This window comes from Eubalaena glacialis, chromosome 18, assembly GCF_028564815.1.
Source record: "Eubalaena glacialis isolate mEubGla1 chromosome 18, mEubGla1.1.hap2.+ XY, whole genome shotgun sequence".
NCBI classification, from domain to species: domain Eukaryota; kingdom Metazoa; phylum Chordata; class Mammalia; order Artiodactyla; family Balaenidae; genus Eubalaena; species Eubalaena glacialis.
Genome location: NC_083733.1, coordinates 30,142,142 through 30,286,320, shown reverse-complemented (window position 1 = coordinate 30,286,320; position 144,179 = coordinate 30,142,142). Strand labels below are relative to the sequence as shown.

Below are 144,179 nucleotides of genomic sequence, written 5' to 3'. Positions count from 1 at the left end.
GTCACAACACAAATGCTAACTAAAATTCGTAGAAGACATGTATTTTATAGAATCGGGGAGGTAAAGAGGACTTTAAAAACAATTTCCCTCAGAGCATGCTCAGTAGAACACTAATTCCATGGGATGGAATTTTAGTGAAAAATGGTTTAGAGATCAAATAATGCTACTTAAAAAGGTTCCTTTATTGCAGGACTTATCAGAGCCTTGAATAAGCTAACATTCATTGTTCATTAACATGTTTGACCACAGAATCCTCTTTCCCAAGGAGCATCTTAGGATAGCAGTATTTGGAAGATCCTACTTTCGGAAGCACCGCTCTAGGCCAAACTCCTCATTTTAAAGATGGAGAATAATACTCCGGTTTGTCTAGTTACAGGCAAGGCTGGTGCTACAGCAGTTTTTCAGACTTTAATGTGCATAAGAATCACCTGGGCCTCTTGTTAACCTGCACGTTCTGATTCCACAGGTCTAAGGTAGGGCCTGAGATTCTGCATTTTTCACAAGCTCTCAGGTGATGTTCACGCTGCTGGTCCGTGGACCACACTTTCAATAGAGAAGCAAGTCTCCTAAGTTTATGCTTGTCCCACTGCCTTGTAGCCTCTTTGCGAGTGGAACTAACTAATTCTCCTATCAAAGCAGCACCCTTGCCTTATTCTGGTTTCATTTGCTGAGTTGATATCTCCGCTTCTTCAAAGCTACTCCCTGTAGTGATAGGACGCATCGAGATTAAGGAAGTATTTCCTGGACCCTACAATAAATTTTCTTTTTGCTCTATTATAAATTAGAAACAGATAAAGCTTGTCACTAAGTGGTTTATTTGGAGGTCCTATACTATACAGAAATTTAGATCAAAAGTTATTTGAAATCATTGTTTAACTGAGTCAAATCAACAAAGGACACTTTCCATGACCATTTCCAGGTATTTTTTAATTGTTCTTGGAAAAACATGGTATGCATCTAACCAAAAGGTGCCCAGTAATTGTGCAACTAACTGGCTATTGTCATAATATGAATAGACAGTGACCAGCAGAGGCTCACTCAGCATGCAGATTTTATACTACAAGGAAAACGTACCCACCCTGATACTTCAAAAGCTTTTGTACCTGCATGTGTACAATCCTCACATTATCATACTGTTGATGTTGCCAGGAAAAATCAGCTTATTGAGATGGTATCTATATAACAGCCATATGCCTTGTCAATTTAGGGCAGGGGAGGGATGGGTAAGGAGGAATGATCCAAAAGGAAGAAAAATGACTTGCTTATTGACGAAATTTTTACTTGGCAACAAATAGTTGTGACATAGTTCAAAGGACAGATGATGTCTGTATCTTCATGACACTGAAGCCAACCACAGGTAAACAGACCATGCTGGGTGGTAAGCGGTTAGAATACTATTCTTGTTTACAGGCCAGCCTCTCCCCACAAAAAGCTGATCTCAGACATTTCACCCAACCTGGCCAGTCACCCCAGAGATCTCAGCCAGAAGGGACTGAACTTCCCAGGATCCAGATGACTGAAGGGAGAAGGGAAGGCAGATTCTACTGCCTGGAGACTCAGCCCCTGGACACGAGAAGCAGATTCTAAGTCCAGACTGAAGGCTGGGGAGCCTTCACCTAACTTTTAGTTCCCATGCAGAGCGGGACCTCAAAGTCCCCACATTCAAGCTCTATCTTTGCTGCCCACTAGCTAATGCATCATTTTTGGTCTCCTCCCTGTGAAGTGGGAAATAGCAGTCACTGTCTCACAGAGTTAGGAAGGTTAACTGAGAAAATTGCATATATTACTTTGCATGTATTACAGGGCAGATGTTGACAAAGCTGAGCTATAGTTTTTTGGTTTAGGTTTTTTTTTCTTTAATTACAGTAAGGAACTTGAGATCTACCTTCTTAAATTTTTTTTTTAGATTTATTTTATTTATTTATTTATTTTTGGCTGCGTTGGGTCTTCGTTGCTGCGCACGGGTTTTCTCTAGTTGCGGCGAGTGGGGGCTACTCTTCGTTGCGGTGTGTGGGCTTCTCATCGCGGTGGCTTCTCTTGTTGCGGAGCACGGGCTCTAGGCGCACGGGCTTCAGTAGTTGTGGCCCACGGGCTTAGTTGCTCCACGACATGTGGGATCTTCCCAGACCAGGGCTCGAGCCCGTGTCCCCTGCATTGGCAGGCGGATTCTTAACCACTGCACCACCAGGGAAGCCCCCTTCTTAAGGTTTTAATACAGAATTGTTCACTGAGTTATGTTTTAACAGTCAAACTTACATCCCATTTTGTTGGTTTCATACATTCTGATCATACATTTGTGCACACATTACATGGGTTCCTACTAAGCACCAGCCTTGTGAAACACTGGGAAGTCAAGGTGAAGAAGACACTAGCCCTGCCCTCAAGGATCTCTTGTGGGTTCTTAGGGAGGTTGACACTGAAATCAACAATTGTGATACAGCAGGATGACTTGCATTGGGAGGAAACGGGGTGGTGGGAGTGGGGGAGCATCTCACCAACCCCTGCAGGGGAGCAGTGGGGAGGAGTCACGGAAGAGTGAGGAAAGATGTCCCAGAGGAGGAAGCTCTCTGATCCTTCCTCTGTCTCCTTGGCTGGCTCTTCTTCCAATGCCTGAAGCTACGCACAGATCCCAACCCGATCCCTTCTCTTCTCAACCTCGCACTCCCAAATGATAGCATCTCTTGTTCCACGTCTATGCTGCTGACCATCAGGTCTGCATTTCCCACCTTGACTTTTCTCCCAAAGCTCAGATTTGATGACCTATGTGCCAGCTGGGTTCTCCAGAAAGGAGTAATGTCTATGAAAGATAAAAGTGAATGTGTTATTTAGTCATTGCTGTGTAACAAATTACCCCATAGTTACTGTGGGTCAAGAATATGGCACAAGTTAACTAGGTACTTCTGACTCAAGGTCTCTCACAAGGCTGCCATCAGTGTCAGCTGAAACTCTGGTCTTATCTAAAGGCTCAAATGGAGAAGGACTTGCTTCCAAGATCACTTACATGGTTGTTGACAGAATTCAGTTCCTTGAACGCTATTGATCTGAGGCCCTCAGGTGACTATTGGCTGGAGTCTACCCTAAATTTCTTGCCTTTCCATTGGGCAGCTCACAATATGGCAGCCTGCTTCATCGGAGTGAGCAAATGGGGGAGAGAGCAAGAGAGTCCTAGGGAGACCAAAGTCACAGATATGACTTCCCATCGTTTTTTGGCTGATTTCCATTTATTAAAAATGAGTCATTAGGTCTAGCCAATAGCCAAGGAGAGGAGATTACACAAGGGCGTGAATGCTGGGAGACTGGGAATCATTGGGAACCATCTTAGAAGGGAGACTGGTACAAAGGAGGAAGTAAGATTGGACCACAATGCAGAGCTGATACCAGTGAAATGAAAAGTGGGGAGGAAGCAGGATTAGGAAGAAAGAGCCTCAGAACATAATGTTCATCCGATAAAGTCTTAACCAATTCAACAGGAAGCTCCAGAACAACGGTTGCCGTTGGTGGAGCTCTGCATTGGGCAAAAATGGCCAAGACCTAGGGACTGCCTAGGAAGAGCATGGTCTTGGCTGAAAGCTGAGGTGGATTCTGAAGGCCAACAAATAGAGGCTGTGAAGTAACTGCCTTCCTTGTAGCTGAATGGCAAGTTCTTTCTGGAAGGGAGATGTGAGTGGCACACCTTCGAGGCCCCCATCTCCACAGCATGTAGATCAATGTTTTGTACAATCTAGGCACTCATCAAATGCTTCCACCAAATTATCAAGTGCATAAATTATTAATGATGCTTATTTAAAATATCAATTATTTATTATTTATGCGAGAGGAATATTCATAATCACATTGAGACAGCAGCCAATTGATGAACCAGTTATGCAGTCAGCTAACAGGGCTGTCTAATCCTTTGCTGCATCTTCAAAAGTTGAGTTCTTTCCTGCTTCCTCCAAATGACCTTGGCTTTGTGCATACAGCCTTAGAAAAGAGGCCTATGTGGACCAAGGTAGTTCTAGATCAATGGGTCTCTCTGACTCTTGGTTTTACAAGCTTTCCACTGAGAACAGAAATGCCCCAAAGTGCTGATGGTTGGATTGTGATCATTCATCCCACCTGTGGGAAGGACTTCACACACCTTTAAACCCCAGGAGAACACATATTATTAAATCTGTCCTCCTCCATCAGGTCTTCTCCACTAAAGGTTTGCTAAATAAAGGTACCATTTAGCCAAACCAATCTTCACATGCCATATCCTGGGGCACCCTCTCTAGTGAAGTGTAACTATGTTGTAATATTTCGTGAATATCTGTTTAATGTTAGTTGCTCTTCTAGACTATAAGCTCCAGGAGGGTAAGCACAATGCTTTGGATCTCCAACATTTAGTACTGGTCTGGCAAAAATGTAGGGACTCGGGCTTCCCTGGTGGCGCAGTGGTTGGGAATCTGCCTGCCAATGCAGGGGACACGGGTTTGAGCCCTGGTTTGGGAAGATCCCACATGCCGTGGAGCAACTAGGCCCATGAGCCACAATTGCTGAGCCTGCGCGTCTGGAGCCTGTGCTCTGCAACGGGAGAGGCCGCAATAGTGACAGGCCCGCGCACCGCGATGAAGAGTGGCCCCCGCTTGCCGCAACTAGAGAAAGCCCTCGCACAGAAACGAAGACCCAACACAGCCAAAAATAAAAAAAATAAAAAATAAAAAAATGTAGGGACTCAATGAATGAATGAATAGTGAGATGCATGCCTCTTTGATCTGTTTTGGGAATCTAGATTTTCATGCATCAAACTTGGTCTGGGAAGGAGGTGCCCATGTATTCCCATGCTCCTTGTGAGGCCAGACAGAAAAACAGCTCATCTAACTCCCGGGCTCTGGAACAATGTGCCCAGTTTGGTCAAGTTAATGGTCAGGTTACATTTTGTTGCAGTTTTGCATGTTGAAAAGCTTTCGAAAATATATTAATCTAGCTATCCTGTCAACCGATATTCATTAAGCACCTACTGCAAACCAATCTAAGAGATTTATGGCTGTTGACTGACCGTCTCTTTTTTACCTACTTATCCATTTATTCTCCTTCTCACTTTTATGTACTTTATCCATCCATAGATCCATTCATTTATTTATGCACACTTTACCTTATTCCAATATGTATTGGAGGTGGTTTATAGAGATTCATATAATATACCACTATAATATAAATTATGAGTAGGTGAAAAGGAAAAAGAAAAAGCATAAACTCATTATGTGTGGACTGAATCACTAATCATTCAAACTCTTACTGGCAAAAAAAGTGATGGACTGGACTCTACTGATCACAGCAGGTGCTCAGGTGGAAGATACTGGGGCAGATCTACCATAAAAAATTCTCTGTGGAGAGTTTTCTTCATTTGACCATTGGAATAAATCTTTCTCATGCTTGTGTGTGTTTTAAAGGGCTTTGAAGATTTCAGGTAGCTCATTCATTCATTCTTTTTTGTTGTTTTTGTTGTTCTTGTGTTTACTGAGTACTTACTAAGTGCTGGGCACCGTGCTAAGTATCATGGTCTAAGAAAAAGGGTGCTGAGTGCATGTGTTTTTACTGTTAGGCTCCAGGTCTGAGAGTTATAAGTCCTGAGTTCTCTCATGGCCCTGGGGTTGCTTTATTATGTGGCTTGGCTGAGTCTATCCCAGTCTCTGGACCTTGATGTCTTCATGTGAAAATGATGGACTAAGTGAATATTCTTAACTAGATCTAAAATTAAGTAATATAGGACAGGCTGGATTGAAGCAAATCAATTCAGCAATTCTTTTGGTCCCATCCCACTCCTCAGCATAGCTTGAGAAAACTGACTCCTGATGGATGACTCCTGGAAGCTGTATCTTTAGCATTTTATCCTCAGCTGGCATACACATCACATGGAAGTGTTCCAAAACCCCAAAGTGATGTTACCTAATGAACCCTTTTGAAATATTGTGACCTAAAGAATAGGTGCTTCTATCATGGAAGTGAACCCTCAGAATACACAAGGATTTAAATGCCAACATCCTATATTAAAAAAAATAAAATAACCAGCGCTAACTGAGCTTTGCAGACCGGGCACTCTTCTAAACATATGATAATTCATCATCTCATTTAATTCTGGCAAAGCCCTATGAGACAAGTTTTCATTATTGCCCCCATTTTACTGAGAAGGAAACTATGGAGCAAGAATGTTAAGGATGATAATTTATGTCGCAGACCGGAGATGTGAGCCCAGGAAGTTGGATTCCAGATCCAGGCTCTTCCCTCTCACTTGACCACACCTCCTTCCAAAGACTCATACCTGTAGCCCTTAGGTGCGCTGTTAGCTTGTGGCTTAATTTTTTAAAATGCCTTATTACCTATAATCTGTTTCTGACGCTTCTAGCTAAGAAAATAATCTCAATGTAAACAAATATGAGAGATTCTTTTCAGAACGGATTTCCAACTCCAATAACGTAATTTTGATTCTCAACAATAAAGTGCATAAAGATACTTTTACTCTAAACCTAGAGCTGGCAAACTTTTTCTGTGAAAGGCAAATGGTAAATCTTTTAGACCCTAGAGGCCATAAGCTCCTTAAATCTGCTATTAGAGTGAGAAAGCGGCCAATATTTAAACACGTGATCATGGCCATATTCCAATAAAACTTTATTTATGGATACTAAGTTTTGAATTTAACATAATTTTTATGTGTCATGAAGTACTGTTTTTCTGATTTTTTTACAACCATTGAAAAATGTGAAAACCATTCTTACCTTGGAGGATGAACAAAAACAGGCAGGGAGCTGGATCCAGTCCATTGGCTACTGTTTGCCAATCCCCGCTCTAAACTGCTCACTGATATCTGAGTCAACCTTTGGGAACAAACAAGGCTTTTCTTAAAAGAAAAATAAAACCACTATACGCTCGGTTTTCTAATTTGTTTGCAATATGAATCTATGTTTTCTTGGTCAAAGTTTGTCCTATTTTCCTAGAGATTTAAAATTCTACATCAATAAATATTTAACCATCAAGAAAGTTAAATTTCCCTTCTACTTCGGCTGTCAATAAGTGGAGGTCAGGGACCGTTGTCTATACTTGTTACGAAATTCAAGCCCAAGACAAAGTAAAATATATTCCCAAATATCTACAAATGCACGCATGAAATATAGGTGTATTTTAAAGAATAACCTAACAGAAAGTACTTTAAATTTCACAGCCGCTGCTAATACAGGCAGCTAATCCTATTTACATTCATATTAGCCTTGGTATCTTTTTCCCTAAGATTTACCTATTTGTATGCTTGCATGAGTTAAACTGCCTTTTGCATGATATCAGTACTTTTGTAATTTAAATCTATAAAAGGCAATTTCTTTTAAATATACTTCCTAACAGTGGGTGAAAGAGGCACCAAAGTTATTTGAGGGCTGTACACCTCGGTGAACATGTGCGCTGAACTCCAGGCAATATGCAGAATGTGGGAATTAATCTTATACTGTAGGAACGGAATAGAAAATAAAATCAAAGCTGAGAAAGAAACAGCCTTTGAAAAGGACCACTTTGCTGTTATCGAAGGAAATGGTGTGTTTTAGAATTGGTATTTAGACAGGTAAAACTTTCTCCCTTTCTGCAAGAGTGGTGAAGACTGTTTGCTTTCTTCATTGTGATATTTTTACATCCCAAATAACTTTAGCCACCTGGTAGGCAAGTTTTACGATTTAATGTTGGTGTTCGCTGATAAACAGAACATGGTTGACAATTTGGTGGCCAGGGTCAATTTTAAGGTGTCCATTGTGACTCCCCATGGAACATGGGAAGCAGTATAAGCGGGTACGTATTGAGGGGCTAGGGGTGAGACTCCAAAGATACAGAACAAACTGTATCCAGCTGGAGCTACATTGTTTTCTTCATATAATTCCTATGAAATGTTCACCCTCACCATCTCCAGTTGACATAAATGAGATGCAAGTAGGTTAATGTATAATCTTGCCCCAAAGAAATAGTTTCTTCCAATATGTAGGGCACACACATCAACATGCTTCTTTTCTAAGCAGGGCTGGGATTTTTTTAGCAAAATTCACTGGGGGTGGGAGGGCGGGAGGTGAAATCTGAGGGGAGGGACTTCCAGATGCATGCCCTCACTTCTGGTTACATTGAGCATGTCCTCCCAGGAGAACTGGCCCTCGGGTTCACTTCCTCTGACGCTGGTCAGGGCACGTCTCCCAGAGCTCACCAGGTCATGGGCTTGAAGGAACCGATACCAAATTTCAGTCTCATGTAGAAAGTCTTCCCACAGTGAAGCCAGGAAAAGGCAGAGTTCCAAACTGTGCATCCAAGGCAGTGGGGCTGGTCAGACTTGGGGCCTGAGACCTGCACAGAATTAGCCCCCAGCTTCAGATGCACCTCAGGAAGGGAATGTCCCTCCATTTAATCCTAAACTTCGTGCTATTTGCCCTTCTCCAACTGTAATGTCTACAGAACACCATGTATCTGGATGGAAATTGGGCATTTTGTTCACTACCCAGATAATTACACAAAGCTTCAGCCACTGGTTCATGACTCCTGAAGAACCCTCATGCACACAAGTACACACACACACACACACACACACTCAACCAAAATCCACCACCCTGAAAGGAGCCATTATAAATGTTTCATGTGAAACTTTCAAAACCCATCAGACTCACCAGAGTTTTCAAATTAACTCCCTTATTGCCCAAGGGATCGCTCTGAAAGAGATTTCTCCAGCCTCAAATCTCCTCAAGAAAATTCTGAATTTGAAACAGAATGCAAATAATGCGTTTTGACTCCCTAATCAACAAATGGGATCAACTTGAATTGATTAAGAACCTTTGAAATTAGCTGTCTTTAATTCTCTCCATGGCCTGCTGCTGGTACTCTGAAGATAGGAGGGCAGTGTGTGTGTGTGTGTGTGTGTGTGTGTGTGTGTGTGTGTGTGTGTTTGGGCTGAAGTTGGAAAGTTTGGTCTCATTTTTTTTCAGAGCTCATATAATGGTCTATTCTTAAAAAAACACTTTTTTAAAATTTTAATGGTGACACAACTCTAAGAAAGAAAGCATTCACCTGGTGCAATTATATGGCTTTTCATGCCGTACATTTCCAAGAGTTGGCTGCATGAAACCTGCACAACTTTACTGAAACAAACAAAAATCATAAAATCTGAAATGAATGTATAAATAATATGCAACTGTCTAGACAGTATAGGTCACTTGCAAAGAGAGCAGGTCGGGAAAAAATTGTCCATCAGTCAGACAACCATAACTGATTCTGATGCTAAATAATGGTGGAGATATTCAGCATTCTCTCTATGCGAAAGGCTTCACTGAGCATTCTGCTCTTCCCAAGCCAGTGGTCTTCTGCTTATCTAGTGCTTTATGCAGCCTTTGGAAAATGCACTTGCTATTTAAACATTAAAATTAATGCCCAAAGAATAGCAGTTGAGCAAGGCGGGGGGGGGGGGGGGGGGGGGGAGGGGTTGCCACTGACCTGTGTGATTGGCCTTTGGTAAAGCAAAAATAGCCCTTCTAGATCAACAATATGAGATTTCCATACCCACAGAATCTTAAACAGATGTAGTTATGGAAACTTTAAGCTAGCAAAAGACCCAAATACACACACTCAAATTTCATGGAACTTTTTTACTCTCCAGTAATAACGTGTAAGAATAGATTCAGGTACTTAAATCGTGTACTTTTTTTTTTTTTTTAATTAATTAACTTATTTATTTATTTTTGGCTGTGTTGGGTCTTCGTTTCTGTGCGAGGGCTTTCTCTAGTGGCGGCGAGCGGAGGCCACTCTTCATCGTGGTGAGCGGGCCTCTCACTGTCGCGGGCTCTCCCGTTGCAGAGCACAGGCTCCAGACGCGCAGGCTCAGTAGTTGTGGCTCACGGGCCTAGTTGCTCCGCGGCATGTGGGATCTTCCCAGACCAGGGCTCGAACCCGTGTCCCCTGCATTGGCAGGCAGATTCTCAACCACTGCGCCACCAGCGAAGCCCTCCTGTACTTTTTAAAAAATTGTAATAATCTGTGTACATAGCAAAAAACAAAAAGGCTTGAAACGCAACCAAATGCGTTAAATAATGATTGCGGGTTTTTAGCACCCTAGAATGTGATAATCTCAGCAGTCACAGAGCAGGGCGATGGCTGCTACCATCACTGCCCCCCCAAACTATGAACACAGGTGAGGCTCATCAGCTTGTGCCTAGGGGTGGGCGTTACCAACGAGCTGGCTCTGCAGCCCGATGGGCCCACATGCCCTTTGCGAGAGGAACCCAAAGTGAGGCTACCATGAATTAGGCCGAATGCCTGCAGGAGGAAAGATCCCTGCTCACCTTGCCAGGGAGGAAGTGGGTGGGCAGACAGGTGTTGGCCCTGCTCTGAGCTGAGCCACCATACTGGCCAAATGGGTCAAACCCTTAGGGAAGACGATGATAATAAAATAAGAAGAAGAGTAACAGCCGCCATTTATGGAGCGCTTACTAAATGTCAGACTCTGAGCAATCGTAAAGTCCTGAGTCTCGAGGACTGTCTCATTCAACCCTCACCACAATCCTAGCGAGCTGCTCTGATTTATTATCCTTATTTTACGTCGGAGAAACTCGAGGCTCAGAAAGAGCAAATAACTTGCCTGAAGCCAAACAGGAATAAGTGGCTGAGTGCAAGTTTGATTCCAGGTTCCTTTAAAGCCAAGCTCACCTCTTCCCCCACGCGACCTTTTGCCTCTCCGGCTGCCCCCCCTCGGGGCCGACTTTGCCAGGAGATGCTGCGGGCACCGCGCCCCTGGGGCCCATAGCACGAGAACGTCTGCTTCTTGCAAGAAGCAAGATGCATACTTTCACTGTGTTGGCATAAAGGCAAATGAAATCCAGACCTGTATCTATTTCTCTTCTACGCAAGCAGTCATAAAATCTCATTTTCTTTTCTTTTATTTTAATTAAAAAGGGGCCACGAACGGCAATGTTGGCGCTTGAGCAGAAGAGACTCCCCCGGCCTTCCGCTTCGCATACCTGGCCAAGCTGAAGAGAAGGGCGGTGGCCGCTCCGGAGGGATTCTGGTCCCGAAGCCGCGGAGGGGAGGGCGACGCTGCGTCTGCAAAGCCCGGCGAGTGGGCGCGGTTGGGCGCCGGGGCCCTCACTCCGCTCCGGGACTCCTCCGAGGCCTGCGGGGACGCGGCGGCCTGCTGCGCCCCGGCCTGGAGCGATCTCTCTCTCGAAGCGTCAGGGACCCTCCTGCCGCTGGCGTTCGCCACGCGCAACGCGACTCGGAAGCGTCCGTGCAGCAGCTGCTCTGGCTGCCGGGTCGCGGCCACCGGCGCCCCGTGAGCCCGGGCCTCTGCTCGCTGGTGTACGAGACGCCCTTCGACGCCCAGGCCAGCCCCCACCAGGCCCGCTGCCGCTACCTGCAGCCCCGCTGGGCCGACTTCCTGGACCGGATCCCAGATGTGGGCTTCGTGGGCCGCTGGTGGCTGCCGGGGTCCCGGATGCGCGGCTGCGACCTCAAGGCCCACGAGTTCCTGCACCTGCCGGCACATCTGCGCGCCGTCGGGCCCCACCAGCTGTACCCGGAGGCCAACGAGCGGCTCTTCGACGAGGAGAAGCCCAAGCGTGTGGTGCTCACCGCCGATCACGTGGACCAGGCGCTGTGGGAGGCGCAGGTCTTGCAGCAGGAGAAGAAAGACCAGGTCGCCCTGAGCCAGGCTGACCCGCTGGTGCCATTGGAGGTCGCGAGATGAAACCCAGTCCGGCCTGGGTCCGGACCGGGCTCCGAACCCCGGCAGACGGCTGGCCTGGGATTGTGCAGTTGGTGTGTGCGAGCCTCAGATGCAGAGTGATGGAAATAAATTATGTGCAGCGTTCTCTCCCTGGGATTTCACAAAATTGGGGACCTCTGTCTCACCTGTTCCTTGTGAGCTGAAGCTAATTCATAGAGCCTCCTTGGTCTGGGAGTTGGGGACAGCAGAGCGACATGCCATGTCATGTTTATCACTGCCAGAGTTAGTAAGGAGCCTTCGACAGAAATAAGCCTTTTTCACTGGGCTTCAACTGTTATCACAGTTGTTAGGTGACTCCCAAACTCTCCTAAGAAACTTCAACTTTTCATTTTAGATTTTGAACTGAAATGTTTAGCCCCTATTTCCATGAATAACATGTTTTGTTTTATTTTTAAATAATTTTAAATAATTGTGGTCTCAGAGGAAACTGGAAAAATAATAGAGACATCCTGGGTACCCTTCACCCAGCTTCCCCCAAATGGTAACTAACATCTTGTATGAGCAGTACCAAACCAGGAGATTGACATTGGGATGACTCTTTGGATGTTTCAGGGAAACTTTTCTTTGCAAAAACAACCTGCTTTTACCATATGTGTATTGATAGTGATGTTAAAGTGACTTGGAGGGATAATGCATTTTCTGATCTGGAAATCAATATGGAATCATAGCTTCTGGTTACGTTATACTTCAGTGACCCTGAAAACACAGAATCCTATGGAAAGGAATATGCTGGTGTACATAGCTGGGTGATAATCATAATTTTAAAATGGTAGATGAATGAGACTACATCTGTCACCGACGTGGCCTGTGGCTGGTTAATAAACCAAGAGATGAAACAACAACAACAAAAGGGGACCATGAAGACAAAAGTGCTTAGAACCCATGAAAGTCACAAAGCCGCCCAACACCCACTAGATCCTAGAGCTCTTTTGCAGCCCATCTTCACACTTTACCTAGAGGGGAACTGGGGTAGGGAGAAGTCCTAGGTCATCCAGCCAGTGAATATTAAACCTGGACCCTGGATCATCCCATATCAGTTCTGAGCCATTTCTATATCAGAAATGAGTCAGAAACCAAGATGCTTCTTTTCGGTCCTTCTCCTGTTTTTCCACTGGGAGTAGGTAAGTATGTCCATCTAAGATGGCATTTGATCGGCTTTTGTGTTTTGCTATTCAACATCTCACAGTTAATGTCTTTTGTGCCTTTTTAAATAATGTACAAGTGAGAAATGCAATGACTCTGGGTGGTTCTTTCCTCGAGGAAAGGTTCTTTTCTTTTATATTAAATACAACCCTGTACGTGAAAGGGTCCTGAGAAGGTTAAAAAGTGCTTATAGAGCTGAAAGAGATTACTATGGAGAAAGCATTTATCAGGCTGGATGTTTAGAACTGAAAAGTGAAAACAATCTCCTTTAAAAACTGCCAGCGGGGGCTTCCCTGGTGGCGCAGTGGTTAAGAATCCGCCTGCTAATGCAGGGGGCACGGGTTTGATCCCTGGTCTGGGAAGATCCCACATGCCACGGAGCAACTAAGCCCGTGCACCACAACTACTGAGCCTGCGCTCTAGAGCCCGCGAGCCACAACTACTGAGCCCGCACGCCTAGAGCCCGTGCTCCGCAACAAAAGAAGCCACCACAATGAGAAGCCTGTGCACCGCAAAGAAGAGTAGCCCCCACTCAATGCAACTAGAGAAAGCCTGTGTGCAGCAACGAAGACCCAACACAGCCAAAAATAAAAACAAATAAATACAGTAAACAACACCAAAAAAACTGCCAGCGGACATTCTGGAACACCAGTCTCAGTCATCTACCTTTTGGTTTTAAATTTGTCAGACTCCCTTGCTCAGCCCTTCTCACTAGGAGCAGTGGCGGCTGGCCCTGGTCACCTGAGGCCTCCCTCTGCCATCTCTCTCTTCCAACAGGTCTCTACCAGGTCGCTCCTGAGACCAGGGCCATTTCATCCTCCCATCCCTTCCTTCTGGACTGCCAGTGTTATTTATTTTTAATGCCTTTGATTCATTTCCCTCTTGTTTTGACCAGGCAAACAGCACACATCTGCTGCCACCAGGAGGTGTCAATAGTTCGTACTGCTCAATTTGTATGCCCCAAATCCACTGTAGGGAAGATTTTTGCCATGCCTGTGTCTCAAGTTTCAATTTCAAAGTATTATGCTGCGTTCTTGGCATTAAAAATTCATAGGTTGAATTAAAGATTTATTTTTAAGGGGGGTACCTTATTATAAGGCAAATCACGTTCTTTTCATTTTAGACATATTGGCTATTACGATTTCATCTTTTTTGCTAAAAGCTCAATTACATCAATATCGCTCGAGACCCTCCAAACACTGAGCTGAAAGCCGGGCTTCTCAGCAGCCAAGTGCCTATTGCCCTGGAAGGATTAACTTTTCTAACAATGAATCCCATCCGCCTGATGCAGTTATCTCCCTAATAAAAAGCTGATCGAGTTACACCTCTGCTTAAAATCTCTGCCAGCTTCCTGTTGCTTACAGAATGACGTTTAAACTCCTTCTTCTGTCTTACAAAGCCTTCCACAGATTGGGCCCAGCCTGCCATTCACTGTTCCTGCCGCACAGCCCGCTCTTCTTCACACGGAAGGAGGTCAGGACATGCCAAAATGTCCTGGTCCCCCTCACCCTTCAACCTTCAACCAAGACCTCGGTTCAATGTGCCTCTGTAATTCAGTTTACCTGGCCATATTGTAAAATATCTATTACGTCCATCCCTCCCCCCAGACTGATTTCCCAAAGATAGGAATTGAGCATTATTCCTATCTGTAACCCCAGGTTCAGCACAGGGCCTAGCACACTCCATAAAGATTAGTAGGTGAATGAATAAATGAATGAGTTGAATGAATGAATTCAACGGCCCAAGAACTCACACGCAACAGAACATGACAACAAAATCAACAACATCAATATTTCCAGTCTTACATTTAGTAAGTATAGAAAAAACGAGTATATACAGGGAATAAATTCCCTACCTTTACTAAGTCTTCTAAGACAGGCTGTGACTACAGTAAGTGCTCAGGAGATAATCCAAATGGTCCAAGGCTTTGGTGGAGATCAGAGCTTCTGAGTTGTGTGTGCTGGATAGAGGGCAGGTGTTTGGGAGAGGGAGAAAAATGTCTCGAAATGGGTGACAGCCACCTGGGCTGGTGTGAGACGACGCCAAGAGACCCTTCTTAGCAAGAAAGGGCCGCAGACTTTCAGTTGTTAAGGATGAAGAAAGTGACAAGGACAGGGACCTCTGGGGAAGGGGTAGGCATGATGGAAAGGGGGATTTCTAGAAAAAGTCAACCATGGCTCTCCTGACTTAAAAGCAATGGGAGTGGCTCCTTTGAAGGATGAAGATGCTTTTACTCAGGGACTCAATTCTGAAGAAAGTTTTCAAAGTGCTGTTTTGAACTGTGAGATGAAAGGACAAGGATAAAATACCTGGAAAGTGGACAGCTATTCCCTAAGCTGCTGTTACCTTTCTCCCCTTCACTTGCTCTCCAAGGAGAAGGAGCCACCTGCCTGGTTGGCCTGAGCTTGGCTTGGCTGGCCCTGGCTCTGTCTCAGGTCTGTCTGCCTGGAGGGGGCATCTCCTCTTGCTCCTGCATCCACAGGATGAGTTACCTTGGGCCTGGCATCTCCTTTCTGGAGGCAGGTAGGAAGCCCGTTTCTACTGGTCTGAACTCATGAGATTTCTCAGATGGGAGACAGTGACCCTATCTGCCGTTGACCAAGGAAGTGTCTGCTTTACAAAGGGGCCGTCCTAATACCTTGTCTTGGAGGAGGGAGTGAGAAGCAAGATGTGGAAACCCAATTACTGGGCCACAGATTCCAGCCACATGTTCTAATTGAGCGAGGCCAGCAACAAAGACGACATTTTGATCTTCATCTATCTGATGCGTGTAGATATTTCCTGATTAATTCTGAAATTTGAGGGGAAAGGATTTCAGTTCGCCACTTCTGAAAACCCAGCACATTGCTTATGTTCTTTTAGCTCCGAATTAAGTGATGGGCCCCTGGACCGCTCACTGCTGGAACCCAGGGAAAGAGCGCTTTCTTCAGCTGACACTTCTGATGTAAGGCGTCTGCCTCATTTGATCTCATTTGGGGGTCTCCATTTACAGTTCCAGGGGAGACCCCTGAGTTTCACAATAGCTGGAGGTGTGAGCCAGACCAAGGGCTGACAACAACCACCCCACCAGAATGAAACACACAACCTTTGCGTGAGCTATAACACACAACCTCTGTGTGAGCTATAAGCTGAACCGAATCCAACTTCCCATCATACTCAACCTGAAATACCTCGGAGACATTGTAGGTTTGGTTCCAGGCCACAGCGATAAATCAAATATCGCAATAAAGTGAGTCACACGAATGTTTTGGTTTCCCAGTGCCTGTAAAAGTTATGTTTACACTACACTGCAGTCTATTAAGTGCTCGATAGTGTTCTATACAAAAACAATGTAGATTCCTTAATTAAAAAACACTATCGATAAAAAAAAAACCGCTAACCATCCTCTGAGCCTTTAGAGAGGTGTAATCTTTTTGCAATAGTAACATTACACATCACTGATCACTGATCACCATAACAAATATGATAATAATGAAAAAGTGAAATATTGTGAGAATTACCAAAATGTGACACAGAGACCCAAAGTGAGCAAATGCTATTGGAAAAAATGGCACCAATAGACTTGCTTGATAGGGGTTGCCACGAACCATCAATTTGTAAAAAACAAAATATCTGCAAAGGTCAATAAAGCGAAGTGCAATAAAACAAGTTATGTCTGCAGAGAGATCCTAAAGGACCATTCAAACAGAACTGAACTAGATACTTTCTTAAAAAAATAAAAGACCTCACCTACTGCATCAAAAGAAAATAAAAGCTTCAAAATATTTTCTGAATCCAACTATTTCATTCTGTTCAAGTATCAAATACCTATCAGGTAATACCTTTTTCCCAGCATAGAAAAATATTCAGCAAATTCAACCATGTTTATTGCTTTCCTCTCATCCTTTTAATTTCTCTAAATTAAGTTACCTTCCCTTTTGGTTACCACCTTTCAATTCTGTTTCAGCTTTAATAGTATATATGCATGAATGACCAATAAAAGTAGACAAAAGATTTTATCTGTGTTGGTATAATATTTCATGTTTTCTCAAAGAAGAAATGTTGAAATTCATGGCTGAAGCACATGTGATGATGGAATTTCCTCTTCTTAAGACGCTTTAAAGAATTTTTGAAGGATGATCTTTTAATAGATTGCAAGTAGATAAAACCTGTCCCATTGCTCTCCAGGTAGTTGGCCTCTGGGGCTTCTAGTTCTGACCTGTACACTGCCCAGTAGAGTACTATTTATATAAGAGGGTTGGAGAGTTGTATGCCTGTTCGGTTATTTGTTCATTAGCTGATTCATTCATTCATTCATTCAACAAATATTCAGTGAACCCCTCTGTGATAGGCCCATAGTGGGTCGAGGAAATTAATAGTGAATAAATCATAGCCCTCCTTTGAATTCACGGATTAGTAGAGAAAACAGAAACCTCAGTGGATAAATCATCATAGAATAAGGGCTACAGAGAGGTAACAAGGAACTCTGAGAACTCTTTATGTTTCTGATTAATGGTAGTGATCATTTCTTTTATCCATAGTTGAAACATCTATTTCCAGAGAATTCTAGTTCAAGGAAGTAAGCTTCTCAACTCTATTCAACTGCATTCTGTCATGCAGGAGGTACTTCTTAACCTCCCAAGGACTTCTGAACAGTGTCAGCTACATAACTGTCGGTAGGCTGGGCTATGGTTAGAAATGACATGAATCATAGGCGTAGCCAACTGACTCTGCACTTACTTTGGGCCAGGCACTTTTCAAAGCACTTTAATTCATTGCACCCTTAAAACCACCCTGAAGGGAGGTCCTATTGTAATCCCTGTTCAAAAATGATGAATCTGAGACACAGAGAAGGTGAATAACGCCTCCGAGCACACATAAAGGGTTGAGCATATACTTTTATTTACTCAGTGAAATCTAAACTTGAGAGGCTCTCTTGAATTAACTCCCTGCCATTGGTTCCTTCTCTTTCATGAAAATAATGTGCAAAATTTAAAAGCAAACAAACAAAAAATCAAAATAATCATGCTTCTTGAGTTTCAGCGTTCTAAGTTAACAGAAATGTTCTGTTTTCTCAAAAATTGAACTTTTTATCTTCCATGAATACTCCCATTTAGGTCTAAAATATACAGCCTATATTTTTTTTAAAAAAGCAGCAACTTGAAATCTAATAGATAAAAATTTATATTTATAAAAAACATATAAATTATATAAAAGTAATAATCTAATCTTTCGTGCAATGAGACAAACTAAATTTGAAACAAAATCAGTAAAGTTCAGGCCCCTAAATTCATTTAAGAAATATGCACATAAAATAACTGCAAAATCATAGGTTATTCAAGAAAAACCAAAAGAACAAGGCCTTCCCTTGCTTGTCAAAGATACAAGAAGAAAGATTTATTGAACGCTAGTGAAATAAAGATTGAGCATTCATTCTGCCTGAGGGACTGTATCTTAGTTTTCATGCCTAAAATTCTCACAACCGAGACAATCCTTTGATTAAAACATTGTCTGCAGAGAGCCCCTGTACTCTATGGGTTACCTAAGAGGAGAGGAAGCTCCTTATAACATATTAGCATCTTGTGATAAATTATAATGGCTTAATTTGTGAAAGTAGCCAACTACAACCTTGGAAAGCATTCAGCAGAGATATAAAAGAATAGGACTAAGGAAAAGTGAAATTTAATTAATGATGAATCATTATGGCTTTTCATGGATTTTTGAACATATTATTTCTTATTGATTTGTGAGAGCTCTTTATATATGTTAGTGAAAATCTGCTGTTTTTTCCCCTTAGCATTCCTTCTCCCTTATTCTGATAACAGAATCACTCTGTATTATGAAAAATTCATCCCAAGTAGTTTGTGTAGCACTGACCTACCCCTTTCCCTGACACAAGGGTAGCACATGATCCATGCCTGGGCAGAATCATCAGTGGGTAACACACTAGAATCTCAGAACAAAAGAGAAACAGGAGCAAAAGAGAAAGAAACCTTCCTTCAGCCACAGGGGTTATTTGGTGACTGACCTGTGACCCAAACTGGGTCAAAATCCTTCCAAAAGCTTCTGTGCTGGAGCGATCAGAGAAGCAGCACTCTTTCCTGGAGGACTGTTAGGCTGGTAGGATAGGAGGGACTGGACTACAGGCAACCAACATGGCTTCCGCATGATGGAAGCTTCAGGCCTCTCCATCCCTGGGCTCTCCAGTTACAGAAGCTAGCAAATCCCCGTGCATGTTTCAGCAAGTATGAGCAGGACTCTTCAGTTGAAAGCAACCATAAAAAAGCACATATTGAAGGTATTAACGTTTGGTCTGTCACATAAGCAGTAAGTGTTTTCCCCAATTGTTTGTTTTTTAATTTTGTTTAAGGAGGTTTCTGTCATGTGGAAGTTTTTCGTTTTTAAGGAGTCAATCCTTTCCCTCTTTAGTGTCTAGCTTTGATGATATACTTCAAACATCCTCCTGAAACTCCTTCTCTAACCAAAATTAACAAATGTAATAGTTATCTATTGTTTTCCTTGTACTTTTCTGGTTGTGTCTTTACATTTAACCTTTAATCCATCGTGAATTTGTTGCATGGTAAGGTGTGTAATAGGTAGTCATTTTTATTTGCACATAAACAGTCAGTTGTCCTAATGTTATTTGGTAAACAATCCAGTCTTTTTCTAGTTATTTCAATGCTGCCTTTACTTTGTACCAATCCATACTCATGCTTTGGTTTTTGTCTTGGCTCTCTATTACCTTCCATCAAGGTACCCCTCTTCCTGTACTAGTTCTGCACCAACGTTAATTCATGGATTCTTGGGGAACTCCCTGGTGGTTCAGTGGTAAGTGCTCTGCGCTTCCACTGCAGGGGACACAGGTTTGATCCCTGGTCAGGGAACTAAGATCCTGCATGCCACACAGCGCGGCCAAAAAAACAGGATTCTTAAACCTGGTAGAAGAAAGTTCACTCTTCTTCTGGCTATTCTTACACATTTAATTCCATATTAGTTTTGAATCTTTTTTTTTTAAATATCATAAAAACCTTTCTGGGGTTTGCTTGGGACTATATATGTGTATGAATTGAGAAAAGCAATATCTTTATTATTTTGAGTCCATCCATGCAAAGATGAGAGGCACTCTTGAATTACTAAAGTGATTTTTATGTCCATCAGTAGAGTTTAATAACTTTGCTTATATTGGTCTTGGGCATTTCGTATTTTTGTTAATTTTTAAAATGGTATTGTTTTAACCATTATATTTTTAAAATAGTGTTTAATACTATATAGGAAAGCTATTGGCTTTACAATTAAGATGGTAAACCCTCTTGGTTCCAACAATTCTCATTATTTCTTGGGTTTTTCAGGTGGACAATTTCAATAACTGTAAATAACAATATTTGGGGCCACCTCCTTTCTAATACAGAAAGCTTATTTTTTTATTTTCACTAATTATTTTGGTGAGCACTTGCAGAATCTTGTTAAAACATTTCACCCATAACAGGACATGGTGGTCTTGTTTCCAACTGTAATGATAGATTCTAGAGGGTTTCAATACTAAGATATTGACTTACTGGATTGAGATTTATATATATGATAAAATTGTCATACCTAGGTTAAAGAAGTATTCTATTCCAATTTTACTCTGTCTTTTTTCTTTTTTGCCTTTAAGTTGTTTTTCATTGAGGCAAAAATCTACATGTAAATGCACAGATCTTACTTTTTATAGTTTGATAAGTTTTGAAAAATTTGCATACAGCCATTTCTATTAGCCATTTCTAACTCACACTTCTAAAGAAATATAGAACATTTCCATCCTCCCAGAAAGTTCCTTCCTATTTTCCTTTAGATCCCCATCCACACCCTGATTTCAAGGCAACCATTGCTCAAATTTCTGTCACTACAGTTTTTTTCATTGAGATATAATTCATATACTATAAAATTAATCCTTTTAAAGTGTACAGTTCAATAATGTATTCACAAAGTTGTACTATCATTACCACTATCTAATTTTAGAATATTTTCATCACCCCCCAAAGACTACATACCTATCAACAGTCAATCCCCACTGCCCCTTCCTGCCAGCCCCTGGCAACTACTAAACTACTTTCCGTCTGTATGGATTTGCCAGTTCTAGTGCTTTCATATAAATGGAGTCATACAACATGCGGCGTTTTGTGTCTGGCTTTCAGTTACCATAATGTTTTTAAGGTTTGCCTGCATTGTTGCATGTATCAGTACTTTCTTTCTTTTTATTGCTAAGCAATATTTTATTGTATGGATATACCACATTTAGTTTACCCATTCATCAATTGGTGGATATTTGGGGTGTTCCCACTTTTTTTCTATTATGAATAATTCTGCTGTGAGCACTCGTGTACAAGTTTTTTTTGTAAACCTCTGTTTTCAATTCTCCTGAGTATGTATCTTGGAATATAAGTTAGTTTTGCCTGTTGTAAAACTTGATATAAATGGAATCGTAGTTCTCGTGTCTGACTTCTTTTTGCCCAGCATAATGTTTTTGAGATTCATTCATGTAGATTGTTTCTTTTTTTTGCTGTGTAGTATTTTATTCTATGAATATACCACAGTTTGTTGATCCAGTCTCCCAAGGATGGACTCTTGATCTGTTTTCAGTTTGGGGCTATTATGAATAAAGCTGTTATGAACACTCTTATACATATCTTTTTATGAACTTATGTTTCAGTTTCTTTAAGTATGTAGCTAGGCGTTGAATTACTAGATCATAGAGTAAATGTATGTTTAGCCTTATAAAAAATGTCAGTGTCTTCCAAGTGGTTATACCATTTTAAATTCCTACCAGAGATAGATTCAAATTCTGATCACTCCACATTCTCATTAACATTTGGTATGGTCAGCATTTTAAAATTTCATTTATTTTGTGGGTGTGAAGTAGTATACCATTATGGTTTTAATTAATATTTTTCTGATGACTAATGAATTTTTTGTGTGCTTTTTAATTACTTGTATCTGTTCTATTGTAATTGCCTGTTCAAGTCTTTTGTAAATTTAAGAAATTGTGTTGTCCTTTTAGTAATGAGTTATAAAAGATTCAAGTCCTTGATACTAGATACAAGTTCTTTGCCACATATATTTTTTGTGAACATTTTCTCCCAGTCTGTAGCTTGTCTATTCCTGTACTTAATGATACAATTTGATAAGCAGAAATTTTTAATTTTGATGAAATCTGGTTTTTATAAATATTATGGTTATTTCTACCAGTGTTCTTTCTAGGAAGTCTTTATTTACCTCACGGTCATAAAAATTTTCTCCTATGTTTTCTTCTAGGAACTTTATAGTTTTGGCTCTTACAATTAGGTCTATTACCCATCCCAAATGAACTTTTTTATACAGACTGAAGTAAGGGTCAAGGTTCATTTTTTTTCCTTCTGGATATTCAGTTCCTCCAGCATCACTTGTTGAAGGTTTTTCTTTATTGAATTCTTTCAGTGCCATTGTCAAAAATCAATTTATTGTGTTAATACGGGTTTATTTCTGGAATCTCTATTGTGTCTCATTGACCAGACTATTCTTACACTATATTCTTACACTATTCTTACACTAATAACATACTATATTGGTTTTTCTAAATTAAATATAGTTGATGTACAATGTTTTGTTAGATTCAGGTATACTACGTAATGATTTGACATTTGCCTACATTATGAAATGATCATGATCAGTCCCATAGAAAGTTACCACAATATTATTGACCATATTTCTAATACTGTATACTACATCCCTGTGACTTGTTTATTATATAAATGGAATTTTACACCTCTTAATCCCCTATTTCATTCACCCCTCCTACCCTCCTTCCCTTATGGCAACCACCCATTTGTTTTCTGTATCTATGAGTCTGTTTTCATTTTGTTTTGTTTCTTGATTTTGTTTTTTAGAATGCCACATGTAAGTGAGATCATGCGGTATTTGTCTCTCTCTGTCTGACTTACTTCACTTAGCATAATACCCTCTAGATCCATCCATGTTGTTGCAAATGACAAGATTTCATTTTTTATGAACGATAAACATATATACCACATCTTCTTTATTCATTCATTTACTGACGGACAATTAAGTTGCTTTTATATCTCAGCTATTGTAAATAATGCTGCAATGAACACTGGAGTGCTTATATCTTTTTGAATTAGTGTTTTTGTTTTCTTCGGGTAAACACCCAGAAGTGAAATTGCTGGATCATATGGCAGTTCTATTTTTAACTTTTTGAGGCACCTCCATACTGTTTTCCAAAGCGGCTGCACCAATGAACAGTCCAAACAACAGTGTACAAGGATTCCCTTTTTCCCACATTCTCTCCAACACGTGTTATTTGTTGTCTTTTTGATAATAGTCATTCTGAAAGGTTTGAGGTGGTATCTCGTGGTTTTGATTTGCCTTTCCCTGATGATTAGTGATGCTGAGCACCATTTCATGTACCTGTTGGCCATCTGTATGCCTTCTTTGGAAAAAATGTCTATTCAGGTGCTCTCCTATTTTTTAATCCAGTTGGGTTTTTTTATGTTCAGTTGTATGAATGCTTTGTATATTTTGGATATTAACCCCTTATTAGATATATTGTTTGCAAATAGCTACTCTCATTTGGTAGGCTGCCTTTTTGTTTTGTTGATAGTTTCCTTCACTGTGCAATGCTTTTTAGTTTGATATAGCCCCATTTGCTTATTTTTGCTTTTGCTTCCCTTGCCTGAGAAGACATAGGCAAAAAATATATATGTATTGCTAAGATTGATTCTAAGAGTGTACTGTCTATGTTTTCTTCTAGAAGTTTTATGGTTTCAGGTCTTATATTAAAGTCTTTAAGCATTTTGAGTTTTTTTTTGTTTTTGTTTTTTTCTTTTTTTAGTATATGGTGTGGTAAAGTAGACCAGTTTGATTTTTTTTGCATGCAGCTGGCCAGGTTTCCCAATTGAAGAGGCTGTCTTTTCCCCATTGTATATTCTTGCTTCCTTTGTTGTAAATTAATTGGCCATATAAGTGTGGGTTCATTTCTGGGTTCTCTATTCTGTTTCATTGATCTATATTTCTGATTTTGTGCCAGTACCATACTGTTTTGATTACTGTACCTTTGTAGTATAAGAAATAAGGAAGTGTGATGCCTCCAGCTTTGTTCTTTGTTCTTCTTTCTCAAGATTGTTTTGGCTATTCAGGGTCTTTTCTGTTTCCATACAAATTTTAGAATTATTTGTTCTAGTTCTGTGAAAAATGCCATTGGTATTTTGATAGGGATTGCATTGAATCTGTACATTGCCTTGGGTAGTATGGTCATTTTAACAACATTAATTCTTTCAGACCATAAGCACATAATATCTTTCCAATTGCTTATATTGTCTTCAATTTCTTTCATCAATGTCATAACTTCCGAGTTACCTCCTTGGTTAGATTTATTCCTAAGTACTTTATTCTCTTTGATGCAACTGTGAATGAGATTGTTTTCTTAATTTCTCTTTCTGATAGTTTGTTCTTAGTATATGGAAATGCAACAGATTTCTGTATATTAATTTTGTATCCTGAACATTTACTGAGTTTATTTATTAGTTCTAATAGTTTTTTGGTGGTGTCTTTAGCATTTTCCATATAGGTGACCTTTGAACAATATGAGTTTGAGCTGCACAAATCCCCTTATATGTAGGTTTTTTCAATAAATGTACAAAAATATACATGCAAGAGTTGTATTGAAGTGGATAGCCTATTCTTACACAGGCATAGGTGAGTGACATTTCATATAGAATTAATAATGTGCTAGTTTTCTTACTGTTTTATATCTTCGTTTTCAAAGGATTACCTTACTGTACAGTGTGCTTCTCTCTCTCTCATAATTGGAGAAACTGCATATCAGCCTCTCATCACAGGTAAGTGGTTTTTTAAATAATGTAACAATGTTTCCAATACTGTATTATGAATATGATTGTGATATTGTATGCCATAAAGAAATTTTATAACAATCCATTCATTAGCCTATGGGCTAGGCTACCATGAAGCAATTGTATCAGTTACACTAAGCTAACATAAAGCAATCATGTTGCTGCTTCTTTGTTATCAATGCATGAATCGTTATACTTGTAAAGAAATATGAATTTCTTTTTCACATTATCTTTTCATTTTTGCTGTCTGGTGTTAGTAATATGTATAATATCTCCTGTGCTTTGTATCATATAAGCCAATATTGATGTAGGTGCTGACAGATAGACAATTCATCTTGTAAATGGATGACATAAACTTAACAGTATTGAAAAATATAGTACAATACTGTAAATGTATTTTCTCTTCATTAATTTTCCTAATAACATTTTCTTTTCTCTAGCTTACTTAATTGTAAGAATACAGTATATAGTACATATAACATACAAAATATGTGTTAATTGACTGTTTGTGTTATTGGTAAGGCTTCCAGTCATCAGTAGGCTATTGATAGTTAAGTTTTTGGAGAGTCAAAAGTCATACACAGATTTTCAACCATGCAGGGGGTCGGCTCCCCTAGCCCTTGTGTTGTTCAAGGGTCAACTATGTATAGTATCATGTCATCTGCCAACGGTGGTAATTTTACATCCTTCTTTCCAGTTTGGATTCCTTTTATTTCTTGTCTGATTGCTGTGGCAATCCACATTTGCTCTGATACCTCACTTTTGCAGCGTATGAAGTTCTGACTTTTCACCAAGGCAAAAACTATCTGTACTATTTTTCTTTTTGACCCTACTCTTCCCTAACCCCTGGATTCATGTGTTCCTAAGTCTATCCAGGCCTCAGCACAACAAACTTCTTAGGTCTACTTGGAATTTTAGTTAAACACCTATTTTATCCTGTATTTCTTGAGATTATCTACAGAGAAAAAAAAAGGAAAGTGATATTTAGTAGGTAGAGTGACAGAAAAATTATTAAAACAGATGATTTGATTTTTAATTTCAAGTTTAACATACACACATATAATCATTGGTCAAAAAACTGAAACAGGTGATGTAATAATGACAGGGTATAGAAGAAGGTACAATGATGATTTTTTTAATGTAAGTATGGTAAAGTTAACGCTACAGACTCTGGTGAAAGCCCTCCTACAGTCTTACCAACTCAGTGTAAAGTCTTCTGAAATCAGCTTTCTTAACTTTATTTTGTCTCATTTCCCTTATTTTTTCTTCCCTTCTCAGAAATATTAAATTTATGGTCAGTTTGCCCAAGATGGCCTCTTAGCTTTGTGATAAACATTGTCAACTCATGTGACACTTAATTGCATTGTTACAAATTTTGTAATCTCTACGTACTCTCTGATCCTACCTGTAATGGGGTTCTTTGTAGAACTAAGTTTTAAATTTTCAAAATTGGAAACCCATCATTGAGAGTCACAAATGTTGCTGAATTCTAGGGTAGGATTTGGAATTGGTGTTGGAAAAGAACTTTTCTTTTTTTCAGGGAGGTCCAATTTAAAGGTGTTTTAGTCAACAGCGTATATAGGACATATACCTACCCATTGTTCTTGTCTAAAGTCCTGAATCCACAGAGTAACCAAAATTCAGACACTTCACCCCAAGGGGCTGAGTGCTCTTCTTGGTAACCTCTGTGCTGTGTTTGAACAGAACTGTGCTGCTTAGGGGTTATAAACCTCTTTTCTCATGAAATCTGGATTTAGACTGATACTTGCCTGAAAATCACTCTCCCCACCTCCCCTGAGCCAGAGATGTGTCTGTGTTCTAAACTAAACATTGCTCACAAGAGATTCCAAATTATGGGGATGACCCAACCTCCCATTCATCTATCAGGCCAAGAGATTGTGACAAGAAACTGCATGGGTTTGATACAGAACAACCCATATTAGACTCTTGGGGTCCCATACATGATGTCATTTAAGACCAAATGACTTTGAGTCTGGGAACAGTCTTGTGGACTTCTGGGTTTGTCTTGTCCAGGCCATGAGGATTTAATGACATGGTAATGAAGGAGCACAGGTCTTTCCCAGCAAGATAAGAGGTCTTCCTGTTAGTGATGAGGCTGAGCAGGGAAGGAGGCTGGTCTTAAACTAGAGGAAAGAGGTCTTCTTCTCTCTGAGGCCAAGAAAAGTTGGGTCTGGGATCTAAGGAAAGAGCATTCTTGGAAGTGACAAGGATGGGAAGAACCAGCTTAGCCAAGTGGAGATAGACCAATAACCAAGATGAAGCCCTAAGTGAGGTAAGTCAGGGCTGTGAGTTCAAGATGAGACATCTGCAGGGTGAACAACTTGTCCAGGTTTGCCCAGGACTGACACAGTTTTCAAACTAAAGTTTCCCGAGAACTCCTTTAGTTCTGGGCAAATTAGGATGCTTGGTCGACCTAGGTATTAGTCGAGTGTTCCCCTTCATGTTATACTACTGATGCCCCCAAGACTTCAGTAAAAACTGGTTGGAAGTCCCAGCTCTGTCTTAGCTGTGTTCTGCGGAATAAAGAGAGGGGCACGCACCGATGTGTGAAGAGAGAGCTGTGACCACCTGCCCCAAAAGTGACGCCCCAAAGGCGGTGAGACGCAGTCTGCTGAGATGTTGAGTATTAATCAGGACTGGTTAGAGGAACACATAAGTGGTCCTCACAGGTCCCAAGAGAAAGATGGGAAGGCGATAGTGATAGGACGAAGGCCGGACTTCCTGTGGGTGCATAAACTATTATTTGAGCATTGAAAAGAAGTATTGACCTTGAAGCTGGTAAACTTGGGGACATCTGGGTTACATATATTTCTAGACATCTTCCTATATTGTATGGAAAAATACATGCCGACCTCAGAACTGATTTTCCATTCATTTCTTTGGTACCAAATATATGTGACATTTTTCGTTCCTAATGCCAGGTGTTCCAATGTAGAATTACCTATACATTAAGCTCTTCTTCAGTGGAAAGAATTAGACAATAGTCTTAAGACCTGCCTCTACCACTTGCTAGTTTTAGGACCTTAGGAAAACTTCTTAAGTCTCTGAAATGTCACTTTCTCCATGTCTTCCAGTCTTTCAGATTTACTCAGGAGAATTAAACGTGATAATTTCTATCAAGCAGGGCCACCACATTATGGAATCTGTGGGCCCTTGCCACATTGCCTTTGGGGGCCCCTTCTTCCATAAAGAAAGGATTAAAAGACAAATATAATCCAGGTGCGATTCATTGTTATATTCATTATTATTATAATAAATTTTAATTTTATTATATGAATTGATAATGTATTATTATTATATCATTGTTTTCTTCTGACTTTAAAAGAAACCAAAACATTCCTGTGGGCCCTAGGCACCGTGCCCTACTGTGGCTTGTGAGTCAGCCCTGATGTCAAGTGCCTGGTATGGGATAAGCACGTAGTAGGTGCTCCACAATTTTTATTCCCTTTCTCTTCCATTGCACGTCAAAAGAAAAAAAATGTCGAAAACTTCACGTGGCGAATTAAAATTCAAGAAATAAAGTCAAAAGAAAATGTTCCCCAAGCCAGTGGATATCTGTAACAGCAGGTTTCACTTATAGTGAATATCACTTTACTGCTTTTAACAAACTTCAAAGAAAATGTTGTAAGGCCATTCATTCTACATGTCTGTTTCACATCAGTCACAATTATATCCCAGCTTCACTTCTCTCCCCTTGTTATACCTCGTAAATTGTATAACTAGAATGTATGTGTAGTGTATGGATTACATTAGGAATTGTCAGAAGTAGCCTGATAGTAAGCATTTGCAATCACCCCCCTTCTGGCATCTCTGAACCCCTCTGAAGGTATGTGAATACGCTGCACCCCCAGTAACGGGGGACGAAAACACAGATCAGGGAAGGGACCCTACGCTCTTAATAGCTCCTCCAGAGAACTGAAATTGTCACTGTGATGTTTAAACAATAGTGCTACGGTTCTGCGACAAACATGTTGCTTACCTGTTGAATGGTCATACAAAAATAAAAACAAAAATCGAATTTCCACTGAGAGTGAAACCTTGTTTGTGGTAGGTAGGGACAATGTAGGTTTCCAGAGCAGGGTAGTTGAGCCCCAGAGATGTCGTTTTGGCAGTGAGGAGTGAGATGCTGTTATCCTATAAGAAACGCTGTCTGCCAAATGCCTCTCCATGCAGGAAACTTCTCTGGGCTTCTAGTTTGGTTGTCCTCTGCTCTTTTCATTTATGACGAAGACCCCCGGGTGTCAGCCGCCATCCTTCGCATAAGGAAACAACTACAGAGATGAAATGGCAAACTGGGGCCTCTCTGGCAACCATTTGGACAGCAGCAGAGAAATTCACCTTCTCCCCAACTTCCCCACCCCCAACCACGGGTCCTTTCTCTTCACATTGTAAAGTACCAAGGAAGTGACTCATCCGTGGCCAGCAACATTTTCTGTTTGAAAGTTGCAGTAAAAAAAAAAGTTCTATGGTCAAAGAATACAGATTCCTTGTTCTAAATGAAAGAGCTTTAATAGATTTATATTTATCATTCCTGTTACATTTATAAGATCATTGAAATTCAAGACTGTCTCATTTATCTCACACTGTTAGAGAGAGAGCTGCTTCCCACATGTGGCTTTTCCTGATAACCCAAGCTTTCTAGCCTTTGAAGCACCAGCACTTGTTAAAGTTGAATTTTTTTTTTTTTAATAGAAAAATGTCCAAAATGTTACACATGTCTCCCAGCCTTTTAAAACAGACTTTCCTGAAACATAATTTAGCCTTTGTTGAGGGTCATCCTACGGTGTTATGCTAATGCATGAGAGGCATGATGGTGAAAGGACTCTGAAATCAGACAGGCTGGGTTCACGTGAAACTGATGCTGCCATAGTGACCAAGAAACCTCGGGTAGTTACAAATCTCTGAGTGTTGCCACAGAGATGGGATAAAACCTGCCGCTTCTGAGAGAGGCTGAGAGCGTTAAGTGACCTGCTACATGTTCAAAGTGTTCAGCATGATGCTTGGGAGATAGTAAGCACTAAAAAAAAAAAGTGTAGTAAAAACTAAATGTACAATAAAATAAAGAAAATGAATAAGCAAAATAAAAATGTAATGAACCTGTAATAAACTGAAAAAGTGTTGCTGCGATACAGAGATGGCTTCAAAGGCTTTTTAGTAAGCATCATTAATTCCACCTATCCAAAATGGCCTCAGATCATAATGCTTTTTGAGTTCCTTATCTTCTTATCACAGTTTTCCCTTCTCGTTGGGGTGAGTGCCTACCTCTGGTGACATCGCCTCTAATCGTTTGCTCTAAACATCCTGTGAGATGGGAAACCACATAAACAAGTTGGAAAGAAGTGTTTTAAATAAGAGCAAATGAGTTCTAAAGTATGGCTTTAGGTAGGTTTTTTTTGGGGGGGGACGGGGGGAAACTACAACTTCTAATGCATTATATTAGTCAGGATGGGCTAGGTTTTGCTGCAGGAACAAAACACTCCAAAATCTCAGGGGGTTTAACACATCAAAAGCTTGTTTCTCATTCATTTTATGTGTCCACTTGGGTTGCAGCAGAGCTCTCCTCAACATGGTCATTCAGGGACCCAGGCTGGCAGAGGCTCCATCTCAACATGTGCTTCCCCATATAGGGGAAGGTGAAGTGATGAATTGTTCAGTAGGTCTTACAAATTCTGTAGGAAACGAAATATGTCTTTATGTTTACATTTTATTGGCAAACATAAATAGCATGGCCACACAACTTCTGGAGGGCAGATAAATGCAATTCTATCGTGGGCTGGCAGCGGGATGGGAGAGAACTGAGTTATCTCATGCATGGCTTTAGGTTTACATATTTTAGGTAATAATAATCCCAGGTCACGTTTACTGAGTGCTTTTACTACGTTCCACGTGCTGAGCTAGGTGATTTCCATGCAAGAACTATTTTCCCTTTCTACCCATGAAGTCATTAAGACTCAAACTAGTTAGTTTGCCTATTCATAGTCATAAAGATAGTAATCACATGATTAAACTGATCTGTCTGACACCAAAGCACATGTTTTTAACCAACTTTTTCTGAATCTCGAATACATTCCAGATCACTGAGATTAATAACTTTGAAATAAGTGACTTATATTATTGTTTAGTCAGTGCAATTTATCCACCAAAGAATGATCAAAACTTGCTTGTTCATTTTCTTTTCTTATTGCCTTTCCATCAGAGGGACTGCTTTCAATTTACCAAATACATTCTTTACAATGTGTTTAGCTGTGGAACACACCATGAGGGATTTCAGGGCAGGGTATCATAAACACCACAGTTCTTGACCTCTGAGACTCTATAATCTTTTACGTTAAATACTGAATAAAAGAAAGCAATCAAAAGGAAATAGAAGACATAAACATAAGATACTAACATACAAATAAGAGAGAGCTAAACAGAATGTAATTATGTATTATGTGCTACAGACAGTCCTATTTGCTGTTGTCAATATTGGGTGATAAGAAGAAGGGTGTTTAAGGACTGGCAGGATTTGGACAACAGAGATAGGAATCCTAAAATAAGCCAAGGATTATGAAAAAATGGGGAGACTGGCCTGATGGAAATAGAAAATATGTGTTGAGAGGTAGAGAGGGAGCTAAGCTGGCTGAAAAATAGAGGCAGGTTACGAGGGACCTTGAATATCAGGGAAAATCCTGAACATATCCCAGAGGCAAAGGGGACAAAAAGGCTTGTTTCTAAATGTTTTAAAAATGTAGACCATTTCAGATAAAGTTGACATTTCCTTTACCCCCTGCCCCAGCCCCTCCTGGTGGCCATCGCCTCTTCTCTCTCCCAAGAGGAAGTTACTATCATGATTTGGTGGATAGTATTCCAGTTCACATTTTTATATTTTTCTTCTACTTGTATGCAAATTATGCATTCCATTTCTATTCTGTTATGGCTACCCTTATATTCATATTCACACCTAAACTGAAGTCTAGAATTAATCAATATCACTTACTTTCTTCTAAATAACATATGCTTTAACTCTGATCTGCTCTCCCATGTTCCATGGTTTTATACTTACAGATTTATTTTCCCCTTATTTTTAAACATATAGGCATTTTAATTTGTATTATCAAGTGTTTGTTTATATTTACCAACATATTTATCCATTTTAAAAATACTTCTTGCATCCCACTTCTTCTTTTCAAGGTAATATTCTTTCTTGCCAAAGTAAATCTTCATGTATAATATGCCAAAGTACTACTGGCCAAAATAGTCATTTGTGTCTGAAATTGACTTTATTTTACTTTCATTCTGGAAAGACAGTTTTTCTCTCAGCAATTTAAATGCATTATTCCTGTGCATTTGTAACTACATTTATAACACAACAGCCGTGTTCTGCCAGCTATTTTTGCTTTGAGAAGTATGCTCTCAGTCTAAATGTCATTCATTTGTAGGTAAATTTGTGTTTCACTCTGGTAGTTTTTAAGGTTGATACTTTGCAGTTGAACAAGTGTTTAAAAGTAGGTTTGTTTTTAATTATACTGCATGAGGCCTGGTGTGCTTCTTTAAAGACTCATGTCTTAGATAATGGAAATTATTGACTACTATCTATTTGCTTCTAACTCCCTTTTTTTTTCCATTTGGAACTCTTAATAGACATAGGTAGGACCTTCTCATTTGATCAACTTTCATATTTTTCATCTCTTTATCATGTGTGTTATATTCTGGGTGATTTCCTGCAATGTGTCTTCCAATTCACTTAACCTCTCATCAGCCATCTCTACCTTACAGTCCAACTGGTCTATTAAGTTTTTATTTCAATTACTATATTTTTCATTTTTAGAATTTTTTCCCCAAATCTGCCCTTTTTCAAATAGTTTAATTCTTGGTTTGTGACTACTATTCCTTTCTCCATGTCTTGAAATTTTTTTTGTTTTTACTTATTTTAAAGTCTTTTTTAGATTGTTGTTCTATTATTTCCAGTTCTTGAAGTACAAGTTCTCCCATTTGTTCATCTGCTGGCTCCATTGCATTGTGGTTGGCTTTCTTCTGTGATCTCTTTTTTTTCATTTCTCTTTTTTTCTTTCCGTAAACTCTTCCTTAAAGAGATGAGATTGAAAGGGGAGGCCACAGAATTTTCATGTGCCCTAAAACATCCTTTTGGAACATTTTTACACTTACCAATTCTGGACAAGATTTTAGGATAATTTCTTAGTTTGGGGTCCCCATAGTACATGAGTAATCAGAATTCAGGCCTCATACAACTTGTGGAACAAATTTCCCTTTTTTTTTTTTTTTTAGTGATTCCTATTACTTTCACAGCCCCAAGAAAATTAGACGCTTTCCTGCAATTCCCCTAGGCTAGCACAAGTTTCCTCTAGTTCCCGATTCAGAGGATACTAGACAATCTCTTCAGGACCCCTGGCTTTATGCAGGTAGCCTGGTTCCTGATTATGGTCTCACGGAGCTCAGACCTACATAATCCTGCTCACAGAGCTTCAAAGCTTCAGCTGCTAAGGTCTCTCTCGCCTCCTGTTTCACATGTGAGCATTTTCATTTCACCTCCCTCTTATCACTGTAACTCTGAGTATTCTCTTTGTTCTTGGCACTTGAGGATTTTTCTTTCCTAGTTTTGAGTTTTAAATTGTATTAAAGGACTTCCCTGGTGGCACAGTGGTTAAGAATCCGCCTGCCAATGCAGGGGACATGGGTTTGAGCCCTGGTCTGGGAAGATCCCACATGCCGCAGAGCAACTAAGCCCGTGCGCCACAGCTACTGAGCCTGCGCTCTAGAGCCCGCAAGCCACAACTACTGAGCCTGCGGGCCACAACTACTGAAGCCTGTGCGCCTAGAGCCCGTGCTCCGCAACAAGAGAAGCCACCGCAATGAGAAGCCCGCGCACCGCAACGAAGAGTAGCCCCTGCTCGCCACAACTAGAGAAAGCCTGTCCGCAGCAACGAAGACCCAATGCAGCCAAAAATAAATAAATAAATTTAAATAAATAAATAAATAAATTGTATTAAAAATTGAGGAGGGGTATATTTTCACCAACATTCATATATGTGTGAAGTGGGAGGGTTCCTTTCTGCTTTTTTTGTTTGTTTGTTTGCATTAGGTCAGGTTGGTGCTACTGAACTGTAACCATGGAAATATAATTTCAAATTAAAAATACACAGGATTTGGCAACTGGTTATGTGGAATTGACCTAGTTTGCATCCTCCCTCCCCCAAAAAAGGAGGTATTGAGACAAGGCTTTAACAACAAGTAATTAATATGGGAGGTGAAGGAAACACCAGTAGGGACATGAAGAAGTTAGGGGAGGGAAAGTAGTCAATAAAGGGTGTTATCAATCCAGTTACTATCCCAGGCAAATGGAGTTTCCCCTGGGGAAACTCTGGGAGTTCAGTGATCTACAAGGCATGAGGAAGCTGTGGTATTTATACAAACTACTGCATGTCATTGGTTGAGGGATGCTTCCAAAATGTAATCCACCAACCTTTCCAGCTTGCCACGTGGATGAGTTTATATATTTAGTTATATACTGATGTGCAATGAATTATCCCACTTAGTGGCTTAATACAACCATAAATATTTATTATCTCATATTATTTGTGAGGGTCAAGGATTTTGGAATAGCTTAGCTGGTTGGTTCTGGCTTCTGTTTCCTCATGAGGCTGCAGTTAAGAAATCGGCAAGACTTTCATTATCTGAAGGCTGGACTGTGGCTGGAGGATCTGTGTCTAACATGATCCACTCACATGGCTGGCCAGTCAGGGTTGGCTTTTAGCCGGAGGTCTCAATTCCTTTGACCCCTTGAATGTCCTCAGGACAAGGTATAGATAGGGCTTACCGCAAAGTGAGTGATCCGTGAGGGTGAAGCCACAGTGCTTTTATAACCTCCTCTTGAAAGTCACACTATCTCTCCAACCTTCCATTTGAGAGAAGCGAGACAAGTCATGAAACCTGGCCCACATTCAAGGGGAGAGGAGGGAGGCATGTCAAAGACTCTGAACATATTTTAAGCCATCACAGTAGGCAAAAACAGCCTCAAGCAAAGAATGCAGGTGCCTGTGGAAGTCAGGCAGGTGGAGGCAGTAAGGGCCAAGGGGAATGGGTGGGCACCAACAGTGCCCTCTACAGGAACAAATAAAGATAAGGCCCACCCATTTTCCAGGCTTAGGGAAATAGATTTGACTGATGGGAGAGTTGCAAAGCGACATCTTTACGAAGGACGTGGAGACAGAGAGGGGTGAAGATTTGGGGTACTTTAAGTGTCAATCTGCTGCAACCACTAAGAAAGGAAAAACAGTACCAATTAGATTATGATACTCCATTGATTATCAGCTGTATCCCAGATTCGGGGACACAAGTATGAGAGAAAAGTACATCTTAGAATCAGCAAATACAGAAGTTGCACAGAGAATTTCAGATTTTCACATATACAATTGTTGCAAAAGCAAACACCTCTAACGTTTATCTTCCATCTTATATAGAGATCATTAAAAATTAAGCATAGGCAACCGTGTGATATGGAGTTTTCCATTTTAGTTGGCCATGTCCCCAAACCTGAACAAATCACTCACCCTCTCTGAGCCTCAGTTTTCACATCTGAAATGTAGATAAGGTATTGCTTTGATTCTCCTACAGATCAATTCAAAAATGAATTCAAAATAGCTTCAAAATTAAAATGTTATCAAGATACAAGGTGCTATGAATGGGCAGAAGAAGCTATAAAACTCACAGGCAGCATGAAAGAAAATGATCATTTTCTCCTTGAAAGCTCAAGAAAAACTGACTAATTCCTCATGCTGCTAGTCAAACTGGAATTATTCCTGCATTTTAAAGAAATTTCACTGCTTAAAGGCATCAGGGGAAAAAATGGGAGGTGGTGGGTGGGAAGCTGAGGATGGTCGTATACAAACAGATCCTGCACATAAATAAATTAAAGCCCCAATTGGTCATTTTCTAGCTGGTGTAATAATCCTCGGCCCAGGAGAGCCACATCCCTCATTGGCTGGAGCGAGCAAGCCCGGTTATTGTTCACACATGGCCGTTTCCTAATGCTGTCTGCGCAGCCATAACAGAGAACTTGGGGCTGTCAGCCAGAAAAACCCAGGCTGCCACTTGGGGAGCTTGAAAGCTCCCAATATAAAGAAGTGACACACACCTGAGTAGGTCTGATATATATTCCTTTCTGCAGAGGGCAGTGGAATACATTCCCGGGCCATTCATCTTGTTGCTAAAATTAGATCCTGCATAGAAGGAATGATATATTACTGATTACATAATAAAGATAGCTATATTTCTCATGAGAAACAGAAGGGAGAGATATAGTTAGGCACAGGGCAAATATATCCTTGATATGAAAAATGGATTCATTAAGTATTTAATCTTTATACCATTCCTGTGAAATAAATGCACACATACATCACACGTGTGTTAAAGTGACTTGATAATTAATGTTGTTACACTTGAGAAAAATCCTGGCCCTCCATCCTGAAGTCATGTCGTGAGTTGGAGAACACAGGCCAAGGCATGCCCTCTGCCAAACTCTGAATGGGGTGGCTTGGCTGCGCTCTGAAAGCCAAGGGAATCAGAGGGTGAGTCGTGGGTTTGCATCGAGATTTCATCTTATTTTGGTGAGGCCCAGCGGGAGTCACAAGGGATCTCTTGCAGTAGATGGATCATACATTTCTAAGCATCACGGAGAGATAGCTGAAACGATCCCATGTACTAAAGGGCCTCTGGTAACTGAGTACAGCCTTCATGCTCTCCTCTTTACAAATAAACCTTCTCCCTCCACATCTCATCTCATTCTATTTCCCTCCTCCAAGATCCTTGTCAGAAAGGGCAAACCTCACATTTTTAAAAAACCTGTAGCCACGGTGGAAGAATTTCCAGACATCCTGGTGATGATATTCCAACTTAAACATGAGTGCGTTTGGTTGGAGTTTAAACGAACATGCAGATTTGTAGCACCTCAGGTGTCAAAGATCAGTAAAAACAAATCTGAGTGAAATAAAAGAAGAAAATAATTCTAAGAATCATAGCTTGGAATAATAGCTTGATCTAACTAAAGATTATTCCAAAGAGATTACGGTCTGGAGAAAAACACTAACAGTCTATCAGGGGTTAAAAGCTCATTACTTGTATATTTATTTTACAAGAAAAGAACATAGGTTTTGTAGTCAGATGCACTTCAGTTCTTCTCCTGGCTCTGTCATCTCCTAGCTAGATTTATAGACAAGCAATTTACCTCTTTTGAGCTCTTCTTCCTTATCAAGAATATAAAAATCAAAATCCTCTAACCATACGTGTTCTAAAGACTGGCTGCAAGCACAGCACCAGCATGGTGCCTGGTGCAGAGTAGGAAATCAACAAACATTAGTTCTCTTCCATTCTCCATTCCCTGAGTCCATCCACCTTAGAGGAGCACAGAAGGGTAATGCCAGAAACTTTTTCCCCCTCTCAGCAATGAAAACCGGTTCCTTCTACTCTACCAGGCTGGAGGTAAGCAAAAGTTTGAGAGAGTTAACAGGGGCACGTTCATGGGGAAAGTCCTTGCAGTAGTCAGGATAGGATAGGCTCTGCTGCAGTAATAACAACCCCTGATGCTCCACAGCTTAACACAATAAAGGTTTATGTCTCTTTCATGCTATTTGTCCATTTGTGAGTCAGCAGGTGGCTGTGTTTCATTTAGTCACGCAGGGACCCAAGACTACCATTTTTTGATGCCACCATCTCAATGCAAGGTTGACAATTCATTGTCACAGGAAAAGAGAACACCAAAAAAATACAGTGGTGGCTCTTCATGGCTTCCACAAGGAAGCGACATATGACACTTCCTCTCATATTTCAAAGGGGCAGGGAGGTATAATCCTCCCAGGTGCCTGGAGGAGAGGAAATTCAGAGAGTTGAGGCTGCTGTGCCAGAAGCAAAGGGATGAACTGAGTGTACGTCGTACAACCAAGTCCACAGAGGCTCCCAGGAACCACACTGCGGTCGCTCTAGCCCTGACTCCCCCGTTCCTTTCCTGGGAGGAAGCAGCTTTGCACGGCGGACACCCCAGTCTTTGCCAGCATCTCATCCAAGCCCATTCTCTCCCCTGGTTCACGCTTGTGAGCAGCACTCAAGTTGCCATTATTAACTTGTCTAAATAATTCATATACCTTTCTCGACTCGCATCCAAGTTGCCGAACTTTTGGATGCTTCATGGCAACATGATCACAATTGTCATTTTGTCACCTATTTTCACCTCAGATCAAATTAAACTCCCTGTAGAGCTGATGTTCACACAATTTTTGCTTCTTTCCCAGAAATGCTCAGTCAATATCTCCCTTATTCGCTTCCCATCTGCGGTTGGCTGACTGCATTCATTGGCCCCCATTTTTCACCCCTCCCTGTGTTCAGGCCCCCTTGCACATAGCTTTGCACAGCCTCCTGCTAAGGGCATGGAGTTTATTTCTCTAGGAATTCAGAGGCCTTGTTGAGGGGCCATGTTCAAGGAGATTGTCCCACTGGGGCTTTGGCAGCTGCTGAGTTTGCCAGGCTGGGATGAGTCAGGAGGGAGCCTCCACTGTGATTCTGGGTGGTTCAATCTGTTTGAAGCCAGACCTCAGCTGGCGGCTTGGACATAGGGAATAAGGTCCTGAGTCCATGAATAGGAAGTCAGCAGGAGCTAAGCAAAGAGTAGCCGGGCACAGAGGAGCCGGAAAAGGTTTGGGCTGAGGGTTCAGGAGGGCAGCTGGAAACCAATCAGGAGATCGAAACAGGGGAATTCCCTGGCGGTCCAGTGGTTAGGACTGCGAGCTTTCACTGCCGAGGGCCGGGGTGCAATCTCTGGCTGGGGAACTAAGACCTAAGACCCCGCAAGCCACGCAGTGCGGCAGGAAAAAAAAAAAAGGGAAATCGAAACAGGAGACCAGAACGGAGGAGAGGGTGCCGTGGTGGCACCGCTAGGCTCATTGAACACTGTTGAAGATAGCAAGACCAGTTCCGGAAACCGCCAGCAGAGAGGGGGATCCTAGGTTCTTCCCAGGTTCGGTCAGAGCTGGATGAGAATCAGGCGCCTCTACCTGGCAGGCGTGGGGAAGGCAGGGCTGACAACGACTACCCTGGTGACTCCCTTTTCTCAAGACTGGACTACAGAAGCCTGCTGGTCCAGTGGTTCTCACCCCTGGCTGCACATCAGCTCGCCTGGCACAGTATAAAAAACACTAGTGCCTGGGCGCACCCTCCAAGACCCTGATTTGATTGGTCCTGGTTGGTAGGATAGATCATTATTAGTAACGTACAGCCAGGGTGGAGAACCACTTACCCAATCTGCCTGTCCCCCAACCCTCCCTCCCAGGGCAGACCTCTACACTTGTCTTTCTAAACCACAGTTTAGTGAGGCACTCTACCTTCAATTCTTTAAAGAAAAAAGTAAATTTTCACACACACATATACACGGATGAGAAAAACATTTTTTCTGAGAGTAGATGTTTAAACTACTGATTATACACACAAGTTATTTAGATTTAGAAGCTGTAAGGTAACCAAACATGGGCATTTGCCCCTAGCCATATATTGGCATGCCCTCCAGAATAACGATCTGAGTCTAAAAAGACAAGGAGTGTATTCTAAACCTTCAGAATACTTCGCATTAAAGAGATTCCTTAAAAGATCAATTTTAAAGCAGATCATAGCAACTTAAAGTGACAAAATATTAGCTTATCAATATATATATTTTTATCTATTCTTACCAAACGCTGGAATGCTAGGGCTCTTAATAGTCTCATGTGCTAAAGAGAAAATAAAAGAGCGTGCCAGGATACACTGATGGGGGGAGTGATTCTTTGGGATCTGGGATCAACACAGGCCTCTTGGGGAAGGTGCCGTTTGATTTCAGGCCCGAGTGAAGGAAGGTAGCAGTTATGGGACCATCAGGGGAAGAAAGATTTCCAGGCAGATGGAATCATCAGCAAGAAAACTCTGCAGAGGCTTCTGGCTTGGTGATCAATGAAGAAAGGCCAGAGTGCAGCCTCTTCAGAGGCTGCCCACAGCAGTTTATTATCCAAAATGTGAAGCACCCCCACCAGCTGCAGGGCAGACATGAACACCACAAAATAAATGAGGAATAAGAGCCAAATAGAGTTTCAAAGCGCCATGAGCAAGCACAGCTGGTGCTACAGACAGTATGCTGGGGACGATATTATGCGCTTTTGCATAACATTTATCAAGAACAGAGAATGGCGTGGCCCTGCTCCGTTTTCCCTAGGAGTGATACAAAATAATCTTTTATTAATCTTATTTTAAATTTGTTACCATTGTACATGATCTCAGAAGACCAAGTGGAGAACATTTGATATAAATCAAAGGAATAAATGAATATGAAAGAAAAGACAAATTATATGCCCCAATAAATATTTCTGCCCATTCTGTTCTACTATAAAGCATTTTGTAAATGTAAATATTATACATAAATGTTAAATAAATATATTAATATAATCTTCCTCTGGGTTTTTAAAAATAAGAATCTCCGTAGGCAAAGAGTTATTTCATCTTTAAAAGTTCTCTCAGGCCCACATTTTCCAGCCTCTAACAGTTACCACAGGGAAGCCATTATCACGGTAGAGACAATGAGGCTGATGCTCGAAAGCCTGGGGTTGGGGGCAGACAGACCCAGGCTCAAATTCCTACTTTGCCATTTAATAATTGTGTGACCTTGAACAAGGGATGTAATCTCTCCAAGCCCTTGTGAGGGAATGTGCAAAATGTGATGATTCTTTTCACTGAAAATTGTTGTTGGAACAAAATTGGTTTTTTCCGAGAATATGGCACAGTGGTGTGGCATCCTCAGGTTCACTATCACCGTCATCATCTCGTCAGAGGGCATGGGTGTGTGCAGGCATCTCATACTCACAAACTTGGAAAAACACAAGACAGGCTCAGGATAGAAGGAAACTGTGGCGTGGCAGCTCCCCTCCCGTTAGAAGGTTTGTAATGGACGACAAGCCCTCTGTAGCTTTATCCATCAATTCTCTCTGACAATTAAGAATCCAGGAAGGATGAGCTCAGCCTGTTGTCAACTGGTTGTCTGTGTATTTAGCCTAACCAGTTTGGCTTCTCATTCTTTTTTTTTTTTTTTTTTGGCCACGCTGCACAGCTTGTGGGATCTTAGTTCCCCGACCAGGGATTGAACCCGGGCGGGCCCTTGGCAGTGAGAGTGCGGAGTCCTAACCACAGGACTGCCACAGAATTCCCTGGATTCTCATTCTTGATTAAGGAATTTGACAATAATCTTAAGAATGGTTCTGGAGAGAATTCTTCCTGCAACAAATTGTCACCTGGAAACTCACCCATCCGTACAAACAAATTCAACTATACAGCAATTAGTTACCTCGGAGAACTGCAAAGATTAATGTTATTCATGATGGAGAAAGATATTCCACTTCAGGCATACTTTGTATGCTGCTAGCAGGGGTATAAACACATTTTTTCCCTTTTCCATTCAAAACAAAGACAATGAGTGCATTAATTAGAAACAGTAGGATTTATTCTAGGTAACAACTCAGAATATAAATTGAGAGATGAAAAGGACTCCACAATCAGGAGTCATCCATCACTACCTCATCTGCTGGTGAGGTTACACTCCTAGAATTCCAGTGCTGTCTGTCCTGAGTTTATTCCGCTTAAGCTTTGGACCCTCCATTGAGTGACTGATCAAAACGACCGTGGCCTCGTGCTTCACCAGAATAACCATGGCTTCCTCTGGACAACCAGTGGTCCTTGAAGGCTCAGAGTCTTTTAACCAAAGGGTGGGCTGTTTCTTTATTGACATCATTAAAGACCTGGTGTATCAGCAGGACAAACTTTGTTCCCTGTTGGACGAAAAAGACACACAAGGTTAGCTGCTGCTACTGATTACTAAATGATCTTATAAACACAAATTCTTAAGGGTCTAGCATGGGTGCAAGCACACTTAATATTCAAAATACGAGATGGATTATGTAGAACAAACAAGCTGTTCGTTTCATGGAAAAAAAACAATGATCCCAGAGTGAGAAGTCAGGTTCAAGTCTGAGGTTGATTACTGATCAGCTGTGTGACCTTGGGCGTGATCATTTTGCTTCTCAGAATGTATTTACTCATCTATAAAATGGGAATGATAATATTTATTTCAGGTTCCTCATAGCATTGTGGTGGAAATTAAATCAGATGGTGTATGTGGAAGTGCTTTGAAAACTGCCAGAGGAGCTGCTGTGTAAATGGTATCATTATTACCAATTTCTAGGAATTACTGAACACCATATCCTTAGACCATATCGGCAAGCTGACACCTGACAAATGAGAACGCATTACTGTGTCATATTCCATTGTCTCTGGCTGTTTTCATCCTCAGCTGACAGGGTGGGCCTATGGGGTCCTGTTAGCATAAATCCTTGGTAGAGGGCATTTCTCTAAAAGTAGAAAGAATTTCTAGCTCCTGTCCTATCGCACCTCTTTCCACATACTCATATAGTCAAACAAACGCCACTCAAAATTCCTGAAGCAAGAAAAGACAAACACAGGAAGCATATAGGTATCTCTGTTTTAGACTTCCCCACTTTTGTCAAGATTCTTTACAGATCAAAATGGCCACAGCCTCAACTCCTGAAATCTCTGTAGAATAATAACTATTTATTTACCATTTCTTGAGCACTTCCTGTAGTTGGTCACAGTGTGGAGTATCTTATTCAATCCTCACAACAAACATATGAAATACTGTTACTGCTCCAAACTGAAAGATTGGGAAATTGAGACTTGGAGAGGTTAAGCAACTTCCTGAGATCACACGTCTAGCTCCTAAGTGGTAGAGATGGGACTAGACTCTAGGTCTGCTTGGTTTCAAAGTACATGGTCTGATTATAAAACTCTTAGAGGAGAACGTAGGCAGAACATTCTATGACATAAATCACAGCAAGATCCTTTTTGACCCACCTCCTAGAGTAATGGAAATAAAAACAAAAATAAACAAATGGGACCTAAGGAAACTTAAAAGCTTTTGCACAGCAAAGGAAACTATAAACAAGACGAAAAGACAACCCTCAGAATGAGAGAAAGTATTTGCAAATGAAGCAACTGACAAAGGATTAATCTCCAAAATATACAAGCAGCTCATACAGCTCAATATCACAACAACAAACAACCCAATCCAAAAATGGCCAGAAGACCTAAATAGACATTTCTCCAAAGAAGACATACAGATGGCCAAGAAACACATAAAAAGACGCTCAACATCATTAACCATTAGAGAAATGAAAATCAAAACCACAATGAGGTTATCACCTCACACCAGTCAGAATGGCCATCACCAAAAAATCTAGAAACAATAAATGCTGGAGAGGGTGTGGAGAAAAGGGAACCCTCCTGCACTGTTGGTGGGAATGTAAATTGATACAGCCACTATGGAGAACAGTATGGAGGTTCCTTAAAAAACTAAAAATAGAACTACCATATGATCCAGCAATCCCACTACTGGGCATTTAGCCTGAGAAAACCGTAATTCAAAAAGATACATGTACCACAATGTTCATTGCAGCACTATTTACAATAGCCAGGACATGGAAGCAACCAAAATGTCCATCGACAGATGAATGGATAAAGAAGACGTGGCACATATATACAATGGAATATTACTCAGCCATAAAAAGGAACGAAATTGAGTTATTTGTAATGAGGTGGATGGACCTGTCATACAGAGTGAAGTAAGTCAGAAAGAGAAAAACAAATACCGTACGCTAACCCATATATATGGAATGTAAAAAAATGGTACAGATGAACCTAGTGGCAGGGCAGGAATAAAGATGCAGACATAGAGAAGGGACTTGAGGACACAGGGGGGAAGGGGAAGCTGGGACGAAGTGAGAGAGTAGCATTGACATATATACACTACCAAATGTAAAATGGATGGCTAGTGGGAAGCTGCTGCATAGCACAGGGAGATCAGCTCGATGCTTTGTGACGACCTAGAGGGGTGGGATAGGGAGGGTGGGAGGGAGGTTCAAGAGGGAGGGGATAAGGGGATATATGTATACATATAGCTGATTCAATTTGTTGTACAGCAGAAACTAACACAACATTGTAAAGCAATTATACTCCAATAAAGATGTAAAATATATATATATATATATCTCCAATAATTGAAAAAAATAAAAATAAATAAAGACACCAAAGAAAAAAGTACATGGTCTGACTACTATATTACCAAGTTTTTCCTGAAAATTTGTTCTATTGTTACTGTTAGTTTTGTGTAGAACCTACTGTTGGGATAGGTGGTTATAGAGCACTTAGACTTCCTTCAGCCTCAAACCAGATACTGTCAAATGATTCAACTTTCCATCCAACAAATATTTCCATCCAACAAATTCTAGGTACTGCCCCAGGGAGGGAGTGGTCATAAGCTATGGGTGAATCCCGTCCCTTAATCCTGAAGAGCTTCCAGGTAAGGATAATGGATCAACAACGACAACTTTCTCCCTAAGACATGTTGATGTGCACTGCATTAGGAAAATTCCTTCAAATTAAAATACAAACTCATGAGGATTTTCTTCATTGTCTAAAAAAGATTCACCTTAGGATTTCATTTCATTCATTCAATCCATGAAACAATAAATATTTGTTAGGTATCTATTAGGAGTCAGTCCCTGTGCTAGCCAATCTAAAGATAATATTGCATTTATCAACCCTTTGTTTACTCACAGCCATTCCAGAAATACTAGAGAACACCTAATGTTAATACATGTTCATTCTCAGTTATCCACCTTGACAGGGAAAGAAGGTAGTTGGAATAAAAGGTATATCTATATATCACTGTGACCAAGAATTTGAGACTCTTCCCACTTTACACTTTTACAAAGATCTTTTGAGCTTATAAACAATCCTCTTAATTTGCTCTGCGGAAGAAATATTTATAAACAGTACAGTAGCTAAAATTAGGCTGCAAAAAAAGAGGTAAAGGGAGAAGTGAAAGGCAGCATGCGTAAGCCAGAAGCTAAGTACACTCTTGAATAACCATCAGTGTTTTTAATGAGTTTTTCATGGTTTCTGAGCACCCAGATCAAATCAAGCTTTCATCTTCCTGAATGATGGTGCCACTTTGTACCATTAAGCTTATTTTCAGACTAGTGGGGGCCTTTTCTTAGAGAGATGTAAACTCCCTGAAGGGAGCAGCCCTGCTGTATTTCTTTATACCTCCACAGTGAACAAAACAATTCTGGTCGCATAACAGGCACTGAATACGTACTTACTGATTCATAGATTAAGACTCTTGGAGAGGTAACAGTAGTACACGAAGGATTGCAGAGACCAAAAACAAAGGTATTACCTAAAAGCCACCATCTTCCAATTTGTTGGAGGTAGTCAGAATACATATAGTGGTTAAGGAGCCAAGTTCTGTCATTTTCTATTTCTGAATCTTTGGAAAAATTACTTAACCTTCTGTGCCTCCGTTTATCTTAATCTGTAAAAATGAAAAAAATAAGGATGTCTATATTATAAAGCTGTTGTGAGAATGAAATTAGTTAATACAGTAGCAGCATTTACAACACTTAACACATGATAAGTGTATAATAAATGTTAGCTATTATTATTTGTGATTCTTTTCTTTTGGAGAATGCAAAAGTCCTTTAAAATTAGAATATATGATATAATAGATTGATTTATTTCAAAGATAATAGGAAATTTAGTTCCTTACCACCACTAACCTTAATTTAAATAATGAAATTCACACTTGACTTCCAGGTAAAGATGGTAGATTGACAATGTGCGTCTACTTTCACTCTGTCCCAAGACCGCTAAAATGGCAGAAAACAATCTTTTAAAGGGATAAACCCACAAGGATTTGGAGAATAAGAGGAGAACAGCAATGAAGTTTCTTCAGTCAGACCCTCACATCTGTGGAAACTGGATTTATAACAATTCTGGCATGGATTGCAGAACAGTGGGGAAGGATAGAGAGTGGGTGGAAAAACACAACAGAACATCCAAGAGATATGATATAATAACAGAAGGTCTACCCTGTGTGTAATTGGCATCCCAGGAAGAAAAAATAAGGAGAAATAATACGCGAGAATATACCAAAATGAATGACAGATACCAAACAACAGTTCCAAGACATTCAAAGAACATCAAGCAGGGTAAGTGCTCCCCTACCAAAAGTACTCCCACACCATAGGCATATTATATACAAGCTGCTGAAAACAGAGACAAAGGAAATTATGAAGGCAGCCTGTGAAAAGGACACATACCATACAGAGGAATAAAAATTAAAGATAAGGGCTTCCCTGGTGGTGCAGTGGTTGAGAATCCGCCTGCCAATGCAGGGGACACGGGTTCGAGCCCTGGTCTGGGAAGATCCCACATGCCACGGAGCAACTGGGCCTGTGAGCCACAACTACTGAGCCTGCGCGTCTGGAGCCCGTGCTCCGCAACAAGAGAGGCCGCAATAGTGAGAGGCCCGCACACCACGATGAAGAGTGGCCCCCACTTGCCGCAACTAGAGAAAGCCCTCGCACAGAAACGAAGACCCAACACAGCCAAAAATAAATAAATTAATTAATTAATTTAAAAAAAAAATTAAAGATAAGAGTTACAGTAGACTTCTCCAGAAACTACACAAGACAGAAGATAAGGAATGAGGTCTCTGTAGCTGAACAACAACAAAAACCTGTCAAGTCAGAATCCTATACCCAGCAAAAATGTGTTTCAAAAAGGAACAAGAAATAAAGACTTTCCTGAACCAAAACCAAAAAACAAACCTGAGCGAATTCATTGCCAGCAGACCCATGCTATAAGTAATACTGAAGAAAGTTCTTCAGACAGAAGGAATATAATAGCAGACAGAAGCTTGAATCTACACCAAAAAATTAAGAGCACTGGAAATGGAATAACTAAAGGTAAGCAAAGTTCAAAATTTATTTTTTATTATTTTTAATTGCTCTGAAAGATAACTACCTAAAGCAAAAATAGTAGTATTGTGTATTTACAGCATATGTAAGAGTCAGTATGTGGCAAGAATAGAAGAAGAATGAGAGGGAGAAATTGGGGATATATTGTTGTCTTTATACTAGACGTGACAGGATATTATGTGAAAGTGGACTTTAATTAAATAACAGGTACATGGTAAACCCTAAAAGTACTCAATTTTTTTCAAAAGAGGTGTGCATGATAATTCAATAGTGGAAATAACATTGAATCATGCAAATGCTCAATTAATCAAAAAGGAAGCAAAAAGAAAGGAAAAAAGAAACGAAGGACAAATGGAAGAAATAGAAACGAGCTGGTTAGATGGTAGATTTTAATTCAGCCATATCAATAATCACATTAAATGTAAGCCACACTAATTCAAAGATAGATTGTTAGATTAGATAAAAAGCAAGACCCAACTATATGCTGCCTACAAGAATACCACTTTAAATATAAAGACATAAATAGATTAAAAGTAAAAGAATGAAAAAAGATATTCCATGCAGACACTACTCAAAAGAAAGCTGAAGTTGCTTTATTAATATCAAAGTAGGCTTCAGACAAAAAATATTACCAGTGATAGGCTTATTACAAAATGAAAAGGGATTCAATTCTCCAAGAAGACAAAAACATTAATGACTTTATGCCTATAATTTCAACAACTTAGAGCAAGTGGACAAATTCCCTGAAAAGCACATCTTACCAAAATTAGCACAAGAAGAAATAGAAAAATTCAAAGAGCTTTATATCCATTTTCAAAATTAAATTCATAATTAAAAACCTTTCAACAAAGAAAACCCCGGCCCAGATGGCTTTACTCACAAATTCTATGAGAGGTTTGAGGACAAAACTAATACCAGTGTTATACAAACTCTTTGAGAAAATAGGAGGAAATGCTTTTCAAGTAGTTTAATGAGGCCAGCATAACCCCGTTATTACAACCTGACAAAGACATTACAAGCAAAGAAAATTATAGACTAATATCCTACATGAATAAATATACAAAGTCCTCAAGAAAACATTAACAAATCAAATTCAGCATTATATGAAAAGGATAAATGTTATTAATAAATGGAGCTTATGCCAGGATTAAAGGTTGGTTTTACATTATGAAATCAATAGTTCTAATTCATTACATTAACAGAATCAAAGAGAAAAAAAAAATCTCAATTGATGCAAAAACATTTTTGAAAATGTCAAAAAATGTCACACCGTTCATGAAAAAAAAAACTCTCAAAACACTAGGAAAAGAAAGGAATTTCATCAACCTGATAATGGGAATATATGAAGAAACAAGAGTTAATGTCATACTTATTGGTGAAATATTGAATGCTTCTCAGTTCAGGAACAAGATACCCACTGTCTCCATGTCTATTCAGCAAAATACTGGAAGCCCTATCTAGCACAACAATGTAAGAAAGAAATAAAGGTATAAAAATTTAAAAGAAAGAAGCAAAACAGTCTTTTTTGCTGTTGACATGATTGTATATATAAAACATTCTAAGGAATCTACCCCCCAAAACTACTAGAACTGAAAAGTGAATTTAGCAAAGTCACAGGAATTAAGGTCAATACACAAAGTTTAATTATATTTCAAAATTTTACCAGCAAATTATTAAAAAATGAAATTTAAAAGCAATTCATTTACTATTGCAGGAATAACATAAAATACTCAAAAATAAATTTAAGAAAAGATAGGTAGGACTTGTATTCTGAAAACTACTACATACTGCAGAAAGGTATTAAATAAAAAACTTAAACCATATAACACATTTAGGGATGGGAAAAATTAATATTGCTAAAGTGTCAGTTCTTCCCTAATTGATCTATAAATTCAGTGCAATCCCAATCAAAATTCCATGAGGCTTGTAGTAGAAATTAACAAGCTGATTGTATATGTATATGAAAACGCGAAAGATGAAGAATAGTAAAAATAACCTTAAAAAGAAGAAAAAATTTGGAAGACTTACACTACCTGCTTTTAAATTGTGCTTAAAAACCACAATAATTAAGACACTGTTACTTGTATAAAGATAGATATGCAAGTCACTGAAGCAGAATAAAGTTCTGAAGTATACACACACACACACATACACACATCCAATGGGGAAAGGAAAGTTTTTGCAACAAATGATGCTAGAACAATTGTATATCCATATTTTAAAAAAGAAAGAAAGAACCTTGACCTCTACCTCACACCATAACACAAAAATTATATTTAGATAGGAATCTTTCATGTAAAATCTGAAACTAGAAAGCGTCAATGTTTTCTAAAAGAAAACATAGAAGAATATTTGCACGATCTTGTGGTTGGCAAAGAGTTCTTTGACAGGATACAAAAAGCACAAGCCATAAAAAAAAATCATAAGATGGACATAACCAAAATTTTAAATTTCTGCTCATCAAATGATACCATTAAGAAGATGAAAAGATGAAACACAGACTGGGAGAGATATTTGCAAAGCTGATTTCTGACAAAGAACTTGTTATCTAGAATATATAAAACTCCCATGAATCAATAATAAAAAGACAACCCGATAGCCCCAAAATGGAAACAACTGAGCATCAACAAGTAAACTGATAAACAAACAGTAGTATTTTCATACAGTGAAACACTACTTGGTAGTTAAAAGGAATAAATTTCTGCATGAATCTCAAAGATGTCACTTTGAGCAAAAGAAGTCAGGCACAAAAGAGTGCCTAATGTATAATGCCGTACAGAAAGCTCTAGAGCAGGGAGATCTAATCTATGATGAAAGAAATAAGAAAAGTGATTGCTTCATGGATGGGGACTGATTGCAAAGGTGTATAAGGGAACTTTCTGGGGTGTCGCAAATGTTCTGTAGTTTGGTGTACAGTTACGTGGGTACATTCATTTGTTAAAACGTATTGAACTATACATTGAAAATCTGTGCATTCATTGTATATAAATTATACCTTGGTTTTAAAAAAGAGTAATTAAAAGAAAACCCACCGGGACGTCCCTGGTGGTGCAGTGGTTAAGAATCCGCCTGCCAATGCAGGGGATGCGGGTTTGAGCCCTGGTCCGGGAAGATCCCACATGCCATGGAGCAACTAAGCCCGCGAGCCTCAACTACTGAAGCCCGTGCGCCTAAAGCCCCTGCTCCGCAACAAGAGAAGCCACCACAATGAGAAGCCCGCGCGCAGCAACGAAGACCCAACGCGGCCAAAAATAAATAAATAAATTTGTAAAAAAAAAGAAAACCCACCTTCATGGTAAGTGGAAGAAGTGAATCACAGCAATGATTCCATCTATGTAACATCCAAAAACAGGTACAGTGAAACAACCTATTTCTCACTGTGAAGTTATTTTTCTAAATAATCTGCTGCAAGAAATGAAAGTGGTTGCCTGTGGTGGTAGGGGTGGGAGGCTGGGGAGATGGCTATTTTTTTGTCACAAAACCTGGAACTACCTGACACTTCAAAATCTGTGCATATATAACTTCAATAAAAATAGAGAACAAAAAAATCATACCCATTTGCAAGTTCATGATATTAGCTTCAATAGAGAATTGTTGACATTTGCTTTAAGTAAGAAATTATTTCTGATGGGTGAATCTGGCAGAAACTTCAGGCTGTTAAGTCCAGGAGACAGAGTCCATTTGCTGGTGGTTGTATAATGTGGGCCTCCTTGTTACTAGTCAAGCATAAAAGACAGTGGGGGAACTCAGCACACCAAGTGTGACAATACACTGGAAAAGGGGGCATTAAATCAGGGTAAGTGAGTAGAACTGTGACAGAAACCCGGTCCGTACTCCCTAATTACAAAGTCTCACTTTCACCAAACTGACACAAATGTTAAGTCAAATTAAATATTGTCTAATTAACAAGCATACACGAGAATGCGTATGCAATGTGTATGCAAGCCCAGTGACTAGGCAGTATTCAGCCGAATAAAGGAAACACAAGGACTTGCAAATTCTCAGTCACCCCCCCATCTGCCATCTCAGCCAACTGCTACAAGATTTGTCCATTTTGTTTTCACACATCTCAACTTTCAGGGCTCTGCTTGTAATATTTACAGAAAAAGGCAATGCTGGTAAACAGTTTCACACAATGAGGTGTGAGAGTTGATAGGGTCCTATTCAAGCTCTGAACTCTCCTGAGGAGCTGCCACAAGTTGTTATGAATGGCCCGGCTGACAGGGTGATGACTGATAAAGGAAAAAACAAACAGCTCTGGTAATTCATGAAAACACACAGCTCCAAGACAACTCAAAGTGGCGAGTGACAGTTAAGATAATGGAATTTTGGAAGCTTTTCTTAAGGGATCCTCTCTATACAATTACTCTGTTAATAGATTCTCCCTTAATGTAGCTGGATCTTCAACTTTTTTCCCCCAAAAAAATACTTATTATGATCGCTGGCAGAGAGGTGCCGGCCTGTGCTTTTATACTATGATCAGTTTTTCATATAATTTCCTTTTCCTAGAGCAGGATGAATTTTAGTTGAGGCCTGTGTCTGCCATTTAAAGAAATAAAATATCCTATTTCCATTTCTATTACTAGAAGCGTTTCAAAGCATTCTTCCCTCACTTCTTTCATTTATCAACCATTTGCCACAAACCTTTGATTAGAAAATAAATATTGGTTTACACACTCAACTGCTAATATTTTAAAAGAGAATAATTTAAATGTGGTTGAAGTCAATTTCCAATTCACATAGCCTATTTTGGCTTCATTTCCTTAAATCAGGCATGACCAAGCAAGAAAGTATCAATTTGTCAATGTTTTGCCTTGGTACCCAATGTTTTTTCCATGAAGCACATTGCGGTTTCTGTAACGATGGCCTATTTCCCAATTAATGTTTTAGAAAGCAGGAATATAAAGATATATAGAAAGCATGTGTATATGCGCATATAGTACCACAAGTAGGGGAATGCGTTCAGGAGAGTTGTATTATAGAGCCTGGCTACTGCGAGGTCTGGGGAGGAGCAGCTTGCTAGAAATGCAGAATCTCAGTCCTACCCGAGCCCCCCACCCAATCACAGAATTTGCATTCAGACAAGATCCCCAAGTGATTCATATGCACATCAAGGTTTTGAGAAGCTCTCTAATTTAGATGATTGAGTTTACCTTAATAGTTTAAGGAGGATCCATATTTTCCAAAAAGTTTAAAACTATATCATACATTATTGAAAGCTATCTCCAAGTCATTTAGTGTCTGCATTCAAAGTTCTTACTTTCTTTTCCTCCCCCTGAAGAAGTGTCAGAGCATCCTTGAGCTCACCAAGCCTTCTAGGGAGGTTCATCCTTTCATGAATCACGTTGCCTTACCACAAACATTGGTAGACTCATCCAGCACATTCCTGAAGGGTAGGCATGGTGCCAGAGCCTGGATTTTAAAAATTCAATCACTGTAGTGAACCATATGACTTTTATAACACTAATAAAAACATTTTAAAAATCATATCTTGATTGTAATGTCAACTGTTCAGCTGCTACAATGCAGAGTAGAGTATTTTACAGGAGAGACGACAGAATCCTTGGAAAGGCCTAGACAACAGAAGTGGCTTTCACCCACCTGCTAAAGTCTGCAAAAAATCCACCACTGGACTTGCGTTCCTTTCATTTCGTGGTTGTTAGTATTTGTAGAATCTTCTTTAGACTTGAAGGGATCTTGAGATTTAGTCCAACTCTCCACAAATTTCCTGGGTGTTGAGAAATTTAAAAACGTAAATTTAAAAACTTAGGATGGGCCGAAATACTGTAAACAAAGACAAAAGACAAAGGGTAAAGTGGGGAAAATATTTGCCTTAAGGGCTCGTTTCCTTAATTGACAATGGGTCTATATAATTCACTTGGAAAAAGACACACCCAGTGGAAAAGCGGGCAAAGGATATGAATAGGCAATTCACACGCAGAAGTAAAAAATACAAACAGGGAACAAATGGATGAAATGGTGCTCAATCATATTCATAATTAAAGACATACAAATCAAAGCAATTGTGGAAGAATGGATCTTACCTATCATGTTGGCCAAAATGAAAATATTTGATAATATCAAATAGGCACACTCACCCACTGTGGGTAAGAATGTACTGGTTCAACTGTTTTGAAGGTCAGTCTGGAAATATCCATCAAAATTGTGAATAGACATAACTTCCAGCCCAGCAACTCCACTGCTAGGAATTTAATCTAGAAAAATACTTGCAAAAGTACCTTAGACTAGATGGATGAGGCCCTGCAGTGCAGCATGACCTGCAATATTGGATGTCTGGAAGCAACTTCAAGGAGCACTGCTCCAGGGGGCTGGCACCCATGAGAGTGCAACCCAGCAAGGGAAGACCATGGCAGCCGTGCAGCGTCCAGCGGGCCAGCAGGGCTCTCATGGAACTCTGTCTGCAGCATTCCATGTGCCCAGTTTAGGCCTCTGCATGACAGAGTAATTGCAGAGCCATTTTGCAATGGGGCCACTTGAAAATTGGTTTTTAGGGAATAATCTCTTATGGTCTTTCAGGGCTCCCCAGAAAACTGGTGCTGCAACAGCTCAGAGTGACTCCTAACTCCAAGGAAACCCTGCCGGTGTGTCCAACATGTGTTAAAAACAGGTACTGTCGGTCTGATTCTCAGTGCAGTGTCACATTTATGACACACAGCCAATGAATTAAATCCCTTTTGACATGTTACACCACCCTCTGACATACTGCCAATGTGAAATGACACAATTTATTGAAAATGATAATATTTAAAACTATGGTAATATGTAGATCCAAACAACCAGCATGTAATAACACTTTCAAATGTTAAAATGGAATGATAGTAATCACTTTGTCCCATTCTGAAAATGTATCTTTCTCAGAATAACAATAATCATATATAATAATAGCTACTAACATCTACTTAATACCTCTACGTACAGACATTGTTATAAAGATTTTATATGGATTATCTCACATCCTCCTCATAACAGCCCTCTCAGGTAGGTACGATTAACACCCCCATTTTATAGATGAGAAAACCAAAGGCCAGAGAGGTAAAGTAACCTGCCAGAGGTCACACAGCTGCTAAGTGGCAGAAGCTCCTTTAGCAACATGGCTACATACACCTCCTTTTAAAGGAATCCAGAAATTTCAATGGGCCTCTTCAAACTCACTTCATAAGCTAGATGATATCTCTGACACACACACTGAAAAAGAAATACAGAGCATGTAAATGGTATGCTTGGCTTGCTACATGGAAGTCATCAGGCCAGTGACTCAGCTTCTATGAACCTCTGTTTCTTTATCTTTAAAATGGAGATAATGATAGTACCCTTATTACAAAAATTGTGGTGAGGATTCAACACTGTTATGAGCTGAATGTGTCTCCTTCTCCCCCATCCTAAATTTATATGTTGAAGCCCTAATCTCCAGTACCTCAAAATGTGAGGAGATAGGGCCTTTAAAGAGGTGATTAAATTAAAATGAGGCCATTAGGGTGGGCCCTAATCCAATCTAACTAGTGTCCTTATAAGGCGACAAAGGCACCAAGGATGCTCACACACAGAGGACAGGCCATGTGAGGACACAGCAAGTAGGCAGCCATCTGCAAGCCAAGGAGAGAGGCCTCAGATGAAACCAAACCTGCCAACACCTTGATCTTGGACTCCCAGCCTCCAGAAGTATGAAAAAATAAATTACTCTTGTTGAAGCTACTCAGTTTTTGTATTTTGTTATGGCAGCCCTGCAAAATAATACAAACACATTTAAAATGACTATCATAGTATCTGGCAAATAGTAAGTGCTCAATAAATGGTTTTACTATTAGTTCAGTTATGAATACACACACACACACACACACACACACACACACTCACAGCCTTTGTTTTGGCTTAAGGGACATGTATCCTAAGGTACATTATCTGAAAAAAATGCTTCTTTTCCAAACAATAGACATTTCATGAAACCTTAATTAAAAGACTGAATACAGTTCACTCTTCAAACTAATACAGTCTACTTAACACTGGTTAAAAGTCATTTACTATTATATGGCATCATATTATGATGTAAAACTGCATGTGACTTTGGAAAGTTCCTTTCCTTCCTGGTACCCATGTAACTACAAGGCAGCACATGTAGTTAAGTCCAGGTTGGAAACTGATGCCATTTGGACAGAAATACACAAAAGTCATGACAAAAGGAGAGTGAGAATATCCAAACATAAACCAGTGTAGAGCAAAAAAAGTAGAACTCTGAAATTTCCTTGAATGAAGCTACCTAGATCAGAGCTGGTCTATAAATGTCATCTCAAGGGCCAATTCCAATTCCTTGACTTAAACTTGTGTTGAGGAAAGGTTCCAATGACACATCTGGGCTTGGGAAAGAGTGCCAGGGTAGCTGAGGAATGGCTGTTTGAACATGGGGAGAAAGATAGTTACATCCTAGATCTGGACATTGACTGATGGGTCCTTCTGACATCCATCTTTTAAATTTAAGGCCTATCAGAGATTCAGGCTATTGTGCATATTGGATGTATTTCAATACCGTAAGTCAGCAATTTTGAATTCACTAAAAAGTAAATGTTTTTCTTTATACATCTATTTCTTGGGATGTTTAAGCTTTATTATTTAAGAACATAAGGAGAACACTGCCTTGAGCCAACAAAGGCCATTAGCCTAATCACTGTTCGGGTTGCTCTAAAACTCAAGCCAACAAATCCATCGACTCAGAGAAGAGGAAGACAGTCTTTCCTCAAAAAGTCACCAGGGTAGCCTTTAGGTTACCACCAAAAAATAGGCGTGTGGCTCACACATCTGCATCAATCTCTAGGTACTGTTTAACTTAACTCCTGATGAATGCATGTTCTCGTGGAGGAGGCCAGGTCATGGGATGTGTCGTCCCCTGGAATGTTAGAGGGACATACTGGCCCTGCAATGCCTGAACTTCATTTGTTTCTACACAGAGGACCAAAGCTCTCACTGTGTGAGTCAGGGCTGATGCAGCAGCCAGCCAGCCCCCCTGTCTCCTCTGGGACCCCAATGGAGAAAGTCATTCCTAATGATCAACAATTAGCATTTGCATCCAAAGTTCCAAGCCCAGTTGTCTACAGTAAGGTACTAAGAGGTCTAAGAATCTGGGTTTAAGCCCCAAATGGGCCAATTAGCTTCACACAGAGAAACCTCCAGCTCCACTCCAAACACAGTCCACCCTGTGGGTTAGACAGAGGAGAGAGAGACAGAAACCCAGAGGGAGAGAGAGACAGAAACCCAGAGTGACAGAGAGACCGACTCAAGTCAGGTTCAGCACCAAAGGGCAGGTGCTGCTGAGAGGGCCCTGCCCCCTTCCTCCTCAAGATCATCACAACCAATTCATAGTCCACACTCAATATGAGCTTCCTTAAAAAACTAAAAACAGAGGTACCATATGATAAAGCAATCCCACTCCTAGGCATCTATCCAAAGAAAACCATAATTCGAAAAGATACATGCACCCCAATGCTCATTGCAGCACTATTTACAATAGCCAGGTCATGGAAGCAACCTAAATGTCCATCAACAGAGGAATGGATAAAGAAGATGTAGTACATATATACAATGGAATATTACTCGGCCATAAAAAAGAACAAAATAATGCCATTTGCAGCAACATGGATGGACCTAGAGATTGTCATACTGAGTGAAGTCAGACAGAGAAAGACAAATATATGACATCTCGCTTATATGTGGAATCTAAAAAAAAAAAAAAGGTACAAATTAACTTATTTACAAAACAGAAACAGAGTCACAGATGTAGAAAACAAACTTATGGTTACCAGGGGGGAAAGCCAGGGAGGGATAAATTGGGAGATTAGGATTGACATATACACACTACTATATATAAAATAGATAACTAATAAGGACCTACTGTATAGCACAGGGAACTCTACTCAATACTCTGTAATGGCCTATATGGGAAAAGAATTTTAAAAAAGAGTGGATATATGTATATGTATAACTGACTCACTTTGCTGTACAGCAGAAAGTAACACAACATTGTAAATCAACCATACTCCAATAAAAATAATAAAAAATAAATATGTATCACTGCAGAAGGAAAACAGAAGATGTCTAATGTTCTAAGTTAGTCATTGTGTCCTAAACATGTGATGCCTATAGGGTCTCACACAGTTCCTTACATGCAGGTATGTCCAGTAAGTATCTGTTGACTGACTACATTTGAAAATAAAAATCAGCCTATTACTGTTCATTTGATCTAACAAATTTTGCTCACATCTCATTAAATTGGTTGGAGGAGGTTGGCTCATGCAGCAATTTATTGTACTGTGTTATGAGTTCTGCCAAAAGTTTGCAAATTAAAAAAAATCAATTATTATTTTAAAATTTCATTCAAAATATAAAGTAGAACAAAATAAGAATTATGTTGGTGTATTTTCAATGTCGAAATGATCTAGAAGACTTTAAAGTCCTCTTCAAGCTTTAAGAAATTCTAACAGGCAAAACAAATTTGTTTTCAAAAATTCAACAGGGTAGCTGCTGTTAAGATGTCCCCCATCAGGGAGTGTCCAGCTTATATTTATTCCAGCCTCATTCCTGCTTTCCAGCTATGCACAGCGAGGGTTTGTAAATGACATGCTTCTTATGCCATTCTGTAAGCAGTGCCTTCTTGGGCTGGCTTTGCTTGCCACCAGCAGAATTGCTATACTGTGGAAAACATTCCAAATGACTGGGTTTTTTTCCCTGAAAGATGCAAAGAGATGAGCTTTCATATATAGCAAGGGATCCCTTAACTGATTCAGCATACTTTGCACATCTGTTACAGGAACCTTTCCCAATGGAAATTACATTTAGTTATGCTTTTTTAAAAAGTTGCTTCTAGGAGAATGCAATCTCTCATTCAAATATCGGGGTTTCTAGCACCTTATCTGAAGAAGCCCTCAAATTCCTCTGCCCTTCTGTTGTCTCCTGCATGGCTTTAATAACCAGAAAGCACAAAGATGGAAAATGAATTCAGGCAGCGTAAGTGGTAACCTTCTCCCACATTTCCTCTTCTCTGCAACCCTGTGGAATGCTTTTTGAAGTCAGAAAGAGCTCCATAGGAGGTGAGGGCTGACTTTGGCTGCCAGCAAGCAGAAATGTTCAGCTACTTAACACTGGGCCACATGTGGCAGCTAGAAAAACATCACCAGGACTTGAAATCTACTTACTTCAGTGGTAATCCCCTTTCCTTCAAATCTTTGCAAACCTAAGGAACTATGGGAGTAGGTGAACTTGGAGGGAAGGGTGGGGAGAAATATCCTGTGATTTTAGCCCAAAATTTGTATCGTATAGTGAATCTTGGAATCATGTCCTGCCGTTTTTATTCCACATTGTCCTCTGAGTCTGCAGTCTCAGGCCGCGTGTGTTGTATTTAACACAAAGCCCAGTGGCAGAGGGGATTTGGAAAGCTGACCAATGGAATATTAGGTGTTTTATATCAACTATAAGTCAGAAGGAAATCTATGTCAGAGTAGATTCCCAAGGTGCCTTTCTCAGGATAAGCACTGTACTTACTTAAGTTACTCTGGTGTATAGCTTCATTCACCCTGTGGACAGAGGGCTATGTGCACTTGCCAAAAATGATCTGGGGCCAGCTTTTGTGCCCTTCTTTGCCTTGGTTAGCTACAGATTCTGATCCTACTGTTTCCTGTGAGGCATCAATGCTAAATGCAGTGCTCACCGTGCAAATGATGCGTGGCTGGAAATGTCAGGCTTACATTTTCTCCTCAGTGCCAACAGGAGTTGGACCAAATAGATGACCTCTATGATCTTTTCTTCCTCTGAGATGTCATGACTCCAGCCAGTGATTCTGTGATGCTTAAATGTAGAGGGAGGAAAACATCACGGAAACCAGTAGAACATGACTATACCAGCAGAAGCTTTCACATCAGACAGACCTGGATCCAAGTTTTAGTTCTCTCATTCATGAATCCCATGGACTTGAGTGAGTTACTCATCTTCTCTAAGTCTCAGTCTCCTCACTTATAAAAACAGAAATAATAGGGATAATCTACCCCAGATGGGAATTAAATGAGATTATGCATGTTGCATACGCAGTATGGTGCCCGGCACATAGGAGATGCTCAATATATGTGTGTTGTCATTATTAACATTATGAATCAAGTCCCAACCCCAGAGCACTGATCTACACACTTTTCTCCAAAAGGGACAGGGCTTAAGTCATCACAGCTGGAACACAGATGTGGGGGAGTGAGGAGCAGACATAATCTTCCTCTCTGCATGGATCCCAACTTCACTCCCTCGTAAAGCAGTATGTGGTCCCAGATCTGGCACTTTAAAGGCAATGTTGGGTGCTTCTGATGGCAGCTTCCTCCAGGCCAGGCAGAAGGAAAACGTCACACTTCTTTCAGTCTAGAACAACCTAGCTCTGCTTTGTTTATTCACTCAACAAGTAAGTATCAAGCAGGTGCCAGGATTTGAGTAAAGAGTGATAAAAGATAGAGCTTGCAGCCTAGAGAGACCAAGAGACAAAACAAGAGGGAGAAAATGGAGACCCAGGAGCGGCTTTCTAAGGAGGTAACGGTAAAGCGAAGGAAGAGACAAGGGTTCCAGGCAAAGAGGACACCAGTACGTAAGGAAAAAGAGAGAATGAAGACATCACTGCACGAAAGATATCAAAGTCAGCTTCAAAGACATCAAAACAATTTTCAAAAGTGGAGAGTGGGTGGAGAGTGATAAGTTGGCTTTAAAGAGCAAAGGAAGCTAGAAGCTAAATTCTGCAAAGGGGAGCAAAAATGAGAATGAAGCCCATGACACCTAAAGGCTCAGGAATGGGAGGAAACAGGTATGGTGAAGCATGGGGGCTGAGGGTTAAGGTGGAGATAGGCTCCAAGTCTGTGTACACAGCAGTCAGACTCCCAGATCTCCTCCCCTCTCATATGTATTCAGGCAACTGTTGGGGGCAGGAGACATTAAATTAGAGGCTCCAGACTCAAAGATACCAGGCAGAGAGAAGGGCTGCAATAAGGTGCAGGGTTTAAAAAAGTTGTACTGAACGGAGAGCTCCCTGGGCCCTTCCTCCTCCCTGCTTTCAGAAAGTCAGCCACTAAATCATACCTCCCAAAGAGGAGATTGGAAGGTTCATCTCTTGAGACCCAAGCCTAAGGAAAGGGAGACTTTCAGATCCAGAAGTTCAAGGGTCCCCCAGAGCCAAGGATGCCTTGCCACTTGATCATCCAACAGTGAAATTCATCCACCAACAAGCTCCACAGATGAGCACAGAGCTTCCATCAGCTTTTGAGCACCTTTTTCTTAAATATTATAGCTAATGACTACAAGACATTTGAGGAGATTCTCCAACATGAAAGAGAAAGACCTAATTTTACAGAAAAATGGGATCTGGAGGAAACTTGAGACCATGCAGAGCACAAAAGGAAACAGTGCTTAAAATCAAGTTATTAACAACCTCAGAGAAATAAGAGAAGATACTATATTGATGAAACAAGAACAGGCAGTTAAAGAACAGGAGCAATCAGAGTATAAGACAGAGCTCTTGGAAAAGTGTGACACCTCCAATAAAGACATTTTCACATGAAAATATTTTACTTCCATCCATATTTCTGTAGAAAGCTGTGGAAGGATGTGCTCCATGAAAATGACAAGCAAGAAAGAAGAAGACATAAAACAAGAGAAAACACAGACTCCAACACAGGAAAACATAAAGATAAGTTTCAGGATGACAACCAGGTGGCAAAGCAAGAAAGCAATCGATCCAAACTGGAGAAGGAGAAAGAAACGTTTTCAGAGAGAGTTCCCTAGAAAAGAAAAACTAAATAACTAAAAGAGAATTGATAAATTATTATCTGATAGATATAACTGCTTAGAAACTGTTGATAGTGAATAATGGGTTTGATGCAACACATGGAAACTAATCAAATATAGAAACAAGTCCATTATTAGCTTCAAGAAAAAAAAGTTTAAATGATTAGGGAAGTATAAGTACACTATTTTTCCCAGCAGTAAAAACCAAATTTAGCCAAAAATTATATTGGGAGAATGAAGTTTTGGAGCAATGGGGATGGTAAAGTAACAAAGCCATAAACTCATATGTCACGAGTGGAAGTCAATAAAGCATTCCTATAAGTGGTAAGCAAAGCAGAAATCATATTATTTAGAAATGTGAAGGCAAATAATAGAAGAAACAGCTAGAAATTTTTCAAGGGTTATCTCTGATGAGTAGAATGGGAGTGAAGAAGGGCAAGGTAAAGACCTTCCTTTTTTTTTTTAGGGTTATTTCATTGTTAACTAATTCATCATTGTTACCCTGACGAAAATAAAAATTAAAAAGACAGGAATAGATTAACAGAAATACCAGAGTAAACCACAATCCAAACAGGTATAGGAATAGCTACTATGGAAATGAAGGTCGTCCTTCTCAGTGGAGTGATGAAAGAGCAAACTCAGAGATGACAGATATGAAAGACCCAGAGTGAGTGATGGGCAATCTCTCAAGATCACTGAAAGGCCCACCTGGAGAACAATGGATTCTGTTAGCAGGACTGGGACTCTGGGGAGGCAGGTGAGGCCCCTAGAGTGCCAAATTCAGGAAGGCACTCACTCTCAGCAGCATGCAAGGTCCGCCTGACTTTGCAGACACTGACAGTGACCAATTTTGCACCCTCTGGGCCTCCCTTGGCCCACCCTAGTGCCAGCCTTTCTCCACACTCACCCACCCTCACCCATAGGTACAGTGGGTTGTAGCACCAGTGTTTGCTGCTGAGAATTGCTCACCAAACGGAAGGAGAAATGTGCCTGGGGAAGGCTCACTGCTTGAGGGCTGGAGCAGAGGGAGAAGCAAGAAAAATGTGAAATAACCCCAGACTCTTCAAAAAAAAAAAAATCACAAGGAGCGCCACACTAGGGAAAAGGCTTCCTTTAGTAATCAAAGGCAACAAAGAGAGAAATTCTGTATCAATTAAATGTACAATCTACTGAGAAGATACAGTGGAAGCAAACCTCTACCCCATGAAACAACAAAGCCTCAAAATATATAAACACATTATTGGAAATACAGGAGAATGTCTGAAAACCACAAGCTCCTAGAGACTGACAGGTTAAGATATATGGAAAATAAGAATGCCGAGTATTTGAAAAACACAATTAACAAGGTTGATTTAATAAGCAGACTTAAGATACTTTTCCTAAAGAGAGCATGCACATTTCTTTAAACCTGTAGAATGTTTACAAAAATTAACTGTTTGACTACAAAGGAAATCTCAATATATTACCCAAAGGGGAAATCATATAGGCTCTATTCTCTACCTATAATGAAAAAAACCCAAAAACCTAGAAATAAACAATATATGGATAGCTCTCTCCTCCTTACCCGTAGCCACCCCCCCAAGAAAAATATTGCTCTAACCATTTATTTTTTAATGCTATTTTCAAAATAACTCTTTGGTTAAAAAAGAATAAAAGTGTAAAATTATGGACTACTCACTTATGAAAGACAATGAAAGGAATATATTTAAAAACTACTGGACATGGCCAAAACAGAAATTAGAGGATGATTTATAGCCTAAAAATATGTATTAAAAACTAAGAGAGAGAAAATATAAATACACTACACATTCAGCTAAAAGACCCAGGAAAAAGTCAATCATATAAACTAAAACAAGTAAAGGGAAGAATTAAGATGAAAGGGAAATCAAACAAGTAAAAAAGAAAGCATATCAATAAAAGCAATTTTTTTAATATACTTAACGACCAATAAAGTAAAACTCTGTCAAGTCTGACAAAGACAAAAAGTGGAGAAACCAAAGTAAACTACATTTGGATTAAGAAAGCAGACATACTTAGAAATATGGGGAAGATTTTTAAGTGAAAATATTATGTAGAACTTTACAATGATAAATTGAAAATCTAAGTGAAATGATCATTTTTAAGAATGTTTAAAACATCTAGAAAATGATCAAATATTTGCTCCCTCGCCTCATCTCCAAAAACAAAACAAAGCTATATTCATTCATTCAACAAATATATATTAGCTGTTATTCTGAGATATCATAGGGAGTAAGGATTAGAAAGATTCATCCTTTCCCCTAAATTAATCTATAAATTCAATTTATTCCCAATAGAAATCCCAAAGGAATTTTAAAATGAAATTTGCAAGCTGATACAAATGTTCATCTGAAAAAGCAAATGTATGAGACGTTAAAATATCTTTTGAAATTTTATATTATATATAATTTTATTATATAATATTTATAATATCTATAACTTTTATAATTTAAGATTGAGTATTTGATAGAGATTATCTTTTTAATTATAAGATTTTAAACTTACTTTTATGTTACAATGGTAAAAAAGTGTGACGCTGCAGGATTAGACCAGTGGAATATTCCAGAGAATTGGCAATCCAGGGACATATATAGGTGTAATATAGCATTAGACAGAGATTATCTTTCAAACCATAGAGAAAAAAATGGACAAATTACAAAAGTAACCTGTGGGTGTTACTAGAAACAAAAGGTTTGATCTTTATCTCACACTGCACACCCAAATAAATCCCACTTGAGTGAAAGATCAAAACTTAAAAAAAATTAAAAGTAGTAGAAGAAAATGTAGGAAAACATACTTGTAATCTTGCAGCTGATAAAAGGCTTCATTATACCTCAATCCATAAAGCAAAACTTGGTAATATTAAAATAAAACAAAGTAAAAATATAAGCAACAGGCTTAGAAAAAATTTTGATAAACTATAACAAAGAGTCAATAGCCATTATCAATAGAGATCTGTTGTAATTTGCTAAGAAGACAACACTACCAAAAAACGAGCAAAAGACAGAAACGGACCAATTCTCAGAACAAGAAATGCAATGGCAATAAACATATGAAACCACATTTGAACTCACTACTTAGGAAAGATAAATAAGAAGAAAAAACAAAGTATTTCTGCAGGCACACTGGTTTGGTAAAGCACTCAGACTGGTGTGCCAGACCTCCTGCGTTTGAGCCCAGGCTCCGCTATTACCTGCCTGTGGCCTTTGGCAAGCAACTCAACCTCTCTGTGCCTCAGGTTCCCTATATGTAAAATATAGATTATAATACATTTTAGCTCTTTATTGTAATGATGCAATGAGTTAATACCGTATATGTAAAGTGCTTTGAATAGCACCTGGCACAGAGTAATCACTCAATAAATGTTAGCTCAATATCTTTTTATGACACGTGCACAAAGATGCACACACACCTGCTGCAAACACACACACACTCAAGCACAATCAGAAGTTCACTGCAATGCTATCTGCCATAGCGGAAAAACTGGAGGTGACTTCAAATGACATCAACAGGCGATAGATAAGTTTTATACCTCTAAAATACGAAATGACAACTGGCTATGAAAAAGAATGAGGAAGATTTAGACACCAGTATAGGAAAATATCTATGATAAATTAAGTGTGGGGAAAAAGCAAATCACTGATTTCTATGGGGTGATCCAAATTATGTTCTTTAAATACGCTATGTGTACTATGTATAAATAAATAACATCTATATGTGCACGTGTATAATATGCACAGAAAATGTTATGAATGCTTGATATGTTATCAAACTGTTAGCAAAGGTGATCACCAGAGAGGGAGGATTGGGGGAGAGGGTGAAAGGGAGACTTTATCAAATAAATTTCTACATTCTTCTTCTCTCCCTTTTTTTAAAAATAAGCATGTATATTCTAAACATTACAAAAAATAAAATAGAAATCATGATCAGTTAGAATAAATTCTCAAAGGAACTGACTCAGACAATGGTAAGCAAAAGAAAATTATGAAATCAAAAAGTCCTGCAACTTTTTCTTTTTTCAAGAAGACAGAATGATTGGCAAAGGAATTAGTCGAGTTATGCTTCAAAGAATGTCAGTTTAGCTACGGTTTTTCAAATACTTTGAACATGGACTAAACATGTCAAAGTCATACATCTCTCACAGACAAAGAGTCTATAATAAATAGTCTCCATTAATTGTTTCCATTGTCCATAATATTTTGTAAGTTTTACATCCCCGGGAAAATAATGTTTGCCAAATTCAAACCAGGGACCTTCAATATTACTTAGAGGACATAAATTAAAATGAGACCGACCTAAGCCAGTTGTGTTTATCAACCTGATCTCCTCTGAAAAGGAGAAATGAAGTCAAATACCCTTTAATACTATTTATTAGTGGAGTAATATAATACATTTTGACAAGTTGAACAGTTGTAACAGGCGGCCATTAAAGTCTCTACAGGGCCTGTCTGGAATGAAAACAGGAGTGAGAGACAGCTCCATAACTGGGTTTTAAGAATAGCTCAGCCATCAACTATATCCTAACCAAGTACTTTTATCCAGTTAATTTACGGAGGGAATCCCTTAGGGTCTCCAGCCGTCCACCACTGTAGCTCATTAGAGTCTAATATCCAACTTTTCTCATTGTAACACTGAGAGCATTTATGCTTAAAATGTAATTAAACTTAAAACAAACAAGATCTTTATTCCCTGACAGTCCTGCTATTTTTAAATTGACAAAGGCATGAACTTATATAGGATTATTTAGAAAGCACTATACATTTCAGCCACTTATGGCAAGACATTTGCCCAACTGTTCATCCTCCGTGCAATTAGAAATCTAAATACTTGGGTAACGGGTTTCTTTTGGGAATTAAACTTGCAGATCTCTTACAAACGAGTAATGTGGTAAGACTTGCTGTCCAATGAAGTGTCTTATTGAAATATCCCAGGCCGTTTCACTTGTCACAGCTGTCGTTTCAGCCGCTTGCACTCACAGTGTATAGCTTTCATTACGAAAATAGAAATTTGTGTCCTAAGTGCTGTTACATTACTAGTGCTAAATATTTAATTCCCTGGGGTTCCAATTATGGTTGAGCACTGGCAACACTGATTCTACTTTTTAATAACAACTGTAAAAGCAATTTGAGCATTTTTCAATTAATTAAATACATAGTAAACGAGTAACCTCTTGTCATTTTGCCCTCCAGGACCCGAGCTAATTGGTGTAGAATAAAATGTTTTGAAAATTAACCAATATCCCAGTCTGCACACTGTTATACCATTAAATTATAGTTTGCAAAATGAAGTTTGTCTTCTAATAGTTATGCTCAGTATAGTCTGCAGATATGAGAAGGTACCTGCGTTTTATGTATTTAACCGTGCCTCTAATTAGAGCAGAGTTGAAAGCTGAGTGTCGTTCCTCTAAACACCAGTCCGTATCAATACTACTTTGCATTGTTCACATATAAATGCAACATAGGAGAGTTTCCCAGCTTTCAGGATGCATACTCACAATTTAGCTTAAACAGTTTTAAAAGTTTATCCATAAGAATTCCTATTGTCAATTATACTCACAGGAAAAAAGTTCAAAAATAAATTTTTAGCTTTCTTTCACGAAAGAAAGTTACAAATCAAACATCTGGGAAAGTCCTTCTTTGCTAAACACTTTGTTGAAGTTTCTCCTTCTGCCATAGAACAATGTCGTAAATAAACTCTAAATTGGTTTCTCAGCTTTAAAAGGATGGTGAGGATGAATCATAAAAGCAGATGCTGTTTTACCCACATTCTAAAATGAATCTTTTTCTGAAGTGCAATGAAACCTGATTAAAGACACCATCTCCTTGCAGAAAAACGTCTCTGACAGGTGTTCCTCCAGCTCCAAGTCTTGATTGGCCATAATCTAAAGTCCATACTCGGAGAGTGAATGCCTTTTTGGCAGCTGTCTTTCTAACAGAGATGATCCCCTAAACAGGTTTCACTGAATTAGTGATCTCCGCAAAAGCATTATGGTTCATGGAAGAAGACACAGAAAGTGAAATGAATCACTCTGGGAGAGAAGGGAAAATTTAATAATTTCCATACCAATTTTTAGGGTTTAAATCTTTAATATTTCTAAGACGTTAGTAACATCTTTGAGAAATGAATTTTAATTACACGATTAACTTGATAGCACCAGTCTGTTAACATAAATAGATCGGCCTAAATTTCCGATTTTTAAAAAGCTAAAATGGATAATGAATTAGAACATTTTAGAATTTGGGGGTTGGGTTGACTTCTCAGGAAGCAATCTCTACTCCATCAGCAAATACACACCCACACATATATAAATGAAAAGAAAAATATAAGTTTGTTAAATGTTTAAATATTATTCTATTTGGAATGTAACATCTTAATAGACCTTCAAGAACATTGGTTTAATATAACCTATCATCTACAGTTCTTAAAACAAAAAGCAATAGAGTTTGTAAATGACAAATTAAATCCAGTTATGCAAATTGTTTTTGCCGAAGACTAATTTTTTCCAGCTCAAAAACAGCTATATTTTGAAATCTGGAAGTAAAAATAAAGGAAACTTGTGATTTGGATACAAGTGGTACAGATATATTGTTTGTATTAAGAAATGGATCAGTATACACTCCCAAACTCTTTAGCACCTAGTTTTGAAAAATAATAATTTCATTAACTGACTACTCATATGTGGCCAAAACCACTAAACAAAACAATATTTGGTTCTCTAAAAACACTGGACAATTATCTACAGTAATATCTAATGCCACTATATTTAGTACCAGAGTCCCCAGGTTATTGTACACAACTGACCATCAGTCCTTGGATCCCAAACGGGCAGTCTCCAGCCCTCCAGCAGCAGCAGGGTGACGGCTGGTTGAAGATGACAGACTTCTCCCTTAGGATCACATGCCAATCAAGTTCTCCTCCTCTCGCTTTGGAAGATCTGACACTTCACATACTCGGAGGGGTTGGCAGCCCCAACTACACACTGAGAACTAATGTGTCTGCACACTGTAAACTAGTAAGTCTCACCTCTTACTCACCAGTATGATAACTTAGGAGCTAATGGGGGAAAACCCACAGGTCTGGGAAGCAGAGCTGCTGAGCTCAATCCTGAGAGCGCTAACAGCAGTGTGACCTTGGACGCGTCACTGGACACCTCCGCACCTCTGGTCTCCTGGCTCTGACATGGGGGACAATATAACCACCGCGTTGTTCTGAGGATCCCATAAGAAAACACAATGAAACCCTGCAAAGCACCGTGGAAATGTCAGACAACCACGTTTCTAGTCTAATGGTCACCTGCCAGCATCTTTAATAATTTTTCATTGTTTTTGTGCAAAGAAACTAAAGTAAAACATATATGTAACGCATCCATAATAACGTGCATTAAAAAAACTAGAATCATTAAGGGCTAGGCAGTTTTGACTAGAGATGCTTTTTTAGAATTAAGGCTTTCGCTTTAGTCCCAATAAATTACAAGCCCAAAGAGCGTATGTTTAGCATTTTATTTTTTTAAAAAAAGGAAAAAGATGCAATAGGATAAAGAAGAGAAGGAGAATTTGCAGGATATTATCATGATATAGGCATCATTTAATAAACTATGAACTTAAAATGAGGCCTGTTTTAAACCTGATTTTCTTTTCTAAGGTGTATTCAACTAGCTGCCTTAGTTCCCAGACACAAGGCTCAGAGCTCCCCTATCCTGGCTAGAATCAGCTTCCGCAGAGCTTTGCTGAGTAGAGAAGCATGTTGAGGGGAGGAATTACAGCAGATCTGCCCCATTTTACCACCCGCTGGCTAGAACGCAGAGGACCGACAGGCTAAGGAGTAAGAGTTTTCAGGGAGGCAAGGGTTGCTTGCAAGTTATTAATACACAACTGAGGCATCTGACCCGTTAGTGGGTCCCCGGAAGCCCTTTCTCATGCCTGCCTATATTCTCATGAGTTCCATCACCTGGTTTCCAAGTCCACAGAAGTATAAAAGCAGTAAATTGAAGGGCAGAGGGAAGGCTACCAGGAGGGCACGTGAGAAACACAGCTGGCAGCCATTGAAGAAAGACTGGTTTAAGGAATGCCCATGAGAATTAAAAACCAACAACAACAACGAGAAACTAAAAACAAAAAAGAACACCCAAGTCCTTGAATGAGAGCTGAGTCACGCAGTACAATTCTTACTGAAGACCATGAGTTATTATCAAAGTTCAGTGAGACTCTACCTTTTTTTCAAGATAAGAGGGACAGGTATGGTCCATTTTAAAAAGGTTTCCATCACAAATAGTTAACGTTCATTCTTAAAACTTGGCTATCTTGAATAACCTATTCCCTGAGGGTTCCAGATTATCGTGGTTTTTTACTGTAGTTAGATAGTTTTATGGTTAATGTACTGTGGTAAAAATAAATATAGCTTAGCCTAAGCGTCTCCACTGAAAATATGTATGTCATAAAATGACAAATAAAATAGGTCAATAACCATACCCACAGTAAATAATTCAAGCACTAAAGTACATAACATTAGAATAAACTAAAACTAGCCCTCTTCAACACTGACGATAAATATATTCAAAATGGACTTTTCAAAATGAAAAGTGAAAATCTCCAAAGGTAAATGGGAAGAAAAGAGACATAAAATTACTAATTTATACCCTTTTGATAAAATCTAAATAATCACACACTACACTCATGAGAAGAGGCTGTAGGAGAACAAACCTAGCCTATGCATCTGGGTGAGGATCTAGTAATATTTCACACCATTCTAATTTGATTTCACATCATAATGGCCTAGTAGGTGCTCAATATATTGTAGTTTATCTGAAATACAATTTGCAACTGGTCTGGTTGTCCTATAAATAAAAGAAGCGAGATACTGGGAATATCACCAACTTTTCTTGGGGGTGTTTAGTTAGACCTCTAAGACATAAGGAAAGGGAAAGAGTTCAAGATTGTAAAGGAAACCACTCCACTGCTGGCTGTAAAGCACACATTGATTTTGACTGCATCTGGGGGCAAAAACTGCCGGGTGAAGAATGTCCCATCCTGGTTATTTTTCAGAGTAGGAGACTGTGGCTAATCTAAAGATACTCCAAATAGCACCAGAAGATGATGAGAACCAAGTCAGAGTTCCCCCGTCACAGCTGGCATGAGCCTTGCTACTAGGTCGTCCTGTTCGGTCAGGCCACAAAAGATGTCCTGATTTGTGGCTTTGGGGAAATAAGGTAGCAGGGTGACCTCTATGGGGCCCCTTGGGGGCAGAGGGAGGTGACAAAGGCTATCATAGCATCAGCAAGCCTCCTCTACCTGCTTCCCTGGTGCTGATGATGTCAGGGTTTTAGTAACCCCGCTGTTTTCGACTTTAATTTATATGGCTATTTGGTTTGAGCATTTTATAGAGTATATGACCATCTGAGCCATTTGAAGCAGGTATACTTGCCTTTAATGTCTACTGGCCTAGTTTATGCATTGCTATGCTGTCTACCACTCTGTTATCTCAAAGATAAGGTATCAGTAAGCTGTGCAGTTTTTCCCATCGGGTGTGAATTCTAGACAGTATACTGGGCCATGGACGTGGGCATCCTCTAGGTCCCCATCCTTACCCCAGTTTGTGAAAAGCTTAACTCTACTTTCCAGGTCCAAAATTCACATAGCCCACCAAAAGGCAGTCAGAGCACCAAGGATATTACCAAATCACTTTATGGCAAGGTTTTAGCTCTCATATAGTTCATAGTCAGAATCTCATGCGTCTATCTCATAAAGACCCGGGTTAAGGATGAATTTTACAAACACTTATACATGTTCAGTGTATGCCACTGCATCTTTCACTCCACCAGTAAAGGACATTTCAGGCTGCAACTGACTGGCAAGTAGGGGCAGATTACTCATTGTTTATGCCATTTTGAAGGAAAAAAATCCAGGAATTTAGAAACTATAAAGGTAAACTTAGCGAGGCCTCCAAAGGCTATTTAGAGACACGGCAGAAGAAAGGGGACGTTTTCTTTCCTTTGACCAGGGGTTGGCAACTACAGCCCATGGGCTAAATTCAGCCTCCAGTCTGTTTTCATAAACGTTATTGGAACACTTTTGTAAAAGTGTCACTGGAACTCAGCCACACCCACTTGTCTATGGCTGCTTTTGCGTTGCAATGACAAAATAGTTGCAACAGACATTGTCTGGCCCACAAAGCCAAAAATATTCATTATCTGGCTCCTTCGAGAAAAAGTTTGCCAAGCCCTGCTTTAGAGGCTCTCTCTCTCTGAGAAGGATGGGAACCCCAGGAAAGCTGCCCCAGGAGAGCCCGACCTTCAATCGCCTCTTCTCTGGTCTCCCCCAGCCCTGAGGCATCCAGATGCTAGTTTCAGTGTTATTTGGTAATTGCTCCTACCTAATGGCCTGAAACACATCCCCCTTTCCAGTTGTGAGATGCCCAAAGAAGACACAAGCACATGAAATCATCAGAAATGTAGCAGAATCTGTAAGTTTCCCTTCCAGCTCCACACTCACCCCACATTGATTGAGCACCTGGGCCCGCCTCACCTGTGCATTTGACATCAAATGCAGGAGAACCCCCAAGAGGATGATGTTAAAGGATATGTGGGATTTCACCAGAGAACAGTGAGAGGAGGGAAGGCCTTCCCAACAGAAGAGGCCGCAGATGCGTAGTTGCTGCACATGCATGACTGAGGTGGCAGTGCACGCCACGATCTACTCCAGGAAAACCAGCTGCTGGAGAGAAGGGTCACAGGCTGGAGTGGTAGAAAATGTTGTGAGAGGGGTCCTCTGGTCAGGTGGGGAGCAGCCTCGTGAATGGTGCTGAGAAGTTGAGGAGCGTTAGGCAGGTGTCTCTAAAGAATTTAAGCAAGGGGGGTGACGTGATCTGATCTCCATGTTAGGAAGATCACTCTGACAGCAGGGGCGAGGTAGGTGGGGGGTGGCGGATGTTTATGCTCTCCCATACGCCACTGTATCCTGCCCAGCACAGCCACTCTGAAAGGCCCTAATCACCCTTTTCTTTGCACTCCAAGCAGTTTGACTTTCTTCCCCTGGAATCTCAGAGCACCTTCTGGACAACTGATAAAGTGGTATAATTCCCATCCCCAATCATCATTTTCTTGACTGCCTCCCAGTTCCATGCTTCTCCACCTATCTGTAGTGAAGCGCCAATCGTTTGTTGTCTTTTTGTTTTGCTTCTAATTTCCAATCTTCTGCAGACCAATATTTTTGTAAAATATAAAATCGTGCACTTGGCTATCATGGCAAAGTCAAATCGCCATGTAAGTTTCTAAATGCTTTCTCTTATTATTTGGTATTTATCTTGTCACAGGCTGATAAATGTTTGTGGATTTCTGGTTTCTGGTCCAACACGTAAGGAGCTTAGATGCCACCAACTCCAATCTAAAACAAGTAAAAAACTGAACAAACTGAAAAATCAGCCAATCTCGTGCGATCCATAAGAGAAGTGCGGTTACAGGGCAAACTTCTGCCCCTAAAGCTGGAGTGAGAGACAGATGAGTACAGCAAATCACAACTCACTAAAGCAGAAACCCGTAAGCAGAAACCTCCATGGGAGCCAATGGCAGGGTGGGAGAACCTGAACTGTAATTGCCCAGTTGCTGGAGGCTCAGTGTGGACAACTCGGAAGGCAAAAGTTCCAGGGGGGCCCAGTCACAGGGAGTTCCCGCCCTTTTGTGAGTTTCACCTCCAGGAGCTCAACCAGGTCCTCACAGTGAACATCCAGGAAAAATCCCCTCATGCTTCTGGCAGGGGGAGGGGAAAAGGAAGCATTTTTGAAACGTGCCAGAGCTTTCTTCTTAACAAGGTCTGCTCTCAGGAGAAACTATTTTCATAGAACCTAACCTCGTAGGGTTTTACCAGAGCCTAACTGACCTGAAGGAAAAGAAATACCCACTTCCAGCTGGCCACAGCCTTCCGCAGGGAGGAAGAGAAATATGTAACTGCAGCCCGCTCTAGACACCTTGTCCTACCTAAGGGGGCGGGAGACTGAGTGCGAAGCTCAGACAAGAGGTGCAGCAGGCTCATTAAAAGACAGAGACCTCATCACGGGTCTATCTCATTCCTTGCTGGTGGGAATGCAGAACAATACAGCCACTTTTGTAAGACAGTTTGGCAGCTTCTTATAAAACTTAATACTCTTACATATGATCCAACAATAGCACTCCATGGTATTTACCCAAAGGAGCTGAAAATTTATATCCACACAAAAACCTGCGTACAGATGTTTACAGCCACTTTATTCATAACTGCCAAAACTTGCAAGCAACCAAGATACACTTCATTAGGTAAATGGAAAAACTCTGGTACATTCAATGAAATATTATTCAGCACTAAAAAGAAATGAGTTATCAAGCCATAAAAAGACAGAAACCTTAAAGGCATATTACTAACTAAAAGAAGCCAATCCGAAAAGGCTAAATAACTTGATGATTCTAACAGTATGACATGATGGAAAAGGCAAAACTATGGAGACGGTAAAAAGATCAATGGCTGTCAGGGGTTAGTAGAGAGGAAAGGATGAATAAGCAAAGCACAGAGGATTTTTAGGGCAGTGAAACTACTCTGTATGATACTCTAATGGTGGATATATGTCATTACACATGTGTCCAAATCCACAGAATATAAAACACCAACAGTAAACCTGAATGTAAACTATGGACTTTGGGTGATGGTGTCAATACAGGTTCATCAACTGTAACAAACGTACCACTCTTGTGGGGAATGTTGACCCTTTTGAGCAAGCAAGTCACAACTCCATTTCTTAGCTACTCAGGAATAGCCAGCAACTACTGTCCACATGTGCTCCAGTCCCCTGATTTGAGGAACAATTCCAACTAGCCCCACCTCAACAGACAGACAGTCAAGGCAGCCTGAATCCTTTCTTTTTCTTCCTCCTGTGAACATGGCAGTGCCCTCTGGAGGCATAAATGTTCATTTTTATAGGATTTGAGAGTCACAAGTTGTCCTCGTAATGTATGTCAACTATATTAAACAAACATGGACAGAAATATCATAAAAAGCTACCTTCAGGATTTATAACCCTCCAGCTAGACTATAAACTCTGTGAGGGAAGGACCATGCCCACTATGGTCTCTACTCGATGGCCAACACTGTCCAGTACCCAGTACATGCTGAGTAAGGACTTGTGGGTGAATGTTGGAAGTAACATGATCCAGATAATGTTACTTACTAATCACTTAAGCATATGTTGTAATCCAAACTCACCAAGCATCTAAAAACGAAAATATTCTCCAGTGCTTTTTTCCTGGAAATGTTTTGCCCCTCCCTCTCTATCTTTAAATCCCTCTGCACAAATGAAATTGAGTATACTTAATCCACTGAATGGTTTAGGGGACAGCTATAGCCAGGGATATTCTTTCACTTTCCTTCCTTCGTATCCTTCTGAACCCCATCTTCTTTTAAAAACAAACGCTGCCCAATAACATTGAACGGTTCATCTCAGACTTGCTTTTCACAGGACCATTACAGCTGTATCACACAAGAAAAAAAGGAAAATAACATTTAATAATGAAAGAAAACACATTTTTGGAGAAATGTGCCTTTCAGAGAAATGAAAACGAACAGATATGAAAGAAGAGATTGTGTTCCCTGCCTGCTACTAGATCGTGAGTTCCAAATCCCCTGGATATTCTACTAGCATCTCACCATCTGCTCGGCCCACACTGTCTTTTCTCCCATTAGACTTCCTTCTCCTAGGTTCCCTGTCTCAAAACACCACTACCACGACCTAACTGCTGCAGCCTTCTGGACGCCCTCGTTGACAGGCTTTTCCTTTACTCCCATACGTAACCAGTCAGCCACAGGTCCTTTAATTTCTAGCATCTTAGTATCTCCCATCAATCCACCGACAGCTCTCCTTCCCCTGGCTCCCGCAACTATTCTCACCCCTGGACAATTACTCGCAAAAACCACCGAACTAGTCTCTCACCACCAGTCTTGCTGGTCTCCAATGTACTCCCCATGCTGCCACCAAACATGATACCTCCACAACGCAGAGCTGGTCAGGTGAAAGTAAGATGAGGTTCAAGCTGCTCTCACGGGCGTATAAACCACCCTTTGCAGCCTGGCCCCTGACTACTCTCATCTCTCCTTCTAAACTCCGCACGCACCTCTCCTGCTTCTTTCAAACTCCTTGCTGACTCCTGAAGGCACATGCTCTCCCTTGTCTTTCTTTGCTCCCTCTTCCTTCAAGGCTCAACCCCAATGCCCCTCTCCTCTGGGAAGCCTTCCTTGACTTTGCCCACCCTCCGTCAGGCTTGGCTGGGGACTCTGCCTCTGGGGTCCCATGGCACCTGGCCTTTCCCTCTCACCGTGCTGTGCTGAAATGGTCTGTTTATGCCTCTGTAGCCAAGATAGATGCTAAGCTCCAAGCTCCACAAAGGTAAACACTGCATGCTGTTCACCATTTCATCTCCATGCCTGAGCCCAATGCCCACATTGATGAATTCAGGGAACATATTGTATTCATATTTGATTCCCTGGATTTATCACAATGTTAAAACCCAGCAGGTATGTATAAATAGCAATGAATACATGGAACATTCTATTGGTTAAAATTCAGTTCTGAGATGAACATACTTTAACTTGTTACTTGTACCCATACTGGATGACAAAATGTTTGTATGACGTGTACAGATGGCAAGTAGACATTTATTTCTGATGTGTATAGAATAAAATATTATGAAGAATAGGGATGTGATACAACCATCTGCAGATTGAATTTCCAGAACTGGGGACAAGCATCTTCAAGATGGCAGCATTTGCTGTGGAGTCAAAAGATCCTTATTACCACTTAGTAGCAAGGCATTTCATCTTCCTGGGACTCAAGTTCCTTCACATGAAAAACACATCTTCTCCAGCTTCAGAAGCCTGCAAGTGGAAGCTGCCTTCTATTTTTATGCATGGAGTTTGCAAGGTGTTTTGAATAAAAAGACTCCTGGAAAAAAAAATTAAATAGTCTGCTAATGTGTCTTGCAACTGACACTTCAGTATATTCATACATAAAGTTTAAAGATGGCAGGTAGGTTAAGGTAATTTAGCAATAAGTTGTTCTAAAAACATTTTGTGGAGAAAATATATATAAACAATTATAGACAAAATTATAAAGTGCCTCGTATTTTAAAAGAATATACAGAGAATACAGCAATCACAGCAGAGTCAGGAAGTCTAGTGGTAACCAACCTATGATTTGCAATATTTGTAAAAAAAATTTTTTTAACTGTCTAAAATAGCACCATTTTCTTTTCTTTTCTTTTTTTCTTTTTTTTTAAACTGCTAGATAAACAGTATTACAAGATGATTCCACAGTGCTGGCTCATTATACATACTCAGAAGTTTTAAGTCGCCCACCTAATGTAGCACTTTCCTAAAACACAATTCATTTTGGCCTCCTCATTGGCAATGGCATATAGTTGGGGGCACTGGAATCTGTATTATTACACATAAAATCCTGAGTATCTTAATTTTGATGTCTTTTATAACCACGTTGATCAAATCTATGATTTATATAAATTTAAAGAAACTCTGATAGTCCCTTAGGTGGCTTCCTTTTTCCAAGTTCCTGACTTAAGGGCCTCAGGCATATTAGCGCTTCTTAGTTTAGCCTTCTAAAATTGGATGCATATTTAGAAAAGGCTCTCAGCTCTCTTACTACCTTGAACACTTGAAAAGAATGCACAGAAATGCCTGTATTTTCTTAGGGTGCCCAAAATAGTTCCTTAGTAAAGCCATCAGCTCTATGTACCATCTTACAAATGTATTCTTTATGTAACTTTTATCTATATGTGATCTTGCAGTTTTAATTTTGGAGCTCTTCTAAAAGAACTTTAAGTTCTTTTATTTTAAGCCTAAAATAAAACATTTTAAAGTATTATAGTCTTACAGATTATGCATTTAAGACATCATAAAGGTACAAAATATCTTATTCCTTATCAAACACAAATGGAGGAAAGTAAGATTGTTTTTCACATTCACACACGCATACTGAGCCTCATAGCCTAAAAGCTACTTCCAAGTCCTAGTTTTAAGAAGAAGAGTATCCATTTGTTTTTTCACTCAAATATACATATTAAAACTCAAATATTACTCTTCAAGAAAGCATGCCACATTTCTGGTGAGTTCCTAAAACATAGGAAGCTGTTAAGTACACTTTGGGGCAGTCACATACTATTTTGATGACCAGACCAGATTGCACCTCACTTCCAACAAACCACACTGCAGCTCATTTCCCTCTGCTCCTGATGTCCTCCTTCTCTGTGTCACATACATGCTCCTTCCCAATTCAAGCCCACCATTTTCTGTGAGGCCTGCTCCAGCAGTTTCAGCTTTCCTACTCTCTCTCCTAAATTCCGAAGGTTCTGGATTTCTAGTAACACATAATCATGTTGGACTCTATCTCAGTTTCTTTTTACTTCTTCCCTGTCTCCACCCCCCAATCTAAGAGCGGTGAGAACCCTGCAAAGGGATCAGGGCCTGTATTGCTCTTCTTTACTGTTAGGGTCCCAGTTCCTATTAGTGCTAGACAGGAGATGCTTCCCTAGCTGCTTCTTGATGAGTGACTACTGGTATTCAAAGATTCTATATGTCCATAGTATCTTTTGTCCAGGTCACTTTTAAGGGCAAGGACTATTTTATTATCTTATGTCATTTATATCACTGTGGTCATGACCATAATGGGCTAAAGATTAACTATGTTTAGAAGAATTGCAAGATTGGGGTTCCCCTGGGCCTAGGGCCTCACTCAAAAAGGTTAAAGATTTAAAATATTGACTTTTGTTAGAAGGATTATTGTAACCAGTTAAAGGCATCCAATGTTTCTAAAAAAGAAATGGAGCTACATCTTCAGTAAGAGTTCTAAAGTCAATATATATGGTGGAAAATCAGAATAAAAATTATCCTTGAAAATCCTTTCAGTAAGTCTCTCCCAAAATATATCATAGACGGTTTCATACATGCCTCTCAGGAAGTATAACAGTATAATTTCCACCAGGGTTGGGAACAGAGCTGTTTCTTCCATTAAGCATCATGTAAAGTATCAATAGTTGCCTTTTAGGGGCCACGGACTAGAAAAGATACTTATTGTTTTTTATTTCCTTCTTTTCTTCCTAAGTGCATATAGTTGAATTAGATGGACATTAAATGCAATACCGCTGAACACAAATTGTGAAGATGATGAATTCATTCTACAAATAAAAACTACAGGCAACATGGTAGTGACAAAAGCTAGAGTCTACCAATTGAAAAACTATTATAATATATCCTTGAACGTAAAGTCTCTCTATTTAACACCTGGAAAATTTCCCCAAGTAACCTGTCAGCTTTGTAGCATCTTTTCTATAGTGTATGTCTACCTTTATTCCTTTACACAGAAATTGTTTACCCCCCCAAAAAGTAATTTTTTCTCAAAAATATTTCTCTAAAAATAAGAACAAAATCTAGGTTGTGGAAAAACTGTTTTTTGATATCTAGCTACAAGTTATTTAAGATAGTCTGCATGTTTTGAAATCATAAACAAATCCAGTTAAAGCAAAAATACCACAAAAATGTAAATGTCCTCTTTGTCTCCCCTTCCATACACACAAAATCAATTCTAGTCTTAAAAAGAAATGCTCTCTGTAATTATAATATGACCCACAATCGCACTCCTGGGCATTTATCCCAGGAAAATGAAAACTTATGTTCACTCAAAAATCTATACACAAATGTTTATAGCAGTTTTATTCGTAATAGTGAAAAACCAGAAACAACCCTGAAGTCTCAACTGGTAAATGGTTAAACAAACTGTGGGACAACCATACCATGGGATATTACCCAAACATAAAAAGAACAGACTTGAAATATTCAAGTTGAATCTCCAGAAAATTGTGCTGAGTGAGAAAAGTCAATTCCAAAAGGTTATATACCATATGATTCCATTTATATAACATCCTTGAAAAGAAAAAATTATAGAAATGGAGAACAGCCTAGTGGTTGCTATGGTTAAGGAAGGGGAGCAGGAGAGAGGCAACTATGGATATACAAGGGCAACACAAGGAATCCTTGTGGTGAAGGAAATGTTCTGTATTTTGGCTGTACTGATGCCAATGTCCAGGTTGTGATATTGTACTATACACCATACTATTTGGGGAAACTAGGTAAAGGGTACAAAGGACCTCTCCATTATTTAGTACAACTGCATGTGAAATCTGTAATGATCTCAAAATACTAAGTTTAATTAAAAATAAAAAAGAAACACTCTAGCCTAATAAATTTACTTTGCCATATGGAGACCTGAGCTTAAGAATTTATCATAGCACTTTCTTTGTAAAAACTACAGAAGTGGATGAAGTACGAACTGGGTCATTTACAAAACAGTCACTCACAACTGCTTCTTCGAGTGTCATCAGCATCTGTGAATTGCCCCAGTTCCCTCGCTAAGGGCTACCTCTAGTGAGACATAACGCCTTGACAGTGTTCACACCACAGAAGCCAGAGGCCTGCCTGCCACAGAGGAATCCTTCCATTTTCCTACAGCCACCACAAAGCCCACAACAAGGAATTTCCCAATGGCAAGGCAAACCGTCATTATTCAGTCTCCCCAAATGTAAGAACTCTGTGAAAGACTGGATGTCAACCTTCTTTACATAACAAATGCTCAAACACGTAACAAATGCTCTGCCAGTTACGATTTTTTTCTTGTATCTGAGTTGAGCTAATAGATTTTTTGAGAAGAAAATGTTCTATTCCAGAGGGACTAATATAGAGAAGTAAAATACATATAAGGATACCTTTCAAGTCTTTTTTCTCCCATAAATATAATACAGTCACATTAGAAAGTGATTTTAAACCTATTCTAATGATATCAGATTGCCAGAATTGCTATGTTGGAGAATGTGATTTTTTTTTTGCAACACTCTTTTTCAGGTATAAACATTCATTCAATCCAATAAAGTCGTTTTAGAAAAAAAGTCAACATATAAAATTGATTTTATTTTTTCTATACTTTGATTAAAACAGATAGCATTTGGTAATACATTACGACGCTAAGCATGTCAAATAAAATTGGTGATCTAGAAGGGCATAACCTTCTTCTGCATGACAACTGTGGATTTTAAGTGGAAAAATACTGTAATCTATAAATAAGAACATCCAAAACATATTTAAACCACTTGAGCACTTGATTTTTCCATGGCCTTTGCATCTAGACTGAACAGACCACAGGAAATTTCAGACTGAGAGCTGAATCTAAAAGAAAAAAAAAATCCACTTAGTTGCCATGATCATTGTCACCATCAGTCCCTAATATCTTCTTATACTTCACCAACCTCACTTAACTTTGCCCTGTTGCTTTATGCTTGGGAGAAAGACAAATCACTAATCAATTATGCACACTAATTTAAAATGCTACCTTTAGGAGGCATTTTCATACCTTAGGAATAGGGGTGAGTACTTCCTCTACCTGCTTACTTTTAAACATTTTCGATAACACCTTAGGCAGGATGCACTGAACATTTGCAAACACTTAAAAATGCTACAGTCTACATAAACTATCAAACTGCGCCCCAAAAGTGGCGGTACAATTCTGCAACTGGTTGAGGTCACATGGAAAATAGAATTATATGCTAATTTGTTCCTATATTAAGTTATCATAGAAGGTCAGACCAAGCACAGTAAAATGAATTCTGGAAAAAAAATTGACTAAGTAGATTGGTATGTACCGTATCAAAGTAAACTGTTTATCTTAATAGATACAAATACAAGAAAGATTTTTAAAACAGGGGCATTTTCTCCTTTTCAAAAAAGTAAATGTTTTAACCAACCCCAGGCAATGACTTGCATGATTTAAAAACACTTTATCTAAATAGTTTTTCCCTAAAGGAGAACAAGGGCAAGATATTTTTTTTCCAAGGGGAGAAAAGAAATGGAAAAGGGCAGAGTATCCAAAAGAGAATAATTTCCCCAGAAAAAGCTTTACTTTATCTACGTATTTATTGAATTTTATTCACGTAAATAGTTCTGCACATGTACTACAAAATGAACAGACAGGTTTAAACTAAATGATGGGGTCAGGAGGTACTTATCATATACATTTATTATTTTACTCCAAAATAAACTAAACAACAATATAGATGTTTGCCTTAACGTAGATTTGTATGAAGAAAATACGCTTCATTTAAAAACACTATTGAGGAAAAAATTCTATATTCATTTTTTTCTGGAGGGCGTATCTATAGATAGGCCTTAACCATAGATAAGTTCTAAGGATACAATATCAACTTAGAAAACTATAAACCAAATTAACGGTTGAAGAATTTGGGCTACCAGTTTCATATGTAATGATAGTGCAACCGTTATATTTCTATTTTCAAAGGTCCTTTATAGAAAAAAGGAAAAAATTGGGGGGAGGGGGTGATGGAGAACTAAAATCTTACAGCATTTGAAACCAAGGGACCAGTATTTTATAAAGCATCTGGCTTACTGCAGGACACAACTAAGACAAGTAACAGAGATCATCTGTGTCACACCCTCAGGCAAATTCCTGGGAAAAAATAAAACGATAATTTTTTGTTCTAGAGTCTATCCTATTTTCCATTAAAAGATATGTTTATATTTTTCATTTTATTGCAACATTTCCAATGCAATGCTACAAAACAACTAGCACTCACAAAAAGCCGTCTGAATTTTCTTTAAATCATAACTCATTTTTAATTTCTAAAGGGACTTTACCTATTGCTTTCAATAAAATTTTATTACTATTAGTTATAAATTACGTGAGGTTCCCATGGAATACAAGTTAGACATCTTCAAATACTGACTTTTCTACCATATATTATAGGCATTGTTTACCCTATTTTCTCCTTACCAAGTTAGATATGGAGATACTTAGTCAGGCATAAGATCTTTGGCTTCTTGATGAACTATAAAATAAAGCAATATACTACTTTATTATCATTCTTGTTTGAAGGACCTTATGTATTGGGATCTTAATCCATTAAAAAGTTATATTTGAAAAGGGTGGGGGGAAGTCCGACAAAAATGAAAACATGCAATGATGCCTAAAATATCAGGGCTTAAGTAAATTAATCTTCATTCCCACTGAAAGCAGTCTGATGTCCAGGGACTAGGAATTATTCTACCATAACATACAGCACATTAAATACCACAATAGACCCATTTGAAATGTCTTAAGATAATTATTATGTCATCTACAAATGATTGTATATAGACTTATATTTTAATATTCAATACCAGAGGTTCTAACACAAAATATGCTGAAATGGTAAATACATTAATTTGGTTAAAGATAAGAGCAAGCAAATCAGTAGCTATTCTATGACTGAAAGTAAGACTCCAAATAAGATCTGAAAAAGAATCGATAAAAGCAAGGGCAAAATATTTGGACCCTGGTTATCACAAGCAATACTATCATTCCTGATGGTTTGCCTATAAAACTCCTTATCTCCACTAGCTAGTTGAAAAGAATGAAAAGCTTCTTACAACCAGCTAAAAAGAAAGTCTTTACCATGCTCCTTGAAAAAGCTCATTTTCACATTACTCAGGCTTCATTATGCTAAATCAATATTCGTTTAGTCACTGGGGTTATTGACATATTTTAAAATAAAAGTATACCCTTCAGCTACTGCACTCATTACAGGTAATTTGTCTTGTCAGAGAGCAGGGAATATTATCCTAGTCTTTCAGGGGCTGACAGCCCATGGAAATACCTCCCCATGGTTACAACTGTAAATAATTTTAAGGTAAAATATTGAAAAATCAATGACTGTTTCCTGCAATCTGTCACAAACAAATCAATCATAATCTGTACTGCCAGAGAGTATGATTTGAAGGAGATGGGAGCAGATGTAATTCTTGGCTGGAATCTCTCATTTCAAAATCACTTCACATAATGGTGTCATCATTTAAACACTTAACAGTCAGCACAACTGCCACTGTAACATCTAGTTGGACAAAACCACAAGGAGGAGGAGGAGAAAATGCCATCACTATTACGTTAACGAACATTTAATTTAAATGGTTACTGCATTAGTAAATTTCAGCCGAAAACAGTTTTACCTGCCCCCTTTCACAGTTTTAAATTAATCAAGGCTGCTTTTCTGTGTACTAATGCTTAATAAATTAGTCCATGACTAAAGCACGTATTCTTTTTATTTTAAAAGTCCATTATAGAGAACAAAATTTGGAATTAATAAATCATTTGGATTGTAGAATATCCATAATTCTATCTATATAACAAAGACAAAAAAGTGTCACAGATGTCAAGATTATACTTTTAAAGTAGGTTTAAAGGTCACAGTTGCCCAGATATTAAATTTTATATTTTCCTTCTATTAATAAATATTACATTTCAACTTTGTAATACTGTAGCACATTTTAGAATGACCAGCAAGACCTAGTCAATTCAAAAACACCCTTGCATTCTATACACAAGCTACACCATAGATTGATATTTTAAAAGCTAGAGTAATAACCCAAGTATATGAAGTGTAAAAGTTGGTCAAGGACATAATATTGAATTGTTCTGCAAATGTAAACTGCCTTCCAAGTAATCACTTTTATATCATTCTTTTTCTAGGCTACATGTTAATAGCTCCTCAGCTGCTTCCAACCTCTACCTAGGCAAGAATAAAAGAATCTGAGATTAGTATATTTCCTCTTCCTGTTGTATTAACCAAAAACATCATATGATTTAAAGATTCAAGAGTCTCCTTCTTGAAGGTTTTTGTTTTTAAATGTATACTAGCTCTTTAATAGAAGAAATTGATTTTAGCTACTACTGTTGCTTACCAATTTCCCAATTACATAATTAGACATCATAAAGCCCTTTATTATTACATTAATATCCCTCCATAGATATAGTTCAGGGAGTATTTTTGATGACTAGAAAAGTATATCATTTTTCTTAAAAAGGAAAAAAAATGACATAAATACCATTACACAATTTAAGCCTTTATAAACATTCTTAGACATAGCGATTGATAATTTATAAAAGGGTTTGACTCTGTTTTTAATTTAACTTGCATGGGCAATGTAGCAACATAGCATGAAAAGATGGAAGCTTTTCTTATTGACACAGATTTTTCATTTTTCATTTTTGTTGTTCAAGAATCTTAGATTCATTCTTTAACACCAGCATTAGGTTTCTGAAACTGGAAAAGCATGTGGGGAAATGATCAAAGATCTCATCCAGAATAAAACAGTCCTCCATTCCATGTGAATCCCTGCAACAGCTGCAAAGAAAGCAACAAGCCAACCTAGTGAGAGGAAACGGAAAGTATTACCCATAGCCTAGGATTACACAAAAAATGGAAAGGGACCTAAAGCTGACAACTAGGGAAGGAACCCGTGTGTGGGAGCTCCTGGCCTCCAGTGCGCTAGAGCAGCCCAGGCTGGGCCTGGTGAGCTCTTTGGCAGAGCCCTGGAACCAGTTGTCAACCAGCAAGTCTCCCACTCAGAGCTGGGTGGTGGCTGGCAGTAAACCACCCTGCCGAGGGCACGTTCCCCCAGAGAAGGCAACAAAGCCAGAGAGGTAAATGAGGACAGCTAAGCAACGTGCTCAGTGCCTGCACATCAACCACAAGCTAAAATGACATCTACTAGAACGGGGTAGGCCACCATCACAGATCTAATTCTCAGAAAGAAGCTATTTTAAGGGTGCTGAGTATGCCTAGATGAGATTTCTCAGCTCTCCCAACATAGCCTATTACCCCAGGAGGAGGAGCTCGAAAACTCAACACAGGAAAATCAGATTGTTTCCATACCCCAAATTTAAAGAAATTGCTCTCTACTAGATAAAGTTCTTATATGTAATAAAGGCACAGGATTACAGAGGAAAGTATTCTTTTAAAAGAGATAATATTACCTCCCTATCTTCAGAATCTCCTTCTTCCAATAGCCAGTACAGTAGCTCCATTATGGACTGTAGATTCTTAAAGAGAAAAACAGCAAGAGTTAGCTTCATCTTTCCTACCAGTTCGTTCCTTTATTGAATTACAATTTAATTACCAATACTTCAATTGATTTTATTCCTGAATGATATAGTTCTCAAAAAGCATACTCTAGCCATTTCCACTAGAGAACATTTAGTTCTCAAATGTTCTCAAATGTTAACCTTCTCAATTAATCAACCATAACCTATTACTGTTGAAAGGACATGCTTTCCTTCATATTTTCAAGAGTGGGGAACCCCCCTCACACATCTATTTTATATAAAAGAGCTATCAGTTTTAATACATTTGAATACCATTAATATATAAGAAATAAATATGAATCTTCATAATAAATTTTGGCTAATAACAGATATAAAACTCAACCAATTTGCATATATGTTTAGATTTTTCCTATATTCACCCTTAGGAGGGAAAAAAAATCTAATCCTCCTGTTTTTAAAATTCAACAAGTTGACATGTGGTTAAAAAACCAAAAAAAAACCCAAAAACTAAGCTTAAAGGCAAACAAAGAGGAATCAGATTGCTCACTGTTTAACATTTTCTTCATATTTGTGTGTTTCCTAAGTCACTGTAATGCTTCAGCTCTTGGTCATACATGAAGCCCCACAACGCCCAATCAGTGATAGGAGAACACAAGTGTGTTATGTAAAAACAATTATATAACATTAAAAATCACTTTAATGCCTTTGAAAGTATCCACAGAGAAGCATTTATTCTACTGCAGGCTGTACTAGAGTTGCCTTCTGTAGAATTAGCTGTTTTTTTTTGGTCATCCAACCATCTTTTTTACTTAAGAAAATATTCTCTATCACTAAATCCAGTACTTGCTCTCCCCACTAGGCAACACAAATATTCTGCACAGTATTTTTTTTTTCTCATAGCTTTTCTCATCTGCTTGTATTCAGCAGCCCCTATTTTGATGAGAAGTGACAAGTTGTGAGCACACCTGTATATCCTTTGTCTATTTAAAAGAGTTTAGTACCCATGACTAGAGCTGATACTCCCTCTAAGTTTATTCTTAAAAGAACTGGGGTAATGAAAATAATCAAAAACTGTAATTTGATATAAACATTATTTCCTTTAAATAATAATCCTATTTCTATAACATATCATAACTTTAGTCTTGATTTTTACGAAAAGCACTTTCATAAATTTCACTATCCGATGATAACATTGAAAAATAAATGCATTTTAAGTGCATTTCCATGAATCAGAAATTTTCCTACTTACCAATGCATTGGCAAAATTTTAATAATCAAAGGCCTCAAGTGACACTCTCTACATTCTGTACTTAGACCATCCCTATTTCCAATACAAATACTTTGGTAAAACAAACGCTGATGCTATTTTGGGTTTACTCCACACACAAGCACAACTGTGCAGACACTCACTTGCAGATGAGCCTGGGGATGTACAAGGACAAATTTCAGTCAACATTTGGAGGAACCCCATAGTTCAGAAGTGAGCTTAGCTGAAAACATCCAAATGTATTACGGAAACATCATACTTAAAACCTGCACAGAAAATGGAAACGATTCTGTTTAAGGAAACACAGAAGTCTGGTTAAATACTTTTGGGATATTAGATGTGAATATCTAATCTAATTTCCTCCAAGGTATCACTCTATATTATCGCAAATAAACAACTAAAGACTGTATCAAGGTGTGGAATATCATTAGCCTGAGAAAAGGCTAGAAAAATGGATTACATAAATGACAACTGCAGGAGAAAATTATATTCTATTCTCCTGAACAAATGTTAAGTGCATCCTTACTAATAAAGATTTAAACTTTAACTACATTTGAATATACTGGTTTTCAATTTTGAAGCATCTAAGTTAATTTGCCAAGCTAAATTGGTGCTCAGGTATACTCTAGCTATAAAATACTGCAGATTTATGCAGAAATAAGCCATGAGTATCACACTCCAGAGTAGTGCTACGAAAGCAAACCAGAGTCATTACTGAACAAGAAAAAAATAATTCCAAGATTTTACATCTTCTTAGAGTTGTATCAGCTGCTATTCTATTAAGGACAATTATTCTCTATAAAACAGCTAATATTTATACCGAAAAGATGTTAAACTACAGGAGCCAACACAATGTAGACACTGAAGGGAAATACACAAAGATATTGAGATACTACCACACAAAATAGGCTGTGCTATCTCAGAGTTAAAACACTGTTCCAAAATATGATCCTGTTTTCATAATCTGTTTTAAAGAACATGTTTAATTCACTCAGGATTACATGATCTCATTTACTTGCACATTATCAACCGAAGAACACTGACATTTTCCACAAGATTTCTATACTGTAAAAATATATTATATTATTATATATTAATAATTACTTGGTGTTACTTATTAAAACAGATGACAGGTAATTAGCTCATATTCCTATTTCATTTCTTTTAACACAGCATATCAAATTTGAAAATAATACATGGATAATAGCATTGGGATGCTGATCTTAGCTGCCAGAAAAAAAATTTTTGAAGGGGAGTTGGGGGATAAGTAAAGCAATTATCTCAAAATTAATGCTCTTGTTTTAGTTTCAGCAAACAAATCTAAATCAGTCATTCTTTGATTTTAGTTTACCATGTAATGCTCTGCAGCTCATTATCCTTGGAGTCACGAATGAGCTGTGACTCTACACCTGGCCTCTCCGATCATAACGCCTATGGCCTCCTCCACTTTCATTTCCTCTTTCTACAATGAGTTTTAATATTAAAGAGAAACACTCACACATCTTACATACACACTGATGGACAGCCAGCTTCCAGGAAATCATGAGATACAAAGAGAGGGGGGAAATCCTAATGCAATACTTATGTTGAAGGGTATTAGGTGCTGGGTAAGCCAAGGGGTAATATAACCAACAGCATCTGTCCTGCCATTGTTTTGGCATTTGGTACTCAGAGATTTGAAGTAAAGGACAGTAATACTATTCTAGTGGTCATCCAGGTTATGATTCAGATCCTTAAACTAATAAGAGTCTAAATGCACCATCTTCACTTGCTCATCAATTCAAGTTTACAGAACCACATTTTGGAAGAAATAAAACAGTTTTCTTCTATGTCTGGAAATAAAAGCAAGGCATTCCATAAACAATGTAGTTAAGTACTTGACAATAAGAAAAAAGAAATTGTTTTAGATCATTAAAACATTCTAGGAGACTGTCTTCTAAAAAAGTGAAGGGACATAAATTTCTTATATATTTACCTTTTTATTACAATCTTGTTTCTGCACATTAAGCACGCCTTCCTCTACATATTTTTTACTGAACACTAATAAATGTCTGCTTAATAATATACTATGCTATGTATGCTTTTCTTTCTAAATCAGGAACCATTATTCCACAAAGATGGAAGCACAAAGAAAGTCGACAAAGGCATTGCCAAAAAGCCACAAGTAGTATTAATACATGCCAGAACACTTAACATTGAACTATCATTTCTCTCTAAAACTTCTGCTGCCAAAGTGCTCACAAAATCGGGAAGCTCAAAGACAGGTTTCTATGCAATTAAATTCTCCAAAAGCAATACTGTACAGAAATATGCCGCCCTTCTTATGTCACCATTTTATAGACAACATTTTCTCAGGATCTTAATTAAGATAACGATGCACACCTGTGTCAACATTCTCTGGCAAGACAGCCTTATCAATCATAATCCTTTAAGTACACTCCAAAACAGCAAAGCGATATGACAGAAGCAATCTGTTGCCTTTCCTAGCGTCACTGTTGTGTCTCTCCCACAAGAATGATGAGATCTTTAAAATACAGCAGATCTACTTTTATGAGTCTCTAAAGTTTTAACTGTAAACAGTTATTACACTAAATAAACAGGAATAACCTCTTTTGCACTTGATTTAAACAATGACAACTGTACAGCTAAAACTCGAAGAGCAAGCTCCACAACCACGTCTTAACAATACAATTGTGGATCTTATTTTAAAGCTCTAAATTTTAAGAGTTATGCATAACAGGATCCGTGCAGACATGACAAACCAATAAACTCTTAGGAAGTTTTAAAATTCGATTTTTTTAAAAGTCTTTCATTAAGAACAATCAGGGAATACCTATCCCTAGTGTAAGTTAAAATGTTCGGAAAGATACAAATGCAATAGTAAGCCAAAAAAGAAAAGGAGTCGTCTTGGTAACCTGGAACCAGAGGGAGTTAGCTCCCACCTCTGCTGGGGGAGAAAGCTTCAGTGACAAGAGACGAGTTAAACTACTGCTAAAAGCATGCAGGCTCCCATACGGCAAAGCTGATGAATAAAGGACTTAAAGGGGCGGGGGGGGGGCGGGTGGAGAGAAGGGAACGTATCCTTATCGTCACTGCTACCAAGACTAAAAGTTAAAACCTCCGGTTTACCAGCAAAAACGTGAAAGCTTTCACATGAAAACGGAGAAAACCCTCCAGATGTTATCTGAATCCCGTCTGCCCGCTAATGATCAGCTCTTCCCTTTCACATATTAACACGAGTCTATCTCAGACGCCGGGCGGCCGTGGCCAGCCGAGCATCAGAGCCATCAATGTGCAAATAAACCAGAAAATAGAGACATCCTTAAGAAATGAGTCTCAAATTTGACGTAGAGCGGAGGTGACAACCACAGCAACAGAACCATAAATTCTAAATGCCTCAATATCTTGCAGGATTCTCTACAGTCCGTGCACCAAAAAGAAGACAGTAGAAAGAAACGAAGTGGGAGGGGGGGTTTGTAAGTATAGTGTGTGTGTGCGGGGGGTTGCTTAGCTGCCCAGAGTGGCATGATGATGTAATGAGAATGTCTGTGTTGACAGACTCAGATTTTCGGTGGCACAAACCTCCACGGCTCCATTTCAGAAATCAGCATTTCAGAAATCTCGGACGAGAGCCGAGAGGGTGAAGCCGCCGCGCGTGGAAGGAGGGGACACGCCCACGCCCACGCCCGCCCGCCCGGGGACCGTCACACCAGGAGAAACCTGCCCAACGTTCACGCGGCCCATGCCCACGGAGGCGCGCGGGGCACCGCCGCGTCCGTCCGGTCCACGAGGGGACGCGGACGCGGCTCGAGAGGCAGGAAGCCCGGCCGCAACAAGGCGGGTACGCGGTGGCATGGAGGACCTGGGGCTCACCTCTCCTCCACGGCGCGGGCGCGCGAGCCGCGGACGCTCCCTCGTGGCTGGCGCGAGCCCCCGGCGGGCGGCGCGCGCGGGCCGCTACCGACCTTTAGCGCGAAGGGCTGCGGCGGCGGCGGTGGCGGCGGCGGGCGGAGCCGGCGGCGGGCGGAGCCAGGGGGCGGGCGCTGGGGAGCTGAGGGGCCGCGAGAGGCGGGAGCGATGCGAGCAGAGCAGGGACGCTTCGGGGCACTCCCCGCGACCACCCAGGCGTTGCCCGAGCCCCGGAAGACACTGCCCCTTGGCTGCCTGAGAGGCCGCCACTGGCCGGCTCCGCGCGCTCCAGGCCGCTCGGCCTCGCCTCAGTCTCGGCCGGCTCGCTGCCACCTCAGCCTGGCTGTTCCCGCCACCGCCGCCGCCGGCTTCCCGTCTCCATGACAATAGCGCGCCGTCGCCCCGCCCAGCCCCGCCCCCTCGGCGCCGTTACTCGGAGGAAAGCGGGCCCACGTCGCCGAAGGGCGGAGCCAATAGAGGCCAGCGTCCAATTAGAGGTGAAAGCCGGGAGGGATGGGGCCGGGAGGATTGAGCGGTTGTAGGAGGACGTCCGCCTGAGGGGCGGAGCCTGGAGGGAACTGACGGGGGGAGGAGTCAGCGCGCGTGCGTGAAGTCGCGCTGCGGAGAGTGTGCGGTTGTGGAGAGTGGGTTTGTGTGCAGGGGTTGGAGCTCAGGAAATAAAAGTGTATCTCCCCCGTCAGAGTCATTGAGGGAAACTTTGTGTATAGGCATACTTCGGCTTCCGTGTGACCTCATTATAAAAGGCCACAAAATCCCCGATCTACTGGGCCCCAGCGGAGTGCCCAACACTGTGCCAGCCCCTGTCCTGGTTCACCAGCGCCCCTGTCTGTCCCAGAGTTCCAGTGCTTCTGTGGCTTGTGGCGGCGCGGTGTGGAGAGACAGGCAAAGGGTCTGTTTTGTATTCTAAATGTGTGGCCTTCGTGGGCAAGGGCTGGGCCTGTGATTCGGTTGTGTGTGTTTGCCTTGCTAGCGCCTCGCTGAACAAACGGTGGTGGGGTTGGTTATTGCTCCGCAATGTTAGCAGTGGAGCGTGGGCGGATGCGAGAGTGGGTGCGAAGGGGAAGAGGACCCGCACTCTCCACCACCACCGGCCTGGCGGGGCGAGCTGCAGATAATGCAAAGCCCCGAGAAAGAGGCAGCCAGGCATTGCGGGAGGGGGTGTAGTGGAGTCCGAAGACCCACTCCGATGTAGCTGCTTTTCCGTCTGGCAGCTCTTGCCCACTACCTCTCTAGAGAAAGGCTACCCCCGTAGTACTGGGTCCCCAGTGCCTCCTCCCTCGCCGTCTGGCGGGGAGTTGGTGGAAGGGAGGCCGGGCCGGAGACGTGCAGATGTCCAAGGCCTGTCTCTCGCCCACCTGCTGCTGCTGGCGGAGAGGGACAGTCACCCCGGACTCCCTGCGCCCTGGACGCTGGCATCCATCCGGCTCTCTCGGGGGCCTTCATTCCGGGTATCCAACTCGCTCTCGGGTCCCCTAGCTTGGGGGAGAAGCCAGGGGCGGGTGGGCGGCGATCTGCCTTGGAGCCCAGCCTTCTGGCGAACAAGAAATCCGCTAACTCCGCGATTTACTGCGGCGTACAGAAAGCAGAGCTTTCGCTGGCGCGCGGTCCGCGACCTCGTTCCCTTTGTGCTTCGAAGCGGCGGGACCGGCCATCAGGGCCCGCCTTATGTCGGAACCGCCGCTCCACCCCGACTTAGCAGGGGAGGAAAGTTGGAAGAGATCGGCGCGCCTGGGATGTGTTTGTCATCCTGGGGCCGGCGCTCAAGAGTCTGAGAGAGAGAGAGAGAGAGGGAGAGACCTAGGAGGGGAGGGGGGGGGGATAAGAGGAGGGGGGAGAGGAGGGCCGCGGAGGAGAGGCGGGCACTAGGGAGGGGCGAGGGGAGCGCCAGCGAGCGGGAGAGGGAGCCGGGGAGGAAGAGGGAGAGGGCGAGGCGCGCCTGGCGGCCGGGTTGGCTGCGGCCGCCCAGAGGCTCCTGCCAGTCCTCCCACCGACTACACCCCGCGAAGGAGGAGCTTCAGGCGCGCACAAGGCGTCAGAATCCTCAATTTCCAACTTAGCATCTTGGCAGGACCTTTGCGAAGCCAAAAGCAGAGCCCCCCAGTGCAAAGAGCGAGGGGGAAAAAGAGAAAGCAGCAAGGGAGGGGGCGGAAAACCCTGCCGGGGCGAGCGAGGCGCGCAGAGGAGCGGGCTCGGCGGCCGCAGCCGGAGGCGCGCGGGAAGCCAGCGAGGAGGCGCCGCGGGCCGGAGCCCGGGAGCCGGGGCCCGAGGAGCGGCGGCCCGGGGCAGCCGGAGACCAGGTGCCCGCCCGCACGCCCTCGCAGGGCGCCGCCCGGCTCGTTGGCGGCCGCGGCGCGGAGCGCCCCATGCCCGTGCGTGGCCATGTCCTACCCGCAGGGCTACTTGTACCAGCCGTCCGCCTCGCTGGCGCTCTACTCGTGCCCGGCGTACAGCACCAGCGTCATCTCGGGGCCCCGCACGGATGAGCTCGGGCGCTCGTCGTCGGGCTCCGCGTTCTCGCCCTACGCCGGCTCCACCGCCTTCACGGCGCCCTCGCCGGGCTACAACTCGCACCTCCAGTACGGCGCCGACCCCGCGGCGGCGGCAGCCGCCGCCTTCTCTTCGTACGTGGTGAGTGAGCGGGAGCCGGGGCGGGCGAGGGCAGCTGGGGCAGCTTGGGGCGGTCGGGGGCTGCGGGGGACACGGGCCTCGGCTCCACCGCGGACCGCCCCTGCCAAGCCTCGCGGACCCTGCAAACTTGGGCGATTGTCTCCCTCGGCTTCGCCCGGGCCTCGGGCTCAGGAGTTGCTCGGAGAGAAGAGCCGCGTCTTGCTCGGATCGCTGAGTTGGCGGAAAGGGTTTTTTGGGGAGAGGTCGCTGCGATTAAAGAGCAGCATTTGGTTCAAACGTGAGCTCCAGGCCGCCCTGCACATTTTACTTTTTTTCTTTTTTTGGTTTTGCCATTTGGAGAAAGTAGTTCAAAAGAAATAGACCCGAAATCTGAACAGAAGCGTGCTAAGTCTGTGTAAATGTGTTTGGCCTCGCCTTTAATTAGTCCTCCAAAATGTTGCAAATCCGTAATCCTATCTTCGCAATCCGATTTGGAGGTATTAAATTTCTGAAAAGTCGGGCGAGCTGCGGTGCATCCGGGATTTTTCGGCCGGGTGCACTTTCTGGAAAAGCGCCTTGGCTTCGGTTTGGGGTAACACTTTTGGAGGGGTGGGAGTGCCGAGGCAAGGCTCAGCTTTTCGTTTGCCTTTCTCTTTGGGGAAAAAAAGTCCTTGACTTCCTTTGCTCACCACCCTTGCTCCCAACGCGCAACCACTCGGGCGCGGAGCGCAGAGTCGCCGCCGCTGCCCAGGCCTCTCTCTGGGTAGAGGGCCCGGCCGCGGTGGCCGGATCTGCGCACGGGGGGAGGACGTTCCCGGGCAGAGGGGGGCCTACCAGGGGCCAGGGAAGTCAGGACGGCTCCAAGCACCCCCAAGGACTCAGGAGTTGGCGCCCCCGCTTCCTTATGAGGAGGAGGAGGGGTTGCCCCAGGGTCTGAGCTCTCCAGCCCTGCCCCAGGGGAAGCCTGAGTGCGGGCCTCGCAGCCCGAAGACCCCTGGGCGCAGGGAAAGTGTCTTTCGGTCGCCCAGGTGGCGCTGGGGACCACGGCCCACTCTCACTTTCTCTCTGCCTGTTCTCTGCAGGGCTCTCCCTACGACCATACACCCGGCATGGCAGGCTCCTTGGGGTACCACCCGTACGCAGCACCCCTGGGCTCGTACCCTTACGGGGACCCCGCGTACCGGAAGAACGCCACGCGAGACGCCACCGCTACACTGAAGGCCTGGCTCAACGAGCACCGCAAGAACCCCTACCCCACCAAGGGCGAGAAGATCATGCTGGCCATCATCACCAAGATGACCCTCACCCAGGTGTCCACCTGGTTCGCCAACGCGCGCCGGCGCCTCAAGAAGGAGAACAAGATGACGTGGACGCCGCGGAACCGCAGCGAGGACGAGGAGGAGGAAGAGAACATTGATCTGGAGAAGAACGACGAGGATGAGCCCCAGAAGCCCGAGGACAAGGGCGACCCCGAGGGCCCCGATGCAGGTTGGTGGACGCGGGAAAGGGTGCGTTGAGCAAAAGGGGGACTGGAGAGGGGGCGCACAGGGCCTGGAGGTTGAGGGCAGGGGTCTTTGCCTTTGCGGGCGGGGACCTGGGCCCCGCCGCACGGCCTCCGCGCCTCTGACCGCCTGGGTTTCGCCCGCAGGAGGAGCAGAGCAGAAGGCGGCTTCTGGCTGTGAACGGCTGCAGGGGCCGCCCACCCCCGCCGGCAAAGAGACCGAGGGTAGCCTCAGCGACTCGGATTTTAAAGAGCCGCCGTCCGAGGGCCGCCTCGACGCGCTGCCCGGGCCCCCCCGCGCCGGCGGGCCCTCCCCGGCCGGGCCTGCGGCAGCTCGGCTGGCCGAGGACCCGGCCCCTCACTACTCCTCGGGCGCGCCGGCTCCGGGCCCACACCCAGCCGCGGGAGAGCTGCCCCCCGGTCCTGGAGGGCCCTCGGTCATACACTCGCCGCCACCGCCACCGCCTCAGGCGGTGCTCGCCAAGCCCAAACTGTGGTCTCTGGCGGAGATCGCCACATCCTCGGACAAGGTCAAGGACGGGGGCGGCGGGAGCGAGGGCTCTCCGTGCCCACCGTGCCCCGGGCCCGTAGCCGGGCAAGCCCTAGGAGGCAGCCGCGCGTCACCAGCACCGGCGCCATCGCGCTCGCCCTCGGCTCAGTGTCCCTTTCCAGGCGGGACAGTGCTGTCCCGGCCTCTGTACTACACGGCGCCCTTCTATCCTGGCTACACGAACTATGGCTCCTTCGGACACCTTCACGGCCACCCGGGGCCCGGGCCAGGCCCTACAACGGGTCCGAGCTCGCATTTCAATGGATTAAACCAGACCGTGTTGAACCGAGCGGACGCTTTGGCTAAAGACCCGAAAATGTTGCGGAGCCAGTCCCAGCTAGACCTGTGCAAAGACTCTCCCTATGAATTGAAGAAAGGTATGTCCGACATTTAACGCGGGCTGCGTCGGTCCTGGACTTTACTAATTTATTTAAAAAAACATGGCCTTGGCAGTTATTTTTCCATCAACATGAGAGAAAAACAAAACTACCCCTCCTACTAAAAAGTTTATAGTTCCTGGAGATGGATGACATAAAAATGTAAACATCTCCACACACAAACAAAAATGTCTTAATCAACTGAAAAGAAAAATTTAAAAAAGGATTTGTATTAAATCTTATTCTGTATATTTAATGTAGCATTTTTGTATTTAAATTGATAACTCAATATCTTTGAAGTAAATTATGAAATTAAGACACCTGTACAGGCATTTAATGTTTTTTTGTAATATAAATATATACATTTGTGTTTCCCCCAAAACTGTTTCATAGTTTAAAAATACAAGTTTAATTTAATTTTTTACACCGATTGATTTTTCTGGGTATGAGCTAAAGTATTATCACAGAAAGGGAACAAGTTATACTCTTAGATTTAAAAAGTAAAAGAAACTGCAGCCGCCTTTGTAAAATGCAAAATATTTAATTAAAAGAGATTTTAACATAATCAGAGCCACTCATTACTTTTTAGAAGCCACAGTAAACTGTCCATCGCCCTGGACAAAAGGTGCAAACTGCAACTTTTTTTCGAAGTGGGGAATGAAAGGTTCCACCGAACCTAGTGTGCCAGCGGGAAACAGTAATTAGGCTTCGAGCCCCGGGGAACCTGGCCCTGCCCGGAATGCAGATTTGGATCACTGATGCGGGCTGCTGTGGGGAGATTGGACCCTGGAGGAAGGGAGGAGAGAGACCCAAGTGTGTGCCCAGAAGGGAGAAGAGATGGTAAAGGCAGCTAGAGACACGCACCACCCGAGCTCCATTGCTTAACCTAATTACTTCCAATCAGTGTCGTGTTTTATGCAAAGCAATCAGCTGGTGAACTTTGCTAATGAGTTCGATTTTATGCCGGATTTAGCCCTTATTACTCTTTCAAAGGTGCTCTGGGCTAATGCGGGCGGGAAGCGTTAGGGGATGACAAGGAGAAGGCTTTCCCAAGTCACTGTCTTCTCTACCCCTTCAAAATTGGGCATTGATCTCTTCGTTCGCTGGATTTGATTAGATTAGTAAATGTTCCATCCGCGACCGTGCGGGTGGTAGGGTGGTAGGGTGGTAGGCGGCCGGGTAGATTCCCCGCGCAGCCGCGGGGCTGGGGCCGCGGGACCAGCGAGGGTACGGTTCCCCCCTTTCACAGGTAGGTGTCACACTTGTCCTGAATTACAAGCCTGCACTTTGCAGAGTCGGAGATTGGAGAGGGAGTGGGCGGAAGTGGGGGAGGGAGTGCCATAGGCGCTTGGGGGAAGCAAGGGGCGCCCCGAACGGACCAGAAGAGCCCCCCCGCCCCACCCCCAAGGGCCCCTTTTTGGACAAGCGGCATTCAAAAGTTCGAGGACGTTTGCCTAGATAATGAGGCCGTTGTGGACTTGATCAGGCTTGTCACTTTAGCACTCTTCCCATCTCGGATTCAAGAGTCCGAGTAGCTACAAAAGTATTTTTGAGGTTTTATTTTCTCCGTCTAATCCCGCATCTTTCATCGCAAAACGAAAAGGCAGGTTGCGTCTCAATCCCACATGAGGAAGAGATACCGCCCTGCGCCCGAGGCCCGCCAGCACAGTCGGTGCTCGCGTCTCCATTTTGCGCGGGAGATGGGGAACCGCGGACTTGTGGAATTTCGTGGGAAATTTTCACTGGTCGGGGGGAGGGGAGGCTTTACAGCAAAAACATACCCCAGCGAGGGGAATTAATTTGCTCTATTAAACCCAAGCCTGAGCGTAGAGAGAATGTGTTTGCACATAACACCGGTTTAATTAGGCTAAATCAAAACTCACATATTTGCGCTTCTACTCAAGACCACTTTAACCCTGTTCTTTAAAACACAGCCCAAATTTTCACCGGAGTTTTCACTTTTGCTACTTTTTTTTTTTTAACCTGCAACGGGGCTCCTTTAGCTTATTCGAATTTAAACAAGTTTGAAAGCAGCATTGTCCAGATGTTTTCTTGAACAGCAGTCGACTTCAGTGTTTAAATTAGTGAGAAAATTCACGCAGGGAAAATGGTTTCAAAGCTGGAAGTGTGAATGATTAAATATGCATGAGACGATCGTATTTTATTTTGTCCCTTTAATTATAAATGATTTTTTTAAACAATTGAATTCCAGAGATGACTTGCCCTACCCCCCGCGCCCCAGCCCCCTCCATCCACCCCCCGACAGCCCGGTTCACAATCAGCTTTTTCCCCCCTGTTGAATATGCAGCCCCAGGAGTCACCTTCTCTTCTAAAAAAGTCAGAAGACTAGGCCAGTCGCCTTCTCTTAAGAGAGAGTTTAAGGACGACATCAACTCTGCGGGATTTGGAAGCACTGGCCCTAAACCCTGCCCAACGATTTTAAAAAGAAAATTGTAGGCCTCCTTGTGTTCCCGGGAATATGCAAATGGCGCGGCGCGGGCCTCCCGGGTCTGATTGCCGAGGGTCCGGGCTGGGAGCCGAATGCCCGCGGGGGCTGCCTGGGAACGGGAACCGCGTACCGGGGAGCCCGCGGCGTTTCTCCCCAACGAGGGGCTGCGCGAGACGCCTCCCGGCTGCGCAGCGAAACCGCCAGAGGCTGGAAGGCTGGTGCCCACATCGCTGCCCCCTGTCCGCATCCCTCCTGCCCTTGGCCTCTGCAGGGTCGAGGGTTTTCTTTGCGTACTTCGTCCTAAATACAAGCCCCAAATTAAGTTTAGGGTTTTCTCCTTTGTAGAGCTGGGTTTCGGTGGCCAGTGGTTTTTCTGTTGTCTAGACACTTCTCAGTTTGCGGGCGGCCTGCTGGGCGGATCGAGGTATGTGCAGCTAGGAAATGTCTCCCGCGTTTAATCCCAGAAGTAGATGCGTGTCTGTAAGGTCCCAAGTCCCTCCTCGAGCCTACGAGCCTCAGGCTGGCCGCATCTTGGGCCGTGTCGAAGGCGATGCTCCTTGCAAGGGGCGCTGGGGGAAACCTTCCGGCGTGTGCCAGGGGTTTGTTCGCAGACTTGGACTGGGGGGCGGAAGTTATGCGAAGCAGCGCCTAATACACCTCGGTGCTGGGGTAGCGCGGGCATTTGTCACCTGCGCTTGGCTGAACTGGTTGCAGCCCCCAAGCCGAGCCTAGCTTGGCACTAAGGGGACTAGGAGTCGCTGAACCCCTGGCAACAGAGGCCACGGGACCACTGAGTGGGGTCCCTGCAGTCAGCCCCACGAGGCAGCGCCAAACCGGGAACCGGCTGGGTTTCTTCCCTTACCCCCCTGTGCAGGGCCGAATCAGCTTCTGGGATTTGGGGCGAGGAGGCAACAGCCCAGTCAATCCCCGAGGGCGCATACTCGGGCATTGAGGTGAGGCTGCAGAAGGGTCCCTTTCTCCTTCCCGCTCTTCGGAACGGGGTGCCAGGGCCCGAACTGCTGTTCCCCGGCTTGGGTGAGGGGCCTTCATCGAGGCCTCCTGGTTTGCAAACCCCTCAGGGCCTCTCATTCCCTGAGATGTGCACAGCTCTTGGAGCCTGGAAGGTTGGGGGCTGGGCTGGGGTGGTCGTGCGAGCGGTTTCAGAACTGGCCGTTCCTACCAGCCCACCTGTCCCGCCTAACAAGCTGCCAGCTGGGGCGGAGGCACAGAACAGCGCCCTGCAAAGCGCCCAAAGTGAAAGGAATGTGATTGCGCTCCCAAGAGGGATCCGGAGGCGGATGCAGTTTAGGAAGGGCGCCGCCTACTGGTCCCCGGGCGCCACGCGGCTCGCAGAGAGGAGGAGTTAGGCGACACCCAGCTATGCCCTCCACCCACAGCGGGGCCTTAGCTCTGGACCCCAAGAGGGTCCAACGTAAATTGCTCCGCCATCCCACTCGCTTCGGCCTGGGACCCAGGACCCAGTTAACATTGGGGATTCGGAAAGCACGGCCTTCGACTGGAAGAGTATTAACCCTACAGATTCCTGCCACGGCTTGGGCACAGCCTTTAAAACCTGGCGGCAGGCAGTTGAGAAATATGCGGGCTGCTGGAGCAGCCTGCGGGGAGGGGGTGGCCGCAGCGGTGCGCAGCCCAGGCAGTGCCGGTGCTCCCACCCCGCTTCAGGTGCAGGTATTCCGTTTCTGCTGGTCTTTCCACTCCCGGCCTCTGGGCCCCGCACAGTTTTAATTTGCGGTTTGGCATGTCGGGGGTCTACGACGCAGCCGTGCCCCCAAAGATCGTTTCTATCTTTTGGCCTGTAGGTTGGACATCCTTAGGAAAAGGAAAAACAAAACAAAACTACCCTCGAATTCTTCAAACACTATTTCGAAAGCACCTTTAATGAGCTCGGCGTGGCAAAGGAGGAGGCGCTCACCTGGACGTCCCCCTCTACCCATCCAGAAGCTCTAACGGGAAGTCTCAGCTGGTTTCCCCCGGTGCAAGGATGTTGGGGACAGCGGGGGGCGCGTCCTCTACCTGACTTTCGCCTTCTTTGCCACTCGGCCCCCGAATAGGAGGAAAATCGGCCCGACCGGAATCTTGCCTCCTGCTCTCCCCCCACAAAGTGGCCAAAGCTGTGGGACTGTTCCTACACCCACCCCACGGGTCTCCCTTTTGGACCAGGCCAGAGCTAATCTCCTTTTCGTTTTCGCGCTAAATGCGACTTGGGTCCCAGGCACGAGGTGGGACCCAGGTTGTGGGCTAACACGATCGCCTCGGGGACCGGGCTGCAGCTCTGGCTGCACACCCAGCGCTGGCCGGCCCCTCCGGGCCGTTGGGGATCTCCGGCCTCCCGTCGGCCGCAGGCCCCAACCCTGGGTCCCCAAGGCCGCCCTCCCGGCCGCGCTCGTTTCCGGCGCCCGGACGAGCCTGGCGCTCCCAGACGCCACTTTTCTCAATGAAATCTGCTTTTATTTGCTCCGAGCAAACCCCGGGCTCTCAGAGCTCTCGCCTGATGGATGCAAATGTAAATGTGCACTTATTTAATTGGATCAGGCCCCAAGATAAAAGAGATAAACGGCTCCCCGTTTGCTAACTTATTTTCCGAGGCATGCAGCGCCGCGTGGAGGGGAAGCTAATGAAGGAGAGGCGCGTCGCTGGGCGCTCGAGCGCTGGTCGGTCGGCTCGGCTTGGGCGGCGGCTCCTCGTCCATCTCCTCTGCATGCGCCCTGCCCGCCGGGTAGGATCCCCTTGGGACTTTCTGTGCAAAGGGACGGGAAAGTGAGAAGGCGCGGCTTCGGCTTCGCGCTTGCAAATACCCAACCTCTCGCCACAGTGTTCTGCGGTTTTTACCCAACTCTCCATACTGGAGTCCTACTGGCCGGGCCCATTGGATAGAAAATCCTTTCTTGCTCCCCTCCCCAGGCGTCGTCTTTCACCCCAGGCGGGGGGTTCAGAAAGAAAGACGAGAGGGACGTGGAAAAGGCCAGGGGCGTCCCCCACCTCCACCCCAACCCCTGGCCACCAGGGTCCCGTGGAGTCGCCCTTTAGACGGAAGGACCACCCTTCTCTGTTCCCAGATGGCCCTCTTTTGGATCCTGCGATTTCTTTCAGGATTGGCGTGGATAACCCCCCCTCCCCCAATGTATGCCCGCAATGCACACAACCCTTCAATAGTTTCAAAGGGTCGCAGAACCCGGACATCCAGACTGTAGGAGGAGAAAGGGCTGCCTGGCTCCCAGCTCCAATGGGCGGGAGTTCAGAACTTCAGCAACAGTGCGTCGGTCTCCGCCATCCTCGACAAATTCGTTCCCCAAATTTGGGCCTCGGTTTTTCCGGCAAAGTTTTTCTTCCGTTTAGAAGGGTGGAGGAGGAGGTCTGGGTGGGTGAAGGCAAGAGGCCGGCTGAGACAGACTGCGGAGGATGGGTGCAAAGGAGCCTGGGAAAGGGGGCACCCTAGGCGGAGACCCTTGCCAGGTAGCCCCCAGAGGCTAGGCTGGGCAGGGCTGGGACTGGTGAGGCCCGGCTGGTCAGGACGGCCCGGCCGCGTCCCGTCCCCAACGCGCTGATGGATTGGCTTGTCAGGAGAGCTCTGTGCGCGGAGCCCATCAGAAAGCACTTACCTCGCTAAACTGAAATTACTGTCTTTTCAGGGGCTAATTTGTGTAACTCCCATGGAGGGGCTTGGAGGGGGTTTGATGAGGCATAAAATGATGATTAATGAATTTATTGGCCGCTGCTCATCAAACAACGGCTGGAGAGCTCCGGTCCACGCGGGGCGGCCTGGCAGCGGCGCTCAGCACAGCTGGGGTTCGGCCTCCGGGGGTTCAGCGCCTGCAATGGTTTTCTCTTGCACCCAGCCCTGGCCCTGGGGTCTTTCCTTGACCTTAGCCGCTTTCTGCTGACCAGCCTCGGACTTGGGGCGCGGGCTCCAGCCATGCCGCCATCGCCCCCTGCGGGCCAGCGGCTCAGGCGGGGGTGGAGGTGGGGGGGAGGCCAGGACTCCGGTGGCTGCAGGCCCAGAGGTGGACAGCACCTCTCCAGCGTCCTAGAAGCCAGGACTTGAGTGTGACCAGGGCACCCCAGGCAGTGTGAAGATGGAGATGTAGGCTGTTGTCCAGAGGCGTTACAGTGTACTGGTTGGGTCCTTGGGCCTTGGTGGCTCAATCCTACCTCCCTCTGCAATTTACTAAGCTGTGGGTCCTTGGGCAGATCAAATAACCTCTCTGAACTTCAATGGCTTCCTCTGTAGAATGGGCCTGTGCCACCCCTGTTTTGTGAGGATTCTAGTGGGTGGCAGATAGTCATCCTTCAATACAGTTATTAGGGTCATGCTCTCTTAGCACTTCACTTCACTGGAGATGCTAGCCAAGGCCTGGGGGGAAGGGGAGAGGGTGGGAGACTGAGGCTTTGGGTTCTGACTTGGGGAGAATCCTGCCAGAATAGCTGTTGTTCTTTAGCACTCTTCCCCTTCCCTACCTCCTCTGGCTATACATCACTCTCTGGGGCTTGATTGGAGGGGGACACTGGGGAGCCTGGGAAGGCAGCTCTGATCACAGCTGAGCTTTGGGGAGCTGACCAGACCTGCCTTGGGATCCCCTATGGGGGCAGAATTGAAGTTCAAGTTAGTTCACAGGACAGTTCAGACCTCCTCTCATTTATATATAACCCACCCTTTTTCTGCAGGCTCCTGTCCTTTGGAATGTGTCCCCAAGTCCTTTTAGCCACTTCCTCTAGTCTCAATCAAAAACCTGCAGCCCACAAACTTATAAACTCAGCTTGGAGTCTCTACCTCCCCTGCCGACCTTGTACCCCGCACACTGCCCCACCCAGATCTCCCAACAATTGGCTCTACCTTTGCCTCCCTGGGACATCCTGCCCTGCTGAAGCAGAGCACAGGGAAGCCCTTGGCATTGACCTCTCCAGTAAGAGGCTTGGTTGGCCTCCATGTTAGTGCAGCTCCACTTAAACTATTTTTTCCCTTCCTGCCACATACATAATTGAGCATCTATAATATGCCAGGTTCATTGTTCTAGGTGCTGATGATGCAGCAATGAACAGAGCAAAGTCCCTGCCCTCCTGGAGCTTACATTTTAGAGGGGTGGGCAGAAAGTAAACAAATAAGTGTGATAATGGCTTATCACAATCTCCAGGTGATGAGTGTTAGGAAAAAAATTAAGTAGGGTAAGGACATGGATGGGAGTGTGATCTTGGAGTGAGGGCAGTCTGGGAAGCATCCCCTAGGAGGGGGCATTTGAGCAGAGACCTGAAAGAAGTTAGGAAATAGGCCAGGCAGGTATCTCAGGGGAGAGAGTTCTGGGCAGAAGGCATAGCAGGTGCAAATATCCTGAGGTGGGAGCAGGTTTGAGCAACACCAAGAAGACTTCTATGGGAGGGGATTAGACCAAGGCAAAGCCAGGTTCAGGTTATATGGGGCCTCGTAGGTCCTGGTGAGATCTTTGGATTTTATGATGTGACAGAGAGAGAGGGAGAGAGAGAGGGAGAGGAAGGGAGGGAGGGTTTTGAAGGGAGAGACAGGATCAAATTTATGTTTTAAAGGCATCCCCCTATATGAGGAGCTGAGATTCTGGGAGGACAAGAGTAGAGGCAGGGACCAGTTAAGAGGCTGATGGAGAATTTAGGGGGAGGTAATGGAATGCGGTCTTGGTCCAGCATGGTAGCCGGGGAAGTGGGGAGAAGCAATCAGGTCTGGGCCATATTCTGAAGGTAGTGTCAACAGGCTTTGCTGATGGATTAGATGTTGGGAATAAGAGGAGTGGAGTTCTAGATGCCTCCAAGAATTTGAGCCTGAAAACCCAGAGGCATGGGGTTGCCATTTGCTGAGATGTCCAGCGGTAAGGGAGGAGCAGGGATTTTTTTTTTTTTTTCTGGATAAGGGGGAAGTAAGATACTCATTGACCTGATCCCCAAGCCCTTTGGCCCAAAGGAGTTGCTCTCGTGGACATGCTGGTCATCCAGTGTCCAGGCCAAACCCTGAAGTGAACAGATCCTGCTGCCTGAGACCAGAGATCTCAGACCTTTCTAACCCCATCTCCCCTTTTATTTCTGCCTTTTTTTCCTTTCCCTTTTTCTTTTTTTTTTTAATCAGTGGAGAAACTGAGGTTCAGGAAGTGAAAATGACTTGCCCAAGCTCACACAGTGAGTTTATAGGCAGCACCGAATCGGAAATCCGGGTCTCCTAACTCCTAGGCTGTGTTCTCCCTCTGTCTCAGCCAAGCTAAGATCTCCTGGATATCTGTATTTTAACGGAGAACTCCTGGAAACAAAATGCCTTAACAGAGAGGAATGAATGTAGAATGGTGGAGTCTCAGACACTGTGACAGGCTGTCAAGGGAGATATTTTTAGGCAGGGCCGGGAAATATCTTAGCCCTCCTCCAAAGCTGCTGGAGGACAGACTGCCTCCTCAGCACTCAGTGTGTGAAGTACAGATGAGGGAAAAGCTAGGAGTATGTCATCTCTCCCAAACAGCAAGGAAGTGCTAGGACTTCTGCCCCTGCCAAGGAGTGTTTACTTCCCTAAATAATTGCCATCTGAGAAGATTTGCTCCTTTCTCCTGTTGGAAGTGACTGCCTGCCTGCCCACAAGGATCTCACATAATGCAGCAAAAATGAATGTTCCTTTGCCCATCATTTTACAGAGCAGCTCCTAGCAAACAGATTTGAATTGGGGACCAGGACTCCAATCATAGGTCTTTCATGCATTTATTTTGTATTTCTTTCTTTTTTTTTTTTTTTTCAATGCCTCACCTTGACTGTTTTTTGCTTTTTTTTTTCCCCAACCTCAGTCCTTTTCTTGACTCCTTGTGTCCTATATATGGTCGTCAGCTTGGGGATTTTTTCTGTAAAAACTATCAGCGGCTTTGTCCCCAAGGGAACCCACAGGCCCTTAGGAATAGCATCTCAATATCTTTCAAGCAGAGTGGGACATCTGTTAGCCCTAGATTCCAAATACCCTCACAGTTCCAGAACATCCCAGACACCTTCCCAGCTAACACAGTTTGACATCAGACTTACCACACAGTTGTCATTGCTGAGACTTTTTTTTTTAAGGTCCAAACCACAAGGTTTTTTGTTTGTTGGTTGGTTGGTTGGTTGGTTGATTTCGTTTGCCTTCTATTTCTATTCAGCATCTAAATCCAAACCCTGTGGTAATAGGTGGCTCTTTTTCTAAATACTCATACATGCAAAGATGTTCATGGGTAGTTGAGGACTGATTTTCCTGGATCACATAAAAGAGTGGATGGGTGGCGACTTGGAGAAAAGGGCTCTTTTGGAATAAACACCACCTCTGCGCTTATGAACAATGTGGTAGAAAAATCGTTGGCCTGGTTTATTTTGGTTGGTGGAGGTTTTTTTTCCCCCTCTCTCCAGACATTTTTTTCTTTCTTACTTTCTTTTTTCTTTTTAATTTTTTTCTTTTAATCTGGTAAGTGCCTGACAGGTCCTAGAAAATGTCTGAGGAATGTCTGAGAAGGCTCCATAGGACTCGAAATTGCAAGGAAAGAGTCCTTGCCTTGCTCGGTGTTCCCCGAAACTTACTCATTTGAGCCTCGCCCTCCCAATCCTTGTCATAGCCTACGATTATTGAAACTACTATTTACAGAATAATTTCCTTTGAATTTCGTCACCATTTACTTATATTGAAAGGAATGTTTATACCACCACAGTGGTATAATAGTGAATATATACAGTGAAAAATAGTAACTGCCCATTTTACAGATATGGAAATTGAGGCCCTGAGAGGTAAAGCAGTTTGCTCCAGATCACACAGCTTGTTGGTGACAGAGCAGCCAGGGGTGGCTGCCCCCTGTCCCCACCCTGCTCCCCCTACGCCCTTTTCTTAATGAATTCCTTGCACTGTAATCCTCATCTCTGGGTGAGCTTCTGGGGAGGCAGGACCGAGATGGGAGAATCCTTACAAACCTTGTAAACTTTTGTTCCTTCCATTCCACTGGTTCTGCAAGGCCTGAATCTCTTTTTTCCTATCTGTGGGTCATTCTTCGGGGGTAAGAGGCTAAGACCCACAACCCAATATGCTCTTTGACGCCACAAAGGACTCTGGTCCTTCTCCATTTCTTCTGCAGGGGAAGAAGAGAGGGTTGGAGCCTCCAGCTCTGAGCAAAATTTGGAGAAGGGGTGGGTGGGCTTGAGGAGGTGGATGCATCTCCCTTTGAGAGGTTCCTGCCCTATCAGTGCCCCTTTTTCCAGATACTTACAAGTGGGAGGTTCCCATTCCTCTCCCCTCCTTTCTGAAGCTGGCCACAGAGACACATGGGAACTTTGTTTAGTGCTAACAAGTAGGGTGTTGTTAGGTTCCCGGCTGTAATATCACTCAAAGTTAACACACCTGTACACACACACACACACACACACCTTGCTCCTTTCTCCTATCTTTTCTTTTCTCCCTGGGTGGGGACCTTCAGCATAGCTTGTTTATTGGGTAGGCCCTCCCTCACCTTCCCTGGAAGGCCTGCCATGCCCCTCAGTGGTGCTGCAGCACACCTGGCCTACATCCAGCCTGCACTGTCACCTCTTCTCCAGGCCACCTATCCACTACCTGAAGTCTATCTCCAGGTGGAAGGACCACAAGCAACTCAAATTCAAAATGTCCCAAACTAGGTTTATCCCTAGGTATTTTATTCTTTTCGACATGATGGTAAATGGGACTGTTTCCTTAATTTCTATGTGGTATATATATACAGTGGAATACTACTCAGCCATAAAAAAAAATGAAATTTTGCCATTTGTGACAACATGAATGGACTTGGGGGGTATTATGCTAAGTGAAATAAGTCAAACAGAGAAAGACAAATACTGTATGATACCACTTATATGTGGAATCTAAAAAATACAACAAAGTAGTGAATATAACAAAAAAGAAGCAGACTCACAGATATAGAGAACAAACTGGTGGTTACCAGTGGGGAGCAGATAGGGAGAAGGGCAAAATAGGGGTAGGGGATTAAGAGGTACAAACTATTAGGTATAAAATAAGCTACAAGGATATATTGTACAACACAGGGAGTATAGCCAATATTTTATAATAACTATAAATGGAGAATAACCTTTAAAAATTGTGAATCACTATATTGTACACCTGTAATTTATATAATATTGTATATCAACTATACTTCAATAAAAACTAAAAATAATAAAAAGAAATATATATAAAAAAGAATAAAGCCAGATAAAATGACAGATGAAAAAACATGTCCCAAACTAAAGTCATCTCCTTCCCATTCCTAGCCTCACCCCAACCCCAGATTGGCTTCTTTTGCCTTCCTTCATCCAGTGACCCAGTGGAAGGACTTCAGAAACATGCCAACAGTTTCGTTTCCCCAGTGCTTCATATGCATCCACTCCCCAAGTCCCATAGATCCTTCTGAGGGATCTTGTTCAACCGTCTCCCCTGCCTACTGCACTAGTCTGAACTTCATCATCTGTCATACTGACCATCACATACCTCCTGAAGGTCTCCCTGCCCCAGCCATCTTTGTAGCACCAAAGTAGAGCCCAAAGCCTGGAGTGTCCTGGGTATTCAATACATGTTGATGGAAATGAAAACAAAGAAATGGATTCCAAGCCAGTGTACTTGGATTTTTCCCATAGAAATGAATTTTGAAACAGCTCTGGGGTCAGACAGATGTGAATTCAAATCCTGACTACCCTCTACTATCTTGGGTATATTAATGAACCAGATTAGATGACTAAGAAATCTAAACAGAGAGGCTCAGGACCTGTGGTGATGGAGAAGGTAGACTCTATTGGATGCCAGACTTCTTGGATTCCGTTCCTATCTGTGCCCTCTGCCAGCTGTGCAACCCTGGGAAAGTTCCTTAACCTCTCTGAAATTCAGCATCCATAAAACAGGGATAATACAGTACCTACCTCACAGGGTGAGGATTAAATGAGATAATGGATGCAAAGCGCACCGAAGCACATGGTGGACTCTCAAGAAATGTGAGTGCTTACCATTATTACTCAATAAATACGGTTTCATATGATTGCAAATAATTTCATCTGAGAATTTCTAAAATTGTGTAGCATGTTTTCTCCATTTCTTAACTACTTCACATCTTTTTGCTGATCAGCAATGGTTAAGATATCTAGCGTGAAAAAAAATCTTATTTTAAGAATCACTCCTTGGAACATTATTTCATTACTTAAACTTTCTGCTGACTCATCTGTTCTGTGGTAACTGAGTCTTTCTTTACCAATAACTTTAATTACATCAATCACTCATTCCCAAAACTGCTGAATAATGAAAACTCTTAGAGGTGACACCATGGACTTCTGTCACAGAAGCAGGGGCTTTTGGAGGGAGATATAATAGGCTTTTCTTTCCTTTTCTTTAATTTTTTTTAATAGCAATCAGTACTTCAAATAGGGAAATATGTTTAGCTTTCATGATTTACTATCTGTCCATCTACCTCTCTAACAATTTATAATTAGGAATGACAGTTCACAACTTCCTGAATTGAATGGAATGGAATTTGCTTCATCTTCTGACATTTCTTAGTCATAAGGCCCATGTCGCCACCTTGGTGATAAAATAAGTGATGTTTGAGAATTCCAACACCAATTCCTTTGCTAAAAGCTGCCTAACAATCGCATAGTACAGTTAACATATTACCTAAACAATTATTTTGTTATTGATAATAATAGCCACCTTATTGAGCTCTTAGTGTATACCAGTTATTCTACTGAAGATTTTATGTACATGAGCTCAGTAAAGCCTCATCAAACCTATGGAGTACGTACTATCACTATCTCCGTTTTACAGGTGAAGAAACTGAGGTGCTGAAAGGTTTACTTGCCTGAGTAAGTGTCAAAGAGACGTATGAACCTAGGAATGTCTGACTCTCATTTTCTGTGCCAAGATGGAGCCAAGAGGGAGTTGCTGGCTGTTCTTTGCAGTTTTAGGCAGCAGTTGTTTTTCTGGCTATTCACAGCTCAGTTCTACTGTGAGTAGAATAAGGTACCTGCTATTTGCTGAGCTTGAAATGTTATCTGATGCTACAGAGAAGCAGTGATCCTCAATGTGATGAGGGCCAGGGCCGGGGTGGGTGGGGAGGGGTTGGCGTGCATCTCACAAAACCCTGTCCCAAAGTGCATGCTCTTCTTCCCTCCCATCCCCTCCAGGCCTTTGTCCCCTCCCTCTTGGACTGTGACATCAGCCTCCTAATTGGTTTCTCTGTCTCCAGGCTCTCCCCCATCTTTCCATCTACATACTCTTACCTTACTAGCCAGGAGACAGTAGCCAAAGGAGCTACAGAAGGTTGTAGAGCGGGAGAGTGACAAAATCAAAACTGTACTCCAACAGATTAAAGTCACAATTCCCCTCTAAGTCATTTGAAGCTCTTCATCAGTCTGACCCCATTCTCCCAGGTGACCCCGTCTCCCTAGACCCTCCTGGGTATCTTGTGCTCTGGTCACACTGGCTAAACAGTCACTTTCGAAGCCCTTTTCCCCAGGCTGGGTCCTCTGCCTGACAGCCATCATCCCAGTCACCTGTCGAAATCCACTTGCCCTTCAGAGATTGAGTTCAAGTGCTTCTAGCAGCTTCTAGGGCTTTCACAGTGGCTCCAGCTCACACTGCTTCCCCTCCACATGGGGCTGCTGCTGAGGAAGAGGCAGCAGAGCGCATGGGCTCTAGGGTCAGGGAAAGCTGGGTTTGCATCCCATCTCTGCCACATGCCAGCTGTGTGACCTTGGGCAAGTGGCTTAACCTCTCAGAGCCTCAGTTCCACCAGAGTGACGTAATGATGATACTATCTGTGTCCCGGTTTTTGGTTAGAGGGTGAGCCTGTCTGTGGAGTGCTTTAGAAGTCATTCATTCCAGGACCACATGCAAAGCCAGTATGTTCTTTGTTCATGTATTAGCATCCATGTGCAGGACTGGAAACAAGATGATTCCCAAAAGTACATGCTTCTGTGAGCTTTGACCTGGCTTTTCATCTTTGCATGTACATTTCCAGAAACACACAGATCTGGTTCTGCCCTCTCCTAGGCTGTTTGTCTGGAGCCCCATACTGTTTATCTGACTATGACTTTGCAATATATCTTACAATATGACAGAGCAGTCCTTACTTTTTGCTTTTCTTGTTCAAAACTCTTTGACTTGGCTATTTGGGGGCATTTATTCTTCCACACAAGTTTTAGGATGAGTTTAACTAGTGTCGAAATAATTAATCTTGGTACTCTTTCCCTCAGTACTGTACCAGGCACAGAGTCTGAGCTTCAGGGTGTGAGAGCACCCAGCTGATTCTCTGAGGATACAGGTGGAGAAAGGAATCAAGTGCATACCAGATTCTATAGAATCTATCTTGGGCACCCTAAGGTGTAGTCTGGGGTGCCCAAGATAGACTACAGTCAGTCTAAGATGAACCTGAGGGCCCAGATGTCTTACCTTGGGTGCAGGGGAGGGGCAAAGATGGTGGCTCTGAGGCAGGATGAGGGAGGGGCTCACTACCTGCTCCTGGCAGGGGGCACTCACTTGTGCCGGGTGTTCTTTGCAGGGTGAGGAACTGGCTGTGTGAGGACTTGTACCCACACCCAATGAGGGAGGTTTCCTCACTTCCATCAGGGTTCCCTTAATACCCCGGGCCCAGTCCTGAGTCCTGACCTTTTCCTACTGCGTGTTAAGTGTCGGGGATTGAGATTGGATTGTGACGAGGAGTACAGCCTCGGGAGCCAGGCTGCCTGGGTTCCTGCCCTCCACACTCACCTCCCACCTACCCCAGCTTAGCCAATGGCACCACCATCTAGAAACCTGGGACTCAGTCTCGGCTTTTTCCATTTTCTCCAGATCGTCACCTCTGGTTATGAAATCTGGATTCAGACTTGGTGGATTCAATGTCCTTGATTTTTTTCCTTGAATCTACACTTCGTTACCATCGCCAACATTGTAATGCAGGCCACTGTCATCTCTCACCTCCTCAATGGCCTCCCAGCTCTAGTCCTGTCCCCTGAAGTTGATTTTCCCCACTGAAGATAGACTACATATGTGATGATATAATTCTTCTGCCTGAAATATCTATCGGCTCTCTATTGCCCTCATACAAGTCTTGAACTCCTAAGTATAATGTTCCTTTAAACATTAGGTTCTAAACCTGCAAATGGCAAACCTGTTTGCCATTTCTATACACTATTTTGCCTCTGGGCCTTTGCACATGCTGTTGTTCCCTCTGTCATGCCCCAGTTCTCACTGTCTGCCCCCCACCTTTCTACAGTCAACCCCTACATGGTTAAAGATCTGTGCTTAAAGTTCCCTCCTCCTTCAGTGCTAAAGATGTCAAGTTAGGAACAAGCAAAATTTACTAGTTGTGTGACCTTGGGTAATTAATTCATCTCTGAAGTTCAGTTTCTCTTTCTGTAAAATGGGGCACAATCATAATGATAAAAGTCCATTCTAGCTGGACAGTTTAACAGTCAGTGTGTGATTCACTGCCTCATAGGATTGTTGTGAGGATTAAAGGAGATCATTGCAGGCACATTTCATAGACCAGTGGAGGACTAAACAGAGGCACAAGGCCCAGTCCTAGCCTTAAGGAACTTTCAATGAGATCAGACTCATACCACCACAGCTGACAGCTCCTTGAGAGCCATTTCCTTCCTTCTCTTTTCCTAAAGGAACCCCACTTTTGTGTGGGGTGGCAATGTGCCCAGCCCTAGGCCAGCTGTGATCATTCCATTCTCCTTGCCAGATGCTCACTTTCCCAGCCTCCCTTACAGGTAGAAGGCCATGTGACCAATTCTGGCCAATGAGACGTGAAGAGAAATCTACTAATCTTTCTGAATCTCAATCTCTACTTTTGTAAAATGAGCAGGTGGGATCAAACAGCAGCGTTGCTTAATCCCCCTGTTTTTTTTAAAAGCAGAGGATCCCCCTTTTCTAATTCCAAAAAAATCTTACGTGGAATGTTAGTGTATAACAAAGCACAATCTCTCTAATTGAAAGGGAGATTGGAGAGTGCAGGAACTCCATCCTACTCTTCACATCCACAAAACAATACTTGGAAAGCCACTGGGTCAGAGCATCTCTACATCCTATAGTGGATATGTGTTATTTTATTTGTGTATATTTTTGGACACTTATTCTAGTCCAGCATTCTGACTTTCCCTTGGGAACCATCTCTCCCCTCCCCTGGGTCTAAAAGCTTTTTTAAAATTTTATTTTATTTATTTATTTTTGGCTGCGTTGGGTCTTCGTTGTTGTGCACGGGCTTTCTCTAGTTGCGTCGAGCGGGGGCTACTCTTCATTGTGGTGCGCGGGCTTCTCATTGCGGTGGCTTCTCTTGTTGTGGAGCACGGGCTCTAGGTGCACAGGCTCAGTAGTTGTGGCTTGCAGGCTCTAGAGCACAGACTCAGTCGTTGTGGCGCACAGGCTTAGTTGCTCCACGGCATGTGGGATCTTCCCGGACCAGGGCTCGAACCCGTGTCCCCTGCATTGGCAGGTGGACTCCCAACTACTGTGCCACCAGGGAAGCCCGGTCTAAATGCTTTTGATGAAGTTAATTCAATTTTGATTCTAGGGCTAGACATATGATTTAGGGCTGCCCGACATTCCATCCTTTTGGATTCAGTGACTGGTTCAGAAATATGCACATGACTCAATGTGGTCCAGAGAGATTGAGGCCTCAGATTTTTATTAAAATTGAAGAGAGGTACAGGCTCTCTCTTCCCATTGAACTTGAACTCCGGGACTATGAAGACCTGAGAACAAAGCCTACATGGAAGGGAACAGAGCTGAGAGATGGAAAGAGACCAGATCTTAGAGAATTTGATCCCTTGGATTAAGTTTTGCCTGAAGACAGACAGACCTACCACTGAATTTTTAGTTCTGTGAGTCAATAAATGTCCTTCGTTTAAAGTAGTCTGAGTTTCACTTTCTACATTTGCAACCCAAATAGTTCCAACTAGTACAGATTCTTTCCAGATCTAGAATCTCGGATCCTCTGAGAGGTAGATATGAAGGCTATTCACAAACTTTCCAGTTTTTCTCATTCTGGGCATGTGGGAGAATTGTACTTCTGCACTGATTCTGAGCGAGGCAGGGCATATGCCTTCCTTTGCCAATGAAATGTGAGTAGAAGTGATAGGTGTCACTTCTGGGTGGGCTCTTTACAAGTCGTGCACGATTCACCACTCTCTCTCTTTCCTTCCCATAATGGTGTTCCAGATGGTGGTGGCTCTATCAGCCTGGGTCCCAGACTGAGGACAATATGGAGCAGAGACCCCTGCTGACCCTCGATGGATATGCAGTGTGAGCAAGAAATAAACCTTTGTTGTTTTAAGCCGTTGAGATTTGGGGTCATTTGTTATAACAGCATAACTTAGCTTATCCTAAATAATATACACAGAATCCTCCCCCTCCTCCTCCTCCTCCTCCTCCTCCTTCTCTTTCTTCCCCTCCTTTTCCCTCCCTCTCCCGTTGCTGCCCTGCTCTGCCCAGCAGTCTTATATAACTCTATTTCTTAACTTATCTTCTGTCGACAGACTATTAAAAGGCAATGATGATTGGTCATCTCCTGCCTTCCCAGTGATATTCAAGTGGACATTGGCAGGAGATCACCAGCCTGTCCCACAAAGCTGTGCCCCTGACATCATCACCAGTGTCCATCAATTACAGCTGTCAGTCAGTCGACCTCCCCGGCACTGGCCTCAGCAGGAGGTAACTTCCTAAGCAAATTACTGGACTCACAGGGCTCTGAGTTCTGGAATGGAACCTTCTCCAAGAATGCGCATTCATTATCTCAGGAAAATTAACAAGATCCTGAAGTTTCTGCTATGGTAGTCGTAACAGTACTCTGCCAAGATAAAAAAAATTGACAATTAAAAATTACATACATTGGCCTTCATTTCTTTTTTAATTAATTTATTTATTTATTTATTTTTGGCTGTGTTGGGTCTTCGTTTCTGTGCGAGGACTTTCTCCAGTTGCGGCAAGCGAGGGCCACTCTTCATCGCGGTGCGCGGGCCTCTCACTATCTCGGCCTCTCCCGTTGCGGAGCACAGGCTCCAGACGCGCAGGCTCAGTAGTTGTGGCTCACGGGCTTAGTTGCTCCACGGCATGTGGGATCTTCCCAGACCAGGGCTCGAACCCGTGTCCCCTGCATTGGCAGGTGGATTCTTAACCACTGCGCCACCAGGGAAGCCCCCACCTTCATTGTTAATATGCAATTTCTAGAGTTTATCAGTCATTAAAGCTAATGTACAAGATTCTGCAGCTGGGGTGGCAGTTTGGCAATGACTAAGTTCTTTGAAATCAGAAAAGAAGTAAAACATTCCTGAAGCTTGAGTGTGATCATCGTTATGAGCAGGTATGACACTTGTATAGCTCAGGATCCTCAAATTTCCCTGCTGACATGGCCAGAAAGTCCATATAAATGGGCAAAAATGCCATATGGGAGTGGTTTCGACTGTAGGGGACGTCACAATGCTATCTTTCCTACATTCAGCACTGGCTGATTGTCACCATCCAGGAATGCAGACCCAGTGTCGCTAGTCCTTTGCTTTTTTTTTTCTTTTTCAGGGAAAGTTGAAATCCATATAAATCGTCAACTGCATCACATTTTCCCTAAAATACTCTAACATCCAAGCTTAGTGGGCAGCCACGGGTAGGATGTTTGATAGACTATAACTCGGTCATCCTTATTATCTCTTCCCATTCTGCACTATCTCCATTTTCCAGATTAGGAAACTGAGACTCAGAAAGGGAAAGTGACCTACCCAAAAGGACATGGCCAGACTTTGAAACTCAAACCATAGCTTCTAACTGCTTCTCTTCCTCTGGTGTCCCAGCTGTCTCCTCACAGCTCAAGTATACGGCAGAGAAACTAATTGCCCACCAAAGAGTCGTGCTCCCACTTCTGTAATACAGGGTGCTAGTGGGAAGCAGCCACCAGCCAGAACTACATTTCCCAGCTGCCCTTCTAGGTGAGGTCATGTGACTCATTCTGATATGTACCATTTTCAGACACCAGCAGTTAAGAAATGGGTGTGCCTTCCCCACCCTCTCTTCCTCCTTCCACAGCTCCTTGTAGATGAACACAGCAAACTTGGAAACCATTGTTGAAGATGAAAGGACCACAAGACAATGAATCTGGGTACCTGAATCATCATTTGGAGGAAAGCCACCTCCAGTTAGGAGCATCCATTTTGGACTTGACATTAGGGATAAATAAACTTCCATTGTATTTGAGCCATCATACGTTTTTGGGTTTTTTTGTTACAGCAATCAGCGTTACCTTAACCATACATATATATTAAATAGATTTTTAAAAATCTTTCCTTTTTTCCCCTTTCTATAGTAGCGGAGGGGTTTGTAACGGACAGGGCCATCCACTTGAATTCAACCCACTTGAATCCAAAGGGCCGTGGGTGAGAAAATGACTCCAGTTAAGTTTGGTTTCTGGGTATAGAGGTGGAGGGGCCCTGAGTGTCACTGTATCTTGCCTCCCTCCCACCCCCCCCGCCATACCACCTTGGCTTTGAAGACGGACTTGTTCATATTTCAACTGGAGGTGAGCATATTATCAATTGAGCCCTCCTGGAGGAAGACGGAAGACAAAACAAGCATTTGGCCTGTCTGAGCCACACACCCTTAACCAAGATAGGAGTGAACATGTTTGGGAACATCAAAGGCAGTGTGATATCTTAAGCATAAGGAGATTAACATTTACAAAATTTGCCCCTCGGCCGGTTCCCAAGAATCCAGCAGACAGAGCCAGAAGGGACAATTAACATCACCCATCTGCACTGGGGTCTTCTGACGTCTCATATTAATTTCTTTTGAGCTTTCTGCTAGATTCAGGATGGAGGAGGCAAAGCAGGTCTCCTATTTCAACAAGAAACCTCCATACACAAGGGAGATGTTAAAAAGCACTGGGAAATGACAGTAAAGGTGCCAAGTCCTGGGGGAGAATTCTGCCCTCACAAGTACCAGGCCACTTACACTCAGAGACGGACAGAAAGTCTTTACTGATCTTCTTACAGTCAGAAACAGCCAGTGCCCTCCTAAGCCAGCCAGTCAGTGAAAAGCAGGGCTCAGACTGTTTGCATGAATGGAGGAGGGGTGAGGCACTGGTTTTGTCCCTTTGAAGCAAGAGGCCAAGAATATCTCAACACACTCCAAGTACCAGCAACAGTAGGCAATGGATGGAGACCAAAATCCCTTACAGCTGTTGGAAACCATACCCTATTCAGAGGTAATTGGCAATTAGTTAAACAACTCCTGTTTAAAATACTCCTCCTCCCCACCCTCAAAGACAGCTGTGTTTAAAAAGGGGTGGAGAGAGACTTCTCAAGAAATGTGGAAACCTAATCTTCAAGTCAATAAAACAAAACAGGGCTCTGGGAGGAAATGAGTTAGAGAAGTTAAAAATATGTCCAGGTAATGGGACATCTTTTGAAAATCCATTGCTCAGTTTTTCTCTTACAGTAGGAACTGGTGGTCAAGAACACAAACTTCGGGGTCTGAAAGGCCTAGGTCTGAGGACCTGCTCTGCCATTTACCAGCCGTGTGAACTTGGCAAGTTTCTTCAACTCACTAAGCCTCAGTTTTCTCATCTGTAAAATGGGAATGATAGTAATTGTATTGTGAAGGTTAAATGAGATGGTGCATGGGCCTGGCACATAGTAAGTGCTCAGAAGTGTTAGCCCTTAGGCATACATGCTTCTTCAAACCCAAATTCCCCAGGCTGGCATTCAAGCTCCTCTGTAATTTGTCTCCAACCTACTCTTCCAAACTCTTGCCCTTTTCCCATCCTCTCTTAACTGCCAACCAAAAGGAACCAGACCTCTAGGCCTTAATTTCCTAATCTATGAAGTGAGATAGAGAAACTAGATTCTCTCTAAGGTCACTGCCAATCTTTTCTTCCCATCTTGCATGTCAGTCTTACAAGGTCAGGCTCAAATGCCACCTTGAAGCCTTCTCTGGGAAGGAATTAATTTCTTCTTGCAAAGCTCAAGCCAGAGTTGCAAACTAGCGGCTCTTTTGTTTGATCTGCACTATATTTTTAAAAATCAGAAAACGTCACCAAAAATTTTGGATTTCCACCTTCTCTAAAAGGAGTCAGAAGACCTGGCAATCCTGGCTCCACATTCCCGGACAAAAAAAACAATCCTCTGGAGATGGGTCACTGCTGCCCCCTGCAGGTGGGGCAGTCATCTCCCGATTTCTCCACTTACTCCAGGGTGGACTTTGCCTGCCTGAGACCTGAAGGCAACTGAGATCCTCCCTCCTGTCCCCCTCTTCCCCATCCTTCCCCTCTTCCCCCTCCTCTTCCACTCTCTGTGTTTTTCTTCTAGGGGCTATTTCTTGCTTTCTACCTTCTGTGGGAATTACGGATGTTTATAGGCATCTTCGTCTCCTCTGCTACAGACTGTGAGATCCTTGGGGTGGGGGTGGGGTGGGACTCTCTTTTATTCACCTGTGAAGCCCAAAGGCCCTGGCCCAGTGTCTAGCTTCAGAGATGGAATGAACAGCCCCCCTCCCATCCATATGAATGTCACCCCCTGGAATTGTGCAAACCCAGTCCTGTGAATGAGTGAGCTAGTGAGCGAGGGAAAGGACAAGTGAATGATGAAGGCATGCACTTATATAGCACCTACTATATACCAGGCACTGTACCAAGTACTTTACAGATAGATGATTACACATATGGATGAATACCGAATGAATGGGTCTCTCTGCTCAGTTCCCAGCTCAGAGCTGCAGACCCCTTCTCTCTGCGAGATATGAACAGATATTCCAGCTCTGAGCCTGGTAGATTTGGGGGCTCCATCCAACTGCTAGGTCTTGGCCTTAACAAGATCCACTCACATCAGTGGAATAGGGACACAGATATTGTGATCGTTACCAACCGGAAAACATCTTTCATTGTCCAAAGAGCCATGCTGGGCCTCAGTGAAACCCCGAGACCATTAGACAGAGGTCACTATAGCTGCAGAGTTAGACTATCTTCTTAGTTTCCCTTCCAGTGTCACCCAGAGCATCTGTTAGAGTTTTATTCCCTGGGGTAAGAATAAAATACTCTTTGCACCAAAATTTGCACCAATCTGTTTCATGTGTATGATGTTTTAGGGCTTCAAAATATTTCCTCATTCGTTATCTACTCGGTTTTTGAAAAATGACCTCATTTCTTTCCCTCCTTCCCATCTCCATTAGGAGGTACATAAAACATGCATTACCTTATAGTACCCATTTTACAGATGAGGAAACTGAGGTGAAAATGGAGGAAAGGATTTGCTCTAGGTCATACCAGAAGGCAGAAGTTATCACTTGGACTTCTGGCTCTAATCTTTTTCTAGTTTTCATCGCAAACATTTACACAGGTGGAGGAAACATACCAATCCACTAGCCACCGTTGTCATATCAACAGAGAGGAAGGCATGGTGGTTGTGTAGATTGAGAGTGGGAGAGAGAGGGTGCGGGGAAGAGAGGCCTGGCTAGAGTGTGGCTGGGCTACAGGCTCAATTCCCTCTCTCCCAGTTACAGCCCCTCTTCCCAAGCCTGTCTCTACCCTGAGATAAGAGTGCAGAGATCACAGGGACAGATTCTAAGAGAATCAAAGAGGAACAAAGCAGGGCGGAGTGACTAGGAGCATAGCCTCTGATGTGGAGAGGCCTGGGTTCAAATGTCCCTCACTTCTAACTGTGTGATCTTGAGTAACTGACTTAACCTCTCTGGCCTCAGTTAGCTCATCTGTAAATAGGGATTGTGATTGTGCCGAGGCTGTTGGGAAGATGAACTGTAGTAAATGCTCAATAATTGGTAGCTGTTACATGGATTAGCTCCTTTGATCTCCAGGCTGTACCTCCGAGGGAAGGGAACAGTCTCGTCTCTAGTCACACAGTAAATGAGGGACCTTCCAGCCCACTGTTCTTCTGACACATCACTCAGCATTCTGGGTGGGTGGCCTGGAGGCTCCCGAGTGAGGAAAGCCCACTCTCCAGCTAGCGGATGCTGTACCCTGTTTTCACTACCCTCTGCTTGCCCCAGTCTTAGCAAAATTCCCTGTTGGTCTAAAAGCCAGGGTAAAAGACCCAGCAGGAGATGACATTTTATGCCGACTTCGATCTCTCCCTTCTCCCCCAGAAAGATGTTCCTTTTTCCTAGGCTGGGAGGCTGGGTTCTGATCCACCGCCACCCCACTGAGAAGGTCCCAGGACCACCGGAAGCAGCTCAGCCGTCCCGAGCCCCAGCACCCCTCCCTCTATCCTCCATCCATCACCAGCAGCTGCTGACTCCCTCTCCCCCCATTCCAGCCCCTCTTCCTAAGCCTGCAGCCCCGCCCCGTGTCCTCACTAAAGTTGAACTGCACCCCTGCCTCAGAGGGCTGAAAAGAGACAACCATCGCCGAGTCATCGAAGAATGCAAGAGGAATTAGAGCCGGGAGAGAGAGAGAGGCAAATACATAATTTATGGTATGGCGGAGTATGAGTGACAGGCAGCAGCGGGGGGCCTCAGCACCTTATCGATCCTTTCAAAAAACCTGAGAAAGGGCCCCGTGCTGAGGGCCAGGGGAGGCATGGAAGGTGCAGGCGGGGGCAAGGCCATTAAGGACGCACCGCGACCAGGCCAGCCGCCCAGGGGTGGGCTGGGGGGCACCGGCAGGTGGGGCGCGCGCGCACACCCCCCCCCCCCCCCCACACACACACACACACGCACGAGCGCGCGTGCATGCCTGCGATCGATGACACCATGTCAAAACATAAAATGCGTGCTTTGGCTCTTAAGCCAAATGTGCATGAGATTTTTTAAAAGCATCGATTCATGATGGATCAATGGAAATCGAGGCCTATCTTTTTTTTTCCCTGTGCAAAAAGGGGGTAATAACACTTTGCAGAGAGACCCCCCCGTCAGGGGTGGCAAGAGTAATTGTTCTGTGAGGAGTGCCTTCTCCTCCTCTGCTGGTCACCAGAGAGCTCCGGGAGGAAGGTCAAGGCGTTTGCCTCAGCTTGCCCTCCCGCAGTTGAGGTACCCACCTTAACGAGGGGTGAGTGCTTTCTCATCTGCACTGCCAGGCAGGGAGCTGCGTTCCGATCGCCCAGCACTCACCCTCTCATCATCCCAGGATGGTCCTGCTCTTCCTCCAATTCCTAAGCAAAGCCAGTCAGCCCTGCCTGCAAACTACATCTCCGTTCCTTCCAACATGTCCATCTCTCACCTGGACTATTGCCTCTCTGTCCATTTCCCACCCAGCAGACAGACAGCTCCCATCTCACCCACAGTAACATCGGGTCCTGCACCGTCTGACCACACATCTCCTCCAAGCTCACCGCCTACCACCCTCCCTTCTGCTCCAGACCCCACTCTGAGATGCCTTCCAAACACACAGTGCCCCCTGCCCGCTCCATCCCCCCCTGCCACCCCATGACACTTGTCCATTTTTTTTTCTCATAGTGCTTAACATGATTTATAGTATTAGCGCTTGTGGGTTTGTTTTTTTTTGCTGTTGTTTATTGTCTATAATTTCTATACAGAATGCGAGTTACATGAGAGCAGGGATGTTGTCTGTCTTGTTCACTGCTGGATTCTCAGAGCTTAGAACAGGATTTGGCACAGAGTAGGTGCTCAGTCGGTATTTGTTGAAGTAACAGAGCGAGGGAGTGAGAAAGGAAGGGAGGGAGGGAGGGAGGGAGGGGGGAGAGGGAGGGGAGGGGAGGGAGGAAGGAAGGAGCTACACCCAAGGAGGAGACAGCAACGCATTATGAAGCTACCGTCAGCACCCGTTGCTATAAAACACAAAGACAAAAAGAAATCCCACCACCAGTTATGACCTGCACAGACTTTCACAGGGGCTGGTCATCCATCGCTCAGAGTTCTAACCGGAAGCTCTGAATTGGGGAGTAAGAGTCATCGAGGAAAGCGTGTTATCAAAAGCTGCTCTTTTGTGGGGGACAAACTCATCTTTCTGCCTGAGTCAAATGAAACTCAAGCAGCATCATAAATAAGCTTGGTCCACCTACCCAGCTCCTTTGGGGCAGGGCATCATCATCTCTTTCCCTGGAGTCCAAGAGGGGGGCAGAGGCTTCTGCCCTAAAACTGTGGAGCCAGGGGCTGTGGATTTTCCTGGCATCTCAGGGGAGTCCTGGGCTCTCTGTCATCCTGGGCGCTGGCCTCTGGGCTCCTACTTGGGGATGGAGGCTGGAGAGCTACCTTTATTTCTCTGATGTCATTCCTGGAGCCACATGCCATTTTTCACCGTCGTGAGCACTTCCTCGGCCAGGACAGTCAAACATGAAGATGAAATGAATCTTTACCACTCCTCAGAGAGAGAGAAAGACTGAGAAGTTAATTCCACCGGCAGGCTGGTAACCTGGTCCCCCTTCCCTTCCTCCACCGCCCCGGCCCCATCTTGGAATGAAAAGGGGCCAGAATCATTTTATTTGGCCGGTGCTCACGAAGACAATAATTTAATTATTTCCCCAAATCACTTTCCAAGAGGCCAGTCTCATTCTATTTGTTATGTATAGGATGACTTAATCACAACTTTGAGCGGAGAGGGAAACTGGGATAGAATGAGGGATATGGGGGCGGGGGGGGGGAGATTAAAAAGAGCTTGCTCCAAATGATTCTCTCTCCTTTTTTTCCCAATTGCTTCAATATGTCTCTCGTCTCTCTTCCCCTTCTCTCTCCATCTCACTCCCTCCCCCTCCCCTCTCCTGGCCTCTCTAAGTCTGCTTCTCTTTCTGTGTGTTTTTTTTTTTTTTTTTGGCTGTGTTGGGTCTTCGTTGCTGCGCATCGGCTTTCTCTAGTGTGGCAGTGCGTGGGCTTCTCACTGAGGTGGCTTCTCTTGTTGTGGAGCACGGGCTGTAGGCATGTGGGCTTCAGCAGTTGTGGCACACAGGCTCAGTAGCTGTGGCTCATGGGCTCTAGAGCACAGGCTCAGTAGTTGTGGCGCACAGGCTTAGTTGCTCCACGGCATGTGGGATCTTCCCGGACCAGGGATCGAACCCATGTCCCCTGCATTGACAGGCGGATTCTTAACCACTGCGCCACCAGGGAAGCCCCTCTTTCTGTTTTAATAGGCCCCTCTCATCTTCCCACTCACCCCCCACCGCCTTGGCCCCCAAGCTGGCTCACAGACAAACTTGACCCCTAATCATTTCTGACAGTAAGATCACTCCTGGGCAGAGCAGAGCAAGGTGCCCACCTTCCCCATCACATCTTTTATGGGCACATCCTGTGGGTTTCCATTAGTGAACCCAGCCCCTGGGGGAGCCTCAAACTTGAATATCTTATTTTTGGGTCTTCACTGTCCCAGCTGAGGGTGCCTCCCAACCCCTGATCCAGGCTACATCAGCTATCATCTGGCGCTGTTCAGAGTCAGTGAGGCCAGTGTTTCCCCAGATACCTTTCCCCATACCTAGATGCGAATTTTGAGTGCTGTTCACTGCTCCTCAGGCCTAAAGAGGGCATTTGTCTAGGAGATAAGGCAGAAAAGCAGAAGGACTCTGGAGCCAGATTGCATTACTTACCAGCTGTGTGATCCTGGGCAAACTGCTTAACCTCTCTGGGCCTCAGTTGCCTGCTCCGTACAATGGGGGCAAGCTATACCTCTTTCATAGGGTTCATGTAAGGATCACCTGTGTTAATTCCTGTAAAGCACTTAGAACAGTGGCTGACACATTATAAGTACACATTCAATGTTAGTTACCACCAGTATCTATCATCTCCTGCCTCCATCCTGGGGAGGCACTGTCTTGCCTGGACCCAAATAGAACTAGCCTGTCAGCTTGCCACTCACAAGGCTTAAACACTGGGTAAATCACGTTTCCTCCCTGAATCTCAGTTTTACTATCCCCACAATGCAAGTGCCGATAGTACCCCATTACAGGAGCGTTTGGAAGCTGGAATGAGTTAATGCATGTTAAGAGCAAAAATTCTAAAGCCAGGCAGCCTTATGAGTTCAAATCCCATCTCTACCACTTATCAGCTGTGTGACCTTGCACAGGTTACTTAACCTCTCTGTGCCCTGGATACTTCATCTGCCTGTAATACTCCCGCATCCCCAACCTCCTAGGGATTTTGGGAGAATGAAAATGAGTTAATTCATGTAAAGTACTTAGCACATTGTCTGGCACAGAGTAATACCTAGGCAAGTGTTAGTTTTTACTGATTACTCCCAGAAAAATGTTTCTCACCTGCCTTCTGTCTCTGAAGGATTTCTTCTCCTCTCTTTACTCTCTTCCCATTAGGTGGCTTGGGACAGAAGTTCCTTGTTTTTAATCCAAATCCAAATTGTTCTGATAGACTCAGGCTAGCAAGTCTTACCTCTGGAGGCAGAGGGGAGAGTTGAGTTATCACGGGGGGACCCTTGTCAGTGACAAACTGGAGGAGGTGATGAGGAGCTGAAACTCCTAGACCCAGGCCTTGGAGGCTGGTGCTGGGAAAGCCAGCAACTCCCAGTGTGAACTTGACAAGCTCCTTAACTCTTTTTTGGCCTCAGTTTTCTCATCTGTCCAATGGGGCTGACTGCCCACTTCCCACATTATCACAACACTTAAATAAGATAACCAGGAAGAAGATGTCCTGAGATTGGGACAAATGCCACAGAGCCCAGAGCTGCTGCCTGTTCCATTTGGGGTCCATGGGCAGCAAGAAGCAGAGCCTCACTCAAGGGACTTCATATCATGGAGGACACCTGGGCAGGAACCAGAGAAAGAAGGACTGCCAACTTCTGGAAGGGCAGGAATTGATGGGCAATTCTGGCCCTAAGTCAGAAGTGCATGGATTACCTGTCTCTACGAGCTTTACCTCCCTTGAAGGCTTGTGGTGTCTGCTTCTTCAGCCTCCTAGGAAGTACTTTGTTCCTTTACTGTCGCACCTGCTTTTTGGTTTTGCTGCCTTAAAACATCAACTTGCATATGGCCTTGTTTGGCTTGAGGACCTTCTCCATCCACCTATCCATCTACCTATCCACCTATCCATCCCTCCATACATTCATCCACCCACATATCCACCTATCCATCCATCCAAAAAATATTTATCAATAGTCTTCTACGCACCAGGCACCATAGTAGGTGAAGGACATAGTAAATAAGACAGACTAGGACTGTCCGAATGGAACCGCATTCTAGTCAGGGGAGAGAGATAATAAATAAGCAAATAAATATATATGTCAGATAATTTTAGATAGTGATAAATGCTGTAAGAAAAATAGAATAGATGGATAGGAGCAAGGACGGAGGGATACATTCCACTGGCTGGTCAGGGAAAGAAAGCCTGTTTGAGAGATGACATCTGAGCTCAGATTTGAACGAGGATCTCAGGGGAGAATGTTCTAGATGGAGAATGTTCTAGACAGAGGGTTTGGCAAGTTCAAAGACACTGAGAGGAAATAGAGGAGCAGATAGAAGTTCAGAGTGGCGGGAGCGCATGAAGGCAAAAGTATTAGAAGAGGGGTTGGTGATAGATCAGAGGCCAGATTTTCCAGAGTTTTGTGGAAACATGGAAACAATTTGAGGTTTGGTTCTGAGTGCCATGGGAAGCCATTTCTAACCAGCAAGGAGCATCCTTGCATGTCATCTAGCTGTGATCACTGCTGGGGTGTTATTTCCCCACAGAGTCCAACAAAAGCTGATGTGACCAGGCCAGGTCCCAGAAGTGACAGTGGCAGGAATGAGGCAGGCCCTGGGTGTCCTGCCTTTGAATCTTGGCTGGAGTTGGACTTGCTATGCCGGTCTAGAGCTGAGGAGAGGATGTGCAGGGTCCACAGGGCTCTGGACATCCAGTGTGGCCTGGTGAGGCTCTGGCACCTCCCCTTTTTTTAACAGGACTTGCACTTCAGGATTGGGGGTGAGGAGAAGGCTTATGACATCAAGCAATTCACTCTGGTGGTTCTGGGTCAGCTGGGCAAGGTTTAAATCCTGCTCTGCTACATACTAGCTGATGACCTTGCAAAGTACTTACCTCTCTGAGCCCCTGTTTTCCCATCTGTAGAAGGGACACTGTCACAGTACCCTCCTACGGCCATTGAAAGCAGCAAATGATAATGTATAGAAGAGATGAGCACATAGAACTCAACACATTTTAGCTATTTTTCCTATTATTAATCTTTTTTTATTAGCACTATGCACCAGCAATTCTAGACGATGTTAGCAGTAAGACACCCCTCCCCATTTTGACTTGTAAGTGGGTGGCCTTGTAATTTATCGCCCATACTGGGGCATTAGGACAACAGATGTCAACAGAGACCCGTAAGATCCTATGGGATCTGGCCCCCAGCTACCTCTCTAACCTAATTCTTTGACCCTTTCTACATCATTTAAACTGAACAGCCAACTCTTAGCTTCACAAATGTTCCAAGCTTCTTCCCACTTGGGGCTCCACCCAAAACCTGAAGGCTGGGACTTGTTTGGGGCAGGGAGAGGGGCACTGCAGCCAGAGAGAGGGTCCGGCACGAAGGCTACATGGCACTTCCCTTGGTTCTCATCCAGGATCTTCAGGCTACGGAACCTTTTTAGAGCCCCTCGCTACAGCTAAGCCTGGAGTGGGACGAGGTCTTTCTTACATCATTCCTTCCCGTCACATCTTTTATTACAATAACGATTGTTTTGATATTCGTGTGATTACTATTTATGACCCTCTCCCCAGCAGGCTCTAAGTTCTATGATGTCAGAGGCCATGTCTGATTTGCTCATGCCTGTACCCTCAGCACCTAACACAGTGCCCAGCACATAGTAGGAACCCACAAAATATTGATCAGCTGCATGGATGGATGCCTGATGGAGCTGAGATCCAAAACTAGCCCACATTCTTTCCACCATCTTCATTCTAAGATTGTCAGCCTGGCTGGAAAAGCTGATCATATCCAGGTTAGAGATGCTCCTTATCAAAGTCAAGGCCAAGATCATTGGGAAAGGATCAGGTAAAAGCAAAGGATCCAGATGTGCAAATTCGCTTCAATGAGGCAGATGTGACCCGGTGATTCCATGCCAGGCGTAACCGTTGCATCTGATTCCTCATTTCCATTAAAGGAATTGTAGCAGGTGCAAAAACCGGAGATTATCCCAAGAATTAAGATATGAAAAGCATGTTAGATCACTAAACTCCAATTAGGGAAATTAAATTGTGCACACTCCCCTCCTGACGCAATATCGGGAGTTTGCATTAGCTCTGGGCTCAGGTTCTAATAAAATTAGAGAATAACACTTTAATTGAATTGTGCTTAAAAGGATCATGTTGACAAATGTGATTGTATCTGGCTGGGATGCACACCTTCTCCAGCAATCATTAAATCCAATGAAATGCCAGTCTCGGGATCTTGACAGTTTTCTGAAACAATCTGTGAACCGTGCTGTATCTTAGAGTATCTAATCAATTTAGAGCCGCCTCATTAGGACTTGGCTGCTAACGGATACTTAAAAATCAAAGCAAATTACTGCACTCCATGGATAACTACCTAATCATATCGATACAACATGGCTGGATTGTGTTGCAACAATTCATTTCCTCTTTAAGAAGCCACTGTCACCCATAATTTACGGATTGAGATTCATAACCCTGACACAGACAGCTCCAATGTCAAGGATTTTCCTGAGCTCAGCATCAAGGGGTACATGTCACCCAAGCTAGTGAGGGTGAGCCCAAGCCAGGCTCTGGACTCCTTTTACTTACATTCTACCCCTACCTACCCCCAAGCTCATTCCTGAATAATGAGCCCAAGAACGCTTTTGCACAAAAGAGGAATTGGAAGCTCAGACAGAGAGCATTATTTCCTAAGATCACACAGCAAATTAGTGGTAGACCCAGGATTTGGCTCTTCTTGACATGACATCAAACTTTCTAATATCATTTTAATAGGAGTTTAGAACAGTGATTATTCTTTCATTGATGGTTTACTCGGGTCCTATTTTAATATTCTTACTACTAATAAACATCACCATCATCATTATTATTATAATGTGAACAGCCTATACTTACACAGAACTTATTACAAATTGAATCCCTTTCATTCTCTCAACAGCCCTAGAAGTATTGTTCTATGATTATTGTGGTAGGCATTAATGCTGTTCACCGAGTATTTCTGGCTCTCTCTCTCCAGAACACGTGGACTGCACTTCCGATAATTGGATGGATCAGGGGACTGTTTCTGGGCAATGAATGTGAACAGGAGAGACCTGTGTTATTTACAGGCCAGAGCACAATTGCTAGTTCAATATCTCAATCATTCTTTTTCCCTCCTGTTATCAACCAGCAACATTTGGGTTGGTAGCTGCTCTGAACACAATGAGCAGAAACTCCTCGACGACTCACAGTGGACTTGTATTGTGAGTGAGAAACACACCTGTGTTGTTGACAGCCACTGAGCTTCGGGGTTGTTTGTTACTGCAAGGTAACCTAGCTTGTCCTGATTGGTGGAATTATCATCCCCATTTTACAGATGAGAAAACTAAGGCACAAAGAGATTTGGTGGCTAATACTTGGTCCGGTTCAGGCTCTATCAGTAAATTTCTCTAAAGCCCAGAAGTCTCCTTGGCTCCTTTTCTTTCTACTCTCCAGTTTCTCTCCTCATTCTGTGGTGACTCCCTAATACTCGTTTCTGAGCCTCCAGGACTGACAGTGAGTGGTGGGCACCAAATCTCGTTTCAGAGACTCAGGTCTGACCTATCCAGGCCACTTAGCCCCTCTCGCTCAGCTCAGGCCTGGGCAGATTTACTTTGTTTTTTTTTTAATTGAAGTGTAGTTGATTTACAATGTGTTGTGTTAGGTTTAGGTTTATATGTACAGCAAAGTGATTCAGTTATACATACATTTATATTCTTTTCTCAGATTCTTTTCCCTTATATGTTATTACAAGATATTGAATATAGCTCCCTGTGCTACATAGTAGGTCCTTGTTGGTTATCTAAATTTTATATATAGTGCTGTGTATATGTTAATCCCAAACTCCTAATTTATCCCCCCTCCATCCCTTTTGGTAACCGTAAGTTTGTTTTCTATGTCTGAGTCTATTTCTGTTTTGTAAATAAGTTCATTCGTATCATTTTTTAAGATTCCACATATAAGTGATATTATATGATATTTGTCTTTCTCTGTCTGACTTACTTCACTTAGTATGATAATCTCTAGGTCCATCCATGTTGCTGCAAATGGCATTATTTCATTCTTTTTTTATGGCTGAGTAATATTCCACTGTATATATGTACCACATCTTCTTTAACCATTCATCTGTTGATGGACATTTTGGTTGCTTCCATGTCTTGGCTATTGTAAATAGTGCCGCTATGAACATTGGGGTGCATGTATCTTTTCAAATTATAGTTTCCTCCAGATATATGCCCAGGAGTGGGATTGCTGGATCAAAGGGTAGCTCTATTTTTAGTCTTTTAAGGAACCTCCATACTGTCCTCCATAGTGGGTGCACCAATTTACATTCCCACCAACAGTGTAGAAGTGTTCCCTTTTCTCCACACCCTCTCCAGGATTTATCTACTTCTGAATATGCTCTGTTTTAGGCATCTGAACCATTGACTTTCTCTGAAGTCCTTTTGGTGTCCTGAAGAGATAAACATTGTCTAGCAGGTACTTTATGAGAGCCATGCTTTGCCAAAGGACTGGCTCTTTGATGGAGAAATTCCAGGCACAGTGAAGGTCTGGGCAGGGACCATTAGACAGAGACCTTTCTGCACTGTCCCTCCCCCAACCCACCTCCAAGCCTTGGTCCACAGCTGTGGATGTGAGTTCTGGGTGAGGAAGTTTCTGTGTTTCGGTTCTCTGGAGCACGCCTCACCATTGGCCTTGCAGGAGAAGTTTGAGAGGTGGGGCTGGAGGGAGGGAGCCTGAACCCCCAGCCCTAGAAGAGGGAGGAGGAAAAAGCTTGCAAAAATTGTATACAGCTTCAGGAAATGTCTACCCTCTGCCAGTCATATCTGAGTCAGTTAAGACAGTAATTGCAGACCTTCCCCGACACAGAGAGAGGGCAGGATGGCAGGGGCTGCTATTATCCTGTTCTCTCAGGCACAGCAGCTTGTTTATAGGAGGGCTGTGGACTGCGGGGCGATTGTCTGGTGGCTCCGGGGCCAATGGCTGCTGCTTCACACCCGCTGCTTGCTCTTGGGCCCATGCCAGGAATCCCGGTGACCAGTCCTGGGGGGGCCCTTGCCAGGATGCTCAGAGGGGCAGTTACTGGGGTGCAGACGTTTCACTGGGTTCCATTATCGGCTCCCATTCATGCCCCCTGCCCTCCCCACCTGCCACAGGCCCAGAGAAGGCCAGCCCTGCCCCAGCTGGGCTACTTCATTGGAAGACACTTGGGGACTGAAGGCACGGAATCTGTGTCCCCGTCTAGACTCTGTTACTCATCCACTGTGGGACCCTGCAGGTTCCTTCCCCGTCGCATCCTCCATCTTTCCATTTTAAAAAGAGACCCACTAGGTTAATGCTTATATTTAAGTTATATACCCAATCCTTTCAAGGAGAGGGGCGTGCTTCTTGTGGATGCTGAGGTTCTACACAAACTATTTTTATTTTAATATTTTAATAGCACTCTGATTTTTATAGGTATGTTGCAAACAACAGAAAACTATGGTGGCTAATACGAGCAAAAAATATATTAATGAAAGACTGTAGAGTGGCTAATAGACTCTCCTTTAAGACCACGGAACAAGGATGGAGATGCCATAACTTCAAATCAAATGGCAGAACTGGTCCTACAGAGCTTGGGGTGGGGCCCCTGCTGGCATAGATGTCAAGAGCTCTCTGCAGACACCACCCGTGCTGCACCCCAGGTGTAGCCACTACCACAGCCACCAACCTCCTCTGAAAAGGTTCCACGTGGTCTCCTTTTTCCCATCACAAGCTTCTGCTCAAACTCTGGTGAGAGCACATCTGTTTGGTGGACCCAGGTCATGTGATTGTTCCCTAGCTGCAAGTGAGGCTGGGAAAGCAAATTGCTGGCATTTTCAGCTTCTCCATTTTTATGGTGGACTTGATTCATAAGATGGGGGTTTGACTATCATCAGAAGAGTGTTCAAATGCTGAGTGACAAAACAGTCATCAAGTGTCCTCTGCAAATTACAAACATAAAACTAGCTTATAGCCCTCATACAGCTATACAATGCAAACACATTGACAAATTAAATATGAACTTAGCTAAAAAGTAGTAACATCCACATTTTAAAATATTAACATTCAAATTTTAAAATATAAATATTTAAGATGAAGAATAACATTGTCTTACCAAAACCAAATCATCACCTGAAATAAGAATATGGTGCTGACTGCTACACCAATGCTCTTTTGCGTTCCGGAAGCATTCCATAATACATTTGCCAATTGGTTCTCATTTGGCACTAATGTAACTTTTCATGTTAAGTTTATCTCTGTTCCTTTTCTCCTTAGCCCTCAATGATTATAGTTGTACTTCTTGACACCAATGTGAGTGTAACCACAAAAGTAGACCTGGCATTGGAAAGTGTGTCACTTAGTTATAAGGTGGTCATCCCAGTGGCCAGAATATTCTGAAAATAGTAATGAATGTGAAAACTCTTTACAGTCTTGAGTCTTCCACAATCTATGGGATTCTCACACATGCTCCCCTTCCAACTTTGGCAAGGTAGATATTAGTCCTGCAGGACAAAATTTCCAGTTTCCCTCCCCTTTCAGACACAGAGGAATTGCACTTTCTTTTCCCCTTAAATTCAGGTGTGGCTTTGTGACTTGCCCAGATCAGTGAATGTGTTGCTTCTGGGTAGAAGCATTTTAGAGGTAATTCACAATTCTCCACTTTCCCTTCACCCTGTCACGATGACCAGTGATATTCCAGACAGTGGTACCTTTATCAGCCTAGATGAATGAAAAGGACATAGACCAGAACTCTGTGCCAGTGGGATAGACATGTAGATGAGTGAGCAAATGCATCTTTCTTGTGTTAAAGCACTGAAATTTTGAAGTTGTTTGTTACGCAGCATGACCTAGCCTGTCCTGACTGACACACTTAGTTAGATAGGGATTACAATTTTTGTGATCTCCTTTTTTACACAACAAAGAACTCTGGCACAGAAAGTTTGAGAAACTTGCTCAAAGCCAAACAGCTAAAAAATTTCAGCTGTAGGACTCAAATCCCAATCCAGGTCATTCCAAATCCCATGCTTCTCCCAGCAACTCATACAAGGGAGAAGACAGAGTCTCTACACAGACTGGTTACAACCAGCAAGCAAGGCTGATAGAAAACATGGCATGTCTTGGTGGCTGGAGTACAAGTTTTCAGAGCCACCTATGTAAAAGATCATTCTGAGTGCCAAGTACATTTCCACTTCAAAGTGTCCCAAGTTTAATAGTGAGGCATTCTGAATGTTTAAATTTAAAAAGTCATAGTTCTCAAATTCTTCCCAACAGCCAGGGCAGCCGACAAGATGATAGAGGTGTTTGGAGCTGCTGAGCTTCCATGCCAAGAAGCAGTCTCTGGCTGTAAACCTGTTCACAGGAGTGATGAGTGTCCTGGTGTCTGTGGGTGGTCATGCAGTTTGGAGGAGAGAGACTCTACTTTCTGCCTTGAGGGTTCCATTCACCTTCACTTGAGAAAGAAACATCTCATCTGGAGGCCTGTAAGACAGGTGACTCAGGAAAACACCAGGGGGTATTGGAAGTTCACGGTCACTCCCACAGGACATTAAGGGGATGCACCTGGAAGTAGGCAGGGGTTGCATATTTTAACCAATATTTTCTCCCAAAGAAGCAGCATTCATTGGGAGTTCAGAGCTCAATTCTGGGGCTGAGTATGCTCAGTACACGCTTCCTGTCACTTGGTACCAGAAGCAACTGGTCCCAGGGCTCCGGGCACCAGGCTCAGTTTAGTTCTTATCTGGAAATAAGACACCTACATGTTTATATCTGCCAGAGCCATTAGCTCTTCCCTTTTCTCATTTATGCATCCTCTTACTCATTCTTCAACACTTATATTCACTCTGTTCTAGGTGCTGAGAGTGTAGTAATGAATAATAATGTTGATAATGATGGTAATGATGGTGATGATGATGACCATGATGAAGGTAACCATGCTAGTGATGGTGCTGATGACAATCCAGCATCCCAATGGGGTCTGATCAGTGCAAAGCCAACATCTCCCTGGCTCTAGATATTATGCTTCTATACAAGCACCCTGTGCTCACATTTGGGAGAAATGATGTCCTGCCACTTGTTAATTGCACGGCTGTGCCAGCCCTTGGGCATATACAACTGCATACATGTGCCATCACCCACCATGATGTATCAGGCCCATTCATGTCTGTGTAACTCAGAAGAGGCCAGGGTGGGGGGTGGGGTCCTGAGCAATGTCAGGGTGGACATCAGGGAATTTGGTCTTGCTCTCCCACACCTCAAGGTCTTGTCTGCCTGCTGTTGGGGCATGAGTCTCACTTGGCTGCTGACAACAAGTGGTGACTACACATTTTCATCCAGGAGGGGTGGATTCCTCCCCAGCATCATCTCTGCAAGTGCCCCCAAAAGAAGAGAAGCAGAGATGGTGGCCACTTCCTCTGGCCACCACTGCCTCATCAGTCTCTGCCAAACCAAGGGCTTGAGACTACAGTGCAAACACCTGGAGTTTCTTTTTTTTTTTTTTTTCTTCTCTTGGCTCCTTTGTCATAAATTAGTTGACCATACATGCATGGGTTTATTTGGGGCTCTCTATTCTGTTCCATGGATCTATGTGTTTGTTTTTATGCCAATACCATATGGTTTTGATTAATATAGCTTTGTAATATAGTTGGAAATCAGGATGTGTGATGCCTCTGCCTCTGTTCTTCTTTCTCCAGATTGCTTTGGCTATTTGGGGTTTTCCATGGTTCCATATACATGTTAGGATTGTTTGTTCTATTTCTGTGAAAAATGCCATTGGAATCTTAATAAGGATTGTACTGAATCTGTAGATGGCTTTGAGTAGTATGGATATTTTAACAATATTAATTCTTCCAATCCACGAGTATGGATTCATTTATTTGTGTCTTCTTCAATTTCTTTCATCAATGTCTTATAGTGTTCAGTATACAAGTCTTTTAGCTTCTTGGTTAGATTTATTCCTATGTATTTTATTCTTTATGATGCAATTGTAAGCAGGATCATTTTCTTAATTTCTTTTTCTGCTAGTTATTAATGTATAGAAATACAACTGATTTTTGTATATTGATTCTGTATCCTGCAACTTTATTAAATTCACTTATTAGTCGTTAACAGTGGAGTTTCTTAATGAAGGGTCAGCTACTTCTCAGAAAGGACAAGGTGGCAGAAATAAAGGTTGGGAATGGTAACTCTCAGGGTCATTCCCTTGTTCTGTGAAGATCCTTGCAAACTCAGACTTCACTGGGATGGTTCCCTACTTCTTCTCCCACCCCACACCGTGGATGATCTTTCTCCCCCTGCTTACTTTCTCTCTTTTAAAAACATTTCCTAACATTCCCCATCTCTCCATATGCGGGCATTTTCTTGTCTGTCCTCAAGACACTCTGCTTCCTACAAGACAAAGGGAAAGAGGCTCCATGCTTTCTGTGTCCCTAACAGACCCCTTTTGAGGACTCTCTCAGCTCAGCCATTGCAAACCCCAAAAGGGAGCTAGGGATGGGGTCAAGTTCCATGAGTGAGGGTGAATTCCACTTCAGTCTCTGCATCCAAGAGACATGCACCAATGTTCTTTCTAGATCACCTGCGAGAATGATACAAACCATCACAGCGGGCATTCATCTCCTTTGGAGTTGGTTCAGTTTGCTCCTAAGTGGAGGAGGAACCATTTCTCCCATTAGCGTGGCTTTGCTGCTCCCCACTGGGAACTATTGCCATCCTTACCCCCCACCCTTATTGTGCTAAGAAGCATTTCATTTCTCTCTTTCTGCTCCTGCTTGACCCTGACTTCTCTTATAGAGAATATCACATCGACTGTAAAGAGGTCTGTCCGTGCAGTCCAGGAGAAAAGATGCTTTTGATTTTAAGTGTCCGCCTGAAAGGGGGCATGGGCTCTTGCCATATACATTTTCTTATTTGATTCTCCCGCCTCACTTGTGATGGTTATATCATAATCCCCATTTTGTGCATTTGAGGAATCCAGGGTTCAGAGAAATGAAGTCACTTTTCCAAGATCACACAGCAAGTAAGTAAGATTTCAAATCCAGACAGACGAAGAAAGCACAGAATCTCAGTGGTTTAATGAAGAAAGAGGTCTATTTCTCACTTGTGTCCGGTATCCTGACTGGGAGGTTCTCCTGCAATCCAGAGACTCAGGCACCTTCCTTCTCGTGGCTCTGTCCTTTGCAGTAATTGACTCTCAATGTCACACCAGGGACCTTTTTAGTGCAGCCAGCTGGAAGGAGAAAGAGCAGAGCAGATACACAGAGGAGAGTTTGTGGGAGAGTTCTGAGCACCACTCACCCTCAGGCCAGACCCATTCTCTCCCACGGTGAGCAGCCTCCAAATCTCCTCCAAAGAGCTCTCTAGGCAGCTGTTACTGATTAATTGAAGTTGATGCCTAACATGAAACTTTTCTGCCACCACGATTCCAGTGGCTCAAGCAACACATGTTTTTTTGCTCTCTATTTTGGAGGGAGGTGGGGAGGGCACCAGAACCATGTCAGGAAAATTTGTGAAATGCTTTGAAATGAGCAGGAAAAAAAATTGTTGTGTCTTCTGTCTAGTCCATCCTTCTGGATTATTTCCACATTTCTAAGTCTTTAAGCTATTTTACATCTCCGAAAGTTGTAGAGAGCTAATAATAATTCAAACGCTTCTCGTCCATAGGAATGCAAATGAATTTTGTTTGGTTGGAACGCAATTGATTAATGCCATGTGGATAGATTATTTTTGCATCTATTTGTAAATTCATTTCCTGCTATCTCGATTGCCTGTATATGTGGGTTCTTTGAGTTCTCCTTTGAACAGTTGTAACATCTTGCTTGTTGCCTCATTAATTAATGAGTTAAATAAAATCTTTGATACATGTTCCCTTTTTTGTATGTAAATCATGATTTTAATATATATATGTATATATACATATATATGTGTGTGTGAATATATATCTGTATCTATATCTATCTATCTATCTACCTATCTATCTATATATATCTTTTAACAACTAAAAATCCCCAGGGAGAGAAAGAAACCCTTTGATACATTATACTCCCCTGCTTCTCAGGATTCTCACACTCATTCTGAAAGAGAGGCAAGGCAAGGATTGTTAATTCCACTTTGCAGCTAAGGAAACTAAGACTCAGAGAGGGGACTAACAGATGCCAGAGATCACACAGCTAGAAACGGTGAGACTGAGTGTTCAGATCCAGGTGTGTTTGATCCTAAAACCTGTGTTCTTAACCACTTTACCCTGTTTCTCATGTGGGATATGAACAGGGTAGATATTAACACCTTTCTCATTTGGCAAATGATGAAACTGAGGCTCAGAGAAGTCAAATGACTTAGAGGTAAATCTGGATCCAGAACCCTATCCTGGACCTCTGTTTCCTGGGTCATCTTTATATAATCCAAGTGAGTGTACTTTTCTAGCTAGGATGTTCCTTGCACATCTGTTCTTTTTGTTTTGTTTTGTTTTGTTTTAAAGTCAGGGAGGATTACTAGGTGGTTTTGGTTCCTAAAATGCTCTCTGAACCTTTATTCATAGAAGCCTAAGTAAGACAGGAACCTGGGCCAAAGCGGGCAGCATCTGCCTTGTAGGGTTCAGGCCCTGGAAAGGGCAGCAGCTGCAGAGCTGGCATGGGACACTCCTCTGGGGCCACGGGAAGGTCATGGTCGGTAGAGGTTCCTGCTCAGAGGGCTGTGCCCAGGACTTGCTAAGGCAGAGCTGGGTCAGGACGGGGAGACATCCAGAAGTGTGGAAGACTCACAGGCTTTGGGATGAGATGGGCTTGGGTTCAAATCCTGCTTCTGCCACTTATCAAATGTGTGACTTTGAGCATTAAATGTGTGACATCTCTGGGCTTCGGTTTCTTCGTGTGTAGGATGGAGATCATCACCCTCACTTCACAGGAGGACCCCAGTCCAGCTGCCTTCTACTCAACCAAGCCCCATGCCTGTGGACTGCTTGTGCCCAGAGCGGGTGCTGTTTCTCAACCTGCAGCCATCACGTGGACCTGCAGCCTCCTGGGCGGTCACTAAGGGCTACATGAGGGTGGGGGAGAGTCCTTAGAACCATCTCCCCTTTCCTCATACTTCTTTCCTCTCTCAATCATAAACCTCCTTCCCTTCTGCAAGATGGCTGCAACTCGTCACAGCTGGCTAGTCAAGTTCATTGGCGTCTGCTCACAAAAGGTAAGCAGATCCATGGAGAGGGAAAGATAGCAGAGAGGCCAGGCCCAGCACGCAGGCCCTCCTACTCCCGGAGCCCGAGCTGGGGCCCCTCCCTGATAAAGCTGGTCAGGTTGTGCCCTAACCATCTTATTTATTTCCACGTCCCCAAGGAAATCCACCCTAGAGATGCCCGAGGTCTGCCCCTCTGTTCAAGCGTTCAAGCTGGCTTTGCCAGGTGATTGCGTCACCCCTGGGTCCTTGTTTTCGACTCCGCAGCCCCAGGTCCTGCGGGGACCCTCTGTAAACTTCACCTCTCGTCAATGGTCCCTGTTCAGGAAAATTGGCTCCTTTGACACCGTTTTAGACAAACCATAATGTGTGTGGAGCTGAAAGAGGTTCTATTTACAAGTCTGCAGGAAATAGCCCTGGGCAGAGGATGGTAATTGTAGGGTGAAGGTTCACCAGGGGCGCAGAGGGGAGCAAGGCCCGCCCTGGGGAGAGGGTGCTGTGATGGGCGAGGGAGTGTAGGGACTGCCTCTGCCCCCAGGACCCGTGGCAGAAGGTGGACCAAGGGCGCGGAGGTCTTTCCTTCTGTCTCCTCCGAGCGTGCTGTGCCTTAGCACCCTTGTGCTTCACTCTCTCTCCCTGAGTGTCCTTCCCCCAGGTATTTGAACGGCTCATACACTCACGTTCTTCAAGTCCTGCTTCAAACATGACCTTTCCTGACCACCATTCCCAGCCCCCTACACATCACACACACACACACACACAGACGCACACACATATATACATGCATACATACACATACACACACGTACACACATGCACACAGAGAAACACTCACACATACATACACACGTATACACATGCATACATACATATACACACACGCACACACATATATACATGCATACATACACATACATAGACACATAGAAACACTCACACACACACACACATACACATACACACACACTCCCTATTTCTTTAACTTGCTTTTTCTTCTTCATGGCCCCATCACCTCCGAACACATTGCTTCATTCATTGGTGCACTGGCTGTCTATTCCTTCTACAAAGTAAGTTCCACAAGGATGTAGGGCTTGGATTTGCTCCCCACTGGATCCCTGTTGTCTAGAAGAATGCCTAAATGTAGGTGGTGCTTACTCAAAAAATCTTGAAGGAATAACTGAAGAAAGGAACATATGAGTGAATGAATGAATGATTAGATCCCAACATCAAGGGCCTCTTAGGTTCCCTCCCCCAGTGGATCCTATCTCCCCAGGTAGAGGTGGGCTCACTCATGCACTAGACCTTGACCTTCAAGCTGAAGAACCCACAGTTCAGTTGGGGCTCCCATCTGGTAGAAGTCATGGCAAGTCACCCACATATCTGTTTACAAGGTGGTCAGAGCCAAAGATCTGAGGCCTGGGAAGTTGGGTGTTGTGTCAAGGTCACCCAAGATCAAGGTGTGACCAAACCAGGATTCAGAAGAGTTTTCTCCCTCCTGGTCCCCTGGGCCCACCAGTTCAGCAGGTGAGAAAGCAGAGAGCAGAGTGAGAACGCAGTTGACTGGGTCCTCGCTTCAGCCGTCCTGGAGGAGGTGGCCCTGGCCTGTGGGATTGGATGTGTGGAGAAGGGGCACTGGTGGTTGGGGGGTGATGGCTGGGGTCTTCCCGTAACAAGGGAAGGGCTGGCAGGGCCTGGGGAGATGACGCCATCATGCAGATTTCTCCCAAACCATCTCCTCAGCAGGACGCCACTCTGACCGGCTGGCCTTTGCTCCAATTACAGCTGTTTCTCAACTTTTCAGACATCTGTCCTCCACCTACCAGCTGCGTGACCTCTGCAGGTCACTTAACCGCCTCCCCACAACCTCCCTACTAATGGAAACCACAACTAACATTATCCAAAACCAAAGGGCTCCTGAGTGGGTTTGAGCCCTCAGCAGCCCATCCCCCAGGAGAGACCAAGGACCAGGCCCTCCTTACCCAGGAAGGGAGGCCAGGCCCGTGAGAGGGTAGAGGCTGGTCACCTCAGTCTGGCCTCCGTATTTTTAGCATCTTCCCTCCTTCCCACAAGCCACTAGCCCACTCCTTGCCCAAATAACAGTCACCAAAATAGCCCTGGCACTGGACTGAGGGGCACTGGGAGGGTCTCCTCCCTCCTGCCGGTCAGTCAGGCTGAGAAGAGGCCCTGGGGCTGGGCGAGGCCCAAGCGGAGGCTGTTAATTGTACCTTTGGTCCGAATAAAAAAAAATAGCTCTGCTCAGGGCTGATGGCAGCACTGGGTCTGAGGAACCAGGTACTGCCTCGTGCCAGCCCCTGGGCTCGCTCCGGGTGGACGCCTCGGGGTCTGCAGCAGGATGGCACCAGGAAGGCAGCAGCAAGGTGGGCAAGGTGACCAGAGCGAACATCTTGTTCAGTTCTTCCTGTGCCACAAGTCATCCAGATGAAGAGACCGAGGGTCAGAGAGGATGTGTGTGCTCGGCCGTCGCCTCCTCAGAGAGATCTTCACCCCTCCCTGCTGAAGCAGAGCCCAGACACTAGCCCCTTACCTGCTTTAGTTTCCTTTAGAGCACCACTCACTCCCCAGCATGATATTGTGTATCTGTTTGCATCTGCATCTCTTGCCTCTTCCACTAGAATACCAGCTCCCCAAGGCAGGGTACTGGGCTCTGTTGGTTCCCCATAGTGTCTCCAGCACCTAGACTAATGCCTGGAGTTCAATAAATTCAACATTAGCAAATAATTTGATGAAGAGAAAACCAAAGCTCTGGCCAGTTCCCGACTTCTGCCACGCAGTGACAAGCCCTAAGAAGAGGGAGAAGCAAGAAGCAAGGCCCCATCAGCACCAAATTCCCCCAACCAGCCCCCAGACACCAGTAAGACAATCCTCTCCGTGTACCCAGCTATCTCCTGATCTCAGATCCCACTCTGTCCGCACAACAGCCCTGCAGCCCTGGGTGGCAGAGATGATCCTGGTTAATAACAATGAACTAAGCTCCTTTTTTTTTTTTTTTTTCGGCCGCCCTGCGTGGCTTGTGGGTGGGACCTTAGTTCCCCGACCAGGGATTGAACCGGGCCCTCAGCAGTGAGAGCTCAAAGTCCTAACCATTAGACCTCCAGGGAACTCCCTAAGCTCCTCCTAACTGCTTTATTTATGTTACTAACACAGGCAGTTCTGGTAGTAACCCTAAGTAAAGTCAGACCCATTATTATCTCCATGTTATAGATGATGACACTGAAATCCCAAGAAATAAAGCAACTTGACCCAAACTGCACGACCCCTAAGTATCAGTGTTGAGATCGGAACCCAGGCAGCCTGACCCCAGAGGCCCTGTCTTAATTTCTGCACGTACAGCCTGTTGTCTAATGAGATCCCTGATGTGCAGACAGGTCATGACCTTTCCTTGGCCAGACCGGACACCCATTGCTCTGCCTCTGTTAGTAATATCATCAGCGGTGCCTGCACTTCTCTTTAACGCTTTTTAAAGGGCTTTGTACATGTCACTTCATCAGGCGCTTCAAAGCACACCCAAGAGATTGCATTGTTCATTTCCCCCCATTTTTCAGAAGTGTCAGCAGAGCCCCTGAGAGGGTAAGTGACTTGCAGAAGGTCACCTTGGGTAGAGTCACCTGGCTTCCTCTGCTTTCACAGTGCTCTGCCCTCTCAGCCCAGACTCGGGCTCAGACTAATGCGTTTGCAGCTACTTGGCCCCCTGGCCCAGAGACAGAGCTGGCAGGAGCCCTCATCACCGCTGGGTGGCCAGTAAACACACTCTTGACTCTTTTAAGAGCTTTGTCACCGTGCCACACACTGAGCTGCCTTTATGGCAGTTCATCAGGATCAACAAATTCACGTATAAATGGTTGGACACTGGGGAGTTCAAGAGCACAGACTGCAGACACGTGACACTGTGAGCAGGGCGTGAGCTGGAATCACTGCCCGTGACCCCCAGCAGCCCACCCTTCCCGGAAAGGCCTCTCCGGGGGTCAAGGGACCTGGATTCCAGGGTATTCTCCATTGATTTCTTTGTGCCTTTGATACCTGGTCTTGCCAGTGGTTTGGGTTCTTTTGCAGTGGTCTGAGTAGGATCACAAGTGATGGGACACAGGGTTTTAAGGTTGTGTCTGCAGGGGGACCACCCCCCTCCCCCCAACCCCTCGCCCAGCACAAATCTCCAAGTTTACAAGGTCATCTTTCAATGTCCAATCTGCGGCTCTCTAAGGGTCCCTGAGGTTTTGCTCTAGTGACCTATGCAGGCCAGCCTGCCCCAGCCCTCTCCAAAGTCTGGATTTTTCTCTACCCTTTCTTTCTTCTTCTTCTTCTTCGTTTTTTTTTTTTTTTTGATCATTCAGTCATTCATTCCCTGCTCAAATTTACCCTCTCAGAGTCCTTCCTTCTTTCCTTTATTTCGTATTACAATCTCATCTCTCTCTAAACCCTTACTCGATTTTTCTTCCTTATAATGAGTAACTACTTGGCATTAATTAATTAATGTCTTCATGCTCTAGTCTTTCCTACTACAATGTCAGCTCTGGGAGGGCAGGGACTTTGCCTGATGTTCACCTCGGGATTCTCAGAGTTTAGCACAGTGCCTGGTACAGAGCAGGAGCTCAGGAAATATTCACTGAATGTTAAATTCATTTGCCCAACCCATGCCGAGTAAGGCAATCCCATCAGAAAAGTCTCCTTACAATTCCTCTCTCAGAGTGGATCTGCCCAGAGACCTGGCTCGTCCGCTGATGATTGTAACATGTGGACACCCCTGCAGCTCCGGGGTGACAGGGAGGCCTTAGCAAGAGATGCTGTTTTTACTTGGGGGCTCAGACACTCTTCCACCTGCTCAGGGAGCCCACAAAGTCTCCTCAGGGCTTTTACCCCACTCCCATCCAACTAAACAGAACAGACCCCCTTTTGAGATAAGCATTCTACACCAAGGGTGTGCCCAAGATTTTGTTTGAAAAATGAGTCCCGAGTAGAAAACAAACTTTTGGAAAAAAATTCTGCCTTTTTTCTTAACTAAAGCAATAGAGTAGCGTGTAATATACTAGCACAGGGACCAGCAAACTTTTCCTGTGAGGGGTCTGATAGGAAATCTTTTCAGCTTTGTAGGTCATAGAGTCGAGGGCAACTACTCACCTCATGTACCTTGAAAGCGGCCATAGACAACCTGTAAGTGGATGAGAGGCTGTGTTCCAGTAAAACTTTTTTTTCATAGACACTTAAATTTCATGGAATATTCACATGCTTTGTCCTTTTCTTCTTTTAATTTTTTTCAACTATTGGAAAATGTAAAAACTCTTCGTAGCTCTCAGGCTGTTAAAAAACAAAACAAAACAAAACAAAACAGACATTGAGTAGGACTGGCCCATGGGCCCTAGTTTGCTGACCCTTGTAGATTACGCTGACCCTTGTAGATTACGACGAGAAAAGTTGGGGCCAAGTCCTGCTAGACCATTACCATGAGCTGCTAGCTACCATAGCCTCCTGGGGCTCATTTTCCCTATCTGGAAGAAAAGGGCTTGGGCCAGATAGTTTCCAGAGTCCTGTCCCACTTTAACACCTAACGGTGGAAATTTCAGGAATTTTGCTGGGTGAGTGGAAGGAGACACTTTTGCCAGGAGTGAGGGAGGGAGCTCTTCAGGGAGCATTCAAACCCCAGCATCTGGGAAGAGGAGAGGGTGTCTCCTTGGCTACGCCTGACTCCACTGCCTCCACTAGACGCTGAGTGGGTCTTGGGGCCTCAGGGGACCGATGACCCATGGACAAAGGGGTTTTGGCTGAAACATCAGAAGCGATCATCCCTACGCCTTCCCAGCTCCCATCTGGGGCCCCTCACCATTCATGCCCGCCCCCCTCTCCTTACCCCATGCCTTGCTTAACAAAGACAGAGACAGTAGTTGACACTGTAATGTTGAAAATTGCTTGTTTCAGGACATCCCAGTAAACAAGCCCATCTTTGTTTTAATCCCAGCTTAGCTTACTGTAGTCAATTATAGGAATTTGTGGCTATTTATGTGAACCGAGGACAAAAACATTCATTTGTCGGCCGTGTAAGTGCTGGGTGGCCGTGGGCTCCAAGAACCGAGGGAGGACCCAGGTAGCATTTGTCCTGGGGGCTGTGCAAGGTGGGGAGGGCCCAGCTGTGTAATTAGCCCCTCGGCCCCTGAAGAGAGAGAAGGCCGCCATAGAAAGCGACACCTAATGACTGTTCTCAACCCACCTTGGGTGGCGGGGGAGGCCCCGTGTTTAAGGCAATTGCCTGAGATGTGGGTCTTGCACCTGCCAGGTGAGCTGGGCTATTGCTGGGCCTGTCCCTGGGGGCGAGAAGGAAGCAGGGCCAAGGTTTCCCAGGGGTCTGCGGAGCTGGGAGCGGGGCCGCGGGAGCCAGCGGGCCGAGGGGCCGCCTTCCGCCCTCTGCGCCAGCCCCGGAGGAGCCACAGCTAGTGGGGAACGTTAACAAAGAGGAGACAGCGCTGGCTGAACAGAGGCCCTACGACAATTCCCGGCCCAAACAAAGCCACCCACCCACCCCACCCAAATGAGAAAACAAGCCAGGCCTTTGTACATGCTGGATGATTATCACTTGTGGTTACCAGAGTCGGGGCCGCTGGGCTGGGAGCGGGCGGCAGGCGTGGAGGGAGGCACATCTGAAAACTCTGGGCGTCTGGGGGTACGGGACCTGCTGCTCAGGCCAATTCTCTAGCACACGGCCTGCCAGGGGAACCCAGCGGGGTCCGGGTGCCCTGCTCCAGCATCCCCGTGGCCTGGACTTCCGCTCTGGGCCCCGGTTATTGGAGGTTCAGCCGGCATGGGCCAGCCGGCGCACACTAAGTGGGCTTGGGCCCGCTCTCTAAGTGGACTCTCGTCCCTTGACCCCTGCTGTACATCTCTGAGCCCCCACGTCTTCCTCTCTCTGTGTGTCCTCTCTCCGGCCCCCAATCTTCCACTCACTGCTCTCCTCTTCGCTCACCTCCTCCGGATCCGGATCCTGCCTCCCCAGGAAGGCTGCTGGGACTGCTACACCCGAGGCTCATCTCTCCTTGCCTGGCCCTTCACAAGTTACTGATGCACTATCTTTTCTTTTTTTTTTTTTTTTTGGCTGCGTTGGGTCTTTGTTGCTGTACGTGGGTTTTTCTCTAGTGGTGGCGAGCGGGGAATACTCTTCGTTGTGGTGCGCGGGCTTCTCATTGCGGTGGCTTCTCTTGTTGTGGAGCACGGGCTCTAGGCACGTGGGCTTCAGAAGTTGTGGCTCACGGGCTCTAGGGCGCAGGCGCAGTAGTTGTGGTGCCCGGCCTTAGTTGCTCCGCGGCTTGTGGGATCTTCCCAGACCAGGGCTTGAACCCGTGTCCCCTGCACTGGCAGGCAGATTCTTAAACACTGTGCCACCAGGGAAGCCCTGTGATGCACTATCTTGCACCCATCTCTAAGTGACAGAGCGTGTACGTACGTGAGTGCTGCCCTGCCAACTCAGTTATGAATAATCCCAGGGGTCGTAATGGGGTCGTAATTATTTCCAATATTTACTGAGTGCTTACAATGCGCCAGGCCCAGCACGGAGTGTTTTCCAGTCATTTATCATTTACATCTTACGATCATCTTAAGAAGTAGGCACTATTATGAGTCCTGTTTTACACTTGAGGAAACTGAGGCACAGTTAAACTGAGGGGTTAAGTAACTTGTCTGAGGCCACAGAGCAACCAGGGGTAGAGCTGGAGCCCTTGGTGAGCTGGAGCTGGTGTGGAATGGCTCGGGAGAGCCGATCGTGTGCATCTTTTCGCAACTCTGCATTTAGTCACGTTGGTGCCTTGAAATCGGCCATGAGAGTAATATTCACACTGTGGGAATCAGCAAATAAGGCCACAGATAAGGGTTACTGCCCTTCCCCCGGAAGTCGGTTGTCAAACATTTCCCAGCAAACCATGGGACAGGACTCACTCGGTCCAGCTACCAAGACTGTGCCCCCTGCATCACTGTATCTCCCTTGCTGACTCCTATACCGCAGGGTAGTTCTGGGTACGTAAGGGGTAAGATTGTTCATCTTCCCCTCAGAAGAGCAGGGATTGATTTCCGGGCTATTGGATGGGGAGAGGGAGTTTGGCTTTACCTTGGATGAGGACCAGACATCACCCTCTTCCTCGGCCGCAGCTGCCCTTTGGTGTACAGAGGTCTCTGGGACTCCTCTGTGAGCCCGGAGCCCTGGGCCACCAGTGGCTCCATGAGGATGGGCATTCCCGGGCTTGACCCTGGCAAAGGCCCCTCACCTCTGCCCAGCTGCCAGGCACAGACAAGAACTGCAGACACCAGGTCAATTAGAGACTAGCTTCATCTTTGTTTCCGAAAAGACAAGACAAGAAAAGCTGTGGATAATGTTAGAAAGGGTCAAAGTTAGCCCTTTTCCGAGAGCCCCAGCAGGGCCTGGCTGGACGGCTGTCTCATGAAGTTATTTTGGTTTCCCTGGCCGGTGTGGCTTGGAGCAATTTGCTGAGTATCCATTGGCCAGAGAGACCAAGAGGCTCCTGCATTGGGAGCTGCCATTTTACACCAGGATAATGATGGTTTCTGAGCAAGAGAGATCAATAGGGGATAAAAATAGGCTTCCATCCCATCTGGACGCCCGCTCTGGGTCCGTCAATGACTCAGAGGCACCCCATAAGGAACCAGGGTGGAAACTCCTGGACAAGACGGATCGGGCAAAACACTGAAGGGAGAGGCTGCCACCCCCAGCCCCTCAGGGTTCCATAGCCCCCAGACCCAAATGGGGAGAACACTGAGGAGAATTCAGTGTG

General features: G+C 43.4%; 2 protein-coding genes and 1 long non-coding RNA gene across 6 annotated transcripts; 2 read left to right on the top strand and 1 right to left on the bottom strand.

The window, feature by feature from the left end:
- The first annotated feature begins 10,121 nt into the window (after nucleotides 1-10,121).
- Nucleotides 10,122-11,713, top strand: LOC133077640 (mitochondrial import inner membrane translocase subunit Tim29-like). The gene is given in 4 exon segments (XM_061172436.1): nucleotides 10,122-10,162; nucleotides 10,668-10,783; nucleotides 10,957-11,235; nucleotides 11,238-11,713. Coding segments are annotated over 4 exon segments (912 nt in total).
- Nucleotides 11,714-41,259: 29,546 nt separating this feature from the next.
- LOC133078509 (uncharacterized) lies at nucleotides 41,260-89,678 on the bottom strand. Of its 4 annotated transcripts, XR_009697888.1 has the most exons (8): nucleotides 89,593-89,665; nucleotides 85,863-85,985; nucleotides 84,384-84,449; nucleotides 75,315-75,461; nucleotides 52,275-52,401; nucleotides 45,471-45,560; nucleotides 45,092-45,226; nucleotides 41,260-41,606 (listed from the first exon to the last, which is right to left on the bottom strand). It is a non-coding gene; the product is annotated as an uncharacterized LOC133078509 (long non-coding RNA). The 4 variants fall into 4 exon arrangements; XR_009697889.1 differs by lacking the exon at nucleotides 85,863-85,985 and having other exon boundaries at nucleotides 89,593-89,678; XR_009697890.1 differs by lacking the exon at nucleotides 45,471-45,560.
- Nucleotides 89,679-91,572: 1,894 nt separating this feature from the next.
- IRX5 (iroquois homeobox 5) lies at nucleotides 91,573-95,239 on the top strand. Its single transcript, XM_061173096.1, has 3 exons — nucleotides 91,573-92,277; nucleotides 93,339-93,744; nucleotides 93,905-95,239. The coding sequence occupies exons 1-3, from the start codon at nucleotides 92,029-92,031 to the stop codon at nucleotides 94,699-94,701; spliced, it is 1,452 nt and encodes a 483-aa protein (XP_061029079.1). The 5' UTR covers nucleotides 91,573-92,028; the 3' UTR covers nucleotides 94,702-95,239.
- Nucleotides 95,240-144,179: the final 48,940 nt, after the last annotated feature.

Excerpts from the sequence above, each read along its gene's own strand:
- IRX5 (XM_061173096.1), top strand. The coding sequence starts at position 92,029 with ATGTCCTACCCGCAGGGCTACTTGTACCAGCCGTCCGCCTCGCTGGCG. Across the intron at positions 92,278-93,338 it reads CCGCCTTCTCTTCGTACGTG|GGCTCTCCCTACGACCATAC; the intron begins GTGAGTGAGCGG and ends TGTTCTCTGCAG. Across the intron at positions 93,745-93,904 it reads CCCCGAGGGCCCCGATGCAG|GAGGAGCAGAGCAGAAGGCG; the intron begins GTTGGTGGACGC and ends TTTCGCCCGCAG.